The 111,667-nt window shown below is 29.6% G+C and overlaps 10 protein-coding genes across 11 annotated transcripts; 4 read left to right on the top strand and 6 right to left on the bottom strand.

The window, feature by feature from the left end:
- The first annotated feature begins 1,054 nt into the window (after positions 1–1,054).
- Positions 1,055–9,030, top strand: LOC123290638. Its single transcript, XM_044870894.1, has 4 exons — positions 1,055–1,190; positions 2,585–5,298; positions 6,601–7,815; positions 8,626–9,030. The coding sequence occupies exons 1-4, from the start codon at positions 1,175–1,177 to the stop codon at positions 8,944–8,946; spliced, it is 4,266 nt and encodes a 1,421-aa protein (XP_044726829.1). The 5' UTR covers positions 1,055–1,174; the 3' UTR covers positions 8,947–9,030.
- Positions 9,031–10,219: 1,189 nt separating this feature from the next.
- LOC123296935 (myosin-VIIa-like) lies at positions 10,220–25,982 on the bottom strand. The gene is made up of 11 exons (XM_044878654.1): positions 25,867–25,982; positions 22,827–23,087; positions 22,004–22,188; positions 21,042–21,459; positions 19,536–20,325; positions 18,294–18,535; positions 17,128–17,847; positions 15,939–16,295; positions 13,301–15,854; positions 11,596–12,089; positions 10,220–10,416 (listed from the first exon to the last, which is right to left on the bottom strand). Exons 1-11 carry the CDS (start codon positions 25,894–25,896, stop codon positions 10,228–10,230), a joined length of 6,240 nt encoding a protein of 2,079 aa, XP_044734589.1. The 5' UTR covers positions 25,897–25,982; the 3' UTR covers positions 10,220–10,227.
- Positions 25,983–27,526: 1,544 nt separating this feature from the next.
- LOC123292636 (sodium channel protein Nach-like) lies at positions 27,527–31,612 on the bottom strand. The gene is made up of 7 exons (XM_044873353.1): positions 31,419–31,612; positions 30,640–30,909; positions 29,677–29,788; positions 29,333–29,609; positions 28,488–28,541; positions 27,993–28,202; positions 27,527–27,666 (listed from the first exon to the last, which is right to left on the bottom strand). Exons 1-7 carry the CDS (start codon positions 31,610–31,612, stop codon positions 27,527–27,529), a joined length of 1,257 nt encoding a protein of 418 aa, XP_044729288.1.
- A 5,452-nt stretch (positions 31,613–37,064) lies between these two features.
- LOC123292625 (sodium channel protein Nach-like) lies at positions 37,065–43,424 on the bottom strand. The gene is made up of 9 exons (XM_044873342.1): positions 43,141–43,424; positions 40,796–40,993; positions 39,969–40,081; positions 39,806–39,914; positions 39,059–39,170; positions 38,712–38,991; positions 38,014–38,067; positions 37,418–37,660; positions 37,065–37,204 (listed from the first exon to the last, which is right to left on the bottom strand). Exons 1-9 carry the CDS (start codon positions 43,422–43,424, stop codon positions 37,065–37,067), a joined length of 1,533 nt encoding a protein of 510 aa, XP_044729277.1.
- Positions 43,425–44,792: 1,368 nt separating this feature from the next.
- LOC123305425 (quinone oxidoreductase-like protein 2) lies at positions 44,793–47,294 on the bottom strand (the record flags this gene model as incomplete). Its single annotated transcript, XM_044887138.1, has 4 exons — positions 46,857–47,294; positions 45,411–45,620; positions 45,179–45,360; positions 44,793–45,066 (listed from the first exon to the last, which is right to left on the bottom strand). Coding segments are annotated over exons 1-4 (1,056 nt in total), but the record flags the coding sequence as incomplete, so codon positions are not given.
- A 1,186-nt stretch (positions 47,295–48,480) lies between these two features.
- Positions 48,481–51,206, top strand: LOC123303109 (DDB1- and CUL4-associated factor 7). The gene is made up of 4 exons (XM_044886211.1): positions 48,481–48,683; positions 48,747–48,880; positions 48,946–49,324; positions 49,850–51,206. The coding sequence occupies exons 1-4, from the start codon at positions 48,525–48,527 to the stop codon at positions 50,228–50,230; spliced, it is 1,053 nt and encodes a 350-aa protein (XP_044742146.1). The 5' UTR covers positions 48,481–48,524; the 3' UTR covers positions 50,231–51,206.
- A 3,764-nt stretch (positions 51,207–54,970) lies between these two features.
- LOC123292614 lies at positions 54,971–60,266 on the bottom strand. Its single transcript, XM_044873331.1, has 9 exons — positions 60,172–60,266; positions 59,558–60,104; positions 58,607–58,728; positions 58,140–58,534; positions 58,072–58,081; positions 57,540–57,868; positions 56,239–56,592; positions 55,618–55,815; positions 54,971–55,228 (listed from the first exon to the last, which is right to left on the bottom strand). The coding sequence occupies exons 1-9, from the start codon at positions 60,263–60,265 to the stop codon at positions 54,971–54,973; spliced, it is 2,307 nt and encodes a 768-aa protein (XP_044729266.1). The 5' UTR covers position 60,266.
- Positions 60,267–61,923: 1,657 nt separating this feature from the next.
- LOC123305406 (28S ribosomal protein S18c, mitochondrial) lies at positions 61,924–62,977 on the top strand. Its single transcript, XM_044887111.1, has 2 exons — positions 61,924–62,048; positions 62,119–62,977. Exons 1-2 carry the CDS (start codon positions 62,012–62,014, stop codon positions 62,487–62,489), a joined length of 408 nt encoding a protein of 135 aa, XP_044743046.1. The 5' UTR covers positions 61,924–62,011; the 3' UTR covers positions 62,490–62,977.
- Positions 62,978–66,777: 3,800 nt separating this feature from the next.
- LOC123297004 (traB domain-containing protein) lies at positions 66,778–72,189 on the bottom strand. 2 transcript variants are annotated; one of them, XM_044878756.1, is made up of 7 exons: positions 72,089–72,189; positions 71,598–71,854; positions 70,542–70,705; positions 69,835–69,966; positions 68,610–68,749; positions 68,372–68,535; positions 66,778–67,694 (listed from the first exon to the last, which is right to left on the bottom strand). In XM_044878756.1, the coding sequence occupies exons 2-7, from the start codon at positions 71,851–71,853 to the stop codon at positions 67,432–67,434; spliced, it is 1,119 nt and encodes a 372-aa protein (XP_044734691.1). In that variant the 5' UTR covers position 71,854; positions 72,089–72,189; the 3' UTR covers positions 66,778–67,431. The 2 variants fall into 2 exon arrangements, with proteins under 2 accessions (XP_044734691.1, XP_044734700.1); XM_044878765.1 differs by lacking the exon at positions 72,089–72,189 and adding an exon at positions 72,019–72,064.
- A 914-nt stretch (positions 72,190–73,103) lies between these two features.
- On the top strand, positions 73,104–107,954 carry LOC123292604 (vacuolar protein sorting-associated protein 13B). Its single transcript, XM_044873321.1, has 47 exons — positions 73,104–73,206; positions 73,266–73,367; positions 73,526–73,703; positions 73,850–73,946; positions 74,797–74,981; positions 75,745–75,955; positions 76,601–76,737; positions 76,797–76,966; positions 77,613–77,822; positions 77,889–78,145; positions 79,086–79,398; positions 80,111–80,453; positions 81,680–81,814; positions 83,925–84,174; positions 84,909–85,096; positions 85,158–85,339; positions 86,134–86,428; positions 86,517–86,860; positions 87,932–88,142; positions 88,752–89,173; positions 89,762–90,094; positions 90,886–91,092; positions 91,175–91,296; positions 91,432–91,771; positions 91,928–92,122; positions 92,620–93,034; positions 93,276–93,743; positions 94,137–94,504; positions 94,768–95,528; positions 95,890–96,431; positions 97,147–97,408; positions 97,920–98,121; positions 98,937–99,101; positions 99,170–99,286; positions 100,389–100,588; positions 100,870–101,044; positions 101,520–101,814; positions 102,341–102,486; positions 102,563–102,658; positions 102,884–103,046; positions 103,466–103,683; positions 104,059–104,299; positions 104,529–104,936; positions 105,014–105,190; positions 106,127–106,348; positions 106,419–106,885; positions 107,691–107,954. Exons 2-47 carry the CDS (start codon positions 73,281–73,283, stop codon positions 107,922–107,924), a joined length of 11,754 nt encoding a protein of 3,917 aa, XP_044729256.1. The 5' UTR covers positions 73,104–73,206; positions 73,266–73,280; the 3' UTR covers positions 107,925–107,954.
- Positions 107,955–111,667: the final 3,713 nt, after the last annotated feature.

Raw genomic sequence — 111,667 nt, 5'->3', positions numbered from 1 at the left:
ACCACGTTTTATAGTGACTGACGTTTCATGTCAAGTCTCACGGGAATGCTGTCGAACGAAAGTATCCTATGCCCTTCTCCTGGCTCTAAACTACCTCCCTGCCAATTTTCAGCTAAATCGGTTCAGCCGTTCTTTAGTTATAAGTAGTGTAACTAACACGACTTTGTTTTATATATATATAGATATATGCAACAGAACATACGTGATGGTTCTAGAATTTGCTAGACGATACGATAACAATGGATTGTAACTATTTAAACAGCAGTATGCAATACCGTCAACACAGATTACAATAGTAGAGATTACAATACACACAATCTATCATAATAACATTAAAATAAAAGTGTTGCGAATTGTTTTATATTTGTATGTAGTGAAAAAGCTATGTAACAAAAAAAATTCATATAATTATTTGAGTATAGACAGTTCATTTATTCATTACACAAGTTCGATTACTTTAAGCCCGCTACAGCACTTTCTAATAAAACTTTTTAGAATATCAAATAAGAAATATCAAAAATTTCAAAAAACTTCAAAAAACTTCAAAAATAATATATTACTTTCCAATTTGAGGATAAACACAATCATATGTTATCAGTAGGTAGTAAAAAATTAATTTTGACCTGACATCAAAATATCTCAGTAATAAAATCGTTATCAATCTGACTCAAGTTTAAGTGAAAAAAACAAAACAAACAAACAGGAAAACACTGGATTAATATGCATATTATATTTTTAGCGAATTGCCAAAGGAAATGGAGCTATTGCTTTTAGACTGCTGGTTGAATTTTGAAAAAATTGCTTTTATACTGATGCTTTAGTATTTAAAAGGTCAAGTTCGTTATTGAGAAAAATCGACAGATAAACAAGGGGTGGAGGGTGCTCAAAGTACAAAATTTTGAATTTTTTCTTATCAATTTTAAGGAAAAAAATATTTTTGTGATTTTATCTCTAAGCGCTTAGTTTTCAAAATAAAAATTCTTTACAAAACTAAAAATGCATATTATTTGATTTTTAAAAAAATGTGTTATTTTTTCAATCTCTGAGGCAATTCGCTTAGCTAACGCAGCTCCTGAGCTGTGAATTTTTTTTTTTCATAATTATTAAATTAATCACTATAAAAGGCAATTGTAAATGTTATTAATTTTCACAGTGGTGAACTGTGTTTTCAACAATGGGTCCTATAGTTGGTATGTGCTTTTTTATTTTATTTTTTTTGTTAAAATATTGTTAAGTCTTACGTCTGCCACACACAATTTTAGTACGAATGCTGAATTAGTTTTCCTTTTTGTAACGATTTTCGAATACAAATGGTAATTTGATTACGGCACGTAAAAGCGCTCGCAATTCAAGATTAGCAATTTCACACCGAAAGCAATGCACACAGAAATAGAATCGGCTTTTCAATGATCTGAAAAGTCTGTGTCAAAAATATTTTTTGATACATAATTATGCTCCCCTTCGAACCCAACAACCTTCATTAATGTCAGTTTTTGCCCAGACGACGGCGAGGGGTACGTGTTTGACCGGTATGTATGTGTGTATGTTAATCGGTTCCTTCATAACTTCTAAACTACTTATCATAATTTGACAAATGAGATATCGTTGAAAACATCTTGATCCTCCGTTGGTTATATTCAATGTGACGTCACATTAAATTGGATGTGGCGACCATTAGAGGACATAAAGTCATGAACTAAAACTTTTAATTTAATGATACCGTGTTAGATATCAAATGAAAGGGTGTAATGAGCATTTTTCAAATACACAGGATTGATCAAACTATACGACATGGAAGATTATGGCTAAACGGATTGATTTTAACAAAATTTTCTTTCAAGGCTAGAAGAAGGGAATTGACTGAACATTTTAAAACTATTTTCGTAATATACAGAGTGATCGGAAACGCGGAATGGAACAAAATTGTATTTTTTTAAATAGAACACATCCTGTTTTTTATTTCATTTGCGTATACAGGGTGTCCCAAAATAATGACTAAAGAAGTACAAGTTTTAAAAGATAATAACTTGTTTAACTTAAATACAACACAGGGTTTATGTCAACACCAAAAGTAAATTGTTACTGTTAACTCTCAAATACCATCAACTGTTTACGTTTTCATGAAAAACTTACATTTCCAGATATAAAGTGATTTTAACAAATTTAATATTTATAAAGCTATGACTAAAGTATTTCAAGTTGACAGAGCCTCATTGGGTGTGGATTTTAAGTTATTTTTGTAATATACAGATTCATTCAGCGTTTCCGATCACCCTGTATATCACGAAAATAATTTTAGAATGTACAGTCAATAACCTGCATCTACCCTTGAAAGAAAATTTTGATAAAAACAAGCCGTTTAGCCATAATCTTCCGTGTCGTATAGCGTGATCAACCCTGTATACATATGCTGTTATTTATTATCACGAAATTATAGCCCCAATATATAGTTTAAATAAAATAAAGTTCAAAAAGTAAAACCCCGACGGCTTACACGCTCTTAAAAGTATGCAAATATTTTCATCTGAAATTGTTATGATAAAAGAAATCGTAATTATAAATTGAATACGTTTTTTTTTTGCAGCTTTCATCCTAACTATCGCTGCTATAAACAGTGCCACCGCATCAAAAATTGATTTTTTTACAACTGGAAAAGAAGTAGTATTCAATTATGAATCACATGTTACCGTACGAACAGACCAACCAGCATCATACGCTTCATTATATGAACTTCAAGCTAAAGTCCATGTCCAAAAGAATGAAGAAGACACATTAATGGTTCGTTTGGATAATATCGTTTTTGATCTTGAAAATGGTCCAATGCAAGAAAGTGTCACTAACCATGTTTACGTGACAATTCCAAAAGAAGCTGAAGCACTTTCCCTACCATTCGCAATTAAATATGACAGTAACAAACTTGTAACCGCTGTGATGGTTGATTCAAATGACCAAGAATGGTCCTACAATATCAAAAAATCAATTGCATCAATTTTCCAGTTTAACACTGAAGTTGTATCAACTTTTGGTACAACTTGGAACAATGCAGGTCACGTTGAATATTCAAGCGAACAAACCATTTATGGTTTATGCAACGTTACATACGATGTGCTACCACTAGACGATCATATTATGGTTATTAAGACAGCCGACCCAAGGCAATGTGGAGACAATTACAATTTAAAGCGAAATGCCAACTTCCTAGATGTTGACTCTAACCGGATTTATAAAATAAACCAAATGGACAAGAACGCTCGCATAGAAATGATTGAAGCACGGGGTGATATTGTCGACGCTCAATTCAGAGCAACCACTGAAATGATATCACTTAAAGTACATCAACGGTTTATTTTTGTTGAAGAAATTGCAGTAACAAATCCACTTGTAATTAATAACCAAATGGTATTACGTTCATTAAAATACGAAGATCCACTTTCCAAATGCCGCGATGGACCAATTATGGCTCATGTTGACATCACTGGTGGTCGTGCTAAATATAATAACGATCTTATAATACCAAAAGTTATTACATGGTTAGGTGAATTCGTAAATTTCATACACGAAAACCATATTACATTAACAAAAGTAGATTCCAAAGGACTACAACTTCTACAAAGTTTATTCGCAGTATTAGAAAACTTTGACTTGAACACATTAGAACACACTTTCGCTTTATTCAAAGAACAATCGCAAAATAAACCTAACGAACTTCGTACCTTCAATGTATTCATTCAATTATTGCCTCATGTTGGAACACGATCTTCAGCTGTATTTATCCGTAATTTAATTCGGAAACAAAAACTTGACGAAACAATGGTTGTAAGATTACTACGCGACCTACCAACTCACGTCCGTTGTCCAAATGAAAAATTATTGATCGAACTTGAAGATATGCTGGAATTTGGTGAAGAGGGCGGTCGTGTTCATCGCGCTAGTGTACTTGCATACGCTTCGTTAATAAAACGCACATACTTTAGAGTTGATGAAAATTCAATCGTACTTGACAAATTTATGAAATTGTTTATGCAAAAATTACAAAGTTCTCAAGATTATAACATCCAAGTACTTTATCTACATGCGCTAGGCAATATTGGAATGGAATCGGTAATTCATACTTTAGCTCCTATTCTAACCGGTAAAATGGTGGTTGATCGCAATTTACGTTCTTTAGCTTTATGGTCAGTGGCTCCATTATTCCAAAAGAATCCCAGTTTAATGATTAAACTCGTATGGCCAATTCTTAGTGACCGTGAATTAGATATTAGTTTACGAATAGCTGCATATGATATTTATGTACGAACTGAAAACCCAACATTGAATCGATTCATGCAGCTTTATTGGTTAATGTATCACGAAACTAACGAACATTTGTACAATTTTCATTACAATACATTAGAAACATTTACCCAAATCACGTACGCTCCAAAAAATGAAAATCAAATTAGTGAAATAGCTCGTGCAATTTTACGAATGAGTCGTCGTCCAATTGTCACATATTCATATGAAGGTATTTCTATAAACGATTTCATTGATGAGAAATCCGGACTTGGAGGAAAAATAGACAATTTATTTTTATTTGGTAAGGGCCTTACTTTTCGCACAAAAGTTATGTCACGTGTTTATGGTTTCGATACAGAAATGTTATCACTGCATGTTGGAATAGCTGCACCAAACTATGCCAAAATAAATGCAAAAGATTCCGTAACAAAGTACGTTGAATTTATTATGAGACACGAAGGCAGGGTTGTTATGACTTACGTTATTGCGCAACAAACTAGAAATATACTACCCAATATTGCTAAAGATTTAGGATTTATTGATATTGACGCGAAAGAAGATAAAATTATTGAAATTCCATATTTATACGAACGAATTATACCAACCGATTTCGGAGTACCAATTCGAATGTCTGAAATGCTTCCACACATTCAATCAATTTATTTCAAAATGTACGCTAATAAAAAAGGAACTATGAAATTTTCTTTTCAAATTATGTCAATGACTATGCACAACACAGAATTCAAAGTATACAATCCAATCAATGATTTATGGCACGGAATTGAAAAAAATAAATATATAAATTTAAAATTTGGAGTGAATGTTACATTGGAAATATATCCATTCAACAGATTTAAATTGGAACTTAGTAAATTAAGCTCAGATAATATCAACGGAATGCAAGTATTTAACGAAAATATTGTTTTTATCAAAGGAGAAAAAGCACAAGAGGTACTCGTACAATCCCATAAAGATAATTTAGTTCGCAGATCAATTATTCGAGGAGATGCCTACTCCACAAATGTAAGTGTAATTTTTTTTAACTCATTTTTTATCGAAAAAATCCAAACGTTTTGATACTTTGATATTTTGTTAAAAATCTGTTCATGACACCCCAGAACAGCATTCATGTTTTACGTTTTTAATAATTCGAAAGTTTGGTAATTCTGTTTGCTTTGAAAATCATAAAAACTCCACGAAATCTGAGCATGGCTTCTATTTGTTATGTCTATTTTATTATAATACCACCAGTTTTTCGATCGGAACGTACTTAACCATCAAAAAAGAGAGACATTTGTGGTTTATTTCCGCTACTTTTGAGCATCAGTAGGAGACCCCTACTTCAAATGAGTGGAAATTTAGGGTTGTTTTCTAGGCAGATCCATGTTATAGAAGCGGGATCTTATTTCAGCAATTTGGGGGGGGGGTCGAATTCTCAGAAGAAAACCTATTTTTCTTAATTTTTCTTATTTTTTACGTTATTTATTTTAGCTTGTAGTGTTTGCATACTTACCTGTATGATTGCCTGTCGCAAAAACATAGGATCGATTTTTAACGCTTTCCCGTGATCCAATCGAGCTGAAACTTTGTAGGCAGACTTGTGGCGATGATAAAAACATTCATTTGTATCTCCAGCCGAAAATAGGTCTAATAATCGTTAAAATAATATATTCAAATTATTTTAAAACAAACAAAAACGTTTGCTGTAATAACAATGTTACTATGGATTGAAAAATTATAATATTATTGATTTAAAAAAGTTTCTAAATTCAACTTCGCGCTTGCGATATGTTGTGACTACTAATCACAAAATTTCTGGAGCCAAATGCGGCCAGAAAGTACTATAATAAAAAAAGTAATATAATAAAAACTAGGTTTTTATGGATTAATATTTTATGGCTATGCACATCTATACAGCCTCTTTAAATTGAGCTATAGGATTAAAAATCCGTGTGCAGATGAGTTAGTATAAAAAATGTACCTTTGAGGAGTGACAACTGCCCAGTCCGTTCTTTAGGATACCTCAAAATCATGTTTTATCGTGGTTTTTAAAGCAATGCACATTTCCACAGCCCCTTAAAGTCGAGTTAGAGGGTTGAAAATTTGTGTATTAGGTTAAGTTAGTATTTTTCTAACTTTTTGTTTCTTTCTTCCCCTTCCCCGAAAATCATGTTTTTCGGGTTTCTTAAGGCTTTGAGAGTCTACACTCTCTTTAAAAAGACAACAAAACAAAAATTCCATTTAAATAAAAAGCATCTAAATAAGGGGGAAATATGACTTTATTGATAGAGATGTGTTGTTCATGTCGAGTTCTTTTATTTTCAGACTGTAGTCTACGATACAGAATGTAAAACACTAGGACAACATGTTGAAGTGAAAATATTTGATTGTGATCGTGATTTATCACGTGGCGGTTTAATTACACGTCTTCGAGAAATTAACATCATCGAAGATAAACATGATGATTTTATCTCCATTGAATTTTTACGTTTATATTTATCAGAATTATTCCAAAGTGGTTATGGAAGCTGTGGATATGGTGTTCGTTTTACACCGTTGGATACCTTAGACCATATGGAATTCAATTTAATATTGGGTCCCCCAAGAGAAAAGATTCAATGGATGGAAACAAATCCATTTGGTTTTCAAATTGAGGTACATGGTGTCACAAAATCGGTACAAAACACCAATTTTGCTACATACAATACAAGTCTTATGCTACTCATTTCTGCACCAGAACGAAAAACTGCACTTAAATGGTCGATTACCCATAATGACCAAGTTAACAAGGAACGTAAGCTTGGTATTGACTTACGTTATCAAATGAAAGAAGATAATTTAGATTCAAAATTTATTTTATCACTTGGTGAAGTTGACAAATTAGGTGTCATTAATTTTGACATTAAAGGTACTCGTAGCGAAGAACAAGAACGCATCTTAAAAGAACGTAAAATTACTTATAACGAATGCCGACCAGAAGTTGTTAGTAAATGGAATTTTGCTCCTGTTCCACTCGAATGTGCTGTTGCTCATTCAAACTTAAATCGGTATGCAATTGATGTTACTGTCAATGACGTAGAACTGGAAATGGTACAAATGGTTTTAAATCATTTTAATGCATTACGTTATCTTTATTCAATGTATTCCCAAAGAAATACTAAAACTGAAACAAATGTAATGCCAATGCACTTGGATGTCGTTTATCCAGTATTCAGAAAAGAATGGGATGTAACAATTGATACACCACGTTACACTGAAGTTTATACAGGAATACCTCGACATTTTTGGGATTATTGGAGTATGGAAACACATATGTCATTGACCAACATATTTTTCACTCTTTCTAAATGGGATAGTATTGCGCGTGGTGTAAACTCAATGGTACACTGTGTCATTTCTAAAGAATACGTTTTAACATTGAATGGTGATACTGAAAAGTATGAATTGACAAACGATTGGACTTTATATCTCAATGGAAGTACACTTAAAAAAGAAATGTTTAATGTTTACGTAAAAAAGGTAGACGGTAATATGCCATTGGTGAGTAAAGAATTTTATTTTCTTTTTACCTATAGTATTAAGGGGTAATCAGTTCCATTCGCGGTATGTCTAGGGTAGCGGGTTCGATTCCCGCCATCAGAACAAAAATTAATTTATTAATAGTTGTGATGGGCTGGTGTTGTGCATATTATATGCATGAAGGAGATGCACTCAGCCTCTGAATATAATTGAAGAACTGATAAATGAAATTATCAGCGGAAAAGGTGGTAAAATACATACATGGTATCACAATCAGCTCTATAGCGTAAGTGTGTTCTAGCCAATATAACCTAACCTAATCCACCTATAGTATATAAGAGCCCATAACAGAAAAAGGAACCCATCGAACAACTAAAAATTATAGTGAAGTGAAAATTTTTGAAACACATATTACGCCCACCACTAGTAAACACTAGTAAACATTTCAGCCATTTTAACCTTATAATTTCTAGGTGTTCGATGAGTGCCTTTTTTTTTGTTACGGGCTCATATGAAAATGTTTTCAAACACACGTGATTACAATCGCTAATTTATTTGTATTTTGCTTCGATAATGGAGACTATAATGGCCAAATATTATTCATTTGACGCGGCAAACACACTCTTTAGGGCGTGATAACAAAGCAATAAAAATAACAAATCGTGAAAAAAATACCTAATAATATTATAAGAAGAGTGATATAGACAGAAATCAAATCGTTTCTCATAAACGTTTACCTCAAAACGTAGTTAGAATTTATATAGTGATATTATTGCTTGAAAAATTTGATACTGCAGCTTTTAAAAAGTAATATGTCTATTTTGTCGCCAGGCAATTCAAATTCAAATGGGAAAAGAATTAATGGAAATCATGCCACAAGGACACGAATTTGTTATTAAAGTAAATAATAATGTAATTACACCAACGGTCGGAAAATACACAACAGAATCAAAATGGAATTATTTAATGGTTGAATCACCCAAAATGATCATGTTCTCTACAATAGAACCCCGTAAAGGTTTTCAAGTTATCTACGATGGTAGAACAATACGAACAATGATCCCTGAAAGCCAAAAACGTAATTTCGATGGACCCTGTAAGGATCAAACAAGTCACAATCAATTTGAACTGAACAAAATTTTAGCAATTTAAAATTGAAAAAAAATTGTAAAATAATAGATAGACTGAAATAGAATTGGAATACTTCATTATTAAAATTCAAAAAATTTAATTTTACTACGAGCTAAAATTTGTTAACTTGTTGATTATGTAACTATGTCACTATTATTATGTAATAATAATAGTAATATATTTGTAATTATGTTATACTAATCCAGTGAAGTATTGTTATCATACGAAAAATTTGAATAGAAATTTCTTTTTAGAGCACAAGCTTTTATTGTACTAAAAAATAGAAATTAATTTTTTCTATGAGTCACTCATATATATGACTATTTACAAAAGCTTGACGCGCTCAATATAAAATATCAACAATGATTCCTACAACTTATATTTATATTGAGCACCTCAAGCTTTTACGAATAGTCATGTATGAGTGACTCATAGAAAAAATTATTTTCTACTTTTAAATACAATAAAAGCTTGTGCTCGAAATGTATTTTTTATTACATTTTTAATTTAAGGCTAAAAACCGCATGTATATCAAATGGTGGAAGCGAAGGGAAAATCAGGAAGCCATTTACCTTATCCATCAATCTGCCGTATTTACTATTTAAGTAGCCTAGGTAGCCTACACTAAAGAAAAAAATTTATGTTTTTTTACTTTCACATTTGACAAAAAAAAATTTTGCCAAAGGGCTCCAGTTGAGGCCCCAAGTAAACCTCTGCTTAAAAAGGTCTTCACCTAAAATCCGCTTACTGGCCAAAACAGTTGTAAATACGGCACTGCAATCTACATATGCACTGAATAAGTTCCTAATTACAAATCGTCATTCTAATTGGTATTGGGATGTGTCTGTACATGAAGAGCAGAATGATGGCACGTATTTGGGTACAGATACACACGGAAGGTCTTTGTGTCGGTATTTTTGAAGGTCAAGCAGATTGATGTTCCTTAATAAAGCGGGGATTTCAGCAATTTGGAGGGAACTTCTAGGGAAAAACCATTATTTCGATGTTTTTCAGACTTTGCACACTTATTCAAAGTTTATTACTTTAGGAAATATTATTAATAACCGCATAGCTTTGCTCACTTCCACAGCCTCTCTCAATTGATTTAGAAAATTGAAACTAAATATGTTTGCAGCTTTAGTTGGTGTCAATGAAGATCTTTTTGAAAGCGTCAAATTCCCAGCTCTCCTTCTCTATTTTACATTTGTCAAGAAATGGGTACGGTAGGTAAATATATTAAATTAAAAACAAAGAAAATATCTTTATTATAAAATAAAGTACAAACCGAAATTTGTTTAAGAATTACATCCCTTCTTTTCTCTGCTGGAAAAATGCTATGTAGGACGAAATTAAATCATCCATTTTGTATCCCAAAGATGTTTCACATAAAAACTTTGTACCACGCATGAAGTTACCGATTGTCATAAGGAAAAATGTATTTCCTGAAGACCAATTCGATAGCAACGAATATGAGTATGTTATTAAAATATCCTAGAATAGAGATACGAAAATTAAATCAATTTATTTGGTTAAAAGTAAGATTTATTTATTAATTACCAGTGCCACTCTTAAGTGGCCGTTGATTTTAGCTGTTTAACGTAGTTAAATTTTAAGATTTGTTATTGAAAATGCCAAAAATATTGTTCTATAGCATGCATTTTAGTACAGATAAGGAGTTTCAAAGTTCCACTATTTAAAACTTGCTGGTATTCTCAAAAAATGTGGAAAAGTACTACATTTGCTTGCTTTTTTCATGAATAAAATTATTGAAATTTATGGCTTAAAGATATAATTTCAAAAATAAATAGCGAAAAACACTCTGCACAAAATCCATGTGAAAATTCTACAGACATGAGTCGCGTTTGCTTCTCAAGCAGAACGACAAAAATTATTTTGGTTATTTTGTTTTGGTTTTTCACTTCTTAAATCAAACAAACTAGGTATATACTTTTACAGGCATCGAAGGTGATTTTTTAAACAATTTACTCCCTAAAATTTCCCAAGCGGAATGGACAATCAAAAATCCTTGAAAATAATTATCGGTTCATATTTAGGGGAAATGAAGTTTTCAGTTTTATATACAGGGGCATCTTTGTAGGAAATTCTTGTTCTTTGAAGCAAAGTTATGTAAGAAAATTTTTATCCAGAAAATTTTCAATTTAACAAATCCCCTTTTTTTTTATAACCTCATCCACTTTGATCTTTTATTGCAATTTTCCTTGCATTTGGGTACTAGTAGTTTCATGCAGATTCTGTCAAAATGATTTCTAACTTTTCTCCAGAAGCATTGCAACAAATTATGTCAGCATTCAACTATTCAATTATGTAATTACAATTCGCTAAAAATTATTTTATAAATAACTTGTGCCCGGACTTTCGAGCTTTGTGAAAGAGAAACCCCCGCTACCGAAAATTTTCTTACATAAGAAGTCATCCAATAGAGCTTAACGACTACAAAAACAAAGTCTCAACAGTTAAACTGGGATATAATCACCTTAAAATTTATTAGGTCTGACTTGTTGTCTATACTTTCTTTTTAGTTTTGTAATAAAATTAAATGTTATGGAATGACAGGCTCCAAACAAAATGTAGTGGCTTTTTCAAGTGACTAATCAGAAGTTTTTACATATCTAATGATTTGTAAAGCATGCTTTTTTGTAATAGATTTACCTTAGAGGTTGGATGTATAATACTGACACCACTTTTGTTGATACCAATAATGATGACTTCTGGATAATTCGTATCTGTTGTTTGTTTCACTTCAAAAAATGCACTTCCAAATGTTGGCCATTGTGAAATATATTTTAAAAACTCTTCTTTCGCATCTTCATTAGACATATTTTTATATTGGCTATTATTTTTATAATAATCACTTATAGCTTTTTTCCAATCAGATGTGCTCTGCATTTTAATCATATCCATGGGTATAAGTTCCTTAATCATTTGTGGAATTTGTGAAAGATAGCTTGCATCGTTGCCAAATTGACTTCTATATAATAAAGCACCCAATAAAACAGCTTCTTTCTTGGTACATTTGTGATAACCTCGAATATATTTGGGCATTTCTTGTGGAAAATGGAATATCATGTCAGCATTCCTATCCCGTCCAGGATACGTGTTTACCCATAATTTTCTTAGGAAAAATATTTGATACTGCCATTGAACTAGATAAAAAAATTAACATATACTCGTCGAAAGTATTAAAGGAAAATTTTAAAATCAAAAAATTAAACCAAAATTTTAAATAGCTGTATCTCTAGAAAAAATAATCGCGTTTGGAACTTCGATAGCTCATGTAAAGACTTGTACTTTCTAGTTTTTAAAACTGTTGTTCAAGAATTTTTATCATCCCTTCGTACTGAAGAGCATTTTTTATCTGGCCGTCATTTTGCAAAAAAAAACTGGAACCTGAAATCTCATGAAGGTTTTTTTCAGTTGTTAATATTCCTAAAAGCTTTGCAAAATCGCAGGTTTCTACGACTTTTTTTCTTGATGGCCAGAACTACAAAAAAAAATTAGGAGACAAATTTCAATGCAGTAATTGTTTCAAAAAATAGCTGCATTTTGCTAACCTTCATATATAATTTAGGAATAAAATTTTTAACCCTTCCAGCTCTCAGTAGAAAGAGGCAAAAGATGATAAAAAATTTTGAGCACTAGTTTTCAAATATTTTCATATGAGCTATTGAGGTTCCAAACTTGATGTTTTCTCGCAGAGATACAGTTGTTGGTCGGTCAGTTGTTGGTAAAATTGATCAATCTGTAAATTTCTTCAACGAAGCATTTTTAGAAAGAAAGATCTTACAAACGCGTGCTCGTTTCTTATTTTAGTTAATACATCGTGAACTATATTTGTTCTCCAGACTACATTTGCCCAGAGCATAATGAATTAATTGCAATTGCAATGAATGGCAGAAATAAACAGTAGACGTCTATGATTAAATTTGTTGGCAAGCAAATTACTAGGATGCAAATGAAGGCTTTTTGGAGGAAGCCTCATATCTAGAAACACAAAAACTCCGCTCCTATTATATTGCTATGTCTTGACGAACATTACTATGCACTGACATCACTAAATTTGCACGTTTAGCCAAGAAAGAATTAATAATCACGAAGTCAAAACTATTTTACGGTACAACTATGAGCTCATTAAGCATAACTAGAAAAAATGACATGGAAGATTCGCCATTTCTGGCTTATGCCTTCAGTTTTCGAAATAAAACTATACCTAATATGCATTCCTGATTTGCGCGATACAATTTGAATCACAGGAGAGGATGAAATAATAACTCATTATCACTTAAATAATTCGTTTTGAAATTGTCTAGGAATAAGATACAAATATACTATGAAGTTTTCTGAATAATATACTTACCACCACGATTAGGCATAGATTCTCGCATCCACTCAGTTAATTGATGAATGTAATCAAAAAAGAAAAAGTTTTCTGGCACTGAAAATACTTTATCAGCAATTTTAACCATTAAACTAAATCCTTCAGAATATTTTAACCCAAGCCGATTAGAAATACTTGTACATAATTCATTAGCTTTAAGAGATGAATCAACTTCAAACGCCTCATCTGTATCATCTGGAAAGTAAACTTTATGGAATATTTGTTTACTGTCATTTTGAATTGCTTCTACTTCCACAATATAGGGGGGATATTTCCTTTGCCCATTACGTAGAGTTTTCTTTAAACGTATCAAGCATTGTGCAGCATATCGATGAGTGCGTGTACGTAAAAATTCATTTAATTCTTTCATCAACGCTTGACTACATGCAAACAAACCAGTAGCAAGCCACATCAATTGCCAGCCACGTTCTTCACTTAAACCGATTTTGTTGTTTGTAAGTTGTTTCATAATTTGACAGTAAATTTCATCTCGTAAAATGTCGTGTTTTAAAGCACCACCAAAAATTTTGTTGGTTATTTCTGTAATATTTTTACCATGACCACTGGGTATGTCACCCATGTACTTCAATATTGCATTGTATGCTAAACACGCCTCAACACTTAAACTTTCATCTTTTTGTAATTTTTGTAATAATGGTAATTTTAAAGGTAGTCGTGAATGACGCCATAATTCCTCAATATTTGATTTCTTAATCGATGACAATGATTGTCGTCGAACTGAATTTATATTGATCGGTTCTCTAAAATGTTCAACAGCATATTTTTCAAGTGTGTGATATTTTTGTATTCGTTGCATTACACTTATTCGTCGTGCTGATTGATAATTTGGATCAAATGTGTTTTCTTTTTTAAATAACATTAAAATATCTGATGGTGGCTGAGATAAAGTTGGTAAAATGTATATAACATCAGTTGGAAAATCACCTAATTTGCCGTTACATTCTCCGTAGCCCCATGTTGATTTCATTAACATTTCTCCATTAATATTATCTTCTAAACATATTAAGTCGCCTTTTTTTAATGTTAGGAACGAACCAACGTCCCCAGGATGTCGATAATCTTGAGAAGCAACAACAAATTTTGATAATTTTTTCAATCCATCAATGAAAAAATCGATTAATTTACTTAGATCCTCAGCATCTGGTGAATGAAAGACATATTCCTCTTTATCAATGGTCGTTATTATAAAACTATGTACAGTTGAGTTTTGATTCAAGACATATTTCACTTGAGCAATTTCAACAAATGATAATTCCAATAAAATGTGTTCCTGATCATCAATGAAATAAACTCCTGTCCAATTAACTCCGATTACAATCTCATTCTTACTCAATTCTGGCCCTGATATTTTTAAACTTTCATAATATCGAGAGAATAACAACGGCCATGTTAGTTTTGCAAACATAACAACATTTTGCTTTACTTCAAGTTCAGTACGTTTTTCTTGATCACTAAAACAACTTATGTAAGCACTTACAATTTTCTTCTCCCATTTACCAACACTCTGTGATCCCGATTGTAAGCAATATGTTGGTAAATAGTTTGGAGCGGCTTGATGTAAAAGTTTTGAATCCATTTTGTTCCAATCAATGTAATATTGTTGAGCTGCAATTAATGCAATATCCCCATCAGTTTTACATCGATATTCACCGAACTTCATACCACGAATTACTTGATGATATATTAAATTCGTTGCAACTGAATCCAAAGATGGATCATACCATGGTGCGAATATTTCTTTTCGTAGATACAATCGCCATGGTGCAACACGTTCTTGAGTGCCTTGTTCTTTTGCATATTGTTCACATTGGGAAATGGCATCCATGATATGATCCCGACTACTTCCAAGTGATAAAACTTTATCAAAAATTGTGATAAAAATTGAAAAACCAAATTTATCACGTAGCTCAATATTTTCAGCTAATTGTTTAACTAATTCTTCTGAAGTTGTTGCAGAATCAGCTAAAACATTACGTTTGGAATCATCCATGAAGTAAACAGACAACATTATTGGTTTTTTCGATTTAGTCGCTTGCAATTCAATCCAACTGGGCGGTTGAGTACGTGCTCCATTTATAAATGTACGATTTAATCGTTTCTCACAGTACGGCGCATAACCAGGTGGCCCTTGCCTAATGAATTCTCGTAGATAATTAACGAATAGCGGTGATGGTGGAAAACAGCCAAGGCATAGTGATAGAAGAATCCAGCCACGTGCATGAGATGAATTAGTGGGATTATTTGTTAATTGCTTACAAATTTGACAATAAATTTCATCGCGTAATTCTGGTTTCAGGATACCATGCCCAATAATGAAATGAAGTTTTTCTAAATTTGTAGTTCGTCTTGAGTGTAACCAATTATTATAATTTTGGAAAATATGTTCTTCCTCCAAAAGGCCTAAGCGAACTATATTATTTAATTTATCCTTATGTTTTAATGTTAAATTTATAATTTTTTGCCGATCTGCGTGACCATTGCCATCTCGCAGCAATTGCTGGCGGAGACCTTCCTAAAAAGACATTGAATATTTTTAGTATTTTACTTTACTTTCGACTGCTCACAATATACTTAAGATATTACTAAGAAAACTTACTTTGTACTCTTTCGTATTGGCAAAATTTTTGTTAAGTGTACCCAACAATTGTGTCATTACTGGTACGTTATCTTCTGTTTCCGTAGAATATCTTGGTTCTGGTAAATCACCCATAAATCTCAAAATTGTAATCCATAAAGCTTGTGCACTTAATATATCAGTATCATCTGGTAAATCTAATAATGACGTTTTTAATGTTCGCTTTGAGTATTGATGGTTTAAATTATTTGCAAAATACGTTGCTGCAAATTTACGGAAATTAAAATCGGATAAATCTTCTTCAATAATTTGATTTTGTGGCATTTGAATAGGTATTTCTTTTGGATTCCTAGGAATTTGATTAGTAATATCTTCATCCTAAAATAATATTATTATATATAAAATGTAATTATTTAAATAGTTAACGTATCATCATTTTTTAGATTTTGCGAAATGACCAATTCTAGAGTACTACTCATTTTAATTCAGCTGGAAAAATGGAATATTAGTCTAGGCTATCAAGCCACAATTAAGGAATGGTCGTCATAGTTGAACGGTAGAGGGAGAGCTTATTCCAACATTTTTGCAATTCTACCTTTAACCTGATAAGGTACTTTTTTCATTAATCTATCCATGAAACTAACAATTTTTGGTATGACAATTTTTGTTTCGTTATTAGAATAATATCAAATGTATTTGCTACAAATTAGAGGTTATAATAATTTAAAAATTTCCATTTTTTTCTCATTTTAGACAGTTTATAAAGGTTTCCCCAACCGCTATATATCAACTATATCGACTATTTCTTGATCGAAACAGCGTTGACTTACACTTTTACATATTGAAGTAATGAGGAAATTTTTATTAGAGCTAAAATAAGTGTGTTTTCGAAACACAAAACTGTAATCTTTGACCTAAGTCACTCCTTTTCGACCATCGAATCGATATGGAAATTTTTGCCTCGACTCTTGTTTCCACTGTGTCTTTGCCCTTATAACGTGATGTACCACACTAAAAAGGGTGGTGTTCCCGCCTATATTGAAATCCAGCTCTCCCATGCGGTCTAACTAATATTCAGTTTCCATTAAGTCTAAGGTGGACTATCAGAATGAAACCCTCAGTTTGTTTATCGTCTAATAACTTTTCTTCTTATAACAAATGGTTTATCCCGAGCGACTTTGCAATGTATATTTTAAATTTTTATACTTACATTCCTAATATTTTCCATTGATATTGGACTCGACGATTCATTTCTAAAAACATTTTCAAAAATATCATCCACATATGCATCAACATCCTTATTATCAATTTTTGCACTTTCGTTCTCCATTGCTGTCTTCTTTAATCGTTCCTTATCCTTGGCACTTTTACTACACTTACGAATTAAATAGCCGCGACATCTTGCCTGAACTTTAATAATACTATTTCTAATTTTTTGAAATTCATGAGAACATTGCCGTGAACGGATTACAGCTTGTAATCGATAATATCCCCGTTTAATAATAAGATATTTTTGTCGATAGCCACGTGCTCGGAAATGTTTTTGTATAGTAATGGTGGCTTCCCGCAATTGTAAATATCGTTTTCGTTGAATCCACATTCTAATATTTTTTTGTATTAGTAAAATATATCTCGATAATATTTTTGAACGTTCTTTTTCTAATAAATCATCATGAAATGTTTTTAAGAAAATTTTGGTATTTCCAAATTGATAATCTGAATCATTTGGTAACACATTTGAACAAATCTTTTCAGCTGCGCTACGACAATCAGTTTTGTGAGCTGGTGGAATTCCATGTGCCAAATAACGAAAACGATCCACAAAATCATTATAGTCATATCGAATTGGGTAACCCGCACTACGTATTCTTGCGGTTTCCATCATTCCAGAGTATCTTAATTGCCGACAGCATAATGTTTTATCGAATTCCTAAAAATATATTTATCAGTCATTTAATTCTTATACCTTATATATGAAATATAACAGAGTATAGTGTAGTTCAAAGTTTGTATCGCTTAGAAATATTGGCAAAAGGTGTTCGTAAAATCATCTAATTAGTCCATTGCCAGTAAATATGGTGGGAGCGCAAATAAATACATTTGAATAATAAGATGTAATGTAATCTATTATTAAATGCGTTTCCACCATTTATTTCATGGGTTTTAATTTTTTAGTGCGTAATCCTCAAAAACATTTTATAGTGTATCTAAACCATCTACGCATCTACTTGAACACACACACACAAAATTTCATCAACATCGGTCCATCCGTTTAGGTGAAGTTCAATTACAAACACACGCGAAGAAGAACTTAATCGACTAATCCTAATTTCAATATAGAAGGTACACTAGCCAGTGTAAAAAATTTAATCTTACCATTGGCTTTTTATGTTCGTTAGGCTTTATACATCTTATGAAGAATGGATGACATGCGCCTAAAGTTTTCATTAGATTATCTACCGACGTACGGAATTGGTAAGATAATGTTGTTAATCCAGATCGCTGATTAATATCACTGTTAGATTCTTTAAATAAATTTTGTAAAAATTGATTATCACACTGCTGAATTAATTGCTTTAAATCGTAATGAAATGTATCACGATTCTTTTCCAAAAATCCTAAAATAAAATGATAAGAATGTAAATATCTCAAATTGTTTGTAATATCAATATTTGGTTTGGTAATAAGTACTCAATTTAAAATTAATCATTTGAATACCAGTCCCGGGCTAAGACTGGCTTCAAAGTTTATATTATAATTTACAGATGTACTAGCCCTTATTACCCGTTTTACTGTATTAACAACGAAAAACTACTTTATAAGGATTTAACCAACTGCAATCCATGAAGTTTTAACTATAACTTTTTGGAAACTTAAGTTTTTCAGATTTTTTATGTAAAAAACTTTAATTAGATATGACTTAGATTTCCCATTTCTCATAAAACAGAAAGTAACGAATTGTATAAAATTAATTTATCTGCTTATACTAAATTTGAATGCAAAATCACCCAACATTGAGTATTCATTCCCCCTAATTCCGATGAATCGAACTTCTTTATTAGGACCCAACAATCATCTATGCACTTGGGTATGAATTATGACCTTCTCATTTTATAGTCGCAATATTTGTTATACTTTTTCCGAACCGTGAGTTCTTCATTATCACCTCGGAAATTTATGTTTTTAAAAATATTTATAAAATTGCTACCTATATACATCCTTATTTATATTATAAATGCGAAAGTGAGTTTGATTGTTTGTTTGTTTGTTTGTTTATTTATTTATTTGTTACGCTTTCGCGCAAAAACTACTGAATGGATTTGAAATAATCCTTAAACTTTATAATAATATAGCTCATACATCAGAATAACACACAGACCATTGGTTATTAAGGTAGCAGTTACCCGTCTGCTTCGCTGGACGTTTTCGAAAACTTCTAAATGAATTTGAATGAACCTTTACAATAATATAGCTCATACATCATAACGAAACATCTAATGGCTATAATGTATAAAGATACTGACAGTTACCCAAACGCTTCGCCGGATAATTTCTATTTTAAAAGCAAAGACAAGTCTTGAAATATATATATTTTATCCTGAAATAATTAATACATACCTTGCACATCGTATTGAACAATTCCTGCAAAATGTTCAATTCCAAAACTTGGATTCAAATCTGATTTTGGTTTAATATAATTGTTTTTATTCTTATGGTGGTCATGAAACTTGGCTAACATTGTTAAATCAGTACCCTTTGGAAATTTGGATTCCTCATCAATTAATGACATAATATTCATGGGTTTCTGTCCAATTAAATCTAGTATTTGTTGATTATCAATAAAATCGATATGTTGCCATTGAATACCTTCTTCTATATACTCATTTTGCTCCATTTTAAAGATGTGTTGCACAAAAAATTGTTGTAAATTTTCGTTTGCATAATTTATACATAATTGTTCAAAACTATTTGTCTTGAAATGCTCAAAGCCAAATATATCTAATATACCAATTGAATTTTTTATCAAAGTTTTTGGACGAATTGTGGCCGTATTAATTTTTTCAACAATAAATATAAATAATCGTCCATAAATCCCTTTTACAAATGCATCTCTTGCCTGCTGGGCATTTTCTTGAGTCATTGATGTAATGATTTTTTCAGTATTTGTATGTATTGTTTTCGAAGTTAATGCTTCACTTAATTTTGATTTTGTTGTACCCAGAAAGTTTGCAATGCGTGTTAAATTAGTGGAATCGTTTATTTCAGCTACATCCATGTTTGAAACAACACTTGATTGATATTTTAAATTACCTAAATGTAAAATTGTTGCAAGTAGTTTGAAAATATCCCAAATTTCGGTATCAGAGAAGTTTAACACTTTCATAGCGCCTTTTATAGTTTGTAATTCCTGTATATAAAAAAAATCTATATTAATAAAAATACTTCGAAACTCGAGATTTCGCACAAAAAATTCCCCTTTTGAACATATTTTCATAGAACACTCTCGAAAAAAAGCGTCAAGATTCTGTGAAAAAGGAACTTTTGTCATAAAACCAAACAATGTGGGTGTTATAAATTTCGTATTCGCTCCGTGCATGAGTTTTATTTCAGGAAGTTACCATAGTAATGACAAACTACTTTATCCATATAATACAATTATATGGATGGAAATATAAGTCTATGGATTGTATACATGTTTTGCATTGAAATTTTAATACCATTATCTAACAAATTAAATAAGTAATTATGTTAATATTTAAAAAGTATTATTTATGGAAATTTGGGCGAGAAAAAAGATATATTTGCGCCTTTTATATGATTCATTATTGACTTTCTGTATTAAGTGCAAAACATACTTTTTGTTTTTCACCTCAAATTAAGTTGCGCTTGATGCACGTTCCTGCATTTCCACGCCCTGGTTACGGCCCTGTGTGAAAGAGAAACATGTAGGATTTTCTAGTTTTTATGTTTCATAAAAATATCGATAAACTTTTAAAGGCTATGTGAGGCATCAATACAATAATTTTTAGATAAAAAATGTCGATCCCAGAATGTTTTGTTTTGGAGATGTAAGATGATTTAATAAAACTATCACACTTTGATTTATAAATATGTAAAATTCACCTGATTTTCATTTCGTCCATCACAATCAAATGTTTGCCCACCGTTTAAATATTTATATTGTGTTACATTTGTTAATTCTAACTTCTTTTTTTCATCTTTTGTTAAACCATTGATTAAATCATAAAATATATGATAATTACGTTCGCCAATATTTTGATAAACAATGCGACTCTTTTCCAAAAGATACTGCTCAATTTGTGCGCCTTCAATGTATCCAGAAGCATTAAAATTGATATCAATATATTTGCCAAAACGTGATGAATTATCATTGCGTACAGTTTTTGCATTACCAAATGCTTCTAAAATTGGATTCGCTTCTAATATTTGCTGTTCAATCCATGAATGCTTACCACCAATTGCAGCTAAATATTGTAGTATTAATTTTGTACTCTCTGTTTTGCCCGCACCACTCTCACCGCTAAGTAAATATATAATAGCTTTAAAAAAGGTTTTTTTTTTTTTAAATTTTATTTCGAAGCTTGATTGATAAATCATATAGCGTTGGGTGTAGAGAAATGAAAAATCCGGGATATGAAATGATGCAATAATTAATTTTGACACGGTAAAAGTCAACATGAAAAGAAATCGCAAAAAATACCTTCGACTATAAAACCCCGGAATTAAAGGGGGTTGATTGGAGATGCCAAAACTCACTCTCCATTTGCTGTACGACGCACAAATCAAATATTTTATTTAAAAAGAATTGATTAAAGAGAATTGAAAAAATTGAGTATGGAACGCTTAACTTACGCTTGGTCAGTTTATAGCGAATTTCCGAACAAAATGGAACGCTTAACTCACGCTTGGTCAGTTTAGCTAAATGGAGCTATTGCTTTTGTACTGATGATGGAATTTTGGAAAGTAAAACAAAGTACAAAATTTTGAATTTTTTCAAAATAAAAAATGTTTTTGTATTTTGTGATCATTTTAAATTTTTAAGTTTTATTTTTAAAACTTTTTACCTTATCACAATGCATTGATCTTCACCATCATTTTTCATCGCTCTATAACTACTATCACCCACAGCAAATATATGCGGCGATAGTTCGTTAATTTTTCGATTTTGATACAATTCAATTTCATGGTTCGTATAAATCGGTAAAATTTCGTATGGATTAATGGCAACCAACATACTTCCACAATATGTCTATAAAATAATGAAATAAAACCATTTATAAAACCATCGTTAGAACTTAAATTAAACAACTTATAATTTTATAACTCTATATTTTTTGTAAATTTAGCCAACTTTGGATTCACACCCTGTTTTTATTACCTACTAATATCGGTCTTGGCACACCTTTGACTATTGACTTTCCTTTTGTAAGTAAAGAAGAATATGATTGGGTCATTTAGATTTCAGTATTAAAACTGCAGTAAAAAATTAATAGCTATGTGTTATTGCAAAGCGTAATTATATATGTTTGTTATATAAGGCGTTCCGGGACTCGGAATGAAGCGTATTCTTTGAACAATTTTAAGTCGAAAGTGTCTTATTTACTTTTTTCTAAAACCCAATATATAAGGAGCTATGTGCACTATTATGCCCCCATAGAAAATAGTCAAGATTTTATTCGAAACTTTGTCATCGAATAGATATCTCAAAAATAAAAAGTCTAAAACTTTTCAAAGGTTTTTATGAACTTTTTTAGTTATTTATGAATTAGGACTCTGGCCTGAAATCTTCATGCTACATGAATGATATCTATAGCTTGTATATAGTATATGTTTCTATTTACTAAATTATAAATTTTTTCTCTTTTAAAAATTTAAAAAAGTACGTACGTATATCAATTTTTGATTGTAACGTAAATTTAAATTACGTAATATGGCATATTCTTGTAAATCACCTAGGGTGATCATATCTTCAACACCCCTAACAGATGTTACGTGCATCGTGCGTAATATTTGTTGTAAAGGTACCCAAGCACGATTCCGATTATCGTCTTCAACATGTACACGATTTTTATCCAAACCAATTATCTTACATCCACTTGGTATGTCATTTTCATTATTTGCAACAACTTTCACCCATATATAATCACCCTGTATAACAATTAAATTAAATGATTGAGTAGCTATGTTGTTAAATTGAAAAGTTATTACCAATATTTTTTATGGATAAGGTACCTATTTTAAAGATAATGTTTAATGTTTGATAAGAATTTTTTACCTACGTAATTAAACCCAATTACTAAAATCAAAATTGCTTTCTTAGATACTGTATCTTTTTGTAGGTATTTATGAATTTGATTTGTTTATAATAATATTAAAAATATGGATAAATGCATTACGTATATTTGTTTGTTTTTCCATCTTTCACCTTTAAAGGAACTATAATCGGATTTATCCGATTATACTAAGGGCCCCCGCAGACTGCAGATTTTTTATCGGCCGATAGTTTGGTCGGCTTCTTAATCAGTATGGAGAGGAATGCATATGCGCACACTACAGCGATTCAGTATCGGCCGATAAAAAAGTTTGATGGGCTACCCGATTACATTCAAACAAATCTATCGGCCGACTGTTTAATCAGTATTGGCGGATACACGCCTGCGCATACATGACGATTGTTTAGTCGGCCGATAGCTCAGTTCGCTCTGTGATTTGGCTCTTCCACAGGTATAGAAAGTCTTAAATTTGTATCCTCCTTCGCTATTGCTGGTCCAATTAGCTTGAAAAGTTCATTGAAGCTGGTAATGCTCATTCAATAATAGGCGGAAATTTTTTTCGGGTAATCAAGTAATTTGGAATGCATAGTGTAAAATTTTTCACTAACTAATCTATCACTGAGAATGGGATGCACCCGATACTCTCGGAATCTCTTGTTGATTTTCCTCCTCCGGAGTATGATGAGACCAATAATTTTCCTGGACAATATTTTCATTGTGCGACCGCTTCAACAGTCAGTTACAAACTAGTTCAAGAATAGTCGGCCGGCTGTTGGATAGTCTGCGCCCTGTTCACCAACCAAACGGTTTAGTTGGCTCGGTGTGCGCACTTTCAGCCCAACCCGACTAAACTATCGGCCGATAAAAAGACTGCAGTCTGCGGGGGCCCTAAGTCGCTTCCCGCTGTCTGTACCTAACGTGTTCCTATTTATGCTTAGGTTTTTAAAAGTACACGGATTTTGTTATGCGGTATTTCTAATAGATAGAGTGATTCAAGAGAAAGTTTTTTTTTTTATAAATACATGCATAATAATACAAAACTTAAAAAGTTGTACATTTATTAAGTTCAAATATTGACAAAATATACAACCAGCTTCAAGGATTGTTTTTATCCATTTTTAACTTTCAGGGGGTGGAAAGGTGGAGCGAGAAAGTGGGGGTGAATAATCGAATATTTTCAAATATACCCAAGTGGGGTATCAAATAAAAGAGCATGACGTGTTGCAATACAAAGCTGTAACCCCTACGTAAGGGGATATGGGGGGGGGGGGGGGAGGATGTTGGATGTTTAAATGAGGATGTTGCCCAGCAAAGCGGGTAGTTCACAGCTGGTATATTAGACTGATAAACCATGGGTCGAAAATGAAAGGTATTTGAGGTTGCGCAGTTTTTAAATTTGTCAAATATAAATTTGTTTTTAATGTTAATTTTTTTGTTTTTTCGAAGAAAAAAACAGTATTTTTGATAATTTTCAAAAATATCACATTTTGCGTGCCTAACCCAGAAGAAACTTCTTCAACTCATAATCTTTCCAAAAATGTATAAACAAAAAATCAACGAAAATGTCACAAAATTATAAAAATTTATATTTACTTTAACAGAAAAAAATTCGAAAAATATCAATCAGTTCGGATGATTAATGATTGTCAATCTTGAGCTACAGATAACTAGTTTTAGTAACGATTGACTATAAAGTAAGCGATATTAAGAATAATTGTTGACCATTTATTTTGATATACTCTGCATACAATTTTCGTTTCGGTTTATAATAAATTAACAAATTAAAATTAAAATGTGTTATTCTAGTTTTTTAGAAACAATTTTTTTTTCAAAAAGTCAGTCTCTGACTTTGCTTATGATTTTTGAAATGTACTTATTATGCTTTGATACAAATTTTGAGATACACAAATTTTATCAAAAACTGAAATAAGAAACGGCATGAAGGCCCGGCATCCATGCTTGGATCAATATTATTGAAGCTTGGCTCGATGTTAATTCAAGAATCAGTCTTCGACTCTGAGGTTCGCCTAATGCTTTACAATCCCCTCCTAGGACTAAACACATATAGTATGGTTGTTAAAAAATATTACTGAATTGGAGTAAGCGTGTTTACTTAATTATTGATGTTTTTATAAAAAGTAAATATTTCTTGAATCGAGGTTCCCAACACTTCAGTCAAGAAAATAAGTATTTGATTTACTAATTTTGTTGAACCAATAAAATATCTACTTGCAGTCATGTTAAGAATATATTCTCTGTAACATTTCTTTTTTTCTCAAACGAAAACAGTCAACTAACTTTCGTTTTTTACCCTCTACACTAATTACGTGCACAAAATTTCAAAATTCAAGTACATAACAATTGCATGTATCCGCTTATAAATATAGGTAATCACTTTTTAATGATAATAGATAAATAAGATTATTTTAATCCACCTGTCTTAACAATATTATAAGACAAAAATATAACAATTAATATAAACAAAGAATATAATATTTAACAATTATATTCAACAATACACAACACTAAAATTAATTTATATGAACAATTAGAAACAAATACAACTAATCTATTGATGAATTTAAAAATTACACTGAAAAGCAATTAAAATATAGAATCAATTTATTAATCAAATTTTTATTAATTTCACGTACCACAACAAAAACGTTATTATTATTGCTCATTTTTTGTAGATATTGATTTTGAAATATTTTATCTAATTAAATATCACTTTGAAATTATACCGCTTTCATTTCATTTTAATATATATTTTATGTAATTTTGGAACTACTAATAAATTAATCTATATTGTAAATCATAGAAAAACTAATATTTAATAATAAAATATATGAAAATATTTAATTAACGAAAAGAAATTATCAATTTATCAAGTATAATTTTATTTTATCATTTCTTATCTAAACATAGATGTACCTATATTATTTTATTAGGCAGAACGTACACTTGGCATTTTTTACCTGTAATAGGTACTTGAAGATGTATAGTACTTATTATTTTTGTAGTTAGTCCTTAAACAAAAATGTTTCTTATTATACTGACGATCCGAATCAAATAGTAAGTAAATTTATTAAACCTAAAAAATTTCATTCGGTTTTTACAATTACATTCAGAATAATGCATAGGTGTAATAAATAAATAGTTAAATACTAAACAACAACATACAAAATTCTGTCTAAAACAACTAATAAATTCTTAAAGAAAGAAAGAAAGAAAAAACAGATAAAATAAATATATAAAATTACTAAATTTATTCCATAAAATGAAAAATCGAATTAGGGATTTCAGTTAGAGGGGGATTTTAATTTTTTCCAATATAAATGCTTTCAAAGGCCAAAAATTTTAACTTTTTAGAATGTGGTATGCCACATATATAATTTGTTTGATAATCCAAGTATATAATCATACTAAATTTGGGTCATACTTTTCAAATTTGTGATCAAAATTAATCTAGCTTTAATAGGTTTTTAGAATTTGGAGTTCTGATCCCGGAATAAAGCACACAAGTGATAGCAAGTGAAAAACTCACATATCAGCTTAAAAAAATGACCCAAAAATTAGAGGGTTTCAAAAAAAATTTCAATAAGATCGAATCAACTTTGCCTATATTATCACAAAAGTCGTTTTTTTTTAACTTTATGACGTCATCAGAATTCACAAATTTAATTTGGCTCTATCACACCCAAATTTTATCAAATATTGATAAATCAAGTATGTAATCCTACTAAATTTGGGTCATTCTTTTCAAATTTATGATCAAAATTACCCTGGCTCTAATAGGTTTTTTTGAATGTGGAGATTTGGTCCCGGAATTAAGCACATTAGTGATAGCTAGCGAAAAACTGACATAACAGCTGAAAAGAATGAGCCAAAATTACTGGGCTTTAAAAAAAATTCCAATAAAATCTGATCAAATTTGCCTGTTTTATCATAAAAGTCGAATTTTTTAATTTAGGGTCATCAGAATCCAAAAAATTCAATTTTGTTCTATCACAACCTAATTTTATCCAATTTTGGACAAACTAAGTATGTATTTCTACTAAATTTGGGTCATATTTTTCAAATTTGTGATCAAAATTAACCTAGCTGTAATAGGTTTCAAAAATGTGGAGTCCTGGTCCCGAAATTAAGCACATAAGTGATAGCTACCGAAAAATTGACATCACAGCTGAAAAGAACGAAAAAAATAAGTGAAAATAGGGCGAAAATCGAAATTTATTTGAAAATTTCATTGAAGAAAGTACAATGTGTGCAATAATTTACTTATTGATTTAGTCGATATTTATATGCATATTTTTATTTTTTTGGAATTGTTTTATTCTCATTTCGATAATCTATAATAAACCGATACAAACGTATAGTTAAAAAGTAAAAAATTTCAGCGAAACTTAATACGCTACAACCCAAAAACAATCCAGCCATTCCGCCAACATATACTGAAAAAAAGAAGAAAATTAAGCATATTAAGAGGCTCATTATACGTTGTAGACTTGTGACGATTCCTGTTGCAACCGGTACGTCAATAAACGGACGTCATACGTTGCAAGTAGGACGTCAATATAATATTAAAATCGAGAATAACTTCTTTTTTTTTTTAATATATTATATAATACAAAAAAAAGTGACAAATTGTTCTAAAATTTATTTTCTACCACTTTGAAGAATTAATTTATCCAAAATTAATTCAATTAATAGAAATGTTTCAAATAACAAATGGACGGAAACAGGGAAACTACAGGACATCAAATATAGATTAATTTACCAAGTACATCGATAAAGGCAAATAACACATCACGTTTTAAACGCATTCGTGGATATTCTTTTAAACCCCATTGTAAATTTGATCCCAAAAACCATTCTCGTGTTTCCATAAATTCAACAACATAAGAGACTTCATCGCAATTTTGTAAACATTGGCATAGATCTTGTGAGTCTCCCAGTGCATTTTCATTATGAAGTGTTATAAGCATATCTAAAAAAGATACATTTGGAATTTTAGACAACAAGCCAATGCTAAAATTGGGATAGAATGCCCACCAGGAGCCATGTTGAAAAAGATGCTCAATTATCAAAATAATGAAAATATTGTCAATAAAATAATAATTTTTAACATTTTAGCCGTGGTTTTACAGAAATCTTCGAGTTTCGATAAAAAATTAAAAATCCAATATTAAACTTTACGAACCGACTCTTAATAAAGTAAATAATTTGATTTATTTAATTGTACAAGACAAAAATCGACATTAATATAACTTACCAGCATAATTCGATAAACAACGTAATCCTTTTACGTCACATATTCTTTCTCCAGCTAAAATTTTAAAAGAACCAATTACCCGATTTTCGAGTCGATTTCCCACAAAGAAAAATTCTACACTACGAGGGTATTTCGTAAATAAAATATGCTGTGAGATGCTACAAAAAGTTTTGGAGGATAATGTCCATTCCAATGAAGTTATTCATTCGCTTCATCGTTTTCGATCATCTTGAATTAACCGTTGAGAAAAGACATTTTTTCAATGTTTCGTTAATAACTCGCCTTTAGTGCATTTTAAGCAAAATAGAGTTCTAATTTTAAAAGGCCTTAAATTCAAAGTATGTAGTAATATACAGAATTAAAATTTGGAAAAAAGAGAAAAAAATACAAGCTAGATATCTTAGTGCTTTCACCTCAAGTAATAACTATTAACTTTAATTCCTTTTTTGCAAAAAATTGATAAATAAAGTTAATATAATGGAGCCAGGAAAAATATGTAAGCCCCTATATTTCAGATATATTTGCTGGTTTAAAAATACACATTTTTTTAATGTGTAGGAGAGACTCCAAATACTTATATCTGATGTATACATAGATTCCAAAAACGCAAAAAGATTCTGTAATTTATTTTCTTCTACACGACTCACATATATCTTTAAAATAGCCGAAAAATATTCGCATCGTCTCTCCAGTGAGCAGCTATTTTTGCCTGAAGTGCACTTAAAACGAGTTATTGCAGAAAAAACGGTACTTTTTTTTTCGATTTTTTCAAGAGGGCGAAAAATATGACACGTCAAAAACTTCCAATTTCAAGCTCTTTTTAATACCATTTTGTTGAACTATACCTCGTGGTCTGTAGAAATAAGGAATACATCCGCATAATTTTAAACATAATTGAATTCGGCATTCAATTCGGCACAAAGTGTAACTATAAACTGGACTATGTGCTAAATTTGATTCATATGAAAATCGACATTTTCTTTGTTGTATACTTAAATTTCCAGCAGCGTAGCTTGTAAATAAAGTCAGTGCAGATAAATATACTTGCAAAAAGAAACCATTTTCAGAAAATATGTTTGCACTAGTAATATCAACTGTTTCTTCAGGGCCATGAATGTAAATCTGCAATAAAGTATTAATTCGTTAACAATTTAAAATATTGAGACTAATTATACTTTAAGTAATTTACAGAAAAACCTGTAGACATGTTTACAACGTTTGTAAATACTTCACCATCTAACGGATGAACATAAAATGTTTCATTTACAGGAACTACGCTCCATTGATTTGAGTTCCAGTAGCTATAAATGTTTCAGCACTTATATACGCCCATCATACAGTAAAAAATATTAACTCGAAAACGCCAGGATTCCCAGCCAAGTGTAAAAGAAACAACAGTATATTATAATATTTTAATTACACTACATGAGGAAAGGTTGAAATTCCTGCATGGTAATCGGAACTAGACACAAAAATAGACCCGGAAAAATAGACCGAAAATTTTATAGGCTCGGAGTATTGTTGTAATTACGAGTTGGTTGTATTGAGTTTGTCGACTATATAGGAGTTGGTTGGGTTCTGAAGTTTTTGAAGATCCGAACCGGATCAATTTTTTCCGGTTTTTTTTCCTAAATCCATGCAATACCTATACATACTACTTGTATGCCTGTCCTGGAATTTTGTAATCAATATTTCACGCACTTCCATTGAAGCTATCGGATTGAAATTTGGCACACACAATTGGTTCTAGTGGCAATTGCACATTTATAAAATTACGTCCTGATTTTCCATCGCTTCCACCATATTTGATGCACTTATGTATATTTTTTAGTTTTAAATTAAAAATTGAAATATAAAATACTTTTTAGGGACAAGTCTTTATTGTACTAAAAAGTAAAAAATAATTTTTCTTATAAATCACTCATACATGATTACTTTTTACTATTAGTAAAAGCTAGCGACGCTCTGAATCATCCTTAATATTTTTAATAGAGCGCATCCAGCTTTTACAAATAATATTGTATAAGTGACTCATAAGAAAAATTACCAAATTTTCATAAAATCAATTCCCTTGATTCCATCCACGGAGTGGAAAATGTGCAATATGCCTCACAACTATAGCTTGTTCTATAAATAAATAAATGTAACTTACGACATAGTCGAATATTTAGCTAATTTCGAATTAAAACTATAGCAGACACCCATTTCAGTAATAATTTTCTCTAGAAAATATTCAACACCACTTGTACCTGAATTTGTTACAGATGGCTCAAAAATAAAAGCATATTCCATCAGAATTTTTATATAATCTGAACTATCAATTTCATCAAATTCAGGTAAATCTTTGAATGTGCTATAATTGGCCAAAGCTAAGGCATTTATAAATTCCATTGCTTTCTCATTGTCAGTAAATTTAAACTGCCTGAAAAGGGAAGTATTAAAAATAACACACGTAACTCCATACTTCCACATGGATTCGTCCTACATGCTCCTTTTATTTAAAAGAAGTCCTCGATAAAACAAATTTCTAATAATAATGAATGATATAAATATTATCAAAGATAATAAATAAAAACTCTAGGTTATTTCGAATTAAATTTCGATTTTTCCCCAATTTCCTGACCTGCACCAAATTTGCAACGTATAAACAAGTCAAGTTACGCAGTTATGTTCTGAGTTGCTAAGGTGCTTCGTCTTACGAGTTGACATCAGTATTTTTTTAATATAGCTTTGAAAATTCCTGCTCTTGAGATTGAAAGGAAATCTTGCCCACGGCATCTCAAATTTTCTCCCTCACCTCAAAAAGTTTGCAAAATGTGCACTACTCTATAGTTTGTAGCATCATTAACAAATGTTTATTTTTAGTTATAGTAAATTGGTTTTGCATTAACGCTTCTAGAAATTCATTTGTAAAACACTAAAAATATTTACCCAATATCCTCATTTAACTTTTTCTCATTAATTTTATAACCCGGACATATTGTTGCAGCAGGAAAAGAGGTATTCCAACTAAATTTATCACGTTCCATTGAAATAACAATTGGATTATCTTGATAACGTTGCCATGTATCTAAACTTAACGTTATTGACCCAAATAAAGCAAAAATAACAAAGAAAAGCCACATTACTCTAAAAAAACATTTGCATTTTTTTTAAATAATTTCTCAAACAAATTTCGGTGTTTAGTTACATTTCAGCTGGATGTCGTTTTCGTTTAGTTAAGTGATTTAAACCATGTATTGAACTAGTATCAAATATAAACAGTGCAAATTTTTTTATACCGCCATAAATAGTTTGTAATTCCTCTGGTTTTTTATTTTTTTGAGCACTAAACTTTGAAAACAAGTTTTTTTTCTTTGGTTTAAGTAAGTTATCATCAATTTTGATTATTTTTGTTGTATCTAATTTTAATTTAGGTAATTTTGATTGAATTTCCTTGTTGTAAGAAATTGTTTCAAAATTTCTAAATTGTGGTGTGTATTTATTGGTATACATTTTTGATTCATATGATTGTTTCTACGCTTTTCTCAGAGCATTTATGTAGCAGCATTAGTTCATTTATTTATCATTTTGTATATGGTCATTATTTCATTTATGTCGCTTATTATTCATGCACCTAAGTTTTAGGAACAGCTTACAATAAAAAGCATCTTAATTAATTAAAAATTAAAATAATGGTGTTAATAATTTTATTAAACAACATATTCAAAGATGAACATTTAACAAAGGGCGAAGAATACCCTAAGCGAAATAAGTAAAAACTACTTTAAAAACAAGTGAACACAAATAATTGACTGAGTTAATTGTTGAAATACTCTATACAGAAAATGTTTAATATCAGTGCTTGCATTATTTTTGATAGATTAGATGAGTTTGAAAAACCAACACAATTACGGCGGCCTTTCGGCCGCCATTTATTCAGAAATTATTCAAATTTCAGAAATTTTCGAAATTTTCCATATTTTTTGGCGTTTTTTGAGATTGGTTCATAAGACCATCAAGCCAAGGTACCTACAAATTTTCAATTGCCTATCTTTTTTAGTTTTGGCGAAAATGGACACCAAACTTTGTGCTAAGCAAGGTCAAAGTTATTTTAATGGTGACCTTGAAAAATCGAATTTTCAAATGAGTAGGTATCCCAATTTTTATTTTATTTTCCATATTTTTTGGCGTTTTTTGAGATTGGTTCATAAGACCATCAAGCCAAGGTACCTACAAATTTTCAATTGCCTATCTTTTTTAGTTTTGGCGAAAATGGACACCAAACTTTGTGCTAAGCAAGGTCAAAGTTATTTTAATGGTGACCTTGAAAAATCGAATTTTCAAATGAGTAGGTATCCCAATTTTTATTGTGGGTTTTGAAAGAGCAGAATATTTGACGTCCAAATATGACTTTGACCATGTCTTTCAAGGTCATTCCAATGTCAAAGACCTTATTTCATGGGAAACTCTAAGACAAGAGGGGCAATTCTGACCAATAAAGGCAAGGAGTTAAATCATGGCCAAATTAACTTGAGGTTCCAGTACTTTTTGGATATCCTGTATACAAAAGAATGGCAGAAATTATAATTTTGAAAGTATAGGAAACACAAACGTTTGTTGAAAGCTCATAATCTAATTTTCGCGTGGAAATACTACGCTAAATACACTAACTTCTCGGATTAAGTGAACAAGTATTTGTGCGTCATTCAAATTCACGACAAATTTTCCGTGCCTCACATAATTAAAGGTAAATTATTGAATAGTTTTTTTTTTTTTGCTTTGATGTAAAAAATTGTCAACTTCAAAGAGTATAAAAATTTTCGTAAAACGTGTTGGCTATCATTTATGACTAGTTAGTCATAACACTAGTTTTCGTATCGAACCCCATATTTTATGGTACAATCGAGAACCTATTGTATTCTATTATATTTTTAATCCTATTCAATTCCAAATAATTGTTAAAATTATTTTTTCGAAAAACTTCATAAGTTTGTTTAAATATTTATACAATTTTGATATTATTGTCGTTTATAACAAAAAAAATAATTAAGATTGATATCAAATAAAAATTATAATATATTGATAATAAATTAGTAACACTCATACAAAATTTTTCTATACAAGTTACGTTCTTATTAATATTTAATCAGTTAATTACAATGAAAATTGTCCGTCTAATTTTATACACTGGATATAAGTAAATTTTCCAAATTAGTACAAGATCTGTTCGCTCCGTATTAAGTGTACCTACCCTTTTCCACCCATACTTAACCTTTGTATTCTGACCCGCTGACAGTGACGGATTTTGGCTTGCTGCCGCCCTAGGCCCCGTTCGATGCGCCGCCCTTTTTGATAGAATGAATTTCATTAATTTTGATCCAGTTTTTTATTTTAAAGTAACTTAATTTATTGAAATATAATTTTTTAAATATTACTGATAAACAAGACAGATAAATATATATACGGGGTGTTTCAAACCACCCGTCCAGGCTGATTATTCTGAATAGTTTTCAAAAAAAATTGAAACGAAAAAACACGTATCAAATATTTTTTGAAACTCTATCTAACCATACCAAAAACACCCTCCACCCTCAACCCCTGTTAGGGGTAGGGGGTGTAACTTGAAAAAATCAAATGGAAACCCGTATTTTTTTCTGCAGATTTGGATTCTTCAGAAGAAAAGACAAACATTTTGTCTAAGAAATTTTTCCCGATTTTCGGTAGATCACGCTACAATCGACAAAAATCGTTCTTTTAGATTTGGCATTAGAATTGCAGTTCAAGTGAAGGCGAGAAAACTTTTTTGAATCGAGAATAGTTATTTTCAATTTTGTTTTTGTTTTTTTGAAGAAAAGACTATTCTGTTTTTGTTTTTCATATTTTATTATGATTTAGAAAAATTATTTTTGTAAAAATGTTTTTTTTTATTTTGGAAAGTCTGAAAAAAAATTAAATCTAAAATGATTCATATCTAATTCTTTCTAAGAGCTTTATTTAGCATCCTCCCAATTGTCTAGTGGTTTACCTCAATTACCGCAATTCGACATTTTCGCTTCTGTTTTATTTTCGTTGAATTTCTAACTTTTGTGTTGCTTTTGTTTTGTTTTTGTTTTGGTTCTGTGTGTTTGTGTTTTTATTTTTATTTTTACTTTTTCGTTTTGATTTTTGTCATTGAACGGCGCAATTCTTATGCCAAATCTAAAAGAACGATTTTTGTCGATTGTAGCGCGATCTACCGAAAATCGGGAAAAATTTCTTAGACAAAATGTTTGTCTTTTCTTCTGAAGAATCCAAATCTGCAGAAAAAAATAGGGGTTTCCATTTGATTTTTTCAAGTTACACCCCCTACCCCTAACAGGGGTTGAGGGTGGAGGGTGTTTTTGGTATGGTTAGATAGAGTTTCAAAAAATATTTGATACGTGTTTTTTCGTTTCAATTTTTTTTAAAAACTATTCAGAATAATCAGCCTGGACGGGTGGTTTGGAACACCCAGTATATATAAACTTTAGACAGATAAATAATTCATATTTCTTTTAATATTAATCAATTTGAAAATTTCTTTTTCCTGGCTTTGGTCCGTGCAAAAACGTCGTCGTAATTAATTTCTTGGACTAGTTGGGATTCAATAGACAGTAATGCAAGTGCATTAAGTCTATCTTGGCCCATGCTTGCGCGTAAATAGGTTTTTACCCTTTTAAGAGTAGAAAAAGATCTTTTGCCTGAACAATTTGTAGCGGGAATACTCAAAAAATACGGAGAGCAATGTCCACATTCGGATAAACATCTCGAAGATTCCGTGAATATTCATTCAATACTTTTTTCTTTGTCTCCAAACTTTTTTTTTTTTAAACAGGGACATACAAATCTTCGGTATTTTTATTTCACACAAAAACAAATTGAGAAGTCATTTGGATTTAATAATTTCAAAATGCTTCATACACGTGAGATTAATCTCACTAAAGGAATAGAAAGTAAAGAACATTACTCGATAAAGAATATCATTGATCGATTAAAAAATTAACATCTTACCCACACAGATTTCTATCGAAATTTTTTTATAAAAACTATTCTGAACCAATTTTTATAATTGATTGTCTTTACTTTTTTGTGACTCTAAAATTTTGGCATTTCATAAATTTTGCCGCCCTTCAAATTCTGCCGCCCTAGGCCCGGGCCTCATGGGCCTAGGCCTAAATCCATCACTGCCCGCTGATTTCGAATTTCGAGTCCGGAAGATCCAATTCAACATCCCCATTGTAAACTACAAATCTTCGTTTTCATTAAAAAGGAAAGATAATGGAAATAACGAAATGCATAACATTTGTTATACTTCATTTCGCAAGTACTTTGAACCTCATAAAGATTTTTGGGAAATTCTAAATGTTTCTGGTTCGTAATTTAATTACCTAGCGATATTGTATATACTAGTACTATACCAGTTTGCTATCAGAACTGGAAATAGGAAAGATTCACATTAAAAATTTGCTACGTTGTTTGCAGTTACTCTCGTTAGTTTTTAATTGTTAAAGTCGACACCAGTGTTACCAAAACTGCAAAAAAGTATCGGCATATTGTCGCTTTTACTTCCCAATTTAATACCTATCTTATATAAGAAATAAAAATTATAGTATCTGTCACAGTTTGAAAATGTGTCCAGATTTCGAAACATGTCACAACATATGTAACAAAATGTAACAAATGGAAAAAGCAAATAAAAAGAATTCTTGAAATTAAAGTGCTGTTTTATTTTTATCAAAACAATAGGATTTCCACAAATTAAAGCTTTCTACAATAAATTTCACACAATGATTTCAATATTTTCTATTTTCTATATTTTGAAATAACAATATTATTTATTTAAAAATCAAATTAATAATATAATGAAAAATATAGAACTGGCTAATATTTCTGCAGTTAAAACACTTAACTTATTTTTTATTTTAACAAAAATCGACAAATTTCGCAAAAAATTCTTGTAAACGAAGTACAATGTCAAAAGACAATGGTAAACACGCAACAATTTTGTGCAGATTATAATATGTATATACTCTCACTGTCTTAAAAAAATAAGATTTTCAGTATAGGTCAACAAAATATGGATTATTTGAAAGGATAAATTTTTATATTTTATGCAAATCAGTTCAAACTACATGAAGTTTTTATAAACATTCTTCTAACTTAATGGTAAAAAAAAATAGAAATATGAAAAACATCATACAACGGACACAGACAAATATCACATATAATTACATAACATAGAAAAATGAATAAATACTGTTCAAATAAAATGAATGCCGGCCGTTTTGTGATGTAAGATACCATATCCATTGTATACGTGAATGTCATGTTCGTTATTTGATGTTCGACGTATAATGTTTGTCATTTGTGTGGCCACAAATATGTACATACACCTTTTGACTTATACACCTATGAACTTATACTATAGAATCTCATATATCGGTCTAGATCTCGTTTGATCTTGTTACAACCAGAAGTATTTTGGACTCTTAAGGCTTAAAAAGCTTCTCTGGAGACTAAAACCAAGACTACCAAAAGAAAACTGATTTTGCTGATAAAATTAATAAAATAATTATTCTATTTGTTTAAAATGATATGTGTTTGTTTTCGATATTCAATTACAAACCAAAATAATCGAATAGTAAAGAAATATATGATTTCTGCAAAACTTAACACACTGCAACCTAAAAACAAACCTGCCATTCCTCCAACATACACTGAAAGAAAAAATTAATTGATTAAACTGGGATAATATGGAAAACCTTACTTTCGCTATTCCAGTAACGTTTTAAAATATAGGGCCTAGATCTCAAAAACCTATATTTTAACATTAACCATGATTACTTGGACAAACAAGAAAGCAGCCAGTTTTCCAAAGTGTGTCAATTAGTTAACCGTTTTTCTCGCCAAGCATTGGCGCAACTACTTACCTAATACATCAGTAAATCCAAATAAAATATCACGTTTTAAACGCATCCGTGGGTAGTATTTCAAGCCCCATTGTAAATTTGATCCTAGAAACCATTCTCGTGCATCTGCTACCTCAATTACATACTTAACATAATCACAATTTGGTAAACAACTGCACAATGATTTGTGAGTTTTTGGTATGGTAGAGTCTTCTTGTTCAGCTGATTTACCAGGACCCGGTGTGTCAAGAAATATCAACAAATCTAAAAAAAGAAAAGTTAAGTTTTTACTTTCGATTCAAATTTTCTGTGTGTATGAAAATTCGTTGCATCCGAAACATGTTGATTTCAAAAAAGGTGACTTTTATTTACCTACTTTTTTTTTCATTTAGATGTTTTCCCCTTTATTACCCCCTCTCCCTTAACTTACTTAATATTACAGAATGAGGTAAGTATGAAATTAATTAAAACTTTGGGTGAGTATTAGCATTTGCGAACCGGTTCTCTTCCCTAGCCGCTTAAAATTGTTTTACACCTCCCCAATCATTAACAACCCGTAATAATTTTATATTTTAAAGTCTAAGTGTAATGGAAAAATATAATGAAAATAAAATTACCTTTGTATTGATGTAGACATTGGAGTCCTTTAATGTCACACACCTTTTCACCTTCTGAAAATGTTTACGATAATTACATATTACTGTTGTTAGATACAAATGGGATAGAAATTGAAACCTGGGTAGGCAAGAGTTAGAAATTTCTTCTCGTTTATGGTTTTTCACTTTTCTGTATTATAGAGATTAAGCAAGTTTCTCCTTCATGCGGTATGTAACAATAAAAAAATACGCATCTCTTTACAAAAATAAATGTTAGTGAAGTTATAAAGATGAATATGTAGAATGAAAAAAAGTCTTAATGTATCAAGGTATCAGTTTGTACATGGAATTTGCTCCTATTTTTAACACCTGGCCAAGAAAATCTTGAAAACTGTAGGATTTATTGCAAATACTGTTATAGGCAAAATTTGAGCAAAATTCTGAATAAAAAGTGCCCCTAACATTTTCTCGCTAATTTCTGCAGTGATGACGGAGTGATATGAAGTGAGAAATTTTGTGTTACATTATCATGAAGTCAGATTTGTTTACTTATTTCATAACGTAAATAATATCTTGAAATATTTTTTCATAAACATTACTGTTTGCCCGTGATGGCGGAAATTAGGACAAAACTTTGGTGTCTATTTTCTCCAAGACTATAAAAGATAGAGAGTTGAAAATTTGCTTATCCAGGTTCAACTTTATTTTAAAATATGTACCACGAGGTCTATACCAATGAGGTATGCATTTACATTTTTTCAAACATAACTGAATTCGACATTCCATTCGACATAAGTTATAACTATAGACTGCAGGACTGTGCCTCAGATTTGATTCATGTATAAATCGACACTTTCGTTGCTGAATTGTCAATTCTTTAGCTGAATCAGTGCTAAATAATGCTGAAGCTGCTAAATACATTTGTAAAAAGAAACCATTAGAAGCAAATTGACCTTGTGTAACAAGATCAATGGTTTCTTCTGGTCCATGCATATACATCTGAAAGTATAAACATATGTTAAAAGTTAATGGAATTTTTATATTATATTAATTGTTTAAATTTTACGTAGAATCCTGTAGACATGTTAACGATATTGGCAAAAACTTCACCATCTAACGGATGTACGTAGAATGTGTTGTTTCCATACAATTGATTCCATTTACCACTAGCCCAATAACTATAAATGTTTTAAATACTTTTTATTTATGTTATAAGTAACAGTTGCGAATTTATCGACAGGCTGAGTAGGGTAGAGTCTATGGCAACAAATTTGGCTTGCATTTGCAATTTTCATCTCACTACTTTTTCATTAAAACTAGTAAGGAACGAGAAATGATGGAAACAATGGAAACATCTATAAATTCAAGATGACGGTGAGTTTCCTCAAGGGTAGATTCCCAACTTTTTGAAATTAAGGTTGCTAAAGGTCTCCCCACCATATCTCAAAATATCTTTCGGACACATTTTCTTTTTTATATTACTATAATTTAATTGAAGTATTATTTATGTAATTTTCTTAAATGATGTTCTGTTACGTTTTTTGAGATCGTAAAAATAATAAAAATTTTTTCTAATTCACCGATGTCAGTACTCTGTAAACAATCAAGATTGGAATTCATATTGCAGGATCTAATCTCGATTCAGAATCGAGACTAAAACTATTGAATTTGTATCCAATATATAATAATTACATTCAAATTCTTAATTTTAACAAGCACAAATATCATCTTACATCGTAAAATTCCGCATTTTCGAATCAAAGCTAAATGCATATAGTTACTATTTTTTAAGAAATCTTTGTACTATACTTACTCAGGAGCTGAATATCTTGCTAATTGTGAATTAAAAGCATAACAAATACCCAATTCTGTAATTGTTTTTTCCAATTGAAACTGATCACCAGTAGAACCTGAATTTGACACTGAGGGCTCAAATACAAATGCAAATTCAACAATATATTTTATATAATCTTTACTCTCAATTTCATTAAAATCTGGAAAATCAATACTTGTAAGACTTGAATAATTCACATGAGCCAATTTTGTTATAAATTCCATAGCTTTTTCGTTATCAGAGAAATTGTATTTACTGAAATGGAATAGAAACTTGATAGATATAAATCACATCACACAAAATAAATTAATATTGTTATTCCAGGATTTCAGGATGTTAAAAGGGTTGTTTTTACCCCGGAAATCAAAATCAAAATCATTGAAGTTATATGCTTTGAGTTATATGCTTTATGCAAATTAAAAAGACATTTCATATACCCATTGGCGGACTTGACTATCCTTATAGGATTCCCAAAACTGATAATAAAACCGAAGATGGGTCTGCATCGGCTACCAAGCCTTGTTTTTCTAACCCATGTCCATTCCTTGGGCAGGCTTGATTTGCCAGCTCTTGCCCTGCGTTGAGCCAGCATTAGTTTCCAAGTCTTGAAATGCCAGTCCTCACCCACTACTTGGTCATGGCTAAAGAACCAAAGGCGCCTGACTAACAGCAAGCACATACATTAGTTCAAACCTCAGAAGCAGTAAATCCGCTTTTAATGTACATACTTAATGCGTAAGTCTTAGAATTTATGAACACATTTAAAATTCAGGTAAGAGCAACAATGAAAACATAACAAACGCGAAATTACTGCACCCTTACTTGCACCCAGACTTGAGCGAAAGCCAGACTTGGCCTAATATCTGGCACTCATATTATCATTCGATGATAATATAAGATTGGGTCAGTCTTAGTTTCTAAGCGTTTTTTTCGGAAATCAACAGATGGTTTAAAAAAAGCTAAACAAACCCAATTTCATTTCGTAGTTTTTGTTCATTCATTTTGATTGTTGGGCAAATTGTTGCTGGTGGAAATGAAGTATTCCAACCAAATCTATCACGCTCCATGGAAATAACTGTAGGGTTAATTTGATAACGCTGCCATGTACCCAGGCTTAAATATACAACACCGAATAAAGCCATACCAACAATAAATAGCCAAATTATTCTGCGAAAAAAAGGGACAATAAAAATTTATATTACATAACTTTTCACACTTCCCTTCACGGAGGAGACTAAAAAGTATGTAAATTTAGAGTAGAATAAGGAACAAATTTTGCTAACATTTTTCCATTTTTTAAAACAGTCATTGTATTGTTGACTCTGCCATTTTATCGAAGCATAAACTCTATGATAGAATCTCAATATTGAAAAACGCTATGCATTAGAGAGTTGCAAGTGACAAAAGAATTAAAATGAAGACTTGTTTTTCTAAGAACACATGGCTGTTATTTAATGTTCTGTTAGTGAGGCAAAAATATTGGAGTAAAGTCTGCCAACAAATAAGATCAAGTGCCTGAATAGTGGAGAACGATTTTTTGGTTTGTGATTCAAGCAGAAACCTGCGAAATTTCTCATTTTAGTCAACATTAGAAAATTTTTCAGCACCTCCGAGACAAAAGTCAAGAAAATTTAGGTGAAGGAACATTTATTTTTAGAAATTAGTGTAAATATGAAGCCATAACTGCAGGAAATAACTAACATTTTTTAATTATTATGGCATATTTTTGCTTTAGTATTTACACATATTTGTAAATTAATTCAGCTAAATTGTAACAGAGGAAACCCTATAGCTATCAAATTTAGGGTAGTTATTAACTAGTATGTTGTTTGGATTAATATAAGGTTGAAAAGTTTTATAATCCCACCCAAATATCCGCGGTTGCCGCGATCTGAAAAGAACTAACAAATTATTGGACTTGTTCCACTTTTTACAAAATATCGCCTTTGGTACAGTAAATCTGGCATTTTGACTCGAAAAAATTACAATAGTGACTCTGAGGTTATAGATCGTTAGGGGTGCATGTAAATAACTTTAAAAAAAATTAAGAGAATTTTTCGTTCCGCTGTTTTTGAGAAAATCCAAAAAAATGGGGAAAAAAAATTTGCAATGCGTTTTTCTCGGAATCTATTGATTTAAAGGAAAAGTTTTTCAAATAAAAAATGTAGAAGACACTGTCAGCTACATTTTATGTCATTGGAGCAACGTCATACGAGTTAAATTACAAAAAGTAGGTGGCGTTAAAGTAACAAAAAAAGGGTTTTCCACGGTTTTCATTAAGAAAAAATGATTTTTTTGTAAAAGTGTAAATAAAAAAGTTGTTTGACTCAAAATTAGCTTCAACTTTTATTTAAACAATTTTTTTGTAAAACTTACCGTTTTTGAAATACAGCTTGCTAAAAAATCTGAAAGTTAAGTTTTTTAAAATTTTGAAAAGGAGTACTTGATTTTCTTGGTTTATTTTAAACATACATTGTTTTACTATAGCTCGGAAACGGTAAGTTTTTCATAAAAATTGTTTAAATAAAAGTTGAAGCTAATTTTGAGTCAAACAACTTTCTCATTTACACTTTTACAAAAACATCATTTTTTCTTAATGAAAATCGTGAAAAACCCTTTTTTTGATACTTTAACGCCACCTACTTTTTGTAATTTAACTCGTATGACGTTGCTCCAATGACATAAAATGGAGCTGACAATGTCTTCTACATTTTTTATTTGAAAAACTTTTCCCTTAAACCAATAGATTCCGATTCCAAATTTTTTTTTCCCATTTTTTTGGATTTTCTCAAAAACAGCAGAACGAAAAATTCTCTTAATTTTTTTTAAAGTTATTTACATGCCCCCCTAACGATCTATAACCTCAGAGTCACTATTGTAATTTTCTCCAGGTCCGGCCTTTTTTTCGTCTATATTGACTGAATCACTTGGTGTATCCTCATTCGTCGCTTATCAATTCGAAGTATCTAGCTTAGATACTTTTCAAAAGAGAGTCAAAATAAAGACAATTTTAATTGTCCAAAACTATAGAAACAATTATTTGACAAAAATTAAAAATAATTTCCAATTTTTGTATTTTGTTTCTAAGGTGCTTAAAATATATTTGGATTAAAAAAAAATTATATTTGATCTTAAATCAAATGAATTCGATAGAACTGTTTTGCTTGGCCAAGCTCACAAACTTTATTCAACATATATATAACAGCTTAAGTTGTGTTACCAATCTTTTAAAGTTTTTGAAAGTTATTTTTCAAAATTAAAAACTTCCGATTTAAACGTCTTATAAATAACATTTAATATCAATGTTTACGTACATTTCAACTGGATGTCGTGAGAATTGCGTCAAATGATTTAACCCATGTATTGAACTAGAATTAAAAAACAATACCAAAAATTCTGTACCAACTCGTTTTATCTTTTGACCAAAACTATCTTGCACAGGTGCATTTGATCTTTCAAAACCAATTCTTCTTGGAAATGTACTATTTTTATCATTTTTTACTTTAGCTTGAATAAACTTGAGACGTGGTATTTGGACTAAACTAAAATTAGTATAATCAGGATAACTATTTCCAAAATGCACCTTTTTTAAATGCATTTTGGTTTTAAAACATTTAACAAATAGCTCGTTTAAGTTTCTTCGTAAAAAAATCGTCAATATTTAATTGAATTTAAATCTGATTTTAAACGACAATGTAATACAAATTATAAAAACATGACGAACATGCAAAAATTTATCACGCAACTAAAAAATTACACGAACAGATAAATTTTTAATATATTAAAATTAAAACAACAAATACCTCAATATGCAACTACCTCAGCTCAGCGGCAAGTAAATAAAATAGGTTGCAGAAACTGTTTCTTTCTATCTCTTTATCAGTTTCGAACATGAGATAATTTTAAAAAGATCTTGAAAGTCAAGGTCAAATTCAAGGTCAGCATAAGATGTGTTCTTCCCCACAACTATTTCGGGCCATTTTTTCAAAACGCTTTATTGAATACTTTTAGTTTTTAAATTAACCTTTTGGCATATAAATATACAAACCGTTGAGAAAGTCCCGGGCTAGCCTATTATATCGAAACAGGCAGTAACTCTGACCACTGAAAAAAAATTTAATTCAAAATGGTAAACTTAATAATGACCATGACTTTGATCTTCACAACCATCTTGAAGGTTAAATTGAAAGGTTTATTTGAAATTTTCCGTTTTTTTAGAACCATTTGATCTCGTTTTTTAGGAAAGTTTGCACTGCGATATACATCGCTTGCACTATCTGAATTTATTGATTGTTAAAATACTCACAAAACTGGCATTTGAAAATAGGAAAAAATGAGGTCAAATATCTGTTAGGTAGAGATCTATAAATTATCTGCCCGTCCGTTTGTCTATCAGCAAGCTATATCTAATAAACCGCCAAAAACCGCATTTGGGGGTGCTATTTTCCTAGAGAGTTATACAACCAAAAAAACATTCTTAACTTCAATACATAAAAAAACTTTAACCTTCTAACTCAATTTAGACAGAGTGTAGGTGTCATAATATACAATACAAGAAATTATAAATGAGAATTTTTAGAGGGGAAATGTTTATCTTGGGTGCGTCACAAACTTTCCCCTTTAGTATACTGAAAAGTCATTCTGTCTGAAAAAATTTCTGTATGTATTGAACTAATGTTAAAAAACTCGGTTTGATTGTATCAAATCTCTAGTCTCTCTTTCGCCCCTTTTATATATTTACAAAAAATATCATTTCAATATAAAACATCTGATAATAAGAAACATTTAAATAGGGGGGGGGGTGTTCTTGTTGGGACCTGACGGTATGCATTTAAAATTTTTGTTAGTGTGGAATAAGTTTACAATTTAGTCTTTTTTTTCATTTTTTTATTCAAAAGCATCAATGTTAAACAAAACATAACATTATTAAATAAATTATCAATTCAACTTAATTATTTTAACCATCCATTTCAATTAATGTTTTACCCATTGATTTTTTTGCTTTGATAAAATCAATCGCATCGTTTACTTCTGATAATTTGTATGTTGAACTAATATAGGGTGATAGCACACCTTGATCGGCTAATTCCAATGTATCTAATATTACTTGACGATATAAATTATTGTTTTGTATTCGTAGACGTGGTAAACTTATAATAGAAAAAAATGTATTTACTGGTGGTTTAATAATTGTATCTTTCTCATCTCGTACACTTAAAATTGTACCGCCCATTTTTACACTGAAATAAATAAATCTATTAATTTTTTTTTTTTTTTAATACAAATTATTCGTGGCGATTATAGAGATTATAAAAAAACAAAAATTCATAAATTAATGTTTAAACTACTTACCAAGACATCATTTTCTTCAAAATTTCACCACCAAGGCCATCATAAGCAACATCAACTTCTGCATTTCCCATGCGTTTCAACACTTGTTCTTTAAACTTTTTTTCATTTATACTTAATGCTCCAAACGCTCCTCGATTCCGCATTATTTCGGCTCTTTCTTCAGAATTGGTCACTCCTAAAACCTAACTAAAATTATTGTTACAGAATTTTTTCATGAAAAATAAAAGTTTACCTTTGCTTTATAAATACCGGCTGCAATATCTAAAGCAGCTAAACCAAATCCTGCGGATCCGCATGATATAAGAAATTTAGATTTTTCGTTTGGTGGAGGGTTACAAAATCTTGAAAATGCATAAAGTGCGGTTGAATGAGCAAATATTAAAACTGCAGCTTTTTGCGGTTCAACGTTAGAAGGTAAACGAAATACATCAGTTGAGTTTACCTACAAATTAATTCACATAAAAAATTATAAACATCGAATAATAGAAAGGCTGATAAATTATAAATTTAGGGATATTGAAAATGATATTTGTATTTAATATTTTAAGAAGTGTACTTTTTTATACAAGGTGTATACAGGTTTCCTTGTTGATTACTGGACACAAAAGAGGCCATAAAATGATTGCTCCAGGTCAACTTTTAGATCATCTACCAATCCTAATCGAGTAGTATATAGTGTGTCCCCCGGATAGAGGTAACTATACTTGTAAATTTTCTTATTTTGCATTTTAAGAAAAAAAGTCATTCTTTATTAGAAGTTTTGCTTATTCTGAAAAGTATGTAAGTATATTTAAAACTTCTTAATTATGTACAGGGTAGCCAAAAATTTGGAATCACTATTTTTATTTTTGGTAAACTACCCTTCTTTTTTATAAGTTGGCGAAATGTTACTAAGAATTAACAATTATGACTCTTTACAAAATATCAAGAAGATCCGTGTACTTTAATTATAGCATCATTTTTTATTTGAACAAAAGTTATAATTATAAAAAAACGTAACAAAGAAAATAATAATCAATCAATTAACATGTACTATTCGAGAGTGTATTTTTTTGTGGACTAGGCTAGAAAATGAAAAAAAAATTTATTTTCACGGATAATCACTAAGAATGGAATTGTCAAAGTTGGTAAGATGTTCTTGAAATTTTGTATAGAATCATAATTGTTAATTTCGAGTAACTTTTTTTAGTAACATTTTGTTAACTTATAAAAAGGAAGGGTAGTTTACCAAAAAAAAAATAGTGATACCAAATTTTTGACTACCCTGTACATTATTACGAAGTTTTAAATATACCTACATACTTTTCAGAATAAGCAAAACTTCTTATAAAGAATGACTTTTTTTCTTAAAATGCAAAATATGAAAATTTACAAGTATAGTTACCTCTATCCGGGGACACACTGTATATTCTGAATTATTTAAATCGTTCTCTATAGCTAGGCTCTATCTAGATTCTAGATGAATATCTTAGTTCCTGATATTGGTAATTTTACTAAAATCGTAAGACTTATAAGGCTTCTACACAAAGCATAATATGATTTGTACACCGATAAATATAAAATAATTTATCCATAAATAATTACAGATATTATCAGAATATTTGTATTATTTTCATAACAAAATCATAACTTCTAAATAAGGATAGGGGTATGATATATTAGTTTTTGTATTTCTTACTATGCATTCTTGTGCTAAACCACCATAGTTTTCCAAGCTTAAAGCTGCAACGGTTTCTCCAACAATAGCTGTTGCCGGCTGAACTTTTTCACCTATTTCAATAACTTCCCCCGCTATTTCATAGCCTGGAATAAAATTTCCACCTTCTCGGTCCTTATATCTAGAACCAATTGAATCCACACAACAATAATGAACTTTAATACGGACTTCATCTTCTTTTAATTTTGTAGGTAAATTTATCTCACAAATTTCTAATGGCTTTTCTAACTCTTTAAAAACAACAGCTTTAACAGTACTATAATTTCTATCATGTTTGTGTCTAGGAAATATAATAGACAAGTTTCTTAATGGTTTTGCAATATTTACAATAATTCTACAATTAGATAACATTGTTCTTTTATAATTATAATAAACACATTACCACTCCTTAGCGTTGCTCAGTCGGGTAAAAAGGTTAGAATTGTAAGAAATGTCATTTTTTTGTGATACTTTATGCGCAAGTACTTGATTTCATCAAAGTTATTTACATTTTAATTCAAACTTAGGGATATTTAAAAATCAAAATGAGAATGATTTATCTATTGTAAAGAAATCGTACTCGAGCCCAAAATTAATTTTTTAATTATACAGGTGGATAAAAAAGTTTGTACAAATATTTGAAAGGTAATCAAAGAGAATCGAACAGGAGCCGCGCATATTGCAGCCCAGAGAATATCGATAAAATTTTACCGATACAGTCTGGACTCTGGTGCAACCGCAGCGTAACTGGCGTAAACTATGCATTATGCATTGTTACCAGAAAAATTTCGTTCAAGTAGTAATCCATGATAAAAAGGATCCTAAGGTAGTACTCAAAGCGCCAAATTATTTCCAACCAATAATATTATATTTGACAACGCCTTTTTATGGTTAGCATGACCTAACTTTCCCATCGTTTCCACCATTTGATATAAATTGGTAAGCTTTTATTGTACTAAGAAGAAGAAAATAATTGTTTCTCTTATGTCACTTATATATTAGTATTTGAAAAAACTAGAGGCACTCCGAATCATCCTTTATATTTTAAATTGAGCGCTTCCAGCTTTTTTTTTTATATAAATGTATGAGTGATTCATAGAATAATTATTTTCCAAATTTATTACAGTAAAAGCTATTTAAAGCTAGTACAACAAAGCCTTTAAAAACTATTTATTATTAAAACTTTGGTATTAAAAATAAATTGTACAATAACTTTTATATTCAATATATTTTCCTATTCATGAAAAGAGCCTAAATGCGATTTGTAGCACCATATTTGGTCTCTCATACTCGTTACCCATCGCGTGTAAATTCACCATAACTGTATATGAAATATCGAATGCGGAAGCCTCATCTGTGTTGATATAAATTAGGCTTTAACGCCTTGGGCTTTAATCACCATAGAGCTAATATTTTTCATAACCATAGATTGACTTTAAGGCTCTTGACAGTTTGTTGACATTCGAATCAATTTATTTATTGGACATACAAAATATGTCAAATTGACAATATTCTGGGAAGTGATTTATTTATATTACCATAAATTAATTATTTATTATCATAAAATTATTAAATTAAGCAACTTAAGCTCATGATATTTTATTAATAATTTTTATAAGCTTTTAAAAGTAAAATAAAATAACAAATAAAATGGCTGCAGCTCATGGTTCAGGAGTCAGTAGCGGTAAACGCAAAGAAATATATAAATATGTAGCTCCTTGGCCCTTATATAGCATGAATTGGTCTGTTCGGCCAGATAAACGTTTTCGTCTAGCTTTAGGAAGTTTCGTGGAAGAATACAATAACAAGGTTCTACAGATTATATTAATATTAAGTTTTTTCCTAACACTTATAATAATTTGAATCTTTTAGGTTCAAATAGTAACTTTAGATGAAGACAGCAGTGAATTTGTACCAAAAAGTACATTCGATCACCCGTACCCTACGACTAAAATTATGTGGATACCAGATAGTAAGGGAATGTATCCAGATTTGTTGGCTACCAGGTAAACGAAAAATGAGCAATTTCAAAATATTTTAAAGATATTTATGAGCATACTATCGTTTACAGCGGTGATTATCTTCGAGTGTGGCGTGCAATGGATACTGAAACTCGCCTTGATTGTGTTTTAAATAATAATAAAAACTCTGATTTCTGTGCACCATTAACAAGTTTTGATTGGAATGAAGTCGATCCGAATTTAGTTGGTACATCAAGTATTGATACAACTTGTACAATATGGGGTCTAGAAACCGGTCAAATGTTGGGCAGAACTGAATGTGTAACTGGGCATGTTAAGACACAGTTAATTGCACATGATAAAGAAGTATACGATATTGCATTTTCACGTGCTGGCGGAGGTCGTGATATGTTTGCATCAGTTGGAGCAGATGGATCAGTTCGAATGTTTGATTTAAGACATTTAGAACACTCTACAATTATATATGAGGTAATTAAACATGTTGTATTTATACAGTATGTTCAGAAAGTCAAATCAAATAATTATCTCTTTAAATTGTACGTACACATTATGCACTGTTAGATTGAAATGATAGTGGAAGAAACCATTTAAATACTAAACTTTTCAATTATCTGGATACCGGATCAAATATTTTACAAAATAATGTAATATGTACTGTACTGAAATTGGAAACCAAAGATTTTTTATCAAAGTATTAAATTTAGCTGCAATGTATATGTGTGTTTAAAAAATTGCTATTTCCAAGCGTTCTTTTAATTATTTCCAGGAATGTATTTCGATTATCCTTAAAATTTTCATAATTGAACTCATGTAATACAACGAAAATCCGTTTTAGTATTTTCACCGGTATTAATTTTTTTGAACACATTCATAGATCGACTCTTACAAAGCTTTTTAAGCTCTATAAAAATTATAAAATGAAGTATATGTTTAAAATACTATTACAATCATTTTGACAGAACGATTTTTTTGTAATAAAAATTATATTCTTAGGATCCAGCACATACTCCTTTATTACGATTGGCATGGAACAAACAGGATCCCAATTATTTGGCTACTGTTGCTATGGACGCCTGTGAAGTTATAATTCTTGACGTTCGTGTACCATGTACACCAGTTGCACGATTAAACAATCATCGTGCATGCGTTAATGGTATTGCTTGGGCGCCACATTCATCTTGTCATATTTGCACGGCCGCTGATGATCATCAAGCATTAATTTGGGATATTCAACAAATGCCACGTGCAATTGAAGATCCTATTTTAGCGTATACGGCCGCTGAAGGTGAAGTCAATCAAATTCAATGGGGAGCAACACAACCTGATTGGATTGCAATTTGTTACAATCGATCTTTGGAAATATTACGTGTTTAAAACATTGTGTGTGTGTGTGAGTGTTACGATTTGTGTTTTGAATTAATTTTTATTTAAATTATTTTTTTCAAATGAAAGAAATATGTTTTCATACTGAAAACAGAAATGATCGTTTCAAAATCTGAAATCAGAACGAATATTTAAATTAGTTTTACGAAGTATAGGTATTTTGTTCAATCACACGATTGTGTGATTGTTGGTTGTTTATCACATGAGAATGACGTAAAAGTAAAATGATAATGGGATTGTATAAATAATGACTTCTGCAAAATTATAAAGAACTTTACGTATTAGCAGATACAGTATCCGATTACTATACTGTATAATTTATCAGTTACATGTACAGGATAAAAATAAACAAGCGAAAAATCGGTATTTAGCCCGAAAAATGTGTCGGCATTCTGATTAACTCTGATGTCACTCACATCAACTGTTGGGATTCTTTTAAAACACAATGTTAACTTATTTCGAAAATTCTTATTCACGTTTACTTCGAAAAGTAACTATTGTAAATGTTTGTTATCAATATAAAAGAGCAGATTTCCAACCCCTTCTAAAATTCGGTTCAAATTGAAGAAAATAACTAATCCATATACTCTGTGTCAATAAAACTGTGCGTTTTTTTGTGACACAGAGGTACGTTTTATCAAATTCTACCAGCATGTATTCATATATTTTATTTCGAAGTAAACATGAAACACTATAATTGGAGTAGCCTAATCATGTTTTTTAATAGAAACTCAACAATTGAGTGGCGTTATGATTCATTTTCGGGCTAAATGCCGATTTATAAAAACATAGTAAATGCGTAACAGCTTGTATAAGTTGAAAAAATTTTAAACAAAAAGATTTGTTTTAAAGGAAAGAAAAAATGAAAAGGAAACATTTTTTAATCTTGAATATATATAATTTAGTATTTGACGCTTAAAAGTTTATATGAAGAAAACAAAAATAATCATTATACGTTAGCGTGTGAGCAGACATGATTGTTGAATTTATTTTCAATGAACTTTTATCGTAAGAACTGAAATATAATTTTATTATTTTACAATATATGTACTTATATTTAACGAAATTTTTTAAAACGAAGTATGTATTGTGTTTGCGATTTATCTCGTCAGACTAATTTAATAAAATTAATCTAAATAATATCTGTGAAAGAGAAGTAATTAGAAAATTATTATCTCCAGAACTGCCTACCCTTGAACTTGAAACTTAAAATAGATCATAGGGATAATTTCGTATGTTAGTTAAACAGGTTGCACTAGGTTAGCTATTTTTAATTTTCAAAAGTACCGGAGAAAAATAAATAAATTGTCATCGTGTATTCTTTGTTATTGGTTCACCAATAATCTAACATAGTTCAAAAGTTCGTCATAATTATGTCACTACCAATGATAATAGTTTGCTGAAAATTTGACTTAGTTCATTGTGTAATATTAATTAGCCATGTTATTCTTTTTCACCCTTAGGGTCTACTTTGTTCCAATGTATCCATTAATATTATTAGTGGCTGCACTTTGCATTTGTCGGATCGCATTATATGTCCAAAATACGAGCACTGTCTTTTTTAAACCTTAATTGTTAATGATTTTTTTTTTTTTTTTTTGGTTTATTATGTTTAAAACTATTATCAGATACATAATCCGATCACTTAAGTTTTAGCATACTTCGATAGTACCACATTTTAAATGCATTAAGTCTGTTTATCAAATATTTATATATACAATTTGCATTTATTATTAACTGCACACTGTTTATACTATTTTAATTGTTAAGTGATTAACAACATAACTTAAACAAATTCAAAACTTAATACCAATGACAAAGTTACTAGTGGTTATTGAAATCAGATTTAATATAAACAGAATTTATTTCAAAAATGTATTGGTTTATGTGCAATAGTTTATTTTGTTAAAGTTAGGTCTGAAAATTATGTGATATGTTCAGACTTACCTCTGTTCCAACGTATAATATGAAAGAAATTGGGATTTTGAAAAAAAAAATTTCCTTTTTTTTTTTGAAAAGAATGGAAAGATTATATATAAGTTTTATAACAAAACTTTTTTTATTTTTCATGATAATTTTAAAGTTACACGCAGTTTTAAAAGAACTTTTCAAGAGAGAAACGAAAACGCCCGACAAAAAAAATGTTCCTAAAAGATCGTATAACGTCATAATGTTAATTAATAATTGTATACAGTTTATACTATTCAATTAACATTATTACGTCACAACGATGTTTTACGAACATTTTTTTTGTCGGGCGTTTTCGTTTATTTTTTGAAAAGTTCTTTTTAAACTGTCTGTAACATTAAAATTATCATGAAAAAATAAAAGCAGTTTTTTGTCAAAAAGAAAATTTGGTTCATAATATCAATTAAAGCAAGCTATTCGGGAAAAAAGATAATTTTCAAAGTGTGTTTCTAAATCATTTTAATTTATAATATTTTATTGTATATTTAATATTATACCATGCATATATGAAATATACATAGTATATTAAGTTTAGTCCCAAGTTTGTAACGCTTAAAAATAATGATGCTAGGAAAAAAATTTTGTCATAGCTGTTCATAAAATCACCTAATTAGTCCATTTCCGGCTGTCCGTCCGTCCGTCCGTCTGTGGTCACGATAACTCAAAAACGAAAAAAGATATCGAGCTGAAATTTTTACAGTGTACTCAGGACGTAAAAAGTGAGGTCAAGTTCGTAAATGAGCATCATAGGTCAATTGGGTCTTGGGTCCGTAGGACCCATCTTGTAAACCGTTAGAGATAGAACAAAAGTTTAAATGTAAAAAATGTTCCTTATAAAAAAATAAAAAACTTTTGTTTGAAACATTTTTTTGTAAACATCACTGTTTACCCACGAGGGCGTTAATTAGGTGCAAATTTTATAGTATGCATTAATATAAGTGTATATCAGTGTGTGTGTGTGTGTGTGTGTTTATTTAAAAGTGAATATCTTTTGTTATTTACGTGACGTCAAAAAAACAAACGATTGCGCATCAACACTGTATATACATTTTTGCATGTGTTATGTGATAAAGAAATCAACATTGACTATGCATGGTATTTCAACAATTAACTAAGTCAATTGTTTCTTTTCACTTGTTTTACTTATAAGGTGTGTTTTATTTTCATTTTTGAAAAATTTAGGAAGTTTCAATATTAAAATTTGTTTAACCAAGTTAGTAGTTAAGACTTAAGTAAACTTACAGTGATTCGGGAGCAACACATCAAATTTGAAGAATGTAATCCAAATAATCTAAAAATTTAAAAACGTGTGACTATTTTATTTCCGAGCTATAACAAAAACATCATTTATTTTTTGTAACTCACATCAATGATGACGCTCCTTTTAGACAATTGGTTAATATTGACCATTGCAAATATTAGCATCAAACTATGCATTGTTTAGTTTTAATGTTACCACTGCATTCAAGAGGTTAGCTACATGAAACTTTTTGCCACGACTTATGCTTTTGTACACTAAAATTACATGTCCTAAGGTTACGTTTTAGAAGTGTTGCCACGGTGGCAGGGGTGAAAAATTTTGTTTGAAAATTTTACTCAATGAATGTATGATTTACAAATTTTGTGGGAAAAAGTGATTTTTACCTAGAAAACCAACACACTCACCTCCTCTATGATCTGATCGATAGGTACCACCTCTTAAAATTAAGGGTCTATAGAGGTCATTTGTACGAAATTATTTGATTAATCATAGTAAAGTGATTTTTCGGTAAAAAAGTATCCTACCTCGGGCGCTACAAGTGTTGCCACCAAAGAAACACTTCTTGAAAGGAACCTTGGGAATTTTTGAATTTACAAAAGCACAAATCGCGGAAAATTTTTTTAGGTTTTAGTTAACTAAATTGGGAGACAAGCACCAATATTTGGTTCAATTAAAGCGAAGGAGAAAGTTGACGTAACAAATAGATCTGTAATATTAGAGCAAATTTTACATTTTTTTTGATTATATTTATATTAAAGTGTGTACCGTTTTAATTTCACAGTGAAATATTTTTCCAACAAAGTGTGTTTGGAAAAAATGATCCAAGAGTAAAAGTTGCTCTACTTGAAGGGGGCAAATTATACTCATGTTTCATAAATGATAAAAAGTAGAGGAAATTTTTTAATTAAAAATTTATTATTGATGAAATAACAACTTATGTTGGAATTTTTTTTTAAATGTAATACACTATCTATCAAAATATTTTTTTGGGAGTCGCCTAGTTTTTATAAAAATTGAATACGTTAAATTCAAGGCCTTCGTAAGATGCCCTCCTAGAACAACTTTTATCTCAGATCATTTTAAAGTTTTCATTATTTTTAATTTCTCTAATGTAATTAAATAGTTTATAAATAAAAAAAAAAGCATTTTGTATGACCATTTCATTTTATTGGTGAATTATTGAAATCTTTAAATACAAAACATAAAAAATTAAACTATGCATTTCCTTTTTTTATTTTAGTCAGGAGGAACAAACCAACATCGCCAATCATCGCAATAATGTATTTTCGGATCCTAGTTCATAAGAACTTTTTCTTATCTTTTGTTGAATTATAATAACTACCAATTAAAAAAAAAAAAAAAGAAGCGTTTTCTTATTTTTCCCTAAATGAATGAAATAATCATTTCCTGGAATCTGGTTGGGTACGTAAATTAAACTCTGTATAATATTGTAAAATTATAAATTTTTATATATTAGACATTCGCTCTTTATAATACTAACATCAATTATCTGTAATTTTCTTACAAATTATTTTACAAGCTTCAGTACTTTCTAATGAGATTAAATCTAATACAGTAATTGAAAATACCTTGGAATTTTTTTGTTTTAATTTCGTCAACAATGGTATTAATATTTGTATTAATTGTGTACAACAATTCTCTTTAATATCTTTTGGAAATAGAGTTACCATATATAATAAGGCTTCCCAAACGATTAATTGCGCATTATAACTATCATCTAACTTGGGAAATATTATGTCCTGAAAAAATACATAAAATAATTAAATTTGTCAACGTAGAAAAAATCAATCATACTAAAAACATTTCAATGGCGCAACGTAAAAAAAGAAAATTTATTTATAAGGTTTTAGCGCTTGTTTCATTTGACAAAATATATAAAACGTTTGTTTGAAACAAATTTTTGATTTATTCTCATTATTGTATATGGGGAACACGGAACAATCGTAATATTTATATCTTATTCCAAGAAAATTCCAGAACAAATTACACAGAATAGTTAAGTTAACCAGACTTAATATTTTTGTGTATTTTGTTATGAAATTTTCTTGGAATATGGTATAAATATTACGAGTTTTCCTTTGTGCCCCATGTTCCACTGTGCTCCAAATTCATGTAATAGAATACTTACATTTAATGTCATGGTGAAATGTTTTATACAGCATTCAAAACATGCTAAACTTGTTTGTGATGAACTCTGTTTTACTACTGTTGCAAGCAGGTTTATGCAATCATTTAACATTTTAAAATATTCCAATGCATCTGGTTGTACTTCCAAAATATTTAGTGAAAGTATTTTCCACTCTTCTAAAGTATTAAACGGCAACAACTATGAAAATAAAAATGTAATATTATATAACACGACTTATAGTCAGAATCTTTGAGATATAAAAAGCAGCAAACCTCAAACCGAGGCGATAATTGGTCGATTTGGATGATTCTAGTTTTGTTATATTTCTAAGATTGTTTACTAAAAACTAATACCATCAAATATTTGTGCTCTTGTCTAGCAGCGAAATGTGGGAGGATAAATTTAATTAATTTACATATTCAGTACTACAACTGTATGTGTATATTCCGTTTTCTATTATTTAAAACAAAACAATTTCAAAATTTAAACTTTATTTTGCAACTTTGTTTTTTTGGCTAAATCGGCCTATTTAGAGCCTAGATATATCGAGTAGAGTTATAAATAATGTGCGTAATAATTATTTAAAAATGAATCTTTTATGAAAGCAATAACATTACTTACCTCTAAAAGTCGGGAAACATTCCAAGATCGTGTGTGATCTTTTAAACCACCCATAAATACATAATTTAAATAATTAATATTTTCATTATTCCATAATGGCTCAAAATAATATCGATTTACAAGTGATTCTGTACTTAGGCTATCTTTCAGATAAGCAATATCTTCATTTGATATAATGTTCTTACTTTTTACATTATTTACAACCATTATCGTAATAGAAATACTTAATTGTAAAACATTTAGCGACTGAATTGAGAATGTATTAATATCGTTTCGTGAATGGTTTAACATTTGTGCTAAGAAAAGTATAAATGGTGTATATAATTTGAAAAACGATTCCTGTCCACAAATTTCCTAAAAATAAAATATAATGAAGTATTATAGGTTTATAAAAATCAGTCTGTTTAATTTTTCTAACTAACAAAATTTAAATTGTTTTGGAAATGACAATATTTGAAGATTTTTTTAGCTTAAAATAAATTATTTATTTAACATTTCGAACGTATTCAAGTAAATAAAAATCTAAAGTGAATAGAAAATTGTTGAGCTCATTTGAAACATATTAAGTAGACTGAAAACTAATGGAACAACATGCAGTTTTCAAGTTAATCTAACTTCTCTATTTCTTTTCAAGAGACTGATGCTAGTTTCGCGAAGGCCTTATGATTCGAAATCAGATTAGTTCAGTTTGGATACAAAATTGAAGCTCCACAGATTAAGAAAATCTTTTCTACACGCTGATTTGAATATAAGGGAAATTATCCAGTAGTCCATAGTCCTACTTCTACCACTAATTAATGCAAATTATATTTTCATCCAGAATAATATGTGACTGAATGTGCCACTCGCTACCACACGATACTACAATGATATCAATACTTGACTTTGAGGAGATCAGTTCTTAGTCCAAATTTGAGTGCTCTTCTCACTAACATACTTTCTTTCTTTCGTAATAAGAACTTCTATAACTGGTTGGCCGTAGAAAGAAGACTTCGAAGACTTTGATCTATTATAAAAATAGGAGGATGGAACACTCGGGTCTAAAATTTTTTTCGACAATAATAGTTTTGCTTGTTATTTATAGTTTCCGTTTTTATTTTAATTTCTTTTAATTTTTAGTCCGTACTATTTATTAAAAAAGTATTTGAAAGCTGAAATAATTTTATTAAGCTACAATCGAATTTTTCTAAAAGCGCCGCTAGTTTTTATAGAGCATTGTATTGCATGGGGAAAGAGGTCATTTCCCTGACAATTTTTGATGAAAAAATTTAATTGAAACATTAAAGTTTATTTATATTTACCTTGCAACCCTCCAACCACAGTAAAACATTTTCGAAATCTTTTTCAACCATAAATTTATAAATATTTGGGAATAGTATCTCCTGTGCAACATTTTCAGCTGAAATAATATTCTCCTCAGTTATCTTACGAATACAATGTACAAATGTTTGTTGAAATTCTTTTGTCGCATACTGATCACAAACATTTTTTAATAAATATATCCCAATTACTTGATCGCTTTCATTTTTAATTTTTCGCTGGCATAACGGTTTAAAATATTTTAATAACTCAATCATTAAATTGGTTTTCAATTCGCTTTTAAAGCATTCTTCAAAAATGTTCTTTAAGACTTTTTGAGGATTTTGAATTAATAAATACAAAATTGAATTTAAATCATCAATTGATATAATTTTATTAAATGTTTCGATTAAGTTTTCATTAAAATTCGATTGTTCATAAAATGTACTGAAATGTTTCAGCTCATGATAAGTAATTATTACTTTCAATTGATCTTCAATGTTGAGATTTTTTAACGCATCTAATGCAATTAACTTACATTCATCTAATTTTATATGTTCATTATTTTGTAAACTATGAGTTAGAAATAATAATTTATGCACGTCCTCAATATCGCATAATTTTATATAATTTTTCAGAATGTTTCTATGTTTTTCATCACTTAAAAGTTTGTCTAACGATAAAAATTTTTTGAACCATAACTTTTGATTACTATTTTCGTTTTGTACATTCTTAAAAATTGTATCCAAATCAGCCTGTTGAATTTCTTCCTCTATAGATAATGGTTTTATTGATATTGCAGAAAACATTCCTGATAATTCTTCAAGAAATTCTGGTTCGAGATCTAATTGTGACAATTTTTCATTAATAATATGTGCATATGTTGCTACATAATTTTGTATTGTTTGATTCGAATTTTCCAACTTAAATTCAGACCAAGAACAAAAAATTTTTACACTTATTGCTTTTAAATTTGCTTCACAAGCTGATAATAAACATTTATTTATTTCAGACAACCATTTGAATATTTTTTCATGTTTGGTGTCAGCTGATATATAAAATTCAGCACCAATGTTATATTCAATTTCAAATAATTTATGGTATTCTGATATTTTTGGAGATTGATTTATGTATATTTCAAGACAATCATTTGTTAGTTCTAATATACTTTTCATCGTATATCCAGTATACCTAATATATAACAACTAAATGAATAAAATAAATAAATAAATATGTACGTTAAATTTAAAAATCCTACACATTCGAATATATTTTGAGCATTAAAAGAGTAGGGCATTGTAATTTGAAACCAGTAAAAAAGTTGAGTGGGCTAACTGATTTGATTAAAATTGCCTGACGAAATGAATGAATTTTAATTTTTTCCTCTTAAATTTTGAAATTGGCAACATCTAAGGTACACATTAAAAAAATAAATTTTGAGTTTCGTTTAAAAATGAGTGTGTAACTGTTATTTCAAATCATCCATACCTCCCTGCCCAACCCTGTATTTTAGCTCAAAGGTTTAAGAAGAGCAGGCTCTTAAAAGCTTTAATAATATCACTGAACAGAAAAAAAAGCTATGTTAGCCATGCTATAAGAATATAGGGTTTGTTAAAATACTGTAAGTCTGCCGGTCAATGGCTCTTAGACCATTATATTAACAGTTCGCAAGGTAGCACCGTTTTGGTTGAATAATCAATACATATTTGAAATTTCGTTAGTGGCTCCCTTTTGGCGAGTCTATCAAACCTTCTTTCTCTACGACTTTTTTGAAAAGTGTAGCGTTTTCAAATGAGCATGATAACGTCATATTTAATAATTAATGTTATCAAATGATCTCAATCTTCATCAAATTCCCTGTTGTTATAACGGTGTAAACAATGAATTAAAATATAAAAAAAAATACATGAATATTCCCTATTCTTGAATAGCAGAACAATAGCTTCAACTCAATGACCAAACTCAAAAATTTTTAGTTTTTGGAATATTATACATACAATTAGAAAAAAATTTTACATACCGATACAGGTCGCTCATGCCCCAATCTTCATTTTTAAATGATTTTGGAGATATATAATTTTGCAATAATTCAGTTAATCTTTCAACTAAACTTGATAAACTATGCTCTAATCGTATATAGTAAATTTTATCAACTTTTAATCGATATATTTTCATATAAATAGCATAAATTAACATTTTTATACGGTCTAACAAAGGATATGGCAATGAAAATTGAACACTAGTTACAGCATCTTTCAACAGCTCTAAAGATAATGTAACTGGACCATAAGTTAATATTTCACTCAAATATTGTCCTAAATTTAAGCCCCATACACAGTCAAATAAAATGCAGGGTGTTATTAAGGGACAAATGCCGACTAAATGTCCCACATTTGGTTCGTTGGATAAATCTTCAATACGTGTTAGATCACAATTTAAAATTAAGAAAAATGTAATTTTACGTAACATTTCTTCATTTAAATGATTCTGATTACTATCCAAGTATTTGTATTGCATTAACAGTTTATGTAATTGAGATACAATATGAAGAATTGCCGGTTCGTTTCCTGTAAATAAAATAATGTTTTTTTTTTTGGTAAATTTGTATTTGATATTTGATTAAACTTGACTTACCACCACGATTTTTTATTTTTTTTAGTGGACCTACATTTTGATCGGCACTCTTTAAAAGACCTTGAATTTTTGAAAAAATTTCTTCAAAATCCATACCGACGATATTTTAAAAAGTGTTGAAAATTTCTTGAAAAACTACAACTATTTTCTAAGAACAATGCTTCCACTGTTTATACCAAAAATGTTCGTGTTTACGCGCGGTATAAATATTGAATTTGACATAGGTATGGGTACGTTCCACTAAACGTTCACAACGCTCAAAATTTTTCTTTAGCCATTCCACATGACGATCACAGTCGTCATGGTTGTGATGCAAATGTCACTTAAATTATTGATTATATCAAGTTAATCAATAATTTAAGGCTTACAAATTGTAACCTCTTTGTTTTATTTTTCTCAAGCAAGCGGCATAGGGAATATTCATGAAATTTAAATTTGGTTCAAATATTTTTCTTCCGTAACTTTATTAACTGGACATTTCAACTAAATCATTATTTTAGTAATTAATATCTTTTTTACTACTTAAAATTAATTAATAAAAGTACAAATTCAGTGAGGCATTTAAAAATTACTAAAACGGAAATTCAAATTTTTATACGGCCGTGACATCATAGTACACGCTTGTCAAATTTGTTGACATACTTTATGGTATTAATTACTTACATTTTATAGCGTATTTCAATGAGTTATATCATTCTACGGCTTTAAGTAGAATCTCGATAACTTAAACCTCGGTAACATAAAAACCTCTGTTACTTCAAAAAATACTATGTTCCCTTCCCATCAGAGCCCAAAACCTCTATAACTTAAAAGACGCAACCTCTATAACTTAAATAAATAATCTCTGTATAGGCCCTCAGTAACTACATAGAAACATGTACATAATAGGTTGGCTGATAAGTCCCCGGTCTGACACATAGATGGCGTCGCTAGTATTAAATGCATATTATTTTTATATAGTACCAACCTTCAAATGATTCGTGTCAAAATTTGACGTCTGTAAGTCAATTAGTTTGTGAGATAGAGCGTCTTTTGTGAAGCAATTTTTGTTATTGTGAAAAAAATGGAAAAAATGGAATTTCGTGTTTTGATAAAATACTGTTTTCTGAAGGGAAAAAATACAGTGGAAGCAAAAACTTGGCTTGATAATGAGTTTCCGGACTCTGTATTTTTTCCCTTCAGAAAACAGTATTTTATCAAAACACGAAATTCCATTTTTTCCATTTTTTTCACAATAACAAAAGTTGCTTCACAAAAGACGCTCTATCTCACAAACTAATTGACTTACAGACGTCAAATTTTGACACGAATCATTTGAAGGTTGGTACTATATAAAAATAATATGCATTTAATACTAGCGACGCCATCTATGTGTCAGACCGGGGACTTATCAGCCAACCTGTTACCTCTATATTAACTAGGGTACATAGAAACATGTACATACCTCTATATTAACCTTTACCTAACATAGACACTTGATAACTTAAAACCTCTATAACTTAAAATATTTTGTGTTTCCCTTGGACTTTAACTTATCGAGATTCTACTGTACATTGAACTGTCACCAATTGACAGATCACATACTTATGCGTCATCAACAGAGAGCGCCAAAAAACTGCGTTTAAAAATCTCAAAATTATACTGTATTTTAAATATTTTTTTACACTTAATTACAGCATTTTTAAACAGTATTTATAATTTTTACTTTATTATAACGGTGTAAACAATGATTTAAAAAAATTAATGAATATTCCCTATTGTTGTGTGCTCAGTGGAACGCACGAAAAGTCTGTGACTTATTCTAACCTAAAAATATTATATTTAGCTATTAGAATTTAATATGGCTCGTTTAAAACAATTATTTTCTATATATATCAGTAAGTAATGAATTATTATAGTAATTTATAAAAATTTACTATATCAAAATGTTTTTGTATCATTTATTAGGTAAACCATCATATTTCACTGCTCCAAATATAAGACATTTTTCAACTACAATTAACGAAAATGATCTTCCAGTTAGCGATTTACAAAACCCATTTGAAAAAGAAAAAGTGAAGTGTATTTTATGTAAGCACAATATAAAACCAAATTACAAAAACGTTCAACTGTTAACACAATTTCAAAGTCCGTACACAGGACGTATTTATGGTAAACACATAACCGGACTCTGTACAAAGCAACAACAGTTAGTTGAAAAAGAAATAGTTCGAGCCCAAAGTTGTGGATTAATGCCTTATTATAATAAATTAGAACAATATTTGGATGATCCGAAGTTATTTGATCCTGAAAAACCAATTAGACAGCATAAGTATTAATAATTACTATGTACAGCAACTTAAGCCTTTGTCAAATATAAAAATTTGTTGGAGATTGGAGAGATTCAGATAATTTTACATGAATAAATAGTATATGAAGAATAGGTAACTCTAACATCATTTTGGTGATGTCTTTGATTTTTAAAGATCTCGATGAGACAACGAAAATAAATCATATTACAACACAACAAAAATTGTGGATAACTTCTTAAATATCGAAATCCCGAAAGGTGTATTTTTGGAAAGAGTTTATGGACCGTTATATCAACCCAAAGTTGAGACTCCTGCCGATTACAACTGATCATTTAATGATAATTAGAAAAATTGATGTTTTAAATCAAAGCGTCTATCCAAAACACTTCCCTTAGACAGACAGACAGAAGCTACTAGTCTTAGTATTTAATAATTTTGTTGGCATCATTTTTACATGCATTGCATTGTTATTTTTAAAGTTTTCAAAAAATAAAAATTAATTTTAATATTTTGAATTATTTTGTCTTATTTATTTCAGATTTTTATATTCGAATTTAGTTCGGTTGGACTACAAAAAATACGATAATCCCCTTCCTTTTTGCCACATTGCTTCACAAAATTTACTTTGCACTCAAATTACCATTTTCGAGCGACAATTAAATTTTCCATTTAGGTTGCCATTTCTCCGGTTTTGGCCGGATTCTTCAGTTTTTGATATGTCTCCAGACAAAGATTTGATGAATTTTCTGAATATAACTAATAAAAAATATAACTTTTAATATTAGCAATAAACATTCCAATCGGATTAGTTACATGCTTGAAAAAAAGTTCAAACAATCGTTTATAAGACTGAATCATTTTTAAATAATAGCTAAAATTCCTTAACAAAATTTTGGTGTTCTTGCTAAGCTTTAACTTTTAACGAAAGTTTTTTTAATCTAGATTGCTTTAAAAAAGGCAATTTAATCAAAGTAAACTTGATTAGATTAAAAAACATGGTACTTTCGGTAAATATTTCAGCTTAAAAATGGAATCAGCTAAAATTTTGTTTAAGATGTTGAAACTTTCAATGTATATTTTCACTAAAAATAACAATTTTATTTTAAAAATCGGCCGTATTAGATCCATCACTTTGAATTTGCCCATTTCTATATCAAAATTTAATTTTTTTTTTATCTATCGGCCACCAAATGCGACTTGGTATGTAAGAAATAATTGAATAAAATCGATTTTCGTGTCTTTTGGGGTAGAATATCTTAAAACGTTTGCATGTGATTCTATGTAACTTTTAATCCAATGCTTAGAATGGCTAAAGGGCATGTTACCTCTTATTAAAATATGTAATAAATCCTTGATTGTATAATTATTCAATAGTATACAATTTAGTATGCACAATCTGAATATTTTTGATAATTAACTTTTTTTGTTTTGGTAATGCAGAACCTTGCAATTTTCAACATAATCAAAGGCAAGGAATTCAGAATACAAATATGTATTATTTGATTTGGGTAGCCTTAAAAGATTTATTCTTTATTAGTCTGGTTCAGAGCGTAACTTTTTTTAGCATTCACTTCTGTAACAAAAACACTAAGTTTAAAATAAAAACTACTAAAAATTCAATAAATTTGTTATATTTTATTTTATTTGTATTTTTTACAATAGGAAATATATTTCAAAAATAATTATTTACGATTATGCGTATAAAATATGATTTTATATCTAGTTACCCTTATATTTTTTCATTAGTTATTAAAATAAATTGAATTTTATCGGTTTGGACAACGTTTACATCATATTATACATCAAAACCATTATCAGCACAAATAAGCTGGTTAAAGCTAGATCTAAACTAACCGATAAAAGTTCTTAAATGCGTGTTTATTGTTCACAATATCGTAGTTAAAATTGTATCTACTCAAACAAGGAAAAAAAGAAAAAAAAGTAATTTAATTAAGGACTCAACATAAATTAAATCTCAAAAGCAATATATTGTATGTTTTTGTAGTTGCGCCGAAAATAACACATTACTTAATTACAAGCAAGTTCATATGTCATATGAATGTTCCTTGCATATAAACCAAAACTTTTTTACAATACTCTAGAGAGACAAACACCTTAAAGAGCTGTAATAATGTCTATCTAAAGCTGTAGAGTTGATTTTCGGGAAAATTATTTTGGCGACAACCAGGTAGCTTAGTATATAACTACGATAACAGGCTTAAACTGTGTTTATATTCATTTCTTCAAGATACTTTATGACAGATTACTGTCAAATATGTATCTTGAAGAAAATCTACCATTTTCTAATCTATAATATATTTTTCTTAAAGAAGATAAAAAATACATGTAGTATAAATAATACTGCATATATTATTATCTATCAATAATTATAAAAACTTCAAACATTTTATTGTTTTTTAGTTGTTATCTTCATTTTTTTGTTTTTTGTTATTTCAACAATCCCCTTAGGCTCTACACACACATGTGTATATATGAGCTAAAAACATAACGAAAAACTTGATTTGAAAACGGATGAAGTATGCCTGGGAAATGAGAGCGGTTACGACTACTCTATTAATAAATGCGCAATCCCGAAAAAAACTGCGAAAATTGCTGAAAATTTTAAAATCATTTTGGACAATATTTTTGAAATCATTTTTCATATGCCCTTTTAGCAATATAAATTGCCAATTTTGCCGTTGCTAACACCGCGGTGGATATTATTATAATAATCAGAAAAACCTTTTCAAATCATTTTAGTGCTGCTGTAATTTAAAGTTTAAATTTGCCAGATAGAAATTTAGATCCTTTACTAGCTTAGCGTTTAAATGTTTTACGGTTAAAATTTTTAAGTCATTCAGTCGATATACTTACCTAGCATTAGTCAGCCGTGGTATTACAAAAATACCTCAAAAATATATTTAAAAATAAATTTTTTTATTTTATTTTCAAAACAATTTTGACATAACCATTTGTGCTGTTATTTTTTTTTAATTCAAAATATACACAATATACAATAATATCAAAAATTTAGCAATATATATGAATGATTCCATTCCTTATAATCTGTTTAAATAATATTTTATATATTTAAATAGTGGATCTGAATTAATATTTAAAGTATAAGCGTATTTTTTAATAGCGGCTTTAAATTATATCTTTGTTAGTGTAGTCTCAAATAAACAAAAATTTATTCTAAATATTCAATATAAATTTCAACATACACAAACATATCCTTAACAGTTTAAAAGAAAAGAAACTGAATTAAATAATTTTAGGTATAGGTGTTTTATTTTGAAGCACCTTAAAAACGTTCATAAAATACGTGATACATATATAAATGCCTTTTTTGATTTTGATTTATCAGAAATAAAAAGAGCGCAAGCTTGTTTTCATTCTTAATTACAAATTATTTATCCATTATGTTTCATTAGTACGTCGTAGCAAACGTAGTTGAAAAGCATATTAAGCAGTTACTAATTACACTGACTTTCTGGCCCTTAGGACCTATTACCAATAATAAATTATCTAAAATCTGGTTGTAACTTCGTATGAGCCTTGTATTTTGATAAACCAACTATTCCTGCTGAATAAGCTCAATACATTAATCATTAATTTATGTTGTAACATTCCAGCCTATGGAATGTTGAATAAGAATCCGGTTTAGAAAAGTATCACGTAATTTATGACCGGTATTAGCGAAATAATTTAATTTAGAATAAACTAAAATATTTTATTAAAACGAACATAATTCTTTTTGAATATAATCATTTGTAAAATTGGCACACATTTTACAAAATAAATAAAATATAAATGATTCGAAGTCACAATACATTGTGATCAATTAAATCTTACTGAAGGGAATTTATTTTGAAGTAGGTCCGTGTAGATATAGCATTTGAGCGTCATTACTCATAAGTAAAATTTTAATTCTATACTTGATTGAAAAGGCGCTGACATTTTCCTTTCCAAACAATAGGATCTCATTTTTCTTCTTCTTTTAACATAAGGTGTCTATGCCCCAAGTTTGTATAATTATTTTTGAACCTCCTGTATATACTGTTTTTGATTTATATTATGTGGAGGTAAATTCGAAGTTCGGATATAATATCGGACGCCAAAATGAATATACAAATTTACTAAATTGATATCCTAGACCTACATCTATTTTTAACAAAGAAGGATAACTTATAATAAAATCAGTTTAAACATAGAATGTATAGTAAATCTTGAATTCACTGAGTGACCTACAAAAATCAAACGTATTTTTTCATATAATATAAAAATATTATTCAAAATTTTATACAAAGTCTCTTAATTTATTTTTTAATAGGAAGCTACTAGCATTTGTTTCAAAAAGTAGCATAATAGTTTATAAAAAAAATTGCCTGTTTGAAAATTTTTTTCGGTATGAGTTTTGAAATAATAGAAATTATTTAATACCGATCAAGAGGAATATAAATCATCGTCACGTAGTTCAGTTACAAACAACTACGCGATGAAACGTTTAAAATTTTGGTACACCAAGTAGTAGTTCCCAAACAACTAAGTTATCATAAAATTTGCTTAACTACGATTTCTTGATCAATCGGATTTTGATGATTATCATTCTATAAGAAAATTAGAACCTAAAATTTCACAAGAGTAAAGTTTTTCGATAACTGGCTAGCTTTTGAGATATTGAAACATGAACTTTAGACTGCATACCTCTTTGCAAATAATTGATTTTAGAAAATTTAATTAATCCTAAAATATTTACCCTAAACTCTTTTATCTAAAAATTATGAAAATAGTTAAATTTTTTGTGTTTTATCCGTTTGATTTTTGGTGGATCACCCTGATAAGAAATGCAGTACATATGGAACAATATTGAATTTCATTTATAAAAACATGGAAAACAAACACTTTGTATTGTATTTCATATAGCATTCAGTTGTTCTAAACTAGGACCAATTTGAAAATTGATTAGTCATTGATATGCTTTAATAAAATTGAAAACCAAATTTTTTGAAAATCGAAATGTATAAGTTGCACCTTTATATCCTGTATAACCAACTAATGTAATTAAACCTAATCGGATTGAAAATTTAATTACTTTCGATGCTAAAGTTGGTGGTGGTACAATTAGTATATCGGATATTTTATGATCTTGTGGTGTACCCCATAAATTGAGAATACCAGGTACGTGACCAATCCCTACAACACCAACAACTTTTGGCACTTTAACATTACCTGTAAAAAATTTTTTAATTTTAATCGTTTATGTAACAATTCAAATCAAGAATAGAGGGGCATGACGAATACTAACGAAGAGTCAAGCGGACTCAATAAGGGACCAAAAATTTGTGAGGGGATACTTGTTTATTGGAATTTTCGAAGAAATGGGTGGGTTTTAAAAAAGCATAAAAAATTATTTAAAATTTTTCATTCGAAATTTTATTCTTCTATGAGAGTTTCAGTCCGTGTAAGGTATTCTCTTACATTTATAAGTTCAATGCTGATCCTCAGGATTATTTAGTTTTTCAGCAACATTTCAAGTTTCATGAAGGTGCTAAAGCTTGGACTTACACAATAGTGGATGGGAGACGAACTGGAAAGACTTGTAAATCGAGAAATAAGCACCTCTTCTCCAGTAACGTAATGAAGTTAAATATTTGTTTGGTGAAGAAGTTTAAAATCACAAAATTGATAGATATCATACTTCAAAGATTTCAAGTTGTTTTGCAGTCGGGAGAGCATTTAATAGGCAGAAAAAAGGCTTTTTTCCGATTAATTTATCAAAAATTTTTGTCATAGTTTTCGTATTTCGTGAAAGTCCAAACAAACAGATAGACAGTTCTTCCGCAAATTAATGTAATATAATGTTAGTATAAATACTATTAAAATAAATTAATGTAAAATATAATTACCATCGCTAATTCTTTGAGGGACACTACAGCACTGTAAGGAATGTGTTAAGTATATATTTCGTTCATTTACAAATACTTCACCTAAAGCTGGAAATTCTCCAGCCATTTCACTAATTAGTTGCTCTAAGAGATCTCTTTGTTTACATTTTTCTACGTCCTCCTTGCTAAAATCAATATTTTCAATATTTGTATAATAATTAGTTTTATTTTTTTCTATCTAAATTTATAATATTCGTACCTAATTGAATCATTTGTTGTAAGTAATCGCCATGCTAATTTTATCGTTTGCCACCAGGACAACGCTTTTAATGCTCGTTGTAGAGTGATGCTAATTGGTCGATCACCCAAATGAATTGAACAGTTTTTAATTTTTTTTGCCTAATAAAATTTCCAGAACGGATATTAGTACTTATTATTAGTAAGTAGAAAATTAAAATTTCAAAATTTGTTAAATCTAATAAGAAATTATAGACTTGAGTAATGTTGCGGTATAGTAATTTCGAGAAATATATTTTGACAATAAAATTATTTTTAGATTTTTTAAACTTGTTAAAATACTATTACAAAATTCGGTAAATGCAAATAAATTTTATAAATTAAAAAATTTATTTCAGGATTTTGTAAATAACTAATAGGGTATTCCACTACTCAGACCACTTTCCAAAAATTTATTTCGGAAAAATACACATGCTTTCTTGCCAAAAACTTAAATTAAATTTTAAACCTTTTTTAAACTGTCAAAAACGCGGGCATCCAATTTGATGACGTAATATGGGTATCACTATACGAAATAACACAAATAATATTGACAGATATATTCATAGACATCGGATTATAATATAAATATACTTATCTATGTATATATTATACCCAACTGTCTACACTGAACTAACTGATGGTCGATGACTCAAACCGCTATCACAGCAAGGCTTACCCGTGTTTTAGGTCACGTGATATACAGTTTAAAAATTACGATTTTTAATATTAATATTTCAAAAGAAAAAAGTGTTTTTATGACTCGAAATCAGAATATTTAAATATATTTTTACATAAATTTTAACTTTTTTCAAATTTCATTATTTATTTTTGACTAACGATAATACCCTATTATTTAATGAAACAATACTTAATCAAACAACGAACCAAAATTTATTTTGAAAATAAACGGTCCCTTGTTCATATATTTTTTAGTAACAATTTGCTTAATCTAAAATTTATGCTTAACAGGGTGGTGATTGAATTTTTCTCATGAAATTACCTGACGATTCCTAAATTAAAGCAAAAATTCTATGAGCGATATGAATATTTTGATATTTTTCTTTGCTTAAGTTTATATAAATTATTTAATGATATCTAAAAATAATATGTAAATTAGGTGAGCCACCTGCAATACACCATAGAAATGCCCTTACATCCAACACCATCTTTTCTCATTAGAAATTTTTTATTAATTTCGAAAATACCTCATTGAATGCTGTACGGAATTCACCACCAGGAGCAATACCCAATTCTTTCGTAATATGAGCACTCATATTTAAAAATAGTAAATACATGATACCATTTGTTAATCCATTTTGCCGAATCATTGCTATGACCTAAAAAGTAGAAATAAGTTTCAACTAGTTTTATCGCTTTAAAAATTTATAGAAAACTATTTTAGGATAGTCTACAATTAATTAGTTTACATAATTCACGCGACTCGAAAAATTTGAGATCGCACGCACAGGCTTTACTTTCGACAGATTCCTGTTTTTGATATACTAATAAAAAGCAGGTTGAATAATAAAAAAAAAAAGTTTTTGTCGTCATAAAATAAAGAGGTGGGTCTGACAACTTTTAGTAAACTTTCGTGTTTTTAAAATTTTCCTTCATTCCTTTTTATGAGTATCTTATGCTTGTTTTCATCTTTTGTCTAGTCAGGTTTTAGTTTTTAACTTTTATTTAAGCAGTAAGATTACAACGTTTATATTTTGATAGAAAGTGCGTTCCAAGAATTTTGATTTGATACCAAACACGATACATTTTTAACTTAAGGTTTTTTGAAAAATCTACCTAAGTAACGTGGACTACTAAAAATTACAGCGTTAATTTTGTGTTCGCGGTAGTCGGGTAAAAATATTATTTTAATCACATCGATTAAGCTTAATTTTATTATAGTTTCCTTGATTACCTTTTCCGAATTAATATTTTTTGCTTCTTGCATGATAGTTTCTTCATCTAATTGTAAAATATTTAGTCTTGAAGAACATAATTCAACCACAACCACATCGGGTTCTACAGCTTGAATAATATTACTAACATCGTTTTGTGATTCAATACTAAAGTGGGCAGTGCCTGAAAATTTACAGAATAAAATTATAATTCAACTCAAATTGGCATTAAATTACATTAAAACCCATTTAAGAACCATATATTAGATTTCTTATCGTATTATTTGTACCGAATACGAAAATTATTTTCTTAACCTGGCAATGGGACATTTCCAGTGCAGACATTTTTGACCTTGTATTAACGTTCAAAGCTATTTGAATTTGTGGGGTTCGCTAAAACTTTATAAACTTCTTATTTCAGGAAATTGCTGCCAAACATGCAGAAAATTTAGGATTCCTTGCAGGAAGAATTTGACCACTCTTAAAATTCGCATAGGGAGATTACGGATATGTTATCGAACCAGTTAAAATTACACTTCTGCCGAAAGCGTATAAATAATGCATACGTCACTCTATACCAAATTTAAGGATAGAAATGTCTTGCAAGACCCTGAAATATATCCTAAATTTTCTGCAATGTTCGGCTGCCTAGCAGAACCCCCTTATCCCGCAGGGTAAAAAATTTCAATTAAATACACCTAAAAAAAGAAACTTACAGCTTCAGCGAAGCCTGGAATCGCTTTGAGCAATTTATTAAAAAATTGAACTTTCTGCACTGTATACCCATGTCCCTCCGGCAGATCGAAAGAAGATAATTTTCGCATTCAGTGCGTATAACACAACAAGAAAAAGCAAGCCACATTGATGCGCACATTCTACGCCGAAAATTTACGCTGAGGAACTATGAGTTGCATTCTCATTTGTCAAGTTAGAATTCTATTGTACAGTTTCTATAAATATTCTGTTCTAAGCATATTTTGGGTGTTACATGTTTGCTGTAGGAAATACATTTTAAGGTAATTGAAGCGGCAGAATAATAAATATTATGAGTTAGAAATAATTATGATACTAATCACCTATTAAATAAACTTTGCCGCCTTCTGGAGTCCTTAATAGTGTAACAGTCTCTGGTAGATTATCATCAATATGTGTTGGTGATTCATTGGGTTCAGGTTCATTTACTACGATTTTAACATCATCATTTCCAAGTGGATTTGTAGATAATTCAAATTCATCTCCACCTAATTCTTCAAAATTTTCGCTTCCACTACTTTTTTCTGATGTTAAAGGACTTGTATCACCAGATACCGTGGACGGTCCAGATTCAGCCATACTATATTTGAAACAGAAATTTTTAATTTTTGGTTTTTAAAAGTTTTAAATTGTATTAAATCAAATATCTATAACTTGTTGGAAACATTAATACGTAATCAAAAAGGGCCTAAAAACGTCATCATTTAAAATATTTAAAAATTATAGCTTTGAATAAATTCATACTTATAAAGGTCTGGGTATACCAAGGTCTGATTTATAGATTCAAGAAAACTTGCATAAACAAATTTCTTACCTAAAAAATTATAAAAAAACAATTAAAACACCTTAAAAGTTATTATGAAATATTGTACATTTTACAACTTTACAAGAAGTTTTCAATATGGTAGGCTGCTTTCACATGGCTGTTACCTTACGTATGAAAACGCGTCAAGGGATACGTTGAAAATATTTCTGACATAAATCATAGATTATTAATAATATTTTATTAGATGATGCAATGGTACCACAGCGGTACATTTTTAGACCATAGATCTATTTTTCACCATTAACCGGCACGATAAGCTTTATAATGAGAGTTAAATCATGGAATTTGACGAAGGGATAAAGAAGATCTCGCGAACTGACAGAAAAATAAGCGAAATAATATATAATATAAATTTCTACAAATGTTTGTCTGCGCAACACCTAAAAACGGCTGCACTTAATTTGCTAATAATTTTTTTCTTGTACTTGTAATTGACAGGACAAGATATGATGAAAGTGCTGATTGTAGCAACTTTGCTTCAATGAGCACTTGGGTGAAAGACCGCTGTTTGCTTTTACCTGTTTATTATTTAATTTTATTATAATAAATACATATCCTAAAATGTTTGTAAAAATTGGCAATTATGTATGAGAATGATAGGAATTGTAAATTAGAAAGCGTAACCTATATTATTCTAGGAACTGACAAATCGTCTCATGTAACAAACGTTCAAAAAACGCCAACTTTAAAGCTTTGAGCATAATTTTTACGTAATTTTCATTAAAGTCCACATTAATTATAAATAAATTTTCATCAACAAACGACGATTAGAAAACGAAAAAGGATTTTTTTAACTATCACATGGTTAAACATTTAAAAGTGTAAGTTACTTTCCGACATGTTTTTTAAGCCTCCATGTCAGTTCCCATCATGACAAGTAGATGACATTTGTCATCTTAAAAGCGGGATGGTGAGACAGGCCTTACTAGAATTTTACACCTTTTGTTTCAACAGTTAGTTTGACATATGATTGTTGCCTTTTTGTAACTCTCTTAGAAACCGATATGGATTTTCATTAGAGGTTAAAATTTTTTGGAAAGCATAATGATTGAGTGAACGAACAAAACATCAAGAAGAATGTCAAGTGGGAAAATTTTACTTTCTAAGTATAAAGTTTTCTCGTTTTCTCCAATATTTTTAATTTTCCCAATTTTTCTATTTCTAGGGTTTTGCCATCACCATGTTTAAGTTAGAATCGTATTTAACGCCAATACTCTTAAGTTATGTTGATAAATATATAAAAAATTTTCGCCCAGAAGATGCACAGGTATATTTTGCTTTTTACCGTACTTAAAAATAATTGTCCTAAACACCATAAAGTTACTTTTTAGACCCAGAGAAATTAATAGCAATTTATAATTAATTCAATTATTAATTGAAAAATATTCTGTTTAATATTATAACTCAAGTAATGATTTATTTTAGGTGTCTTTGTGGGGTGGTGATGCATCATTTCATAACTTAGACTTGCGATTAGAAGTCTTGGAACAAGAACTGCATTTACCTTTAAGTTTTATTTCCGGGCATATTCATGATTTGATTATTCATGTACCATGGACAAAACTTGCTTCGGAACCAATTACTATTACAATAAACACGATAGGTATGATTCATAATAATTTTCTTAATAAATCTATCCAAATTTATCCTATTTATCCAATAAAAGGTGGTATTTACCTACATTAAATTTCTATAAATTTTAAAAATCAATGAAATATCAAAATCTCATTGTATAATTGTAATTTTTAGAATGTATTTTAAAACTAAAAGATGAAAATGCAGAAGCAGAATCAAACAGTTCATCAGGACAAAAACGAGATGAAAGGCGTAAAAAATTAAAACCAGAGTAAGAATATTTATAATACAACTTTATATAGAGAATTAAAATATCAAAATTTGTCCCAATAGGGAATATTCATGTATTTTTTTTATATTTTTAATTCATTGTTTACACCGTTATAACAAAGTAAAAAATATAAATACTGCTTAAAAATGCTGTATTTAAGTGTAAAAAAAATATTTCAAATACATTATAATTTTGAGATATTTAAACACAGTTTTTTGGCGCTCTTTGTTGATGACGTATAAGTACGTTCAATGTATAATTTACACTTTAAGAAAATGAATTTACAACATAGAATTTGCACTCGTTATTATTAAGTTTTCTAATAAAAAGCCGTAGAATAGTATAATTTAATGAAATACCATTTAAAATGTAAGTAATTAATATCATACAATATGTCAACAAATTTGACAAGCCCGTACTATGATGTCATGTCCGTATAAAAATTTGAATTTCCGTTTTAAAAATTTTTAAATGCCCTCATTGATTTTGTACTTTTATTAATTAATTTTAAGTAATTAAAAAGATATTAATTACTAAAATAATGGTTTAGTTGAAATGTCCAGTCATTAAGATTACGGAAGAAAACTATTTGAATCAAATTTAAATTTCATGAATATTCCCTATTGCTTTAATCAATTAAAGACCGTGAGCCTATGATGAAGCGAAATTTCTATTATTCTTTTTATCTGCTATTTGGAGAATAGATAAATTTGGCAATAAAAAATTGGGTTTTAATTGTGTCTCGAAAGTCAAGTTTATGTAATTCGTGCTTTTTGATTTTCATATTTCGACGTTTCAAGTTTTAAAGAGTAAAAGAGATATTATATTTTTTTTTTTGAATAATTTTTAGAGAGGATGTTGTCACTACTCCACCTGGGTATATGCAAAATTTAGTAACGAAAATTGTTAATAATATCTGTATCAATTGTAACAATTTAATATTAAAATATGTTGAAGAAGATATTGTGGTTTCTGTTAATATTCGTATGTTGAAACTATCATCAGCTAATCAAAATTGGCTACCAACATTTACAGGTATCAAATTATTTTAACAGTATTCAAATAGATTTATAGCACAAGTGCTCAAACTTGAACACAAGTGGCCGTAGGCAACTTTTTTGGTAAAAGTCACCTGCGAAGAAAAATATTTTTGCACATGACCTTTTTCTAAACGACACTAATAGTACAGGAAAAGATTGTCAAAAATTACCGTAATAACAAATAAATTTTGGTTTAAGATTTTTTGATAGGTTAAAGTTCATGGAAAAAAACTTTGGTTATTCTGTGCACTGAGAGGGTTTTAAGGGTTAAAAATGTTATTTTCAAAAAAAAAAAAAAATCAACTTTCCTGTGTGTTCTTGTGGAACGTGGAATTTATGACGAAAATATCGCTCTTAAAAGTTACTCCTAACAAAATTATCTTTGATTTCATGTATTTTATTTAAATTTTCGATCCTTTTTTTACCAAAATATGACTATTTCTGTATTAGTACGGTAATCTTAGTGTCAGAAAGGCGGTCTATCTTACACGCTTTCAAACTTTATAAAAATTTAAAGACTAAAATATCTCTTTCAAATTTCGACACAAAGCGATGATTCAAATTTTTAAGCATGTTAATGAAGTACTCTAGATTCAGAATCGATCATCTTTCGCACAAACCTCTTTGAAATTTTGGTACCATTTGGTGTTAAAAAAGTTATCCTTTAATTCTTTTGCTAAGTATATTTAAATAATTTTTCAGCTCCCATGCTGTATTATTTAAATGGAATCTTATTTAGATTAACTTTAATTTTATAGATATATCAACAGGATTTACATTTCTAAGAAAATTAATGACCATTACTGATTTAACAATCTGTTTGGATAAGCGAAATGCTGCTGGAAAAATTGATGTGTATCAAGAACCAATGCTATATCGATGTTCACTGGAATTAAGAATATTACAATGTTATCATCCATTGTATACAAAAAAATATTCTGTTTTACGAGTTGATTTACATTGTGCAAGGTATATTAAAACGAACTTTTTTTTTTAAAGCCGTGTAAATAGTTAGCGAACTACTTTCTTCTCCTATTAAAGCTCCTTGGGACCTATAGTCTAAGTGTGTCCCACCCCAGGACAGCCACTTTAACCTAACCTAACCTAAGGCTCTTTGGTAACAAGTTCTGTAGTAATATTATATTTTCTTTTAACAAAATGTAATATTCTTATTTTACAATGAAGCTCCGTCAAATATTTTTCCCCTCTTGTTTAAACTTCAGTATAATTTTTTACCATTTTTTAAATTCAGCCAATATGAATGCTTTGTTGCAACCATGGAGATTAGAGAGAAGGAAAACGATCGCTACGCGCTAAAACATTAGCGCGCCTGTCCCTGAAAATTCGTCGGTAAGTAGTATCTACGAAGTTAGTTGTTTATGAGTATAAGTAGGTGAAGTTAATTGCATAATGTACAAATTTAACAACAGCCCGCTTTTATTGAGACAACTTAGCGATCGCTGCGCCTCACTTATTTTGTCCGTAATTCTGGGACACTATTTCCTACAGCGATCGTTCTCCTTCTCTCTAACCTCCATGGTTGCAACTATGAAGTCATATAACTGCAACCTATTTGAATCTATATGAACAATCAAAATCTTTTCTTGTTTTTAGCTTGGAATTTAGTATGACCGAACAACAAATTCCAATGTTAATTCGATTAATTTTACTGAGTCAAATATTAATGCAAAGATATTCAAAGAGGCCCGAAGATGATGATACACTATCTCAAACAGATGAAATTGATAGCGGTTAGTATTTGTTTATTATTTTTATTAAACAAAATTTTAACTAATAAATTTATTATTAGAAAATGAATCACAAATGGGTGATGAAACATGGACTGGTTGGGCATGGAGCTTTATACCATCTATATTTCCAACGGGTGACGATGAATGGCATCATGAGACTATGCCTCAACAAACTGGTCATACAATTCATTTTGGATTTTATGTGGATAGTTTATCATTTATATTTAAGGTAATTTGGAGAGTAGTTATTATATGACTTTAAATTCTGCATTTTTTTTAGAACTTGCATCGTTATTACAAGCTTTTATTTAACTTGATTTGTTAGTTAATGGGTAAAATATTGTCTTGGAAAATTAAGATTCTTCTCTCTCTTAATTTTAGTATAGTTGGTAACGGATTTTTATAGCTAGCTAACTATATTAAAATTCTTATAGACAATCGAAATTGTTTTTTTGTAGACGAAATTTTTGTAGATTACTGTGTTTTTTTTAAACAAATCATACCTTCTAAAGTATTTTTACTTAAATTTTTTTATTAGTTAAACTTTGCGGAATCCAGGATTTCGCTTGTTGGAATTAATTCCCATTACTTTGTTTATGCTAGGAACACTTAGCCTGATCTTAATTACCTTTGACATTATGATTGTAATCTTCCCTCTTCGTCTTTCCGAAGTCAAGTTGATTTTTTTTGTGCTGTTTTGTCCGTAATTTTAATCACCATATCGACATAAGGCAAACTCGGTGGTCTAGAAGAAAGAGGTCGTGGTGTTGTTACTAGGTTGATGATATATAAACACAGCTATATAATCCTCGACTATGATGCACATGAAATATAATTTTTCAATTTTACAAACATACTTTCATAACCCTTTTTAGATATCCGAATGTACGAATGAAGGAAATTTTTATATACCCAAAAAAATAAAATATTGGCCATTAATTAGAGCAAATGTAAAAGGAATTTGTTATAATATAATCCGACATGGACCAGTTTGGACTAATATTCAAGCAGGGGTGTCACAAATAATTGTGATACCTCAAGGAAATTGCTGCTGTGGCATTACAGAAGTAATCGAAGGATCTGAAGTAATTATAATCATTTTTTTTTTTTTAAATTTAAACACAAAAATTTACTTTAATAACTTTTTTCAGCCAGTACAATATTTACATATTGGAACAAATAGTTCAAAATATATGGACGATTCGTTGTTTGATAGTACATCAATTGAAAATAATTCTGGAAAACGATTATATAACATTAATTGGAATCAACATTTACAGACTTATACTGAAACAACATTACTTGAAAATACCCCAGCTATTGCTATGGATTTAGTACAACATTTAGAATTGTCGGATGATGTTACAACTGAAAAGATTTTGGAATATAATGGGGATTTAGAATATAGGTAAAGTAAAATATTTATATACCTTTTTTCAAATGACATTTATAATCACCTACTAGAAAAGAGAAAACAATTAATTATTTTTGTCAGCTTATTGGATTTTTTTAAATTTTAAATTGATCGATTTGAAACCAAAAAGTCCCGTACGATGTTCATAAAAGACAATTTTTTCTTTTTTACAATGTTTTAAAATACTACTTTTAAATATCGAGTGCAAAAAACATTTAATAATGGCGATTTGCGTTTAAATCAATGTTAAAAGTGGGAAAGTTTGTTTTTTTTTTATCTCGTTTTGAAGATTAAAAAAAAAAATTCGACTCCTCGTTAAGTAATTATCAACAGATTTTCATTGATTTTATCACATTATTTTATTTCCTTCATAATCGTCATCAACAACAGATGTGATAAACAAACTGATTTTTGTTAGTGTTTGTCAGTTTAAGAATACAGTCTGTGGGTTTTAAGCCCTGAACAAACAAAGTTAACCAATAAGCTAAAAAAAATTTACTTCTAAGCATCCGAATTAGATAAAATAATGCCTGTAAAAACTCATTTTAATCGTCCTTATAATACGCATCGACGACAAGCGCTATAACCACAATTTTTCTTTCGGTAATTATGTAATTCGACCTCTTAATAGGTCGTTATATTGTAATAAATGATTTAACTGGGAGTTGCAACTCGCCAACTGTCGATAATAATTCGTACTAATTAAAACAGGAAGTGGGTCCGTTTTTACTAGTTCCAATTTAGACTACCATTTTTAAAGGCCAATCAAAGTATTCAAATTCAAATGAAATAAATCCCGCCAACTGGCGATAGTAATTTGTACCAATTAAAACAGGAAGTGGATCCGTCGACAATAAGACGAATACAAATTTGTTTTTTATTATTTTAAAATGATGAGTTTCTTTTTACTATACATTAAAATTTGTATTTTCAGTAACATCAAGCAAAGAGCAATATCTCGTTATGTATTGGGTACTTTAAATTTAAAAGTGTGCTCTGGCTTAATACATCGTATTACAGCCGTTTATAAGGCTGCGATGGCTTATGATTATTCACCGTATGGTGCAGCAATAGAAGAAGTTCATCCAACAGAGCTTAAGCCACCAACTGAAGATGATTTTGAAACATTGAATGATTTTATTCCACGACAAATTATTCAATTCACTTCATTTAATGCTAAAATTGAATTGTTTTTAACTGACCATGTTTATTTTGAACCAGTTAAAGGAAATTTACGTCGTCGACGAGTACGTAAACAATTACAGTGATTTTTTTTTTATTACAAGAAAGTCATTCTTCATAAAAATCCTTGCTTTTTGAGAAACAATTTAAGGAGATAGTGTCTCTGGGTCTTTACAACTGAGGACAAAAAATACACCCACAAGCATGTAATTTCGTCCAAATAGAATTATTAAAAAAATTGACGTCTGTATCTCCGAGAAAAATGATTCGCTCTTAACTGTTTACAGCTAGCTCACTCAAAAAAGTAATTATCATTTCCTACCATTTTGCACCGAAGATTGAAAGGTTATATAAAACATACTTACAATCCATAGACTTATATACAATTTTATTAATAAAGTAGTGTGTTATTACTATGGTAACTCCCTGAAATAAAACTCTTACACGGAGCGAATACTAGCGATACCGGGTCATTTTTCTCAGAGATACAAATGATCTGAAATTACGGCAATTATTTTTATAATTCTATTTAACTTTATTTGGTGAGCGTATAACTATTGAAATTTTGATATTCAAAATTTTAAAGCTCCTATGCGGTTTCCTTCCCGGTATATTAATTTTCACGTCATTGGAAACTACGGAATCGATGTAATATTCAAATGTGCATATTGAGACTTTTCTAAGATTCGTATGAAGAATCACTTTCTGTCATACTACATACTGGGTATCAGTTTGATGCAAACTGGTTTAAAAAAGTTGTCTAAATTTGGCTTTCAGAAAGGATCAACGTCGTATTTAATGAAACCAAATAATATATTTAATTTACCACGTCTCACAATTGAAGCGCAATGCATCGATGCAAAGTTAGTACGTCCAATATATCCAAATCGATTAGTTTATACAACGTGTCAATTACCAACAGCTCCAGAAGAAATGTTTGAAGCTTGTCATCAACATACAAATTTAAAAATATTGGGCTTAGCTAGTAATGTGATTATTGATGACAAATCTTGTACATTATTATTACCATGTTCATTGACAGCATCTTATAAAGAAATAATACTTCCTAGATATTGGCCGAGTAATCATTTACCACATTTAGAAATTAATTTTAAAGTAGGTATGTATCAGTTTATATTATAAAAAGTTAAATACATATAAATAATCAGATATAAAAAATAATCAGAAATTAACTGTTAAAAGTAGAAACAAAAATTAACAGAGCATATACCTCCTAGATAAAAGTTTGGACGATAAATACTTTTTTTTTTTCGTTTTTGTTCCAAAAAAGTGAAATTCTTTGCCAAAGATGGCCCGATTTTCGGAATACGTGACAGAATCCGTTAATCTGACATTAGATACATAACCAACGACCAAAAATACTTCCTAGATAACAGTTTAGATGATAAATACTTAATTTTCCGTTTTTGTGCAAAAAATGGCACGATTTTTGGAATACGTGACAGAATTCATGTAATTAGATATCGGATTCGCATTCAGCGACCAAAAATACATATTAGATGACAATTTTAAGCCAAAATAAGCATTTCAAAAGTTTCTTTAAAATAGATTATTTCTACACATTCGACACTTTTTTCCGACTTATTCATTTTATTAATATGGAGTGCCATTATCATGCAACTACTTTTTTCATTTTACAACGCACCCTGGTTTCTATTGTGTGAATTATTTCTCAAAAAATAATATAATATAATATTTACTAATTTTTATACCATGCATATATGTAATAGGCAAGGTATACTAAGTTTAGTCCCAAGTTTGTAACGCTTGAAAATATTGATGCTACGAAAAAAATTTTGGTATAGGTGTTTATAAAACCACCCAATTAGTCCATTTTCGGTTGTCTGTCCGTCTGTCCGTCTGTCTGCCAACACGATTACTTAAAAACAAATAAAGAGATCAAGCTGAAATTATTACAGCGAACTCAGGTCGTTAGAAGTGAGATCAAGTTCGTAAATGAGCAATATGGGTCAATTGGGTCTTGGGTCCGTAGGACCCATCTTGTAAACCGTTAGAGATAGAACAAAAGTTTAAATGTAAAAAATGTTTTTTATAAAAAAATAAACAACTTTTGCTGAAAACATTTTTTTGTAAACATCACTGCTTACCCACGAGGGCGCTTATTAGGTGCAAATTTTATAGTATGCATTAATATGGGAATATCAGTGTGTGTGTGTAGCTATTTAAAAGTGGATATCTTTCTTTACTTACGTGTCGTCAAAAAACAAACGATTGAATCATCAACACAGTCTATACATGGTATTTCAACAATTAACTCAGTCAATTGTTTGTTTTCACTTGTTTAATATTGTTTTTTGTTTTCAGAAAAATTTGCATTCACAGTTACAAAGGCAACCTTACTGGTTACAATGTATATTATTGAATCGTTAAATCAATTAGATGATAAATTAAAAACTGAAATAATGAATACAACATTACTAAATGATATACCTCAAACTGGTAAAGTATAATTAATTATGTGGTTAAATTGTTCATTCATAACATTCCAATTTTATTAATGTTTAAATTCGTAAAATAACATTAGGATCAATAATGATGTAAATTGTTCAAAGCTTTACAATCGATTAATATGAATAGTCAGTTTATTAGAAAATAATATAATATTAGTGCAATATCTAAACCACAATCTGTGATAATATTCCTGTTTTATTCACTTAGCTAATCGTAATTACTCTTATAAATAGTGTATGTTATCGGTGACGGTCTGCAAACTATCAACAAATTAGGTTTTTAATTCTACGCTTATTTAAATTATTTTAAATGAATTATTAGATAAAAATACGAGATTATCTAAAAATGACATAAATATTATGAGATTCTTGCTTTGCATTACAACCCGATAATATGACAAATTCTGACAAACTAATTACTTTGTTATTCTATGCACAGTTACGATTTAGAAAATTTCTGAGACAAAATTTATTATTGTCAAGATAAATTGACAAAAAATTAATAAAATTTATTAGAATTGTTTAAAAAGAGAATAGTTCAGTAAAATAATACATTGTGGTATGCAAAAGGTCGGGTAGTTTTGATTTTTTCCTATGTTGTTAGTGTTAGGCCCATGACTTAAAATCCAAGTTTTCCACCTCGGGGTGCCAAGGCGCCCCGCGGGGCGCGCCACTTTTTAATGAAATATCGAAAATTTGACCATTCCTAAGTGAAATCTCGCGAACGGTTTATTTTACAGAAAATATTATTTTAATAAATTAAAGGGTAATAAATTTGTGACAGTTTAAGCCCAACACCAGGTTTGTAGCGTAAATAATGGCTGAAATACAAACCTTCAAAATAAACCAATTTTTCAAAGATTTGTGAAAATCGTGATTTTTTAAAAATATTTCCACAATATAATTGTTTAAATCAAACGCCGTATAAATTAATTGTGTATGTTAGTTTATTTGCTATAAAAGAATAAAAGAAAGTATTAATAAAATTATGAAAGAAAGAATGAAAAGTGTGTTTGTAGGAGTTATATATTAACATTTTTTTATCAATGAATGTCCTATTTAGTTAAAACAATACAGTACACTTTGGAAGTATTTGTTACAAATAACGATAACAGTATCTATTTAAAGTTTTCGCATTTTTGATGGGCCAGGATGGAAATGCTCAAGCTCTGCCTGATGCTCCTTGTTCTCTTCATCCAGTGGAAAATTTAACTCTCCTATATCTTCATGTTTAGAGTTATTTATTGACGCCAGCATGTCGTCTTCGTCTTCAAAGCTCCCCTCAAACGGATTTATTTCCGAAACGTTTTCGCAAGATTCTCCTAGAGAACAGGTGCATAGAGAAGAACATATAAGACCAGCTTTACGGCAACCACATGAGTTCTTGCACGCTTTCTTACAATTGCAAGATATCATTTTAAGAAGGGATTCAGGAGCTGCATCTCTGTCCATTTTGAGGGGAGAGAGCCCAAATCTGGTAGATACCCAGCCCCATTCAAGAGGGTTTTTCTCTTGACCTAGCCACTTCTGTATCTTAAAAATGATACTTTTAAGCAATAACCATGCACGAACATTCAGATCATTTTAAACAACAAATCTGACAATAACATGACAATAGAATTAATTTGTTTTTACTAAACTACTAACACTCAGCTGATCAATTAATAATGCAGGTTTACCAACCTATATCATTGATCCCAATTATCTTAGTTAATTTATTTTGAAGATCTATAATTCAGCCATTATTTACGCTACAAACCTGGTGTTGGGCTTAAACTGTCACAAATTTATTACCCTTTAATTTATTAAAATAATATTTTCTGTAAAATAAACCGTTCGCGAGATTTCACTTAGGAATGGTCAAATTTTCGATATTTCATTAAAAAGTGGCGCGCCCCGCGGCGTGCCTTGGCACCCCGAGGTGGAAAACTTGGATTTTAAGTCATGGGCTCAACACTAACAACATATCCAAAAATCAAAACTACCCGACCTTTTGCACAGCAACCCCATATTTTCATACATATTTACTGGATTAGAAGTTTTGGAATGTATTAAAATTAGTTAAAACACAAATTGATAAAATTAAAATGAACTTTTAGCGACGGGAGTATTAGAAATACATTTAGAAGATATTAAATATCGATATGTTGGAACGCCAACAACCACCACAAATCAAATAATCATTGGATTTGTAAAAGGTTTTGTATTAGAACAAACAATAAAATCATCGTTATTTACACCTAAAGGACAGTATTTTCAATCAAAATTGAAAAAGCCAGGTTGCAAAGCTGCTAAAGAAGCACAACAAGTTATTGTTTTATCTGGACCAGAAATATCGGACTCTGATATGTAAGTATTTGCTTTTAATAAAAATTTTAATAGTTTAAATTATATTTAAACAAGCTGTTCATGTGAGTGCGGCCCTTATGAGGGAAAACTCTTGTAATCAATATTTTATCAAAATATATTAATTTTGATGCAAAAGTCTCATTATAGGGAAGGAGGTGAGAGGTGTTAAAGATTTAATAAGAACAGTTTGTTTCACAAATCTCGAAAAAATTCAAACCAAGTAAACCGTGGAAACATGCTGTTTGATGAGTAAGATAAACGGATAAACTCAGATAAATTTTAATTAAAAATATCTCCGAAAATATATATCCAAAAAGTTATATTATTTAAAGATTGTTAAATTCTCTATAAAAAAGATACCTATCAAAACTTTTTTGAATGTTTACGACTGTTATCTTAAAGGTTTAAAAGAATTGTGCGATCATTGTTAACAAAAACAGTATTATCTTGAGAATGATAAACGCATGGGAATGAAGTTTAGAAGCGTACCAAAAGTTTAAAAATTATTTTACAACAAATTAAGACAAAATTTGGTGTTAATTTTTATTCCTTTAATATTTTGGTTGAGTATATTTGATTCTACTCATCAAATAATATTTTTTTTCACAGAGTTTACCTTCTAAACATTTTTTTGAAGGTGAAATTCAAAAATGATTTTACTATCTAATGTGTCCCCTTTTAATTATTTGGTCGCTATTTCTCAGAAATTATGCAAAGTTAATATTTATTTTTAGAGATTGTATAGACATTCCATTTTTTTCAATAATTGCTCAGTTTTCAAAATCAAAAGCAAAACAAGTTCATCCTCCATTAATGACATTCCACGTAGCTGAGTTAAGATTAAATTTTGATCCACTTCTATGTCGATGGTTACAATATGAACCAAAGCAACTAACAGGAAAGGATTTGTGTTCTTGTACAGGTTTGTTTTTAAGATTAACAATAAATTGTGATGTTTTATTTTAAATTCATTTCATGTTTAGGCAATGAAAACAATACCATTCGTAAAAGTAATTATTCGGAATCAACGAGCACTGCAATTGATACGCCTCGGCGAACATTAACAACCCATGAGTCAGTGCATAGTTCCGATCGGGATCGTGAATTATTATTCCCGATAGTTATGCCATTCCATGCAACATCAAAGCAATCAGATGAAAATAAGGTAAATAAATACTAATTTGTTAGCTTTGTATATGGTAATACTCTACGGTTTGCTACCATCTTAATTTAGAGTGAATTAGCTTTCAAACTAAAAGATACTCTATGTAGCGGTTATTGGCACTTTCTTGACAAGAAGTACACCTTAATAATAACATAACATAATGAGTGATTTAATACAACTAACATAAGAAATGCACACTCAAGAAATATATAATTTGACAAGCAAAAACAAATGTAAATCAATTTAAGTTTAGTAGAGTTGATCAAGACGTTTAAGGCTTAATATAAACATGTTGTGGGTCGAAACTTATGTAATTCGACCCATTAACAAATTGTTAGATAATTTGATCAATGACTTCAAGTCTTCTAAAAAAAGATACCTACTCACAGGATTCAATTTTTTGTTGAGATATTGGGATCCGTCAAATGGGAGGAGCCATAAAATATGGCGCCGATTAGGGCAAATTTACCATAGTTTCTATAATTTTATGTGCAATTTCTAATTTTAATAAACAACTTTACGATTTATATGTGCTATTTCCATAGAAATTTATCCCTCATCCTAGTTACAAGTTCTGCCACCAGGTGGCATATGCCCATTTGACGGATCCCAATAGCAGTTTGAAAAATTTGAATTTTTAAGCGCGGAACTTTTTTGCTTAGGCAATAATTGTGTAAATGTATACCGATTTGTTTTTTGAGTCATCATATTGGCGATTATACTTAAACTGCAAACGTATTAGTATTATCTTATTTATAGTAAAAGTGAATATAAAAAAAAAATTATATTTACAGACTTCAAAAGCCTTTTTAGAACAGGCTGTTCATTTTTACAATATATGGAACAATATTATTTTATATGGAACAATATCAGCATGTATAATATACTTTCCCACAAAAACTCTAATGGCCTATGATGTGACAACTATACAAGAAGCCTTAGATGCAACGCTTAATGTTAATAAGGATTTAGAAGTAATACTTATTAAAATGCCTTCATTGACTGTACAAAATAGTCCACATTTACAAAATTTGAATAGATATACAACACGCTTTCCAATTCATGTGCCAGAAAATATTTGGCAACCTCGTAAGTAATTATATTTTAAACAATTGAGTAATTGAAAATTTATTATTTTTATTAAAATCTCGACAAATCTATATTTTTATATTTTTAGGAAAAACATTTTTCCCATGGACCGTTAACGTTGAGAATTTATGTTGTGCAACATTACAAAATGGTGAACAATTGAGTTTAATAAAGTCAATTACATGGAATATTGCTGTAGATGTATCCGTTAAATATGCAGTTTCAAATGTAACAAAAGAATGTGATTGCTGTGGTCATAAAACTTCTGATCACTGTTCAAGTGTTGATATTATAACCGCCCATGAAGCAAAACATACTACAAATGCTTTATTTTGTTCTGAATGTTCCGAACCTTTGAATACATTAACAAATATGGATTTAAGGGTATATGTTGATACGCCACCTGTACAAATTAATATATCCGATCAACAGGTATGTTGTTTGTTATTAAAATAATTTTACTCTACAGAACCAGACCCTTTCCAAAACTGATTAATAACAGGGAAAACTTTGTATGTGACTTCGTTCTTTCGAGGGACTCGATTTTTAATTGCATCGCGATCTTCAAATTGATAAGTGGTTGTTTGTTTTTTTTATTATAATAAGAAGATGATTAGTAAGAAATAGAAGAAAAAGTGATAGGGTTTGACATTTTACAAAACAGGATGTCGTCTCCCGATACTCAAAAAATCGCTATTTTTATTTTATTTTTAAGACTGTGGTAGATTTTTCAAGCAGAACCGAAAGTGACTTAAAGCATTGGTAGTGCCAAAACCCACGTTCCGTTCCCTGTACCATTAAAGGTGCTCAATCAGGCTGAAGTCTGAACTTCTTACCGATACGTTTCCTGCATACGTTCTCAATATAAAATAACAAGTATTCATTTAGCTATAGGAGTACGTAGTACGTTTTTAAAGCTTTTAAAGCAACTTTTGCAATTGACAAGTATCACTAGTAATTATTTGACGTTACTTTGCTGGAAAAAGTTACCAAAAATATGCAACGAACAGTTGAAATATTTTTCTGCCTTACAGTATTATCAAACGCCAAAGTACAACTGGGCTGCCTAAGAGAAAAATTTTTTAACTAAAAATAAAAATCGAAAAGTGTGGGAAAAATCAGCATACTACTAGGAATATCTTAGAAAATATTTTTAATCGGTCAAGGCGCGTCTATCCAGACTGATATGGGCATAGAATTCTTCGCACACTTAAGCAGATTTAAAGTTTTTTCGGTTACATTTCTGCTTAATGTATTCGTGAAATAATGTTTCGAACAAATATTACAATCAAGAACAACTTTTCCAATTTAAAGTTTGTATCTGTTTTTTTTCTATCACCATTTCATGGCGATTTATCATTACAATTTTGCTAAGTCTAGATTGTTTGTTTAAAATTTGTTTTTTTTTTGAGTTGCAACTTAGTCTCAAGTTAAATAAATATTAGCATATTTATTTTAATTTATTTATAATATATGTTTCTATTTTATTAGGTATGTTTAATTTTACATTTAGCTTCAAAAATGACATTGTTGTTCAATAAATTATTTCCTTATTACAACGAAAAATCAAACTATATAAATCTTCCAAAAAATATATGTGTTCATCATAAAGTACCTGGTTCAACACCTTCAGTCTCATTATATCGTGAAAGTACACCATGTTCAGAATCCATTAGTGAATCTCCAGCGGAAATTGATACAACATTAGAAACAGGTTGGTTTACTTTTAAATAGAATACACAGTAATACAAAAGGATATGTATGCTCTTTAAGGCACCTGATTTTGGTAAAGCATGTGAATTTTATATTCGACGCCCGATTTTTTAAAGCCCGCCGAAAGGCTATCATAATTGTGTAGGTTTTAAATTTTTCTAATTTATTAAAAATAATACAAACACTGGCATTGTTTTGTGTTAATTTCAATTCATATCATATTAGTGTAATTAAAAATGTATTTTCTATAATTATGGTATGAAATTTTCATGAAAATTTATTATTTAATTTGGCAAAATGAGTCTATTTAAGTTAAATTTGACTGACTTAAAAAAATAATAATAATAAACCTTTGATTATGTCGATTTAATTCGGAACGATTCGCCGTTGCTTGATTATACACTGTGTAGGCTGCATTATCAGTCGAACACGGTGTTTTTGATTATCTGATTACTTTCCCAAAATGCTTAGAGTTTGCTCGATCGATCAACAAATTAGTATTACTTTGTGAATAATCTACCTTATTTCCTTAAAATCTATTGGATTAATGGATGTGCTTAAAAGAGCTATCTTGTATTATAATTAATTTAATTTTAATAAATTTAATTAGATGATGATCCAATAAAATTATCAGCATTATTTCAATGGACATTGTCAAGACTACAAATCAATGTATTTTCACAAGATTTAACACGCATGAAAGATTGTACATCATTTACCGATCCGCCCGATGTTAAAATGGTAGTAAACGTTGAAGATATGTTCACATCTATAAATTTACAAAAAATCTACATGAAGACAGAAACGAAAATATCATCAATGAATATTTATCAATATAAACACAATGACAAAAAATGGGAATTGGGACCGTTTTTAGGCTTGGTAATGCGGAGTCAAGATGAAGATAGTGGAACTGGACCAGTGCCCGAAAATCAAGGAAGTTTCTTAAAAATTACTATGACACGTGCAAGATGTGATCATGTACATAGTAAATGGGGAGCTACGTCGAGGGCGAAGTTAACCGATTCAAAAGTATGAATGTTATTAGAAACGCTGTGTCTACCTACACTGGTGGTCGCTGATTGCATATAGTTTGTAAGGTTATCAACTCTGCTGTTCGGAATGAATTAAGAACGACTTGAAATGGCGTAGTACACAAAACGTAGAAATGGTGAACATGAATTCTCTCTTATAGTACTATAATCTGAAATATACAGGGTGTCTCTCTAAATGATTTGTACAACACAATCTATACAAGCTCACGCCTGACAAATTTACCGATATTCTTACCGATGAGTTTTGTATATGTGTTCTTTTTTACGTGGAAAAATTTTAAACTGTTGGACAAACTCCTATGGTTCAAATTGTTGGACCATAGGATTGTTCTTACACTAGGATTGTTGGATGTATTCTTACACCTTGAAATTGCAATTGCCCTGTTTCCTCTTTTTCATTCACGTTTCTTTTCCGAAACAGTTTAGATACCAGGAGGATCCCAAAGTACTTCGTTTCGTTATAAAGTCCAAGGATGCCTCTATAGATTTCGATCGATTCAAGAAATAGGTAGACACAGCGTATTAAAATTAATATGAAAACTATGAAATTTTTATTTTGAAACAGGGTGAAAATAAAAATGGGAAAAGTTCGATGAAAACTACATACATAACAGAAATAGATATTACAGTACAACCTATTGACATTTTAATTTCAATCTCAACATTAAAAAATTTCATACAAAATTTTTATGATTGTTTTCAATTGGACGATGATTTTGATACAGAAGTTAATGATCCTCGTCCTGCCACTAATATAAGCACTTTAGATGAACAATTATATTCAATCAATAATCATCAGTTACCATTGTTGTACATCGATTGTCGTTCATTGCGAATTATTATGCCAGCTAGTCAACTTATTAAGAAAAGTCATGCTCAAGATGTTTGTATCTTTCAGGTTAGTTTTTTATTTTGAATTCAATTAAAATAAACCTGAAAATATCATCATTTTAAGTTATTAATTTTTATTACAAAAAATGTGTATCATTGAAAGTCACGTAGGTTTAGCGGAAGAGAAATATCCTACTAACGAAATGAACTCACGTTCATTTTCGGTACTGTAAAAGTTTCTGTAGATAAACTAAATATAATAGTATAATATATATAATTCTTTGTTTGTATGTTTGAACAGAATTAACTGTGGGGAACTTTCCACCATGTTTGAAAGTTCCCCCACCACTTATTTGTATTTCAATCTCCCGTAGGAGGATTCAGCTAATGGTTGGTTGATGAGCGTGTTATTAAGCCGAAGAAGCGTAGCTATATGTGTTATTTTTTCTTTGTTTTCGCAACAACGGGTTATAACTACACATCGATGTATTTTAGCAAACGTTAAATAAAATTAAGAGTGTGAAGAAAAAAGCATTTTTAATATTTTCTCAAATTTTTTTATTACTACTATCAAAATTTAATTATTTTGAAAATTATTATTTAAAAAAATAATAGGATTTATAGGATCTGTAATAATAATTTATACCGCGATATATGTTTACCCAACTTTCCTAACTTATTAGCAAACTATATCCTACAACGACGGATCGAATACCAATACGTGGTGGGGAAATGATCAATGATATCAGTGATTGCTAATTATTTAGGATTTCTGAAAATATAAGGAATATTTTATGATAAATTTTATCAAAATAAAATCCATTAAACTTATTTTAAATAATTTTTTTTAATGTACAGATTGCTAATATAAATCTACGACCAAACGCCAAAAATCCAATTTGCCGAACACCATTGAGACCTGATATGTATCAGCAAGCAGCAAGAGCACATACCTTAAATATACCAGGCGCTGATATAGAAGATAGGCAATATGAATTGAATATATCAGAATTTTCTATAGCTAGTGGAAATTGGGTTCAATTAGATCCTGTATTAGCTAGAGAAGTAAACAAAAATTCATTGTTAATTTTCTCCGTTTTTATTATACATATTGTTATATATTTTACATAAAATATAAATTTTGTAGTCAACTATTTCGATACCATCTTTACGAACAATGAATGAAAATCCTGCCTTGGAATGGAATAATTTAGAAAATAAACGGTTTAATATAAGACCACGATTTAATCTAATGTACATGATATCTGGGTAATTAAAAGTTTTAATATTAATAAATTTTGGAGAGCAAAATCCAACTTTCTCGCAACTTTTTTTTCTAAAGTTTGACTATTAGCATGATTATTAAACCTTCTATTAATTTTATAATTTATAATAATTTTTCAGATTAAATTTATCCATTATATTTGCACCAGCCATTGTTTCATCAAACGGTATTTTAATTTGTGGACATTCATTAGAAATAAATGCTGTATCAGATTTGGAACTAAAACTAAGTACAAGTCAAATACTTTTAGCTACTGAACTAGCATCAGAAAGTGTAAATATGTTTGAACCAGTTTTATCACCAAAATTTATTCGTCGACACCCTAAATTTCGATATTCATATCGACGTAAAAATTCAATGGAAAATCATCATGTACGAATGGAAGAAACAACAGATACAGATGGAGAAGGTGTAAAAGATTCTGGGGTTGAAGTAACGGACGAAAGTCATCATTATCAAGTAAAATTTATAGTTAATAGCTTTAAGAACGTTTTATTAGAATGTCTTACGCTTTTATTAGAATGTCTATGCTTTACTATCTTCATTTGTTTAAATTTAATCTTTAATTTTTTTTAATAAGCAATTTTTTTATATTTAATGGTATTATTTTTCTAGTCTTCACTTCATACTGATTATGACCGAATACGAAAAGAAGAAAATCCCTTCTTTTTTCAACCAGAATCACTCGAAACAAAGCAATTACTACATGTTCCAGTTGATGTTTTGATTACTGGAGGAAATATGTCATTGATAATTTATCAGTTTGAGTCTAATGCCAAATCAAGCTACTACTTCAGATGTGATTCATTAGTAAGTAATTAAAAATATTTTTAGTTTATAGTTGCGTTTACGAATTTAGACAACCCGGCTCTTGGACAAGGTTCATCAATTTAAAAGGAGAAATTCACTCTCTGCCATCCTGTTTTTATAAAACTTAAATAGATTCAAATGATACCCAAAACTATCGTGTTCCTCATTTCTCCATTTTTCTTGTGTCTAAAAGTAGAACTTCCTTAGTTATTTTATGTTTGGCTTCCTGCAAGCATATAATACATTTCAAGTTCGTGTTCGTGATGGGTTTTCAAGAATAAATATTAACAATTTAAAACCCTAAAATATTTTTCCTAAATAATTCATGTATAAATTTCCAATTACGTGGTCTACCTTTTTGAAAATAAAATGTATAAGATTAGCTAAGTTTGGCATACTGACATGTGTAATACACGAATTTTCCAATACGCTAATACTTAATAATTAAAGAAAAAATAATTATTTATCAATATTGATTTAGTTTTTTTTTTTTTAAGATCAGACAAGATGATTTAGGCTATGAAGCATCCGAAGAAGGTTCACAAGAAGAGCTACAAGTACGCGATAGAAGAACACAGCCATTATTTTATTTTTTATTAGGCCAACCAAATATATATTTTTCACGGTTAATATTCGAACGTAAAATACATTTTTCAATATACGACATAAAAGCAATGATAAGTACAAATGAAAATAATTTCGTGAACGGTATTCCAACAAAACAACACTTTGGTACAAATTTATTAGAAACAAAACCAGGCCAACCAAATCCATCCACTGGTATTTTACCAGCATTCATTACCATAAAATGGAGTCGGCGTGCTGGTAATATTACAGATGCAACTGTAGAAATATCACGTCCAACGAAATTACATTTTTCATTAAAAACATGGGAATTTTTAATATTGTTAGGTATTATACCAAAATTTTAAATCTGCCCTAATGGTTAGATCAATTTTAGTAAGAATTAGCTATGAGAGTTTCTATACTATGAGAAATTCTCATGAGAATAATTACGATTACCTAATTCATACTGATAATGATAACATTGTACGTATTTATAACACAAAAATTGATTTAGGCATTGGAGCAAATTTGAAATTTTATTTGAAATACCTAAAATTTTTTAAAATTATCTTTGATAATTTAATAGGTAACACTCTATTGAAAACATTTAATGAAGGAACAACCCATTTTAATGGAGATCGACATGAAGAAAACATTTCATTAGTTAAAATGGATGCAGAATTACGAACTCCTAAAGTTGATTATACAACGACATATTGTGGAATTAGTGAGTTTGTGAAATATAAACAATATCATAAACAATTACTATATTTGACAGCGTTCCATTTTCAATCTGCACAAATTGTATTTTGTTTACAAACGAAAACAAATATGGAAGTAATTTTAGGTTGTGAAAAAATTAGTAGTCATTTAGCAATTAAAAATCGTCCGGAACGTATTACAAATACATTTTTATTAGAATGTCTAACGTTAAGTGTCATTCAGGCAGAAAGTTCACGGTTATTGTTAAATCCATGGAGTGTTAATTTGGAATTAAATTTGTTTTGGGAATCATGGCAAGAATTGGATAGTGATCCACAAATTGCTATTTCTGGTAATTTTTAAAAATTATAAGTGGATCAATGAATTTTTTGCGAATATAGGAAATATTGTTACCAAAATTCACACTGTATTTTCTTAATATATGTTCTCAAATTTAGTTTTCGATTTTAAATAGTGGCCAGTGGGTAATCGGGTTAAAAGCCTGTTCAAACAATTTTTCTCAGGTTGCTGCAAAAAGACTCCACACACACTTTATGAAAATTAGGTTTTGACGGAATCGTTTGAATTTTTGGGGTCTTGGCTTCTACGGAGAACCGAAGCTCTCTAGCTACATCATTAGTTTTTGAAATTAATTTGATATTGTATTCGCAAAGAATATCATGTTAAAAAATTTAATAATTTATGGTAAACAAATAATTAAATGAATTTATTACTCAAATTTCAGTTGATACCGATTGTTTACGACTCGATATTGGCTCAGAAAATTTACACTGCCTGGAAATTGTAGCCACTGAATGTCAAGAATTTCTAAATCAATTTAATGATTCTATGGATAAAATTTCAACAGATGGTTCTATAACACCTCCTTTAAAATCATTATCATCAAATACTGGCAAAGATCAACATTATAAAGATGATTTACGCGCTGGAGCTTTTCAATTTGTTGATGCTAATGCCGTCGGTGGTGCATATGATGAGCTACCACTTCCATACCAAGTATTATTTTCAAAACATCCACAAACAGCAATGTCATGGCGCTATCCACAGCCACGATCTTTAACTAAAGTTCGTGTATTTCCTGTTCCATTTAAGGTTTGTAATTAACTTTAGACTTGAATAGCGTTTTATGGATACCTCCTCTATTCTTGCACACAATGACAATATGCACATAAAAAAAACTTTCAATTACTGGATTATGTCCGCGTACAAATAATGCAAACAGTAACATTCAACACTTTCTATACAGTACAGTACACTTCAACAATTCACTCAGTCAGTTGTTTGTTTTCACTTGTTTTAATTATCATTATGTGCAAATTTTTTTTACATTACATGTGTATTTTGAAATATTTCAGGAAACAAAGAGCAGTTACAACCAAAATAATCAGCAGGTTTTATGCTGCATAGAATATTGGTCAGAAGCTCAAAATGCATATAAACCATTTGCTCAATTTCAACTATCCGAATCAGAATTATATCAACTGGAAGTACCTCGAAAAATACCACAGCCAGCAGTTAGTTGTATTTGGCGTGTTGTTCTTTTAACAGCTAATGGAAATGATACATACAACGATAAACAGAATTTATTATCACCACGTGCTCTAGCCGCATGTATCCGAATCGATTCATATTTCAATCCTGTTTTAATACCTACCGTTCAAGTATCAGTAAACATGTCAACATTACAATTACATCTTTATAATTATTTAAATAAGAAAATAACGTTTAAAATGCCACCATGTATGAGTGAATACACACCCGATCAAGTGATACCCGAAAACCAATGTTTTTTAGTTTTCAATTTTGAAAAAGCACATGCGTACACTGCATTATGGGCATCAAATGATATATATTTAGGAATTGATGGAATTTTACAATGTTTTGTATTAGATTATGCATTTTTGAGTCGACAGCATTTTATTGAACAATCATCGATACAATTTAGTTTAGGCTTATCGGATAATGCAGATTTGTGTATAAATACAAAACCAATAAAAATTAATTTTGGTCCATCAATTGGACATACTTTGGCAATATCAATGGAATTATGGGGTCAAACTTGGACGAATCGTAATCAATTGGATTGTAAGAATATAGAAATGGTGGTATTGACACGGTAAGTGTAGTAAAAATACAAGTCTGATTATAGGCGAAAGTAGTGTATTTTGGATATCAAGAAATGTTCACTTTCATTCACTTTCATTGACATATTTTAACGCCACGTTATTGGGTCTAGTTTATAGGTCAAAAATACATTTTTCACTCCAGAAAGTGAAAAGCAAAGCCTCATCTTTCTAAAAAAAAGCATTTTTAGAAAGGTTTTAAAACATCAAAAGAGCCACCTTTTAACTCCCACCAGAATGTGGAACAAATCTAAGATATTATCCAATCGATTTTCATGTTTTAATACCAAAATGCATACTACTGTCAGACTTGTACGAATATTCCAACTAAAAATCATATTTTGATTCATCTAGATACGTCATTTGTAATGATACCGTGATGAATATTAAATTTGGTCAAGCTGCTACGGATGAAGATATTTACTTAGCTAGTCGACATTGTCATTTGTATTGTTGGCGATCACAAAAATGTAAACAATTGTTACGTGTTGCAATCGATGACAATGGATGGATATGGTCAGTTCCATTTGAAATTGGTACAGATGGAACTCGTGTATGTATTGTTGAAGGAAAAACAAATGTTGTGCTGTTTTTGACTGTTAAATCGTTATCAACAACCCAGAAACAAATTATTTTTTCAAGTGATTTAATTGTTGTGAATAATTTGTGTGAACAATTAGAATTAAAAGTGTTACCACGTGGTGAAAATAAAGATGTCGCATTTAAAATGGCTGAAACACATTTATTAGTGGGTAAATCTAGGTACCCTTCATTACGATTAGGAGCAGATAAAAGTGTTAAGTTACGTGTGAGATATTATGGATTAGAGTCAGCATGGTCAGGTGATATTCCGGTTATGGAAAATACAAGTTGTGATCAACCATGGCTAGTAAAAGGTGGCAAGTTTTCGTTTTGGAATAAGTATTTTAAACAGTTTTTTTTTATTACAAAGATTATTGTTATATCATCATACATAAACATAGAGATCCACAAAAAGGAAATGGATTTTTTCCCTTAAAAAAACGTGCGGTAACTAAAAATGCGATAACTTTTTTTAAGCACCTCCATACGTTATCTACAGAACACTTTTTTCTTACTACAGAAAAATTATATTACGAGTTAATATGTACTCTAAATATTTACTATTTACTATTCCTCCTGAAAAACTCTAAATAATCGAGAAAAACATTAAACAAATTTTTCAAATTTTAAATCGCGTATCTTAAAATCAGCTCATTTTCAACAAACATTTAGACGTCCTTTTCGTGGTAGGCTACTTTAAAGACCTTTTAAGCCTATTCTACGATTCAAATCGTACAATTAAGTCGTCTTGTCGGTTGAATGGTGTCGGATGCATGCGAAATATTGCACTTGTGTCTGGTATTCGGCAGCCGACAAGATGACATACGACTCTAGTTTTAGAAGGCACCGCTTTAGAGACATCAGAATAAAACTCAAATTTATTTAAAGAATCTAGACGGATAATTTTGAGTTACTCTACCTATTATTTTATGAATTTATTTTTTTTTGTATTGACATGTATCATACTACTATTGAATCTATCTGTGAAAAGGTTAAAAACAATGTAGTAATAAATGACTTTATTTTCAGTACCCTTACATGAACGTGGGCATTTTTTGAGTGTATGGTGTCAAATAATTGTACAACACTTTAATGAACACAAAAGATTCTTAGCTGTCTTTTGGCCTCTATTTATGATTCGATCGAATTTACCTGTGGATGCTAAAGTGAATATTGAAACACCAACCCTCCAAGTTGCATTAGAGACAACAATTGCCGGTCGAGGAAAACTACAACAATTATATTGTCCTGGAACTACTGATCATTCACATCAATTAACATTCAAATTAGAGTAAGCTAACATGGGTTTTTAGTCACGTTTATGGTCACACGCACAAAAAGCTTTGATATGTAGTTTCTTATAGGGTCTTACAGGGAATTGCTATCATTTACTTAGTAAACTAAACGGTTCGGTTTACAAAAAAATGTTTCAAGGAAAAAAGTCTTTTTATAAAGAACATCTTTCTAATTTAAAATGTTCACCTAACGTGAACTAGTGAGAATGAATTATGAATTAGAGAGAGGTTTTAATTGAACCGGAAAACTTAGATTGAATTCGATATCCGTATAAGGTGTGTACCTTTGAAATTAGCATTTTTTTCGATTAAACTTATTTTTCGAGTTTCACGCATATGTCAAGTTAAATAAGACACTTGCAGTTATATCAAGATTTACATGCCCGTAAGGAAAACTAATGAAATATCAAATTAATATTATTATTACGCTAATGTGTGAACTTTCACGTTGTTTTTAAAAATTTAATAAAAAAATTGCAATATATCAAATCATTAAAAATTTTTCAGATCTAGTCCACCTTCAAATCCTTATGTACCATTAAATTATAGTTTGGTTAATCAAAAGGAATTTTTTAAAAAACCTGAAAAAATTGATATTGATGAAATTTTAACCGAAATACAAAGTTATGAAGTAACGAATTGGCCATTTTGTGAAGAATCGTGGTATTCAGATTGGGATACAGATGATCAACCTCTAACACATGTTCAAGTATGTTAAATTGTTTTTAAGTACAAATTAATGAAACAAGTAGACTACATAAAAAAATTAACACACAATATAAATTAAAAAAAAGAAAACATTTTATGTAAACTTCACGGAGGTTTGAAGTAAAATTTTCACCTTTTTTATTTTTTCGAGTCTCTTTTTTTTTACTATGAACAACCTATTGGAGTTTCTGAACCACCGTACTTGCATCCAAGTACCTTCAGTTCTGTTGCATCCGAAATCTGACCTAAATCGCACTTGATAAAATTCCCCAAATAGACTAATTTCATATAAAATTTCAATTCATCATCAGTATTAGCCCTGGAGCCCGTGATAGCAAAACTGCACTTACACTGGTGTCGAAATTTCGAATATGAATCAATATTATTTAACGATAGGTACAATATGGGCTAGGCGTGCCAGGTTTTATCCTGACAGATATATTTTTTGCCAGGATTTTTTTATTTTTTACTGGTGTAACAGATATTTTGGTCAAGTTTTGAGCTTTCACACCGAGATATTTCGAAAGTAGAACTCAAAATGATTATGGCTAAATTATAATCGAAATACGTGATTTTTTTTTTTTTTTAAATTGGTGTAGGTATTGGGGCAAATTAAAAGTTTTATTTAACATATCTGAAGTTGTTATTAAATATCTTTGACTTTATTTATCGAGTATATCAACCTTAGACTAATTTCAGTCCATGAAGACTTTAATTTTTCAATTCAACAATTAATATTTTCAAAAAATTGATATGTGTTTGATAGATTTATTTAATTTACTTAAATTTTAATTTGAGTTTTATTGCCGTTTTTAGGTTCGATATGATAAAATATGCCCGTATTCAAGTTCATTACTTATAGAATTGTTACCCTGGTGTTTAATGATAAATATTACAGGAAATACAATAGCACTTATAGTTAATGCTCAAGAAATATGTCGAATTGGACATTATGGAATTGCAACACCTCCTAAATTTCAAGTAGGTGCCAAACGTATTATTTTAACGTTTAAAATAATAAATTGTAATTGATTCGTTTATTATTTTAGGATACTTTTTGTTTTGGGTTTGGAATTCATGGCACATGGTATATTTCACATCCTATTGAATTATCTGCAGTACCAATATCAGGAAACCACTCAACAATAATGTATTGTGATTTAATGGTAATTTTGAAAATTTAATATAAGATCCTTATTTTAACCTGAATACGGAATTTCATTTTGATACTTTATCTGGTAGAAATAGGAAATTTAACCACCACAACTACTAAACACATATGTCGCTCTTTCTACACTTTCAACCACATTAACATTTAAATGACATTATTTAACTTAAGAACTAGTTTTATCCTTCAAACTGCAAACTAAAAGGAAAAAAATTCTTCGTGCTTTGAGAAAAGTTATCTCGACTCAGAATATGTAAAGTTGACTTCCTAAAAAAAATTGACTAAGTTGATAAAGACTGTTTGTCAAAAAAAAGTTAGTCGCGGGACGCAAACGGTCAAAATGTGTGCAATAAAAAGTCAAGTTCTTTTGTACACAACAAGATCAATATAAAATCTATGAATTTAAACCATAAATGCATTCTCTATTGACGTAAAAGCTAAATAATAGGCTTAAATGTGATAGCTCTTACTGTTTTGAACTACTTTTATACTGGTATTAGCAATTATTCACCCGCTTCGCTGGGCAATTTCAACTTCGCTTCACTTCCCCTGCTCTCGCTTGTCTCCCGTTTTGCTCACAATTTTATGGATTCTTATTTTTTAGAAAATAAAATATAGCCCATGTTATTTGTTGACAATGTAGCATTCTATAGGCGAAAGAATTTTTAAAATCGGTTAAATAGTGGATTCAAAAATGAAGGATTTTCATACAAACTATTTTTATGAAACTATTTGTGGCGGATACGAATCCAACAAATCATAGATCATTTAAATCGATGTAGCCGTCATTGAGTTATAAATGGTGTAACTAATCCGCCTTTGTTTTATATATTCAGATTTTTCCCAAAACACTACGTTGAAGAAAAATTTAGCTCATAGAATGCAAGACCACACTTTGGGGACGTAATTAAAAATTTTCTGAGATCTGTGAAAGTGAACGTCTCGCTATCGAGGACATAAAGATCACATGAACAATGTCTCAGCGGTGATGTAATCAGTACGCACATTAGAATATGTGGTTTACAAAAAATTGGTTCAATTATAGGTGCATATTCATATAAAACCATTAGTTAATAACTTAAAAATTAATTAATTTACAGATTTGCCGCTTATTAATAACAAGCTATGAACGAAACGAAATGCGTATAATGACAATTGGATCCAGTCATATACTAACGAATACAACAGATTTTGATGTATATGTTAGTTGTGTAGCAATTCCTAAATCTTGTGATAGCAAAGATATTCCAAATAATTTAGCTATGCATAGTTTTCGTGTACCTGCTAAAATTGCCAAAAAGTGAGTAAAACTATAATTAGTTTTTTATATTTATAGCATTTCAATTTGAAATCATGATAAAACATCCTGATTGTATCAGATTTTGCATTCAGGCTAATTTTAAGTGGACTGACCACGGTTGGTTATGTGCTGGAACGTTTCTGGCTTAGAATTAATGATACTCCATTAACTCCATCAAATTTTCGGTCTCAGGAGGAGGCCACCAAAAAACTGTTTTAAAATGTTATTATTGTTAGTCGGTAAGATATAAAAATGAGTTTTATTATTTCAAAATTTTTCAGTATGAATGCAATTCCACTTACACAGTGGATTCAATATGGTAGCTGTGAAGGATTACAAATCGATGAAATTTTATTTTATTTATTTTTTTCTATTGATAATGTTGAATTTTCAAGACCAATTCGAGTTGATCGTTTATCAAGACAAACTTTCAGTACTGTTACAGGACTTCTCAGTGTTAGTATTACAAAATAGTATTTATGGTTTTTAAATGAAACTTCTATAGTTATGAAGGTGTTATGCTTGTCTACCAGGCGAGCGAACTGGGTATGAAAATGTTGAAATTTAAAATCCGAAGGAATAAAAGTAGAACTTCACACACAACAACAATACTTCGATAATCCCCTACAGAGATACGTCTGGAAAGAGTGAAAAATGGGTGTATCTTGATTCCAATCTTCACTAGTTGAGTATACTACTCTAATGTTACTTTGGATTAAAAGACGGGTATTCCTTTTGGTAATCCCGAGCGTGATGTTCGGTGCCCAAAAAAAATGTTCTCTTCAATATTTTTAAACAAGACAATACAAACTTGAAAAAACCTCCTTTGCATTATCCTAGATTTTGTACTATTATCTTTTTCTATAGAAGTTTCATTTAAATGGTGAGCTTAGATGATGAAGTCTTTTCTCATTTATTTGTTTTATTTCAGTTAGCTTTTGTTGTAACTGTAAATGAAAATCATGGATGTTTGAATGTCACAATTCATCGTGACACATACCCTCAATTATTGATTGAAAATAATACAAAATGTGAAATAGTCGTTGGCGAACATAAACGAGAGAAAGAGGATTGTGCAGAAAACGAAATTGGTTCATTTAATTGGCTTTGTACTGTTAAACCCGATAGTATTCGACATTATACCATGCCAAGTGTTACAAAATTCTTTCCAGATATAAGTCGAAGTTTCATCATGCCCAAATTAACAGTTGCTGCGAATATTAAAGGTATCTCATTAATTTTTTTATGATTCAAATAAAATTTACAAACAGTCGATGAATGTATCTCAAAAAAGAAACATAATCAAGTGAATTCCAGAATTCTGGTTCATTAAAAAAAAAATCAGAAATTTTCACTGTGAATAATTAAAAAAAAAACAGAAATTTTCGCTGTTTATCTTGCTCGTAGCTGTGCGTTTAATTTATTATATTTGTTCTCTATGAATCTATTTCTTGCACACTGAGTCTATTTTTAGGATTGATTTCATAGAGTAAAAAAGTGACGCCTCACAGAAAAGGAGAAAGTGAAATATTTAACTGCCTTGCTTTTTCGAGGGGTCGAGGATAGAAAAATAGATAATGCCAGCCAATACATACTGTTTTCTCATTTTGTTGAGCCATTAATTTCAGATTGTTGTAATATAAAAAGGATAGTAATTACAGTCCTTCGCCATCTGAACATATTATGTATAAGAGATAATCTAATTATCGTATTGTAATATCTTTCGAATTTATTTTCATGAATAATTTTTAGACGGAGAAAAGTATGAATGGTGTCAGGGAATCGATTTAACAACATCAAATGAAACTTATATACGAACGCATAATATTGGTGATATCAAAATTACCGTTTCGTTAAAATGTCATACAACACAAGTTTCAATTGATTCAGTCAGTCAGGTAATAATTCAGTCTATTGACCATTGAATTGTATGAGCAAAAGTAATTATTTTATAATAATCAATGTTTTATACAGGCGGAATTTAGTGCTGGTGATGTTAGAAATCGACTTCAAATGGTGTTGAAGGAGAATTTAGATCCAGCAGTAGTAAAAGAAATACGCGGTATAGCAGTAAGTAAAATATTAATATCTTTTCTTTTTATCAATACCACATGCTTTTTATATGGAGAAGCGGTAAATACTTGAATTAACTTATTTTAACTGACTTTCAAAATATTTTGTAGAACCAAACAAAATTCTCATAATTTGTGTAGTTCTAAAAATTTATTTACAAAAATACTTATTCTGTGATCGTAATGTATTTTTCGTTTATTAAAACTTATTATATTATTTTAGGGCCATGTATGTGATGTAGATTTAATTGAAGTGGAAAGTACAGTCGCATCAACATTCGATAGCGAAGATTTACAAATTGAAGAAACAAAAAATAATCCAATTAAAAAACGTTTATCTAGTATTCAAGAAACCAAAAAATATAAAGATGAAATAAATAGTGAAGGTTGTACAAACAATTTTTTTATATTTAATAGTTAATAGTTGAATATTTTAAAGTTATTAGTCAGTGAATCAATTATTTTCAGACCTTATTCAAGTCTGTTAGAAAATGACTATTATTTTTAAAATTTCTTTTCATCGTTTAACCTTAAAGCAAGGACTAATTATTTTTCGTCAAGCGAAAACCGTTTTTTTAACTTAATTTAATGCAACTAGCAACAATTGACTAAATGTGGGATTTTTAGAAATAAATATTAATATCCCTCCTGTTAGATTCATCTTAAACTTGACATCTATTAAGAAATTTACTTTGATCTTTTTAGCACTTAAAAGATGCTATTTAATTAACTACCACGGAATGTTGGAATTTATAACATTTTAATGTTGCAAACAGTATTTTATCTTTAATTTATTTTTGTTTAGATTTAAATACATTGAGTGAAAGTAGTCTCATAAAAGAAAATAATAATTCGCTCATAACGAAAATTCGATCAATCTTTGAAATGAAAGTGAATACAAGTGTAAATATCCAAGGAATTGTATTAACTTTAACAAAAGATTTGTTAAGTGATTCATACAAAACAGCTGATATTGCCGCTTTTTATTTGGATCAATTAGTACTTCGAATTCTGGATACGGAGGTAATTTTTTTTAGTTTCAAGTAATTTTTATTTAGGCTACAATGCTTTTTGATATCTACAAATCGGTTTCTTCGGGTGAATTTGATTTTTCATGAGAAAACAGTACAATACTGTGAAAACTTTGCCATTTATAAATGCAGTTGTTTTTCTTACAAAATATTTCTGTCTCATGTTTAAAGAGGAAACTCTCATAATATCTACTACTTTTACAATTTTTTTTCCGACGTTATCACAGTTCCAAATATGTAGATACTTTTTACTTAAAACTTTTAATAAAATAAAAAACATTTTACATTGTGTTCCCAACAAAGACATCGGTTAAAAATTTCATTTTCGAGACACAATTCACTAATTAATTTTCCATAATTTTAATAGGATGAAAAAAATGTTTCTTTAAATATATCAGACGTACAATTTGACAATCAATTATACAGCCAAGGAACTTATGATTTTCCAGTAGTTTTTCGATTTGATGAAACATCAGACGATATTAAAGATGAACATGCTTTTGAATCAATATCAACAAATATCACTACAAAAAAATTTGTAGAATTTAATATGATTATTAAGAAATGGACAGCAATCAATCATTTACGAATTAACGAAGAATTTTCAGGTAATATTATTTTACATAGGGTATATCTAAATGAATATACTGGACAAAAATCCATCAACAAAAAAAAACAAGATTTTCATATTGTGTGTAGGAGAACTAATTAAATAAAAATTATACAATAGATTGAAAAAAAAATTATTGCTGTTTTGAATAGAGTGTGATGACTTCGATACTGATGCCATACTACCTAAAAAGAGTTGAAGTTTTTAATAATTAATATTTTCTTTAGGTATCCACACAGTTTATTTGAAATTAAAACCATTCAAAGCATTTGTTGAAGGTGAATACATCACAGAATTAACAGAATATATAAAATCTATGATGCCTGTAAATCTTGTAATTTTACCTCAAACAATTAAAGAGGAATGGAAATTATTAAAAAACAACTATATTCTTGTTAATGAAAATTTACTATTAGAATCTGAAATACTAGCGAAACCAATTAAAATAAACTCATTAATAATTGAACCAGTGATGGGTACGCTTTCAATACGTTCTCATATTAAAATTTATATTGCCTTGGATGATTCGCCTGTATCATTTCAAATATTCCAACGGAAAAATATTATTACAACACCGTACAGATTGGGTCATGCTTTGACTGTACATTTTCTGTCAGGAGCTATTGTTGGAGCTGGTGAGTTTTAGAATTCAGAGAAAATAGTTACGATTATCTAACACATTCAAAATTCATGTTTCTTTTTTAAAATTTAGGTTGGATGGTTGGAGCATTGGAAATTCTTGGTAATCCAGGTGGATTAGCTAGAAGTGTGGGTGTCGGTTTAAAAGATTTTATAAGTAAACCGTATGAAGGTATTATGAATGGTCCTTGGGGATTAGTCGTTGGCGTAAGTCAAGGATCTGCTTCACTTGTTCGAAATATTACCGCAGGTAATTAATATTTTATTTATGAAATATTTGGTTTTATAACATGATGCATATGAAAAAATTTAAATACTGTTGACGAATTTTTTAAGTTAAGATACATTAACTATGATTAATTGCCACGTTAAAAAAAAATCCGAGATTTGGGGAATAAGTATATGAATAGCGTTTGGACTCATTCATGACATTTATCTCGAAAACTAAGCGCAAGGCGAAAAAATTGTAAGAATACTTTTTTTTTTACAATGGGTTAAAAACCAAAAAAAAGTTGGTTTTTAAAATTTTTTTAATTTAAAAACTTAATGCAAGTACTGATATTCAACGCTGCCTATACAGGGCATTTCAACAGTTAACTGAGTTAATTGTTTATTTCACTTGTATCTTTGCAATTGATCATAGTTTGTGTATCTGGATTTAATATTTGACAAAATACATAGGAATAGTTTATGTTTTTTAAAAAAGCGACTTCGAACATCCACCCAAACAATAATTTTCGCAGGTCGAAAACCAAAGAAAAATTTTCGATGCATTCATTGTAATAATGTTGACCATTGGGAAAGACTTTGTACCCGTATTAAACTTGTTTTACTATTTTCCATTTTTCGTTAATGTATTTTTTTCTCAGTCATTGCCATTTCTTAACTATTTTCTTCATCAAAGGCCTTTAGCGGACGGGACCCCAAATATAAAACATACATCGAAAATTTCTACAAAATGCTCCTTTACTACGTTTCTCGCTTAGATAGTTTATTTTCTCTATAAAATTTTATTTTAGTTTCACTATAATTCGTTTCATTCATTTCCAACAATACTTTCAAAACCAATACAATAGCAAAACGGCTCAATAATCGTATTAAATTTTCAATCCGGTTTAATTTGTCCTCAGTTATTGGGCTTATAAATTTTAGAAATATCTACGGCTAATATTATGTTTGTTTTTAGGAACGTTAAATTCGGTCAGCAAATTTGCGGGAAGTTTAGCGCGTAATTTGGATATAATGTCATTAGACGGTGATCATTTACAACGTGCTGAAGAAGCTAGACGGCAGCGTCCCTCAGGAATGGTTTCACAAATAGCTCATGGATTTACCAATTTTGGCATAAGCATTCTAGGTGCTGTTGGAGGTTTGGCACAACAGCCTCTTCAGAGTATGGTATCTGAAGGTATGATTTTATTTGATGTAATTATTGACTACTATTTTTATCTATTAACCACTTAAAAACATTTTGTTAGGAGCATCTCCAAAAGCATTAGTGGCTGGATTTGGTAAAGGTATAATGGGAATCATAACCAAACCAATTGGAGGTGCAGCTGAATTAGTATCAGTAACTGGTAATGCAATATTACAAGAGACTGGTTGGAAAGCACTTCCAAATCCACGATGCACACCAGTTTTTCATCACATTTTTAACACCGATAATGCTAGTGTAAAATATTGTTGGAAATTGTTACCGGATTTATTGGATTCCGACAAAATTATTTTATGTGACACAGAAGCAACAATGATTGGAACAAAAGGAGAATATCATGCTGTAGCATTAATTTTAACAGTCAATGAATTAATATTAGTAAATACTGATGAAGATACAACGCAGCAAATTATTTTATTAAAAGATTTGGAACCGTTAACGAATACCAGTGATCCAACGTTATTAAGTTTTAATTTTATTGAAAATTTACCAAATGAAAATATTTTAGAGGTAAAACACATTTTAATCCATCAGCATTATGTCTTTAGGTCTATTTGCTGCTAATCCTAAAACGTGATTTGGGAAAGACTTTTATCACAATATCTTTATACAATTTTCCGCACAAAAAAAATATGCCAGCGTAATTGTGTTGAAATGCAACTTTTGTCTTCAGAAAAATTCAAAAATAAGATGATTATTTTTTAGCCCATGTGAGTGAATGAAAGCGCACTTTGAACTTGTAGGTTCAATTGGTCTGCCATTGATTTTTTGATAGTACGATTACCGAATTCGTAACCTCTCAGTATAAAACTGACGAATATTAAGACATTTTTCCACTCGAATGGCTTAATCTCTTAATCAAACATACATTTATTTGACATTTATTGCGGTTCCAAGTGTGTGTTATGTTCCTTTTTATGCAATTCTGTGACCACATTTGATATAACATTAAAGTACCTAAACCGATTTCCCAGGTACTCGGTAGTATTTTCAGGCACGGGCTCAGATTCAGAGTTGTATAATAAAACCTTTAGTGTGGTACTGAGTCCAGGTTTACCTTTTGGTATTTTGCTGCTATTCTTGGAATTTAGTTTCATTTTTTTGTTTTCGGAATCGTTGGTTCATAGACTAATAGACTGACTTATGTGGTTGAACTCATTTATTTTCTGCTCCATATCTTTGCAGACGTATGATAACTTTATATTTCGTCAACAAAATCGTGTATATTACATAATTCTAAATAAAAAATAATCCCTCATTCAACTGTTAAACTTTCTAGAGTAATAATAATTTGTTTCTGTTTTTGATAATTTAGATGGATCCAGCCGCCAGAGCTCGAGTTGTCGATTATGTACGAAGTACTGTATCCGGTTTATCTGATATAGCATCAATTAGTTCGGCCGAAGGGTTAATGGTAACATCACCGGAAGTTGATTTATCACCACCAGCGTTAATGTTCTACGTGAATCCACAATGGCGGAATTATTTTTTAAATATACTTTCATTAGCAAAAAGACATAGTCAGAAACGAGGATTTTCAGTTTTGTGATACAATATAATATTAATAATATATTTTATAAATGGTTGTTTTTTTACCAAAAATATCTTTGTCATTTGTTTTTTTAATTATTTATAAAAAAAAAATATATATATATAAAAAAATCGACAATAAATTATGAACTTGTAAGATAAATTTATTCAAATATTTAAAAAATAAAGTAAAATATTTATTTTAAAAATATTTTATAATTTAAAACATCTATCAAAGCTACAACAAAGGGTCAATTTTTAGGGAGTGTAAACAAGTAAGGAATTTTTACTTTGAATCCGAACAGCAGCCTAAATACCCCAATCAAACAATCATTTTCAACAAAAAGTGTTAGCTTGTTCATAATAGTAAACGAACGTAGGGATGGGTCAAGTTTAGGTAAAAATAATTTCTTAATATATAGTATAGGAGCCGAATTAGGGTCGACCTTCACCCATATGTTTCCTGAATCGCTGCAATGGGTTGCCTAGAAAAATGTTGGCAAGACTACTTTTGATAAAAATATTAAAACATCACTGAAAGAAATTTACATTTTGCAAGGACAAAGGAATCCAATGAACTCAATTAACAAATTCCCTGCTGCGTTTTTTCAGACCGACAGCTTAAATATATGACGTTCATTTGAAAACGTAGCATTTTTGAAAAAGTCTTAGAGAAAAAGTTTGGTAAGCTCGTCAAAAGGAAGCCACCCAGGAAGTTTCAAGTACGTATTATTAATCGTTTCATAAAAATGCAAACTAGTATGTATAATAGTATATTTTGCAACACAAGAGTGGATTAAGAACCGCTTGAGTCTGTCAGGAAACAATCCACTCGAGTTTTACACACTACTTTTTTACTTATGTGAGACTATATTTAATTGTCTTTCTGCACGATTTCCCGTACAATAACAACTAGCTATTAACTTTACCTCTATTGCGTGTGCTCGTATTCTAAAAATTCACCTTTGTCCTTTTTTTTTTATAATGTATTAAAAGTATAACTTAAAATTTTTTTCTTCAGTATCAATATAATATGTTTATTAAAACCGGGGAGAATGAAATGAAAATACAAAAAAAAACAAAATCAGATATATTTTATCATTATTTATTTAATTAACAAATTTTTGTGTAAAGTTAAATAAAAGTTATAACAGTAGAAAATTACGAAAAAGAAATTCTTTTCAGAAGCTTGTTCCTCACTTTTTCAGAAAATAAAAAAGAAAATTTTATTTGTATACAAGAATTGAAATAAGTTAAGAAGAAAATAAAGAATTTACTAAGAGCGAACAAAAAGATTAGAAACTTGACTGACATATATATACACAAATTAAAAATATACACCCACATCAAAAGGCACAATTATATTATTTTCCAAGCGTTTTTCTCTTACTTTCCATACAGTAAATAAATAATTATTACATATAGGTAAGTACAGTTAATACACAAAATAAAACAGACCAGCAAAGAATGAAAATTTTTACCCCAAAATTTTATTTTATACAAAATTTTTTGTTCACAATTATTCATCTATTTCTAAATATAAAAAATAAATTTTTTTTATTCTATCGTACAGCGGTACATCACAAGCAACAACCGTTGGAAAGTAAAGCTTAAAAAAAAAAACAAATTCAATGAAAGCAATGAACAAGCTTTAACATTTATTGATTTGAGAAAAATTTTATGCAGAATTATAAAAATATTCTTTTTATGAAAATGGAAATAAAAATTTCTTTCTAATATTTTTAAAAGTTTAAAAGTTGTTTTTATTTACTACCGATACACAGTTTTTTTAAATAATTTCTAAACGGAACAGGCAAGTTTGTACAAAACTTTTTTGGATCTACAATATAATGTAGACCTTGTTTTGAGTTATATTCAGTAATCAGTCTTGAGTGTTAACGACTGTACATTCAATACCAGGCAAGCTGTTAAATATTCCTCACAGAACTGAGCATAACTCAAATCTGTAAGTACGGTAGAGAGCAGCTTATTCTGAGGATAAAAAGTGTACAAACACGTCGAAAATACAAATAGAACATTTGAGATAGAATTGAATGAATATTCGTGTTGTTATCATAGAGAGTCAGACGATCCCACTGGAAAGAAATTGAATTCCTCGGCACAGAAATTTTAATTTTTCCGGTCTCTTGTCTTTTTCTCTTTCTAGAGCAATATTAACTGTATGCGATATAAACTCAGATGTGATAGCTTATCATACATATACATCTTTCTTTATCTAACATAATGTATTTTATTATAATTTTAGAGGATGTGTAAAATGTATTTTATTATAATTTTAGATGATGTGTAAATAAATTATATGATTCCTCTCACGTGGAGCTGTTTACACAGTCGCAGCGGTACGTTATGTTATGTATTTGGTATCTTGCGGACAATAAAATTACCACACTTTGCTTTACATCAGGTATATTTGGTGGCATTAAAACACACATTAAATAATGTGTATTTTTCATTTACTAAATATAATATGACTATGTTGCAATTTTATTGTCCGCAAGATACATAGAACGATTTATAAAGTTAATTATCCTCTCTCAAATGTTCTTGAGTACAACTTAGCTATTAAATGTTTTGTCAGAATTATTTTCTTCGTTGTACATTTTTTTTATTCTTATTTGGAATTATTTTTTAGGTGCATCAATTTATCATCTCTTAAAAACTTTCATGAATCAAATAATTTTTTTCAATTATTTTGGTGAAGGATTATTTCGATTTTTTCTCCAACAGTTAATTCAAATCCATTGTAGTTATTTAAATTCGATAAAGCATTTCAAAAACGTATTGACAAGTTAAGACTCAGCTAGACCAAATAAATAGTGTGTTTTAGATACAAGCTTTTACTGACCGATAAATTATATAGAATTCTCTAGATTAATCTCAAGTTTTTAAGAGAGATTAAACATTACACGGTTAATACTTCGTTTCACTTAGCGACTACAATAATCCGCTTCGGTTTGTAATTGGTTAAACATTATAATTTGTAATTTTATACAATTTTTCTATCGTAAATTAAAAATTTATAAAGAATTGGTAATTTTGTAAAGTAAATGGTAAGTCAGGGTTGCCCAAGAACTGATTTACTTCTTAATGATGTCTTCAGTATTAGGACAACATATAAAAACTGTTAGATTCGAATCATGTTTGCTTGATACACTTATTATTTAATTCATTTAAAATATATTAGCCTGTTTTTCTTAAGCGGTACAATTTAGTCCATGAGTATATTTTTCAGTAAACATAGTAAAGAGTAAACATTCGCATTCGCGAATGTACAAAATACAACATTCGTCTCATCACTAATCAGCACTAAGGGTAGACACGAATAAGGCCGATTTCGCAACTCATTCATCACAGTTACGGTACTAAACGAAAGATATGGCAATGTTTTTTACCAATACACTAAATTATTAATTATAATCCAAGAAATATGCAGGTTACAAAATTTTTTCTTCACAACTACAAAACAATTTGTGGCTGGGCCTTTTTAGGCAATTCCTTTACCGCACGAAAGTTTAAATAACGATGTTGCAATCTTTTCGTCTAATATATTTGGTTAAGAAACTGTATATTTGATAGCCATTAAGTGAAACGTAGCCGTAATTAAATCCATTAATTTATTCCAAATAAAATAATATTGTGACAAAATTTGTAAATGATGGAATGATTTACATTATTATTATTATATTTTTTTTTTTCAATTACAAAACAAATACATTTTAATGTGCCCCTAAATATATCACA

This window comes from Chrysoperla carnea, chromosome 1 (assembly GCF_905475395.1).
Source record: "Chrysoperla carnea chromosome 1, inChrCarn1.1, whole genome shotgun sequence".
NCBI classification, from domain to species: domain Eukaryota; kingdom Metazoa; phylum Arthropoda; class Insecta; order Neuroptera; family Chrysopidae; genus Chrysoperla; species Chrysoperla carnea.
The sequence above is the reverse complement of the archived record's forward strand: the minus strand, read 5'-3'. Positions and strand labels throughout refer to the sequence as shown.

Coding starts and splice junctions, on each gene's coding strand:
- LOC123297004 (XM_044878756.1), bottom strand. CDS start 71,853: ATGGCTGAATCTGGACCGTCCACGGTATCTGGTGATACAAGTCCTTTA. Junction 68,750..69,834: donor TCCGTACAGCATTCAATGAG/GTATTTTCGAAA, acceptor AAATTTTATTAG/GCAAAAAAAATTAAAAACTG. Junction 67,695..68,371: donor CCCTCAAAGAATTAGCGATG/GTAATTATATTT, acceptor AATTTTTTACAG/GTAATGTTAAAGTGCCAAAA.
- LOC123292625 (XM_044873342.1), bottom strand. CDS start 43,424: ATGCATTTAAAAAAGGTGCATTTTGGAAATAGTTATCCTGATTATACT. Junction 38,992..39,058: donor ACATGTCTACAGGATTCTAC/GTAAAATTTAAA, acceptor TTATACTTTCAG/ATGTATATGCATGGACCAGA. Junction 37,661..38,013: donor ATGTCTACATCAATACAAAG/GTAATTTTATTT, acceptor TTCTTTTTTTAG/ATTTGTTGATATTTCTTGAC.
- LOC123303109 (XM_044886211.1), top strand. CDS start 48,525: ATGGCTGCAGCTCATGGTTCAGGAGTCAGTAGCGGTAAACGCAAAGAA. Junction 48,684..48,746: donor TGGAAGAATACAATAACAAG/GTTCTACAGATT, acceptor TGAATCTTTTAG/GTTCAAATAGTAACTTTAGA. Junction 49,325..49,849: donor ACTCTACAATTATATATGAG/GTAATTAAACAT, acceptor TTATATTCTTAG/GATCCAGCACATACTCCTTT.
- LOC123292614 (XM_044873331.1), bottom strand. CDS start 60,265: ATGGATTTTGAAGAAATTTTTTCAAAAATTCAAGGTCTTTTAAAGAGT. Junction 60,105..60,171: donor AAAAATAAAAAATCGTGGTG/GTAAGTCAAGTT, acceptor TTTTATTTACAG/GAAACGAACCGGCAATTCTT. Junction 58,729..59,557: donor GGCATGAGCGACCTGTATCG/GTATGTAAAATT, acceptor GTTATATATTAG/GTATACTGGATATACGATGA.
- LOC123290638 (XM_044870894.1), top strand. Junction 5,299..6,600: donor GAGATGCCTACTCCACAAAT/GTAAGTGTAATT, acceptor TTTTATTTTCAG/ACTGTAGTCTACGATACAGA. Junction 7,816..8,625: donor TAGACGGTAATATGCCATTG/GTGAGTAAAGAA, acceptor TTTTGTCGCCAG/GCAATTCAAATTCAAATGGG.
- LOC123292636 (XM_044873353.1), bottom strand. CDS start 31,612: ATGTGGCTTTTCTTTGTTATTTTTGCTTTATTTGGGTCAATAACGTTA. Junction 30,910..31,418: donor AAGTTAAATGAGGATATTGG/GTAAATATTTTT, acceptor TTCCCTTTTCAG/GCAGTTTAAATTTACTGACA. Junction 28,542..29,332: donor TTATTTCTACAGACCACGAG/GTATAGTTCAAC, acceptor TTAAAATTTTAG/CTGGAGAAAGAATATGTGAC.
- LOC123296935 (XM_044878654.1), bottom strand. CDS start 25,896: ATGAGCAATAATAATAACGTTTTTGTTGTG. Junction 17,848..18,293: donor ACGAACATAAAAAGCCAATG/GTAAGATTAAAT, acceptor ATATATTTTTAG/GAATTCGATAAAACATTATG. Junction 16,296..17,127: donor CAATGGAAAATATTAGGAAT/GTAAGTATAAAA, acceptor ATATTATTTTAG/GATGAAGATATTACTAATCA.
- LOC123292604 (XM_044873321.1), top strand. CDS start 73,281: ATGTTTAAGTTAGAATCGTATTTAACGCCAATACTCTTAAGTTATGTT. Junction 91,093..91,174: donor ATCCTGTATTAGCTAGAGAA/GTAAACAAAAAT, acceptor TAAATTTTGTAG/TCAACTATTTCGATACCATC. Junction 103,047..103,465: donor AGATGAAATAAATAGTGAAG/GTTGTACAAACA, acceptor ATTTTTGTTTAG/ATTTAAATACATTGAGTGAA.
- LOC123305406 (XM_044887111.1), top strand. CDS start 62,012: ATGGCTCGTTTAAAACAATTATTTTCTATATATATCA. Junction 62,049..62,118: donor ATTATTTTCTATATATATCA/GTAAGTAATGAA, acceptor ATCATTTATTAG/GTAAACCATCATATTTCACT.